The following is a 140,101-nucleotide window of genomic DNA, read 5'->3' as shown; positions in this document are numbered from 1 at the left end:
AGGATGTAAGTTTTAAATGAAAGGATAGAATCTAATGTTAGCACTGATCCATGGAAAGATGCGATGTGGGATGTGGGATGTGGGATCTGTCCTATTCAAGCAAAACCTTAAAGGATATTTGGTACCACTTAATATAATTTAATAGTTCTTTTGTTCCCATGTTCCTTGCAATATCAGGTCTTATCATATGGCTAGCTCCGTGAGTGGGCAAGATGAATCAAATCCTGCTCTGTGATTGGCTACCCACCATGTCCGCAAGAAAAATTTCTGTGAAAGCCATAGACTAAATCCTTTATTGACCAGGCTTGTGTGGTCAAGATGGCTGGATATTGGCCTTGTTCTTTTTTTTTGCATGTTTATGGACCTTGACTCCGTCTCAGTCCATAAACACACAGAAAAAGAACTTGGCCACTATCCAGCCATCTTGAACTCACACTTGGTCAATAACCCATACAAATTGGCATGTCCACTTACTTGAAAAGTAACCACACTCTCTGTATTTGTTTACTTCCTCTTCATAATCCTCATTTGGTGACAATAGGGCATGTTTGTACCTTTCGGGATTGCTTAGCATCTCATTGACAACAAGCTCCCGCAATTCTTTCACAATCTTAAGGTCACTACTCTCTGCCAATGAAATTCCAAGAGAGCACAAATGCTTCTGTAGAGTAGATGAAGATGTTGAGATTTCCTTTAGCTGGTTTAGAATGCTGAGAAAAATGCTATCTGCTGGGAAGCCATAGCTCTCTGTGGCAAACTTCAGGTTGTAACCCAGTACATTCTTATTTAGCCTTTCAGAATGTTCAGCAACTTTCTCAGTGTTGAATGTGGAGTTACTGAACAAAAGTAAGCTGCAGGGCATCAAGTAGAGAAGCTTGAAACTCAACCTGGGATTTGTTCAGAGTGACCTTAGCTGATTGCAAAGAACAGACATATTCATTGCCTGGCAAAAAATGCTGTTTAGCTCGCTGTCAGTGAACCCATCATTGCTTGTGTCATGACAGTCAGCAGTGCTGTTATCGTACATTTCAAGTAAAATACTCTGCATGACTTGAGGGTCATATGCACTGGGTACACTGGCATTTTCATATCCATGGGAAAGGATATTAAGAACGTAGATCGAATGAATAGGTTGATTTAAGTTAGTTTAGCCTTGAAGTTCTTTGTTTTTTTCTTGAAATAAAAAATGCTTCATGCAAAGGTATAAAGTAAGGATCAAGATTTGCCCAGTTGCACTTGCTGCCCAGTTGGCCATGTTTCCTTCTTACCCTTGTTGCTCTTGTTGCCTTGTTGCACTCTTTGCCGCCCTGTTGCCCATGCCATGTTAACCTTGTTGCGCGGTTGGCGTTGTTGCCCTGTTGCCCATGTTAACCTTGAAGACCTGAAGCCCTGAAGCCCTGAAGCCCTGAAGCCCTGAAGCCCGGAAGCCCTGTAGCCCTGTAGACCTGTAGCCCTGTAGCTCTGTAGCCCTGTAGCCCTGTAGTCCTGTAGCCCTGTAGACCTGTAGACCTGTAGCCCTGTAGCCCTGTAGACCTGTAGCCCTGTAGCCCTGTAGACCTGTAGCCCTGTAGCCCTGTAGCCCATGTTGCCCATGTTGCCCATGTTGCCCTTGTTGCCCTTGTTGCCCTGTTGCCCTTGTTGCCCATGTTGCCCTTGTTGCCCTGTTGCCCTTGTTGCCCATGTTGCCCTTGTTGCCCTTGTTGCCCTGTAGCCATGTTGCCCTTGTTGCCCTTGTTGCCCTGTTGCCCTTGTTGCCCATGTTGCCCTGTTGCCCTTGTTGCCCATGTTGCCCATGTTGCCCATGTTGCCCTTGTTGCCCATGTTGCCCTTGTTGCCCATGTTGCCCTGTTGCCCTGTTGCCCTTGTTGCCCTTGTTGCCCTGTTGCCCATGTTGCCCATGTTGCCCATGTTGCCCATGTTGCCCATGTTGCCCTTGTTGCCCATGTTGCCCTTGTTGCCCTGTTGCCCTTGTTGCCCATGTTGCCCTTGTTGCCCTGTTGCCCTTGTTGCCCTGTTGCCCTTGTTGCCCATGTTGCCCTTGTTGCCCATGTTGCCCATGTTGCCCATGTTGCCCATGTTGCCCATGTTGCCCATGTTGCCCATGTTCCCCATGTTGCCCATGTTGCCCTTGTTGCCCATGTTGCCCTTGTTGCCCATGTTGCCCTTGTTGCCCTGTTGCCCTTGTTGCCCATGTTGCCCATGTTGCCCATGTTGCCCTTGTTGCCCATGTTGCCCTTGTTGCCCTGTTGCCCTTGTTGCCCCTGTTGCTCTGTTGCCCTTGTTGCCCTTGTTGCCCTGTTGCCCTGTTGCCCATGTTGCCCTTGTTGCCCTTGTTGCCCATGTTGCCCATGTTGCCGTTGTTGCCCTGTTGCCCTTGTTGCCCATGTTGCCCTGTAGCCCTGTAGCCCTGTAGCCCTGTAGTGATGTTGCCCTGTTGCCCTGTAGCCATGTTGCCCTTGTTGCCCATGTTGCCCATGTTGCCCTTGTTGCCCATGTTGCCCTTGTTGCCCATGTTGCCCTTGTTGCCCATGTTGCCCTTGTTGCCCATGTTGCCCATGTTGCCCTTGTTCCCTTGTTACCCTTGTTGCCCATGTTGCCCTTGTTACCCTTGTTACCCTTGTTGCCCATGTTGCCCTTGTTGCCCTTGTTGCCCTTGTTGCCCATGTTGCCCATGTTGCCCTTGTTGCCCTTGTTGCCCTTGTTGCCCATGTTGCCCATGTTGCCCATGTTGCCCATGTTGCCCATGTTGCCCTTGTTGCCTTTGTTACCCTTGTTGCCCATGTTGCCCTTGTTGCCCATGTTGCCCATGTTGCCCTTGTTGCCCTTGTTGCCCTTGTTGCCCATGTTGCCCTTGTTGCCCTTGTTACCCTTGTTGCCCATGTTGCCCTTGTTGCCCTTGTTGCCCTTGTTACCCTTGTTGCCCTTGTTGCCCTTGTTGCCCTTGTTACCCTTGTTGCCCATGTTGCCCTTGTTGCCCATGTTGCCCATGTTGCCCATGTTGCCCTTGTTGCCCTTGTTGCCCTTGTTACCCTTGTTACCCTTGTTGCCCTTGTTGCCCATGTTGCCCTTGTTGCCCTTGTTGCCCTTGTTGCCCATGTTGCCCATGTTACCCTTGTTGCCCATGTTGCCCATGTTGCCCATGTTGCCCTTGTTGCCCTTGTTACCCTTGTTGCCTTTGTTACCCTTGTTAACCGCGCGGCCATGGGCCGAGCGCGGTTCTAGGTTTACCCGTGGTTTATTATTATTTTTTTTTTTGTCGGTGACCAGACGCAGACCTCCGCTCGGCCAAATTCCGAGTCACGCAACGTGTGATGTTTTTTCCGCCAGAAGCTGTTAAAACATTAATACACGGATAATTTTACGGATATTGTTTCCTTTGTTGTGGGTAAAATATATTTCCTTTTGGTTTTATCGAAGCGTTGGATTGAAAGGGAATAATAAATACGCTAAAAAAAGGTATTACGTCAGCAATGGAATGCGTTGACGTTGCAGCTTTCACTTTCGCTACGTGACTAATAAGATCGTGTTTACTTTGGAAGTTTATTTCGCCAGAAGCGACGGTCATTAATTTATTTGCAAGTTTGCGAGTATTTCTTGTGGTTTTAGGCAAATGAAGTAAATTCTTTGGCTCTTTCATCGCAGCGAGTTCATAGATCGGAAGGAAAATGAAATATTTGCAAGCCAAGCAAAGAACATGTCAGGACATGCAATGAGTACGTCATTGGTAGGGAAATAACCACCGTACTAAAGATAGCCGTCGATAACGCAATTCTTGAATTATGTGACTCGTGTGACTTCTTTGCTAGCCCTTTACTCAAGGAAAATATTAAATTTAAACTTGACTTTTAAGAAAGAAAGCTGTTGTTAATAGTGTTCGTATCTTCATGCCCATACATATCCCAAAGAAAGTTCCAGATTAACACTATTACGTCATCGGAGATTTCGCAACGGCTACGACTGATGGTGCAATAGTACAGTCTGTGTTGATCAAGTGATGTGATGTCTACAGTAATCAATGAATCATCAAGGATTACTTTCGAATGTGCACTGCGTTGCGACTGTAGTGCTAAGAAAATAGTTAAATTTTAAAAGCGCGGTTTTAAGATCTAACAGATCTTCTTGTTATTTTTTTTTTGTCGGTGACCAGACGCAGACCTCCGCTCGGCCAAACTTTGAGTCACGCAACGTGTGATTTTTTTCCGCCAGAAGCTGTTAAAACATAAATACACGGACAATTTCACCGATATTGTTTTCTTTTTTGTGGGTAAAATATATTTTCTTTTCGTTTTATCAAAGCGTTGGATTTAAAGGGAAAAATAAATACGCTGAAAAAAGGTATTACGTCAGCCATGGAATGCGCTGACGTTGCAGCTTTCACTTTCGCTACGTGACAAATACGATCGTGTTTACTTTGCAAGTTTATTTCGGCAGAAGCGACGGTCATTAATTTATTTGTAATTTTGTGAGTATTTCTTTTGGTTTTACGCAAATGAAGTAAATCCTTTGACTGTTTCATCACAGCCAGTTCATAGATCGGAAGGAAAATTAAATATTTGCAAGCCAAGCAAAGAACGTGTCAGAACGTGCAAAGATTACGTCATTGGTAGGGAAATAACCACCGTACTAAAGATAGCCGTAGATAACGCAATTCTTGAATTATGTGACTCGTGTGACTTCTTTGCTAACCCTTAACTCAAGGGAAAAAACAATTAAATTTAATCGTGACTTTAAAGAAAGAAAGCGGTTTGTAATAGTGTTCGTATCTTCATGCCCATACATATCCCGAAGAAAGTTCCAGATTAAGACTATTACGTCATCGGAGATGTCACAACGGCTACGACTGATGGTGCGATAATAGAGTTTGTGTTGATCAAGTGCTGTGATGTCTACAGTAATCAATGAATCATCAAAGATTACTTTGGAATATGCACTGCGTTGCGACTGTAGTACTAAGAAAACAGTTAAATTTTAAACGCGCGGTTATAAGATCTAACAGATCTTCTTGTTGCCCTTGTTACCCTTGTTGCCCATGTTGCCCTTGTTGCCCTTGTTGCCCATGTTGCCCTTGTTGCCCATGTTGCCCTTGTTGCCCTTGTTGCCCTTGTTGCCCTTGTTACCCTTGTTGCCCTTGTTACCCTTGTTTCCCATGTTTCCCATGTTGCCCTTGTTGCCCTTGTTGCCCATGTTGCCCTTGTTGCCCTTGTTACCCTTGTTGCCCTTGTTACCCTTGTTGCCCATGTTGCCCTTGTTGCCCATGTTGCCCTTGTTGTCCTTGTTGCCCTTTTTTCCCTTGTTGCCCTTGTTGTCCTTGTTGCCTTGTTGGCCATGTTGCCCTTGTTGCCTTGTTGCTCTAATTAGTTTTTAGATATTGTTCGACCAAAATATGTAAGAATAGGTTTTGTCGCTAAATTCTAAATTACGATTTAAAATGGACGTTGAGAGGCCTACAGGATGGAAACGTGCGCTTGATTCTGGGTTCCAAGGTACCAACTGGATCTGTTTGAACTGAAATAAGGACACCTATTGAAATTGGATTGCAGATGTTTACTATTCTTTTTTCTCCATCTTCAACATAAATCTTCGATGTAAATCGTCTTGCATGGATAAGAGCACTCTATTTATATTAACAAAATACGTGGTTGCATCATTCGAGATACAATTTTGAAGAAGGTTGAATAAAGTCAGCTCGAAACCTGAAAGAGCCTGATTAAACTCAACTGCATGTTGACTGAAGTCAATTTGAAACCTCGATAAATACAGCTGATTCAGTGGTCTCTAGAGAGGTGTTTTGCAATGTCCATCTAGAGAATGTACGCCCAACTTAGAAAGCTGTGTAAAGCCAACTTTAATTTACAACATAAATTGAAAATTGAGTTTTCTTTCGCTTAATCATTTCAGTTTGTTTAGCGTAAAATACATTCATTCTATTAACCCTTTGAATGCCAAACTTTCGCCCCAAAATACCGTTTTTAACCGTTTAGTCAGGTTTTTCAGCTGCCATGACGCTAAATAAGCCTAAGTTTTGCTAGGAAAGCTTTTTTTTTTTTTTACTAAAAGGAGAGATTTTTTGAAGATTAGGTACAAAATTGAGCAAAATTTCCATTCCGGGCGTGCGCGTAAGCCAAAATTTGGACTTTTTTTTTGCCATTAACCGTTCTCAATTTTGTTTGTTGCCCCTTTCCTTTCTGTTTTTCTCGGCCCTTTTACACTGGCTACCTTTTGCATTGTATGTTCTTTCTGGCTGCCGTGAAAAGTTGGATGTTAATTGCGGGCGAAGCCTAGAAATGGACCTTGATCAATTATAGGCGTAGTGGACCATTTTACCACCGTTTTTGCACCAAAACTGATAATGTTGTTTTTCGATTTGCGACGTTGGAATGTCGTCGATATCTAAACCTGACCATTGTGCGGAAAGGCCTAGCCTAGTACTACTATTTGCTTATCAAGAATATCTGATGACATTTAAATTCATGACGTCGCAAGTGGTACAAAGAGCACAACCATTAATTACGCATATATACGTAGTTGGTATTCAAAGGGTTAACGGCAAATGGAAATGGTTATTTGTTGTTATATACTGTCAAAAATTGCTATAAGTTTGCTGAAGGTAAATTATTTAGTGTACTATTTCTACAGGTTTCCACTCAAAGATAACTCCTAAAACGTTAAAAATCCAACTTTTATGCTATTTCAGTCCACATTTCCCCTAACACTTCGCAGACATCTGTTCTCGGAGACTTGTAGCTAGTGGGTGAGAGAATTACTTCGACTACTTCGTGTTTATTTGTGAATTTTAAGGAAGCTTAAGGGCATTCCACTGAAACTTTGTGAAACTTTGCCTATTGATTGTTTATATTATAGGAACTTACATTTTGAAATAAAAATGAGAGGTCCCCATGTTCGTTTAGGAGCAACAGCACCTTGTTTATACCCAATAAATCTTTATAATAGCACTATGATTGTAGTCACGATTGCTTATTAAATTCACGTTTCCGACAGTTGTTTTTTGTTCTACACTGAGAATTGGTCCATATTTGTTTTACACAGAGAAATTTATTACTCAATCCAAAACAACAGAAAAAAATGATAGGTCACCATACTCGTTTGCGAGAAAATGACGATTTACCTCTATGCCGAAGTCCAGCCGTAAAGAGAAAGCGCCATTTTTTAATGCGCGCGCGATAATCATGCGTGAAATTATGCGCAGTAGGGATGCGCAATGCAATACTGGGGAATGACCTTAATAGGGGTTCGTATACTGTTAATTGTTTAATGGACATGGAATCAGGTCAAGACAGTCAAGATAAATGTGTGCTTAGATGATGTTATTAGTCATCACTTTCTATCCCAGACGACCATCTTTCTTGCCCTTTTCGTCAAACTGCATACATGTTTTAAATTTTGAATGGCCGCTCTCTGGCTCTCGGCATCAGGATGACCAAAAGGTGGCCGTGGCTGCTTAATAGGGCTTTTTTGCAGTCGTTTACTAGCCTGCGAGCAGGCTCACCTTTGAGTCGCGCGTGAGCGGAGAAGATCAAAGCGATCCGGCGGGAAGGACAAACGCGCGCGGCCTAGCCGCGAGCGCGAAATCGAGCGGCGAAGCCGCACTTGGCTCCTCTTCACCAGACTCCTTCTCGCCGGATCACTTTGCTCTTGGCCGCTCGCGCGCGACTCAAAGGTGAGCATTCTCGCAGGCTAGTCGTCTACTAACAATAACTTCGGGACTTCGATAAATTACACTGGCCGCTTGATAAGGGGTGGCCGCTTAATAGTTGACTGTGTTTACTGTATTTTTCAAACAATGTTAAACATTCTAATAACTAAGGTTTTCGATAAACAATTAAGAATAAAAAGCAGCGATATTAAAGAATGACGTTTCGACGGCTCCATGCCATCATTCTCAAATTCAAATAAGATACGTTATGTGAGTTCGTTATATAGTGAATGTACGTGTGAAGATCCCATTGCATATGATTAAGAGATAAAAATAATCGATGAATAAAAGTAAAAATACCAAGCGTGGTGCGCTTGAACTGTCAAATAAAAGGTTTTGCTTTAACGGAGTCAGATTGAGTGTTAAGTGTTGGTTTTTTGTTTTTGATGAAGAGCATTTCATAAATTAAACAATCCAGTTTCCAACGGCATTTCTTGAGGATTGTAAATTGGTCACGGAGATTTTTTTTTTTGTTCCTCAGATTGTGTACGTCCCGCAGGTGTTTACCAATGACAGAATGCTTCTGCTCATTAACGCGCTGAAATAGGTGTCGGCATGTATAGCCCACATAATCTGCGTCGCACAGATCACATTTGTATTCATAAACAACACATTGTTCGTTCACGAAATATGACAGTTATTTGACAGTTCAAGCGCACCACACTTGGTATCTTTATTTTTATTCATCGATTATTTTTATCTCTTAATCATCTGCACTGAGACCTTCACACGTACATTCACTATATAATGAACTCACATAACGTATCTTATTTGAATTTGAGAATGGTGGCATGGAGCCGTGAAAACGTCATTCTTTGATATCGCTGCTTTTTATTCTTAAGTCTTAAAGATACTGTGTTTTTTGTCTTTCATGTTTGTCTTGATTTATGCCAGTTTTATATTATAGTCATTTTGACTCGACTTCCATCAAGCACTTTGGTGGGCTTTTTGACGCACCTGGACAACCCTAGGCATTTAAATGTTTCTAAGCTTTGTGTTGTCTGGCTGCTAAAATTAGCTTTAAATTGCCTGCCATCATAGCGAAGCAAACGAAACTCTCTCTCTAACCGAGGCACTCAGAATCTCTTGTAAATGGTTTCACGAAATGGAGTGATTTGCATGTTCATTTGCGTGTAAAAAAAAAAAAAAAATTGAATTAATTATCGTCGGTAATTGCGAAATCGCCTCGACCACGCGTGGCGGGAAAAACAAATCATGTGACTTATGTTTTAAAAGGAAAATCTTATCATGTAACGGACATTCGAAGTCAAGTCAATCAACAGTCGCGAGCAAAACATCAAGATAGCGATCAAAGGGATCCGACACCCAGGAACACAAATTGTAAGTTTCGAAATCGTTTGTCGCTTCGATTTAGAATGTTGTAATAATAATTCATCTTGTAATTATTTCTATTTCAGTTGACTACGATGTAACCACGGACGCAACGAGCCGTGTCTCTAGTTCAAATAAATCTGACAACGTTTGATCCCTGGTGGGCTAATCTTCAAAGTAAGTAGCGCCTTTAACCGCAGGAGCGAATCATGGAGTATAGCTCTCTTTTCAAAGATTATCTAATGCCCTTGGTTTACTTTTAAAAAGGGAGCATGCATGCTTTTAGTAAACTTTCATCTGGTATTGTCGGATCATTTGGATAAGCCAAAACGAAACACAGGACAGTTTAAGAAAACAAGTGGGTGGAAACACTGGAAAAGGTTAAAGGTAATTGGAATCAATCCAATTCTCAGAAAGGATGAAATTCTCAGGAAACTAAATGATACAATCCAAGATAGAATTGCTGGAAAAGGTTGGACTGCAATTTAATGAATTTAATTTGTAGCGCTATTACTGGAATACGTTAACCGACATCGACATGGAAAAGTAGCTAACACTGTTTGTCAGTCAGTGAGGTGTTCAGGGCGCATCAACAGCATGATTACAGTTGAACCTCCTCTAACGGCCCCCTCTCTAACAATATTCACTTTCTGTTGTCCCAGCGGACAGTCCATACACTCACAACAGCCACCTGTCCACAACGGGGACGGCCACTTAAACGCATTACAACTGCCAATTGAAAATAACTTCTCAACAACCACCAGTTAATCAACGACTGATGAACAGTGTATACACCCCCTCCCCTCAAATAATTTTAAAAACATCCACTAAAATTGAGAAAGGAAAACGACGTAAATTACAAGGTGTGACGTAGACTGAAGAATTCGTTAGGACAAGTACTAAGGAGACAGAGCGTAAATGACTGACTAATTCACAGCATTGGGATAGGTACCAGAAGGAAGAAGGGCAAGAGGGAGAACCGAGACCACTTGGAGAAAGACTGCATAGAAATGAAGTAACAAGGCTGGGTGCGCAAAAAGGACAGTGTTGGATTGAGACCATGGTAGCCTTATGTGCCTACTAACGTGATGAGAGCAGATGATGACGATAAAGTGAGAAAAAAAATTAAGATAGTCCTGAGGATGGAGTTGTGGTGATAGTAAGGAAAGAAGATCCTCCAAGATCCTCAACTGGGAGCTCATCTGCAAAGTCCTCATGTCCAATCCCTCAAGCCCCAGAGCACCAAAGTCAACTGGGAGACATGAAACTAGTTTGTCCATGTCAGAAACCTTATAAACTAAATTTGAAACAGAACTTGGTGGAAAAAATTCTGCCAAATGAAAATGCAAGGGAATTTGCTATACAAAATATTGGAAATAATGGACATCAAAATACTTGTGGAACATCCCTCACTGAATAATATCATGTTACTGCTCACCTTAGGTTTTGTTCTGCTGAGACGTTATGTCTATGAATTGCTAAAATTGCATCAGGTTTCTATTTAGAATAAACAGTTTGAAAGCTAAGCTTAAGTGGCTTTGTTTATATAACCTTGGTTTCTTTTCACATTAAATTTTTTTTTTAAATTAATTCATTGCATCAAACTTAACAGTACAAAGTTACTCCAAATTTACTTGACCTAATTTCAGTATTCATGAGAAAATGCCTTGGTTAACACCCAGCTTAGTACATAGGGACAAGGGCATTTGATCACAAAAAGGAGACCGAACCAGAAAACAAATTAAATATTAAGTATAATAGAGTGGTTTTCAATTGAGTGGCAAAAGTAATCAGGCAATAACTTTGGTTTTGGTTTTGCAATGGTTTTAGATTGGCGGATTAGTCTTACTGGTAAGTAACTGTTTGGTTTTGGTTTTACAACACTCAAATCAAAAACTGCTTGAAACAAATTAAATAACAAATAAAATAGACAGTCAAATCTGAACACAATTTATTAATAAGGTCACTCTGATCAAACAGACCCATCAGTGGAAGAAAGTATTCAACATCCTTACAATTAGAGCTAATTAGAGCAATATTTGGGGTAGGTTTCCCCCTATGGCTGAACAAATTCCCTCAACCACCCTCTCCCTCCCCCCCCCCCCTGAACATCTCTGGACCTGGCTTTATAAATTATCTATGAAAAGGAGGTGTCTTTATCATAGAGGTGTCCACATCAATGAGTTTGCCTATATTTACCAAGGGTAGGTCCCCCCCTTATGGCTGAAAAAATTCTCTCACCCATCCTCCCTGAACATCTCTGGACCTGCCTCTGTAAATTATCCATAAAAGGAAGGCGTCTTTATTATGCAGGTGTCCAAAAGAATGATTTCATGAACAGAAAGCTGTATCTGGTGTTACAACCCTGTGAAAAGTTAAGCTGATTTTCAATGATTTTGATATAGTTACTCTTCAACAAGACAGCACCATAAATGACAAAAAATTACTGATCTTGTAAATTAAAAGCCTTACAAAAACTTGGCTAGCTACTTTATAAAAGATCCCCACCTTGATTTAATATTATTTGTTTGCATTTATTTTGTTATGATGTTCTTTGAAGTGATCAGTAATTCCTGAGGATTGAGCAAGGCTTTACACTTTGATGAAAAATTAATCATCAACTTTAATGAAGTTGGTGTTCCACCCTCTGCAGAGAAAATGCCATAAATTTTTAAACAAGCGGGGTTTAAACTAGAATTGTGTTGGAAATTCTGTTTACATTTTGTAGCGTTTAATTCTTGATGAAGTGTATTATTTTATAAAAACCCCCAAACACCACATGCGATCGAATATTATTCATTTAGTTACATGGGGTAAATAATAGCTTAAAATTCTACTATGTTTGCACTCACAATGTAAGCTTACTTAAAATAAAATAATACTTCTGGTAAAATTTGCAAGAATCATCTGCAAATAAGTTTAATATTTAGTGTTGTTTGATAATTCGTGGAAAATAATCTGCTTCAATAATTCTTAACGCGTAATGCTTAGAGAAAATCTGTGCTTAAAACGCAAAAGCGCCAAAATGAAAACGCGATGCAAACCTGTTATAATTCTTTGTTTGTAGATTAACCGTTGCCAGGCTTTTAAAAACTGAACAGGAAAACATACCGTTCAAAAACAACTCATTCTGTTCACTTTCGCGCTTCGCGATTATCGTCCGCCATTTTGAATTTTAAGTACCTTATTGTTTCCGATTGTTTGATCGAGCCAATCAGGAGAGACCTTGTAAGGGCTGCGTACTATCTGATGGAATCACTCCGCCATCTTGGAATTTATTTTACTTTTAAACGAGGCTTAACCGCGCTCAAAGCGAGGCTTGAGGCGAGGAGTGTCCAGGGCTTTCTCGGATGCAACCAACAAGTCTCGAATGGCCCAGATAATTACCCAGCTACCTGGCGCAAATGACCCAACTGGCCCAAATGACCCAGCTGGCCCAAATGATGCAGTTGTCCCAAATGATCCAGTTGTCCCAAATGACCCAACCGGCCCAAATGACCCAGCTGACCAAAGGAGGAGATTTCACCGGCATGCATTGTGCGCTGAGCTACAATCTTGGACAAAATAAATGGAACACCTGGACCACCCCTCCCCCCCATTTCAATGATGCCAAAATGGCGCATTTTTGCTCCTTCGCGCCTTCATCATTGCTTTGGGGGGGAAGGGGGTTAATTGTTCCTTTTTATTCCGTCCAAGATTGTCCGAGATTCATACTGGCGTGACTAGGTGTGTTATTTATGGTAATGGCGGGACTATTTGTAGCAGTTGCACGCTTAAAAGATTCACTGTACATCAGAACGCAAACCTTACGGTGAAGGCATACCCAGTCGAGATTGAAAAAGTGATTTCTATGACACTTAATCAAGTGCTATTTTAAGCGTTTTACATACTTTAAACAAAAGATGCATAAATGCGTGCGATGTTCAGAGTGAAATTGTCAAGTTCATGCCTTAACTTAGTCGGCTTTCTATTCTGTTTGAAGAATGCTTTTGGAATTATTGCGCGGGAAATTAAAAGTAGCGTAACGGTTCCATATTTCTGCTTATACTTGTCAAAGAAGTTCGTCGGAACATAACGATGGAGCTACTCTCTCAGTATGTATCTAGTAGTTCACAGTCCGATAGTTCCGATAACGAACTGCAGCCAGCCAAAGTGAGAAGCGTGTACTTAATAACCTACAGCCAAGCTGATCTCAGCATTTTCCCGGACAGACAGTCGTTCGCAGATGGCGTTTGTGAGGCGGTTTTGAATTGCGAGGGACCGAAATCGAAAGTAATTCAATGGACTTGTAGCCAGGAAAACCATAAAAAGCAAGGGAAGCATTATCACATGGTCATTAAACTAAACAAGATTAAGAGGTGGCTGCCGATATGGCAATATTTAAAGAACAAGTGGAATGTTTATCTTCACTTTTCTAACCGACACACCAACTACTATTCGGCATGGCTGTACACCACCAAAGAAGATCAAGATTTCATCCAGTCTGCTGGCCATCCAGATTTAAGCAACTCAGGTCCACCTAGGACAATGGCCGCAAGTCAAGCGCGGGCAAAGCGACGACGACCGGCCGCGGATTTTCGTGATTCAACGTCAGATACCATAAGTGGCAGAGAAAGCGAAGGAAGTAAAGAAAGAGATCAAGAAGATGGCCGCTCTCGGATGACGGGGAGAAACGTCAGTAACACGTCAGTAAAGCGAAAGCGATCGAGGCGCTTAAGTTGTTATGAAGTGTCAAACATAATACTTGAAAAGAAAATTCAAAACCGAACTGAACTACTCGCGCTCGCGAGCGCCCAAAAGGCTGAGGGGAAGACCGATCTAGCAGAGTTCGTGATGAACAGAGGAAACAGAGTTGTAGAGGAATGCATTTCAACGGCCTGGGAGATGGAGAAGGCGAGTGAAGTGCTGGAAAGAAGTAAGCTAACAAGACTTCAGATCTTGGAAAAATGTCTGCAAGACCCTTGCACCGCTGAGTGTTACGGCCGGTGGGCGGAATGCGCTCAACAGCTACTTATGTGGAACCACGTGCCAATTGAAGTTTTTACCGCGGCTGTGAAAGATCTCCTAGAACAGGGGAGGGGAAAATTTCGCAACATTTTAATCAAGGGCCCTGCCAATACAGGCAAGACATTTTTACTTAATCCGTTAAACATTGTTTACAAGTCTTTCACTAATCCCGCCACATCCACTTTCGCCTGGGTAGGGGCAGAAAAGGCAGAGGTCATTTTCTTAAACGACTTCGGATGGAATACACAGATTATCCAGTGGCACGATTTGCTATTAATGCTCGAGGGCCAGTCGGTGCATCTCCCGGCTCCAAAATCACATTTTTCTAAAGATCTGGAATTTCGTAACGACACCCCGATCTTTTGCACCACAAAGCACGATTTCGTATACGTCAAGGGAGGGGTCATCGACCAGATGGAGACAGAAATGATGGCAGTACGATGGAAGGCTTTTCAGTTTCAGAGGCAGATTCCGCAGAACGAACAATTGTCCATTCAACCCTGTGCTAGATGTTTTGCTGAATTTATTTTACGGCAATAAATGAATCAATGAATTTTTTCGATAAACTAGTCAGAAAGTAATCGCTTGCGATTTGTGTATTCATTTGTCAATTTCCCAACTGAATGTAAGTTATCAGTAGAAAAGTAATTTTACTATTGGATTGTAAAAGATATTCATATACAATAGAATATTGAATGAAATAAAGTAATTGTTAAGTTATCAAGTCCAAGGTAAACTACATTACACCACTTCTTAACGAAAAGTCGCAGTAATAAAAGAGAATAGGAACAATAAAAAATAAGTTTGGCTTGAACAAACTGTTTAAGAGAACAAATTTACCTAAATAAGATAACACGAACAAAAAAAGAAAAAGAAGAAAAAAAAAAACAAAAAAAAAGAAAAAGAAAAGATCAACAGGGGAACTAGGCGGATGCGATAGATGAACCCTCGTCGCTCGTGACATTTCAACTATCATAGGTTTCGCGCGCTACGCTCGAGCGCCAGCAACGCAGAAGTATAATAAACCGCGCTATTTTAAGGAAAATAAACGTTTCATTGGCGATATTTGTCGGCTAATATTTTATTCTGTTCTAAAGATATTTTCGTGTTTGAAAGTTGAAAACGATTTTTGTTTACAAATTTGTACATTGACACGATTTCCAAACAATTAACAGCGATTTTAAACGATTTTCGACGATTTCGACTTTTAAAAAATAAATAACAAACATTAATTCATATTTTATTTAAATTAGCCTGTAACCGTAATAAATCGTTAAAAAACCGTCACAAACAGGCTTAAATCGTGTGGAATATATCGTAAACCGTCGCAAAAACGTCCAAATGTCATTTAAACATAATTCAAGTACCCTACACACCTTAAGATTCAATATTTCAGTCTTTCGCCACTATTCCGTATTATGCCGGCCACACGAACACTCATAGACTGTATAGTTCTATCTATCAGTTGTTGTGAAATACCACGGATCGTTCTTTGTACCCTTTCACAAAATTGTTCATATGACTCTCGTGTTATGCCTCTTTCAAGCGCATCTTTTGCCAACTTCTTAGTGACAATGTGAAATATGTTCTCTATCGGATTCAAGTCTGGACTTCGCGGCGGGATTTTTAAAAGTTCACAATGGCAACGAATCATAGCCTCACGGGCTGCTTTGCTGTTTTGTGAAGGATCACCGTCTTGCAGCCAAAGTCGACTCAATCCTTTGCATGATCGTTCAAACATAGTGTTGAAATGCTGGTCAATAAAAGATGCGAAATAGTTTCCATCCATTTTCTCGTATCTTTCACAAACTAGCACTCCTTTGCCGTGACTTATTGCTACCATGAACTTGGCCACTTTTCCTCCCGTTCCGGATTTACTGCCTTTTGCCAAACACCCTCGTGTCAGGCCTTCAGATCTTTTCCTCCACACTCTTCCTTTCGGGGCGCGAGCTTGGTCCAGCGGATTAGTCTTGAACACGAATGAGACACCATCCAAATAGAAAGCGACAGAGTCTGTCCAAACGCTCGGGGGGTATTCTGCTTGCATTTTTCGGGCAAACTCCACTCTATGGTCCTTGTCCGTCTGATTCATTAGCCCCTTTTTGCGTGCCTGGAGGAAGAAGTAACCATTTCTATTTAGTAAACGCCTAACAGTTCGGTCGGTGACATGACGAATTCCTGTACGCTCCATCAGACGTCGTGAGGAAAATGAGCCCTCTTCGTCCCTCAGTTCTAGTATACTTCTAAGAATTAATGCCTCTTGTTCTGGAGTGAGTTTTTTCTTCCTTCCACAAAACTGCCAACGGTTCTCTGGCACTTTGTCTTTTGCGCTTGCTATGCGTTGAACACTTGTTTTGGAAATTCTACATCGTAGAGCAATTTCGTCTAGCGTGAGATATGTGCTACTTTTAAGCGCTCTAACTGTAGCTTTTGTTTCCTCGGGTATTCTTTTTCTCCCTGGCATGTTCTAAGATATTTCTCGGTGATGACAATGTTCTTTCTCACCTCCTCTGCTATTTCCGAAAGTCGCATAACAATTTACCATTATATATTCTCCTTGTTGCCGAAAATATCCCTCGTGTAATGCCTTAACTTAGAGTACACACCATAAACAGATGACGCGCGTGACTGCGTCAGAGAGCTGTGTTCACTCGTGATAAACGAGTTGACTGATGGCTTTCTAATTACCCGCTGTCACTGTTTCGTGACGTTCACAGCCTGAATACAATCTTGGACAAAATAAATGGAACACCTGGACCACCCCTCCCCCCCATTTCAATGATGCCAAAATGGCGCATTTTTGCTCCTTCGCGCCTTCATCATTGCTTTGGGGGGGGGGGGGAAGGGGGTTAATTGTTCCTTTTTATTCTGTCCAAGATTGTAGTTGTCGTTGTTTGTCAGCAATATGGCGTTCGCTTGTTGACTCTCCCGCCATTTTTGTCCTTTTTTGGGTAAGAATATCTGCTCAAAGAACTAATTTTTAGGACACATTTTTTAATTTCGGGAAACTAGCATCTTTGTTCGGTGTTTTTGCTAAATCAAGTGGAACATTGTTCGCGAGACAAAGCCACAATCATTGCATGTGCATATATTACACGAGTGGTTAGGTCTATTGTTGAGAAACCAAGTTGAGTGGGCGTCTTAGAATTTCGCACACTGCTCGCAATTCCCTGTAGACCTTCGGATGAAAGTAACCAGTATGCAAAGTTAAGTCATCGACCGATGTTGAAACCCTTAGTTCTCCTTAGGTCTCCAGTATTTAAAAAGATAGAGCCGTTCTGATTTCACGTTAAAATAGGCGCCAAAATTGTTCATTCTAAGGTCTTGTAAGCATCGTCTTTTGAGCTGGTGGCGTATTTTTTCGACTATACTGCGAGGACAAGTGTTTCCAAACCATTTATGTCGCTACGTTAAGACTCCGTGTTGTCATGGGCTTCCAGTTATGGACAGTAACGAAAAAAGAAAGCTATTACCCACTGGAGCTACTCCCAAGAACGCACAGAAATTCCGCAAGAAAGTCATCTTTGAGATCGCCCCTTTCGTCAACAAGCCGCGAAGGAAATCGCTTGTTCGCATCGTCCTCGCCAAAGGGAGTGAAGGTAAGCTGATGTTCAAGCTTGAAGAATTTTAACTAGTATGTTTTCCAGTTTTAAGCTTAATTAATTATCTCCTGTCTTGCCTTTATTTGCTGAGAAATTCGAAGGTAGGAGCGAATATTCCTGACGCACGTTATCTGTTCTTACATTCAGGGTGGATGTAGATTTGTGACACGCGAAAAAGGTGTCAGGTCGCCCAACCTGTTCACCTCGATTCCCCCAAAAGTTCAGCGAAAGCCTTGGACCAGAGGCGAAGAGAGAGCTCTAGTTCAGTTTATATGCTTGCACGATGACCGAAAATCGCCTTCCTCGACTGCTGTATGGCCGAGTATGAATCCCGCAGACCCCTACTGGCAAGAAGCGGCCCAGTATATTCATACCACTACTGGGAAAAGTTGTCTGAGAACTGGTAAAGAGCTAAGTTCATGTGCTATAATTCTTTTCTCGAATTTTTGCTTCTGAAAAATAAGGACTAACTGATGTGTGCTTTCAACTCATTTTTACCAAATGATGTGCTGCCTTTTTGAGATACTGTTAGCTAAGCTTATGTTTTACTGTATTTTGTTACTCGCCCCCTTCAAAGATGTTGATTACAGTGTATGTGAGTGTTTTGGTGTTTTTTGTCATAGAAGTATGTTAAATAAGTGTTTGTTCTTTGCAAAGCTTACTGTGACAGCACTGCTGATGTAGTGTGCTGCAATGCTTTGAATTTTTATTTTTTCATATATTCATAGAAAAGATTCTTGTTTACATGTAGCTTTGCTTGTGAAAAACACTCCATAATGAACACATCACTGGTTTCAAGTTCATATGCCAAAAAAGTAATCATGAAATGATGTTCAAATCTCATGTAACTAATTAACAATTATTTGACGCGGTTGAGCAAAATATCATGATTTGTCAATGGCAAGCAGATCAGTTATTTGCCTCAGGCTTCAGCTTCGGCAAATAATTTATCTGTGAGTTCAATAATATTATCTTATCATTAGATCACCCAATTTGTCTTCTTATTTAATTACCCATGAGCAGATTATTTTTTGCAGCAAAACACATTTACACAGTATTATGCATGAGCATTATTATTTTCACCTCTAGGTGATTCAAGGACTCCCCTTAAAATATTTATTTATTATTATTGTTATTTGTGGAGAGTTCTTTTCGGGTTCTGTGGTTGGCTTTCGGCCTATGAAAAGCAAGATAAAAATGCATCAAATGATAATTCAAGTTACTCCCTTTTGTAGTGTACAAGTTTGTTACCTTTTTGTCATACAGTTCAAACCTTTTCCGGGACAAGAATTTGAAGGTCTTCAAAGGATGCAAAATTGCAAACACATGATTATTTATTTAATCCACGACTGCAATGAAAAGTGGAATATTAAAAGGAACGATGGGATCTGAATGATTAGGCAGCATTAAATACTATGGCTTACTTACTAGAATGACATCTATTTTGTAGGTTCTACAGTTAGACAAAGAGTTGTGAACCACCTGAGAAAGAAGTACAGTACGCTAGAGGATGCGGAGGATGATTATGGTCTGTCAGTGGACAGTTATCTTGGTGTTACAGCACTCCCATCCAGTGATGATGAATTAGAAAATGTACATCCTGACATTCTTCAAAAGTTGGACAGCCTATCAGCAAAACAGTAGATTGCAGTGGTCAGCAAGGCACTTGCCAACATCCCAGAAGACAAAATATTTGAACTATTAACTGACAGGTTGAAATCTTGCAATTATGAACTGTTGTCCAGATTTATCAACCAGTTTGTAGAAAAGCTGAATCCCTCCAACACAGAGAAGCTTCTCGATGACATGTTTCTTACTGCTGCTGTGCATAGGGGCATTATAAGCAATCCATTGTCCTTTGCAAGCACATCATTAAATGCAATGAAACTCTTGCAGGACAGCGGTAAACCAAACTTGATTTCCAAATGGAGCAGGTGCATCTGGGAACCTGACGGAAAGCCCAAATTGGATTTTGAAAGGATGCCATTTGGTCTGATTGAATATCAGATTGAGTTCTTCAGCTGTTCAAATGTCATGCAGGTAATTTTTCTCTTCTGGAATTGAACAGGTTTATGTGTACATTAACTTAGATCTATTTAATTACTACAAGCTGAAACAGTTAACAAGATGTCTGGATCCAAACATACTTGATCTGAAGTTAGATCAGCAAAAATATGGATGTAGCAATTTTGTGTTTCAGAAAATACTTATACCCCTGACACAGATCATTTTGACTTAAGTGCTGCCCTTTCTTGTATACTATCACTAAGAATTTCCAGTGACCTTTATTGGGTCGGTATTGATTTATTTTCATGAATCACTCATATGTAACAATTATTATCTTATAATGTATGTGGCAATGTTTCTTTTTAAACCTGATTGCTGAGATTTCTTTTCATTGTTTTCAGATAACATTGCCTGAGGACTACAAGTTGTGGTTGCAGACTATGGGTACAGAGTTCCCAGAGCGTTTCAAGAGACTGTTTGCTGGACCAATGTGGAGTGGAATGAAGTCTGAAAGAAGATGTAGGAAGGCCAGATAAGGTATAGCATCTCTTTCCATGTTTGTTTATAACTTTTGGCTTTGTTTCCTATCATATCGCACATATAAACACTTAGACTGTTAAGCTCAAGATTGATATTACCATATTGAAACTGTGACAGAGCCCCATGCCAACCAAAAATTACTAAACATTCTTACGGTTTTAGAATGATTCAAAATGATTTATTGTGTTTAACTGCAGTATGACATTGTTTAACCATGTCGTACTTCTTCAAAGGAATGGTGCATGTGTGATCTGGGTTATGATTAATACAATTCGTTCTAATTAACAATAGAGATTAAAAGAGGAGTTTATTAACTTGAAGAGTGGATTTCTTTCTAAAATACTCTAAAAATCCTCACATTCTCTCTTTTGTGATCTAAGGCCAGGGTAAATGTTGCCTGTGTGAGTAAGACGACACAGTGGAGACATGACAGTCATTCACCTTTTACAATGGAACCTCGTTTGCAGGTAAAATGACTGATGTAATAGGAAAGTTATCACAAGTATTGTACTTTAGCAGCTTACTAGCAACATCAGTTAAGAAATAGAAAACATGTACAGTGCTTCTATCAAGTTATAGAAACGAGTGGAAGTTTTGGAGAACAAGAAATGCTGTGTGAACATGAGCCGCAGGCGGGTGTTTCCGCACCTTTTTCGAGTTCTCCCAAACTTTCACGAGTGCTTATATAACTCAATTGAAACATGGAGAACATGTTTTTTATTTCTTTTATGAAACACCACAACGAAAACAGGAAAACAACTTGTTAACTTTGATTATCAAAATGTAAATTCTCTTTGCTCACGCAATCATTACGTCAACAGCTCATGCAAATTCTATGTTTCTAGTGAGTTATAGAAACACGATTTTTAACCAATCAGCATGAGTATTTTCTTAGGACAGTTTTTTAACATGATTATGTACATTATGTACATCATTATGTAACAACATCAATATTGATAAAACCTGGAATTTTTAGTTGTGTCAACATTATCAGGGTTTGCACTTCAGATTGTGACATGTGCAAATGGGGAACATTCATTTATTTTCAAATAAATACCATTGCATGTTTGACAAATGTTTAGAGAAATAATGGTTTGTTGTCTTAAATGCAGCTTGCTGCTCTTGATCTACTCAAGTCATCCAATCCAAATGGTCGCTTTTGGATCAAGATTGATGCAACAGACATCAAGAGTTGCATCATGGAATCCCAGAAAAAGGTTTGGAATGGGGATGAGGATCTCGGAGATGGTAAGCTGGAGGCATTAAGAGACGAATACGAGGAGAGGATGGCTGACATGCACAGGCTTAAATCAAGAAATGCAGCTGAGGTGAAGGAGGTCCTTCCAAGAGTTCTTGATGCCTTCACAGATGACATAATCTTCTTGTATAAAAGCTTTAAAGAGGCAGCAGACCACTTTGAGAAAAAAAAGTAGACAGGCAAACTGCCCAGAGGAAACCCTGAAGGAAGCTAACTGGGAAGTGGTAGAGTACCAGATCCTATTGCAACAATCTCAAGAGCTACATCAGAACTTCAAAAATGCACTTGCTAGCCTTGCTGATATTACCCAAGCTGATGCCATTCTCCCCACGATCCACATCCTGGCAACAAGTACTTTGTCTATTTGAGAAGCATCTTTAAAAAGAAAAGAACAGCAGCAACGCATGTACTTGTGCTGATGCTGTCAGACGAGAGGAGAGCAAAAAAACCATATGCCCTACCAGTTCGCTATGTGCCATGCAGAACTCTGAGGGATCAGTTCATTAGACCAAGGATCTTAAACAGGAGATGAAGAAACGGGATTTATACCTTACAGGTAAGCTGATGAAGTTGTATGAACCTTTTTCTCTCTGGGAAAAGCAGCATTATACGGCAAGCTATGACAGATTACTGGCATTATTTTTGAGCCTTATCTTTGAGTATATACCTGAAAAAGGTAAGTTCTTTTTTCCTAGAAAATAGGCTATATGAATGGTGAAAAGTAATTTCTCTGTATGGTTTTTTTTTTGCCCAAGGTACTGTCACTGATGGAGAGTTCTGCTCTTTGAGGTCTCAAGGTGAGACACGGCCTTTGCATCTCTGGCAGATAATTCATGATGCTAAAGAAAGTGTCAGCAAATGCAGCAAGAAAACGCTCCTTGATAAACTTGAACTGATTGGTGGTGAGTGTTTTTTTTTTAACAAATCAAAGCCAGTGTCTTGGTCAAAGACTGTTCTGAAATGTTATACTGTATTTACCTAAATATTACACTATTCTTTGATTTCTAAAACACACTACTTGTGTCCAGATGAATTCTTATTTCACTCTGATTCCGTGTAAGCGTTAAGTTGTAAGATCCCATTTCGTCACTTAAACCAATATTTCAAGTAAGCAACTTTTGTTAAGGTGCTGTACGTCATCAACAATGGAAATTGCATAGATGAATAATTAATGGTAATTTGTCTTGTCTTTTTCTTCTAACATATATGTATGCAATGAATTTTTTGTTTTTCCCAATTCATTTAGTTGATCCAGATGGGAAACCCTTGACAAGGTTGCCATACACAGATATACCACATGATGTTATATCCCAGATTCATGACCTCAGATATGGTGATGAGAGAATGTCACTGGAAGATGTGGTGACCTTTGTGCGAGGCAAGCTTGTTCCAACTGGGTACAGCCCATATCCATTCAGGCGTGACACACCAGAATCACTATTGGACAAACTTCATTCAATTGTTGCCACATTCAAATTTAGGGCAACCATTGACTACTGGAAAGAAAGAGAAGTGGACTTTTCCACTTATCTCTATATACCAGAAATTGATCCTGTGACTGGCCAGGAGAGACATGATCGTGGTGACCACAACCATCTGTTTCGTCGTGCAGCAAGCAGCATCAGACAGGGCAGAGATCCTTCTCTGAATTTTGAGGCATTTGATGATGTCCTTATGGATTCTCTCAGGTACCTTTAATATTTATTGGAAGTGATTTTTTGTCAAAGGTATATTTTCATTTGACACAGTGTTTTCTTGTTCTTTCAACAGCTTCTTTTTCCTAAACTGAAAGTACACTTATTCTGTTTGAGTTTTTGCTATTTAATTTGCAGTTTTCTCAAGCGTGGTTCTCCTTTTTGTAAACTTGAACATACAACATGAGTTATGAGCTATGGTTGAGTTGCCATTCTAGTGCCCTAGAGATCTTTGGCTAGCCAGGGTTCACCCAAAAGTAAAATTACTGTTAATATACATGGCATCCATTAAATGGTCTAAATATTAATCGACTGTTGATTTTCAGTGGACTTACTCACGCAGCACTCATTGGAAAGAGGAAACAATCCCTTGTTGATGCGGAAAGGCTGATATCAACTCATGTTGTTTCCTCACTTCGTCGCAGTGCACATCACCAAGAGGCTCGTCACATTGAAGTCCTAACACAGTGGCACGAAGCCACTGATGGTAGAGGTCTCAGTCAGCTACAGCATTGCAAGTACACCTACCAGATACTAAACTACATCTTGGATGAATGGATGCCATGGCATGTTGAGAACTGTGACTTCAGATCCATTGACATCAACAAGTTAGTACAAAATGATTGATTAATATTACTTATGTAAAATCACTTGTATAAACATCTCGAAATTTTTGAATAACTTTGGATGTAGATTTAGATAAACCAGTACCTTTTTTTTGGAATGAATTGTAATAAATGTACACGAAATTTTAGATTGAATTGGAATTACATAAATCTGCACAAGCAATTCAAAGTCTTGGAGAAGTGAGGCTGGAATGCATGATGTATGAATTGTTGCTAGTCAAAGAAAAAATATCAAATTTGAACACACAAGTGGACTCTATTAGGACACAAGAGTTTAACTAGGTCACATTGTTCTTGACATATTTTGTGACTCCTTAACACCTAAGCTAGTAGATATCTGAACTGAACGACTAAAATCTGAATTTGATAATGTCAACAAGATAACATTGAAATGTCATGTTATAGCGTGTAGTTTTATTTCAAAATGTTTTCCATATCTTCTTTAATCAAAATTGGAGTTCTACTAATAAATAATGTATAGGTATGATTTCAAGACTAGACTGATTGGTTTGAGTATGGCTATAATGCTATTTTCATATATTCCATCAGCAAAAACCTAGATGCAATGTAAAAGACCTTTCATTATTTTTACATTTAGACCAGTTGACTGCATCAGAGGTTTCTCCAGAGAAACCCTTATAGAGATGACTTCGAACATAGAAAGTCAGGAACTCCACCAGCGACAAAATTGGGAGATTGGCTATGCAGAGCATCCCAGGGCAGGGGGAACAGATGACCTGGAAACCTTTTTCAGCATTGCTCACCGCTACCTTGGAATGCTTTTCTCCCTCAAGCAGTTCAAAGAGATGTGGTAAAAACTAGTCAGGTATGTGTATCAACACTTAAGTAACACTGCAGAAAAATGGTGTAATACTGTTAGTGTACTTCTTTGCTTTATAGTTCTGTATGTTTCCAAAAAGTAAATTTGGTCGATTGGCATTCATATGTAGCCAATGCAATATTGAATTTTGTCACAATGTCTCTAAATTGTGCAAATTCCAATGTTTGATAATGCATTTTTTTCAAATTGAATTTTGCACATGACTAAAATTGCCAAATTGATCCTAGAGTCCAATTAAGAAATGCATGCTGCAAACTAAAGGTCCAGTGTCTCTCTGTCATTGCACAGAATATTTTTCAAAAGTCTGAAACTATTTGTCTTACTTGTAACTGGGTATTTTGTTTCAGGGAATTCTGCAAGAGAATGGACCACAGTCTCCCATTCTACTTCTTCACCCTAAATGAAAGATTTAGAGGCGAAGACAACTATCCATCTTTTGATGAATGCCCACAAACAGATGATGATGTTGAACCGGCTCATCACCCTCTGCGACTTCACCATTTGTGGATCAATCAAAGAGAAGATGGCTCCATTTTTGTTCCAGGGAGAGCCTTCCTACCTGCACGACATTGAGGCTCCATTCAGCAACGTTTGCATAAGCCTGTTTTGGGACAACCGCCAGTGCCCCATCACATGGAGCTAAACCAATAGAGTTAAATGGCTTGTTTTGTGTTTTACTTATTGAGTAGTAATTTCTAGAAATCAGTGAAAAACTCATACAATAAGACCAGAAGAAAATTCTTTGTACAAAAACTGTATAAAGAGAATTTCCAAAAATTTAGTAAGTGTTCACTGAAACCTCTTTAGTTAATGGTTGGTATGTGTCATGTACAGTATTGTACATGATGAAACAACGATCATTGTTTTGCTATTTATTAATTGATCTCCTGCAAGGTAAGTTAGTAAACAACTTATTAATATTATTGTACAAAATGTGTGTTTACATGTTTTACTAGAAATACATACATCTGTAGCACAAGGTACCGGTACATGTATGTAAAAACTGGTTGCAGGTTTTAAGAAGTCAATTTGGTGAATTGGTTGAATTGAGAGCAAAAATTTTGAGTCCATTTACGTTCATGTTGTGAAGAAACAGAAAGTGGGTCTTAGATACCACAAGATGATGTTAATAAGTTACCTTCTACACTGGATTACATTAGCTGTGCATTCTTTACAATCTCAGTAGTAAGCCACATTGTTCAATTCCATACTAAGTGACTGGAGGAGATGGCAGAAGTTTGCTTATGTCAAGTACAGTATTTACAAAATGTAATTTACATAATGGTGGTACACCGTACATGTATGTACCATTAAAGAATTACGAATATGAATACTTTCTACATGTAGTTTGAGTGTTTCTGTCAGTGTAAAAGCTTGATTGGTTTGCTGTATCTCTCTGGCTATTCAAGAGAATGTGAACCAAAGGAGAGTAATAACAAATTTTTTTTTTGCCCAGGGGGTACTCCCTTATGAAAAGGTTGGGGATGCTCATCAACTTGCTTAGGGGTATAAACAAAGGATTCTTGTCAAACTTAGGGTGTTCATGACAAAACACCACTACTTGTACCTGTCAGAGTATCTTTTAGGGTTCACTCAGAGAAAAAATGATTAAAGAACACTCTCATTTCCATTTTTTGGCTTGATTTCCAACAGTCCACTAGAGCAGGCTCCTTTCCTGAACAGCAAACTGCATTTGAGCCTTTTCTGTTCGGAGTGGTATCCTTAAGAGGTTGAATAAAGTTAGAGTCACACCCAGCTTGGTCTCCTTTAGGGGTTTAATTCAAATTTTTGAACAAGCATCCCCACACTTTTCATATTTGAGCTGCCCCAATGATTTTTGTCAGGCCAAGAAGCAATTTTCATGATTATAAAATTATGGTAATGACAAGTGGCTGAACTTCCTTTACATGTGGATAAACATTCTTGCATGCCTGAAATAAAAATCTTGACGAGTAAACAATCAGCACTACCCTCTAGTGATGGAATCTGTTTACAATAACATCAGTCGTTGTAGCTATAGTTTTCATTGTCCCTTGGCCAACGCCCCTCTTTAGTGACTATCAATGTCGGAATATATTTAAATGCACTAATGGACCAAATGTAAGAATGTTCTATTTTCTTAAACTTGATAACTTTGATGGATGTCGATTGGAGTGCATCAAGAACTTTTTGTACTTTTTTCCCCTGGTATGTAACCAATTTGCACCCAGTCTTGATCTTGTAACACTTGAGCCACAACAGCATTCTCATCTGCAACATTTGCTGGTTCATAGAAGAGCCTTAAGTGTATCTCATTACTGGCCTGCAGCCTTAACTCGCAAGACTTGAGCACTGCTTGAAAGTGATCATGTTAAGTACAGCCCTTCAATTTTATATACTCTGTGTAAAGTGTGATTGCTGGATCTAAATTGTCATCATTGCCATTATCAACTGGAGCTGGCAGGGCATCATCAGATACATTACCAGTGTCCTCATCTTCATCCACTTCAGTCCTAACATTTCGAGAAAAAATGTCCACACTGTGTATGATCACATTGCCCAACAAAGGAAATTTACTGCAATTACACCTCACAGAATCGCAATCGAGTCATGGCATTTCAGGGATGTCATTGCTGCCATAATCATTTCGTGGACATAAAGGTGCTGCTACCAAGCTTTGATTATCCAAAAGTTGTATTTTGCTTATCAAAACCACTGTCTTTCCTTCATCCATCTGCAAATATAGACAACAATTTTACTGAAGAGTAAAGGAATGGCAAACGTATATACGTAAATGCAACATAACAAACATGAATTCGAACTCTCTAAATAATTCGAGCCACAATATGGAAAATCTTGAATTAGATACTGTAAAAGAAATTTGAAAATCAAAGGACTACAGCAATTATATTGTTCGTGGACGTTAGTAAGGTTCGCGATTGGTAAGGGTTTTAAGTCCGCAAACATAAGGAGAGTTCCCTCGCGCGCAAGAGAAGACATTCATCCCACTTCTACATAAGGAAGGGTATTAAGAGCACCAATAGTCAGCTTACCTCGAAAAAACAACTTGCTTTCACTCGACATACCAATGGAGACTTTTTATCCTTCAAAGTATCCATCCTCACGAACGCGAATGGAGAATTACACACCGCAGCCGAGGCTGTGTATGCCGGAAGATGTTTGGCTCATCTTTACCTCAGAATGAAGTGTAGGTCTTGTTACCGGCGATTAAATAATTTTAGAGAATTAAGGGCCTTTTAAATGATCACTGAAAGCCAAAGTCACTTCGAAAGGAGAGAAAGGGTGAAAAGATTTATTGAAGTTTCACCGCGCCGTCGGCGCCCCGAACTTTGCCGAACGCGAAGGATTTAAATACAGTGAACTTGTCGCGGTATACATTTCACCGTCGTTGCTGATAAAATGGATTTATCTTCGAACGAAACGAGGCTAGAAAAAGAAAAATTTAATTTTTATTGTGTCGTTAATAAATTAGTGTACGTGACACCAACGGTTCGAGAGAATTGTGCACATTTTCATTTAATTCTCGATCTCTCGACCTTTCTTTGTTTCAAGCGTGTTTCTGAGGGACATTTTTTGTGCCGTGTTATTAGAAGAAATGGAAATTATAAGTAGAGCGGAGTCGTTTGATTATGTTACAGCATATTTTTAGAGGTCGTAGGTCTGCATGGTTCCGCTGTTAACTGCACGTCGCTTCTCAGAGTTTGACACCTCTGTAATTTGCCATGCCGGCGCCGTGCTTATACGTTGGTTAGGTTCGTTTCCATTGCAAGATATGTTTTAAGGCTCTAAGTATTGGCTCTCCAGGGACAAAGATTAAAATATTCCGTGAACATATTGCTTACTTGCATTCTATGTTGTGACGCCGCAGGTGACGCCGGGCCCGGCTATTTGATTAGAACTGTCTGCAAGCACAGTGCGTTGCACGAATATCATATTTATCTTCGTCCAGCTTTTCTTCAGAGACTGCCGTAGCTTTACTTTGAGAAAGCTAAACGTTTTCCTAGAGACGTTCTTATGTTTTTTTGCATCAATTTGATCGAGTGCATTCAAAGGAGAAACAACAATTACTACGGGAGGAAATTGCGCTGCTCGACGTCCACAGTTGAAATATGAATGACTTTCCATAAATCCAGTGGGTAAGACGGCAACACTGAAAATCACGACCACTAAATTGCCTCGAGACAGACTTGCTTAACCTTTAGGTAAACGTTGGAACAGATATTATTCGAAATTTCAGCCTGAAAACTAAGTATTGATAAACCCCGCGGGTAAAGTGGCGGTCGCAGCGCGCGACAAAGCTCAACGCGACAAACTGCTGATTACAGAGGACCCCTCTCTGATGTTCTCAGTTGTCAAAGTGGCACGTGACCAGACCCAACCAGGGTCTCTCTTCGCTCGCTCCAGGGGGCGGTAAGATGAGAGACCCTGGGAACGAGGTTGAGTGTAACTCACTATTTTTTTGTGGTGGCTTTCTTTTGAGTTTTCCGGATCCTCTGTACAATAAAAACTGATTTTCATTTTATGAATGACGCGTTTGACCTTTGTTTGCCATCAAATATTGATTTTGATTCTTTTTTTTAACCTTTTTAATGTTCTTTGATGGATAATTTAGTCGTTGTTGTTTGAGCCGTTTTAGGCTTTCTTTACTTGGCAAAATTACCATGCCCCATTAAATTTCTTGTTAGAAAGTATATCTCTCAGATGCAATTTATTGACTATTGTGAAGAAATGTTTTAGACATCGAGAACATAGGATAGGACTGATATGGTCAAGAAATAACGATTTTAATTAAGCTTACCAGCAATCTCGTTTATTTTTAGAGACATCGTTTCAAAGAATCTAATTGATTCTTGATTACTGAGTTTGGCACAGTTTGCCAATTTCGAAAATAGATCCGAAAGAGATATCCGTTACCGAGCAACTCAGTCAACGAAACTTATCAATTAATGATCTCAGTCGGTAGAGCAAAGAGAAAAAAAAACACGAAACGAAAACGAAAACGAAATCTGATAGCGTATGAATCACTGCGAGTTTATAGACGAAAAATAACGAGGTTTGTGGCTGTAATATAGCAGAAAAGAAAATCTGAAAATAAGAAAGGTTTAAGTTCCCAAAGTTAATGACGCTGATGATGCACCAGGCCTGAGAGCCGGGAATCGAGGAATTAACGGATCTACGAAGGTGAAATAAAATTGAGTAAAAATCAAACGAAACGAAAGAAAACTTGTAATGAAAGTAAAAGCCGCAATTGTTATATTGCCTCACTCATATAAATAAATTGAAAGCATACAAATATCAGAACGACAGCTCGTGCACATAAGTTTACATAAAACGAGAACAAGCGTAATTCATTACATGATGAAAAATGCTAACTTCTGATATCTGACTGCTGTCCAGTCGTAACTGAGCAATGAGTTACTAGGGGTAACAATCGTTCCTATTCCTCGATTTCTATGCTAAGCTTTTCGAGGGAGTTCAATGTCACAGTTTAGCATCGTTATCACCATCGTGTGACCCACATCATATAACGTAAGTCGTAAGTTAATTATCATCAGATTTAAGGTTCCCCTATACCTTTAGAGGTGTCTCGCGCCCAAGCGATGTAGCGCGTCTGGTTTAAACCGTAGATATCTATATTCTGCGGTGATTCGATTCTCAACCAGAAGAGATCTTTTAAGTACTTTGGTGTGATAGTTGATGCATCGTTATCTTGGAACAGTCACATATCTTACGTCGCTTCCACAGTCTGCCTTAACGGAGCTACGTCACGGTTTGCGCATATTGAAAAGTTTAGCGTCAATTTTTCAAATTCGTCGTTTTTAATCCGTGTTAATCTTCTCCATCTTTAGCCATCCCTGTTCCTTTGTGGTTTATCATTATCTCTTCGGTGTTTTTCTATCTTATTAAACTGTTATTTTCAGGTTTCCTACCATTTAAAGGTAATTTTGAATGTGGTCAAAATAACTCAAAATACCGTGCTGAACTCCTTTAAATTGTTAAATAGATTTTCGTCTTTTTAGGGCTCAGCTATCCCTTTGAAGATATATTATATTAAGTCACTATTTTACCTGTTTTAGATTACGTTTCCACCATATGAGGATCCTGCACTACATCGCGCAGAATTAAAAAAATCGGAATTCTTCCTGAGGAAGAATTCCGATTTTTTGGAACGGTTACAGAATAAAGCTTTGAGAATAATCTTAATGCGTCTTCAGCTAGTGTTTGAAATTGTTAATAACCACCGTTGTCCTAAGCAACTTCAGAGTTATATGAATTTCAGATCAGAACTTTGTGGCAGGTCCTTAAGAGATACCCGAGAAATTCGCCTGCCTAATTTAAAATCTGCTATGGGCCAATCTACATTTAAATTTGCAGCAGGAAAAGAATGGAACAATTTACCTAAAGAGTTACGGGCTAAAGAAGGAATTGTGGAATTTTTTACGACCTCTAAAGGTTAAAATCCGAATCACCTTTTGAAAGCTACAAATCAAATTAAAGCAAATTTTGTTTTTCGCTTATTTAATTTGTCCCTCACTTTCCGGACATGAGGTGACCAACAGAAGGAAGAGAGGAATTTAAAAAAGCAAGTAGGTGCCAGCTTTTGATGGATGCAACAAGAACATAGTTTGGGAAATCTTAAATAAGGTTACCAATAAGGGGCATGTCCAGGAGTCGGCGGAGCCAGGGACATCTGTCACCGAAAGAAGGAGGACCAACAGGCCAGGCAGGACTGCTCATTTCGACGTAGGTGTCTAATCTACTAATCATCAGAGAACCTGTTGTCATCACTCCTTGGCTCCGCTGTTTCCCAAAAGTGGTGGTGGTCTCTTGCTGGCTCAATAACTTTTTTGGCGACTGGTGGGACTAAAAAGCCATGGAACTTGGTATAAAGAGTGCTACAACATATATAGGGCACACGCTGGTCCTACCTAATTCCTATTGAGATTTCATGGTAAAAATCTCTATTTACATGACTTATGCAGTTTCATTTTAGCTGAGCCTCGAACAACTATTTCGCTTCTGCGTGCTCTCGCAACTTTCCTCGCGCATCCATTACTCGATATACGCACACTAAACATGAACCAATTCTTTACTTCAACAGATTAATCTTAAGATTTTAAACTAAAAATTGTTTTCGCACTCTTCCTGTAGCAGGTACCGGGCGTTATATTTAGCCTTACTAACCAAAAATGGCCTGTTGGTCTAGTGGCATGATTCTCGCTTTGGGTGCGAGAGGTCCCGGGTTCGACTCCCGGACAGGCCCAGTCTTTTTTTCTTTTTGGAACTAAAGCGGCGGAACGATGAACAATGTTTCTAAAATGGCCAAATGTCAGTCAGGTTTTCTAAGTTTCTGTCTAATTTCATTCCCATATCTCTCAAAGTGAACGAGGCCGATAAGCCCTCTGGCCAAGTCCGAATGATTTTTCTCTTTAGTTGGCTCTTTGATTACAATGCCTACGAGATACATTAATATATATGGATGAAGAAAAAAAAAGGAGCCTGATTGCACGTCATCTTGATCGATATCTTACTATCCGTTGCCATGGAAACAGTGTGACATTATTTACCCTCGAGGACTCACGCCTTCTTTATTTGTTCCTCCGCAAAATCAAAGCACCTCTTGATACGAACGAAGCAACACAATTTACCAGCACAGCTTGGACTGTGTTCCCGGCACATTTTAAGCAGCGCAACGCAACCAATCTACAAGAAAAACAAACACAGATACAATTGAATTCATTGAAATCGGCCTATGAAGAGTTTTCGATAGGAATAAAGACCTGGCATACTTGTTTCATTGCAAGTCCATCTCATTTGTATTTCTTTTGCTATGCGTTGGTTTGGTTTTGCTTTCTGTTTCGCTGTTTGATTTTGCTTGGTCGCTTGAGTGACCCTGAATATTGGCTGATACTGACAGGCCTCAAGTGGACTAATTTCAGTGAGTTACAAACACAAGACCATTCATTTACGGTAGATTGTGGCTGTTTAGGCGATTTTGGTAACGATATGTGTTTGGGGACGGACCGTTATTTTTTGAAGAGGGGGGAGGGGGGGGGGGGCTATATGGGCAATCTTCTGGGGCATGAAACTCACCCTTAGGTTGGACGGGATTTTTTTTAGTGAACAGTAGCTTGTCCAAGAATTTGTATAACACCGCAAATAGGACCTGGGTAGTAGAAATTATTTGCTTGGTTGATTGTTTGTTTTTTTCTTGGTTATGGCTCCCCTTGCAAGAAATTTTTTTTTTCGTAGTTTTTACTGCGCAGGAATTTTTTGGGGAAATTGCCCAGCTCCTACCCTGGGTACCAGAGGTTTTTTCTCGCGCAAGGCGGACGGAAATACTTTGCTTCGCTGGAACGAGCGGCGAAGCCGCCAGAAAATCTTCTGGTACCCTGGGTAGAGGTTTTTCGTGCGGGTCACAATAGAGACATGACCGACACCGGAAACCGCGCAAGAAAAATCTCTGGCACCGAGGGTACCCAGCTCCCCCACGCCTTAAAAAAACATAATGGTCCGATCCTTACCTGTAACGGAGAAGGTGAAGGAATTGGCGTGGGGTGGTGTTCCTTGACGCATTTAATGAAGCTGTCAATGCATTCCAGCCGTTTACAAGCATCTTCTCCAGCCTTGTGCCAACAGGCCTCTCCTTGTATTCTGCAAGGTTTCTGTCGGGGAAATTTTGTGCAATCAGCATGACAGAACTATTACATGTTCAATTCACAGAGTGAATCAATGAATCTTTGTTTATAATATTTGCCTCATTAGTATAAGCGCTTCAGATTCCGATTAAGCTGCAAAAATACAGTAAAAGCCCGTGTATAACAACCTAAAATTTAAGAAACTGTTGGTCTAAAATTTCCCTGTTAAGCGTCCTTCACACAAGAACCATTCTAGGCCCAAATATCTTATTTTCAAAATATAGGACTTTTTTTCAAATGTAATTAAGTACAAAGAATGCGATACAAAAAAGGTAATAAAAACTAACCAAACCACTGGCAGTGTTATAAGACCACAATACGGTACTGTGAACGATTCGGTATAAAGGCCACACTCGTGTATACATCTTTTTTAAACAAAAATTAAGAACCTGATTAAGAACCTACCTAGGTACCCTAATTTGACAGTAAACCTTTTTTTCTTATACACGGATTTTTACTCTATGACTTGGGTGACCCTAAATATTTAAAGGGCGTAGCACGGTTACGTTAACTGCAACCTTAGAACGTACATGGGTCTGAGCCACTCACAAAATTTCTCAGTTTTCGAAAAAAAAAAGTGAGTCCTTCGAAAACCCTGTAGATCCTAGATAACCGACTACGAGTGCGGCCGGGGTGTCTCCAAATGCTCGAGAGATTAGCAAATACAGGGTAATTTGAAGTCTGCGCGTGCCCGCAACGAAAATCACTTTAAAACCACCAATCCCCGTGTCACTGAAAAGAACTTTCAAAGCCAAAATGACCTACGGTAGTAATTTTGAAAGAAGCGTAACATTCAAGAAATAGGTCTGAACAGAGCTGGGACAATGTAACTTGTCCGTCCTTGCAGCCCAGATGCAAAAATAATTTTGAATTTAACGTAGAGTGATTCGAGACCAACGACAAACATAACCTCTGAATCGAACTCAGCGACATAAATAACTTCAAACAGACATAAAAAAGGCAAATCTTAAACCTAACGATGAAAAATAATTGTGCACGGGTGACAAAAAACTTCTAACACCCACAAACGCCTCTTTTTATTAAACAAAATTTTAAATCATGTCGCGAATTATTTACGAACAGTCAAATTCGTCATTGCTGCCAAAGTTAACTTGTTAAAACTGCTATTACGCAAGAAGGGAGATATCAAGTGAAGACTTTGTTATCGACTTACCATCCAGTCTGGTATTTCTTTGTCATGATCGCGGGCAACCAGAGTATTTTCCGGCAAACCCTGGTCTCTCAGAACCTGAGCCATTCTCTCGTCATGTCGCTCGTCCAAGAAATCAAACACAGCTCTGTGGAATTCCATTTTACTGGAGGACACGTAAGCTGCTAAGGCGCTGAGGAGGAGAAGAGATGTGAAAGTCTTCATTTTGGCTTCGAGATGCGTGCAAATGACACTGTAATTTTGAGACAGCGAATGCCTCTTATACGGAATCGACAGACCCCGGCCTGATTTTGAGGCTGTCAAGAACAAATGGTGTTGCTAAACAATTGTTTGGACAGCTTTGCTTCGTTAGTGTTCAACGCAAAATTAAGTGTGCTGTCGAGAACAAAAGAGAGCGTACTAGATGGGCACAGATGTGGAAGAAAAAGCAACCCGAAAACACGGAAAGATATGAAATCTTTTCAAAACCAACACAAATAAGGTAGCAAAGAAACCTCTCTAAATTCTGTCCAAATAGATAACTAACTACTTGATTATGTTCTTTTATGTAGAGGTTTTATTTTTTCTACTGTTAAGAAAATTGGTAAAGTTCAAACTTGTAGCTTAGTCTTCTTGCAAAGTCGCAATTTTAAATAATTTATTTGGTTTTGCGCAGAAAAAAGAGAACATATATGTTACTTGTTGTCACTAAGAAGTCAGACTTACACACATTAAATCATACTCAAGATTTGAAGTACCTTTATCTGCATCAGGATTATAATAAACTATCTGAGATATGAAGGATAAGTTAAGGGGACACCAACGGAAGAAAAGTCACGTTTTTAAATTGGTCGGATATCTTCAAGTCTGCTCAGTTTACATACTTACTCATTATATTTATCGGTATGGCTTAATAGACATCAACCTTGCAGCCACTACGAGCGGTTAAACTATCGGAGTTTTTGTTTTCTTCTTTTTTTCCCACTGATTTCCATCTCAAAACATTTCAGTGAGAACAAAACAAGATTATTCCTGCAGATTGGGAACTCTCTGGCAAAATTACGGAAGCTTATGACCGTTCGTCGACGCAGAAGACGACTCTGGGATTGAAAATCATTTGTTAATATCAAGTTTCGATCTGTTCGGTGCGTAACTCGCTCAAGCGCAAAATATATATGTAATGACATTTGTGAACTCTAATTTTAGAAAATTAAGTTGATTTTGTTCACGTCCTCTTAATACGTAGAATTCTGCAATTTTACGTTGTTATTTTGCTAGGGAAGGCCAATAATAAAATCCCCCATGATTTATAATGCTCTTGTAGGCCTCTTCTTTTGTTTATTGAACCTTCCGATAAAACACTAGTTAGAAACCAAAGATCTCCTTAGGTTTCACATGCACCGTGAGCCAAAACGGAAATTTCTTGAAATTCCCTATAAAAGGCTTTGAATATTTGACAGGACTCAGAACGTCTTACACGTAACGAATCGCTTATAACACAAAAGACTTTTTTTTTTTTTATTTCGAAAGAGGAAAATTTTAAAACGCTAGGAAATGAGACAATTTTATTCGAACGGTATGCGTCTGTATTGACAAAACTTCAACCCAAACTCGCGGGCTTATTAATTAAGCGTTGCTGAATACGTAAGTCTCTGTAATTCAATATTTGTTCACCTAAGTAAGTAAAACGTACTAAAACACAAAAGCGTAATCAATGAGCGCTTGCTTCGCGCGCTTCTGTTATTGTGTTATTACTTCACCGGACGATAGGCTTTGTTCAAAGCTAGCCTGGAGTGTTCCTGCTTGTTTATTATAACAAAAGAAAATTGTAAACAAATACTTTTATAAATTACGCCAGTAACCCTTAAGTGTTTTTGGCAAACAATCGTTGTTTTTGCAAATATATTACTCTCGCTTTCGAGATTCGTCCTAGCTGTTGCTGTTGGCTTCCATGCTGCTCGGAAGACAGAGTAGAGTAGAGTATTTAGTGGTGTAAGTTTGTCTTCGCTATTGAAAAGGGTAACAATACCGCTAACGCAAGAAAATCTAAAACTCCTAATCAGAAGCAATATTTACTTGACCTCAGTCTTCCACGAAAAGTGGCTAAAATCACAAATTTGAACAAGCGTAATTTAACTAAAAATTAGCAAATTGACGTCAGTTTTTTTATGCGTCTGTCCTCTTATTGATAATAAATCACGTCATAACATTGTCAAAGTGACTGTGAAGCCGGTACATGTTTTCCATGTTGAAAGGCAGATTACTTAAGTATTTTCTTGGTAAATACCTTTCACTGGCGTGGATTTCAACACTTATCTGCTTTTAAAAGCTTATCTACCATGACTTAATAGACGCATTTAAGTCTTACCATTTTTAGCCTCCGTTATTTTGACTCTTCGGCTGTAATGTTGGTGTTTGTAGTTTTCAGGTTTTTGTAATTTATTGTGATGCGGATTTGAGCATATTTTCGTAGAATTTAAATTATTTTTCAGCACCCACGTAGCGAAGACTAATTGTCATGGAAAATAAAAAGATTCTTACAGTTTATCTGGTTTGTAAAGGTTTCAAAATTACTCATATGGCAAACTAAAATATCACAAAAGCTTTGTAATGAACTCAGATGCTTAACATTTTCAATGAACACAAAACAAGCAGGAAATTGACAAGCAGTGAAACCTCTTCTTTTAACAACTGTTAGCTAGTAAAAGGCAAGTCGAGGTACTTGGCTCAGTCATTGTTTTTCGTTTTTGTTGTTTTTCGTTATCATAAACACCCCAAATACCTAGTTAGAAAATTCAACCATGGGCATAGTCTCAGTCATAATTTTGCTCTTGCTACAGCCCTGATTTTCGTGGAGAAGATATTGTAACTTGAATTTGTCTCGGATTCTATATGTTATATGCACTGAAGGCGTGATGAACGCGATGTTTATCACCTTTCATTTTCGACAAAGACTAATCATAAAAAAATACTATGAACATGGAACATAATTCTTTAATGCAAATCATGCCAGGGCCAAAACTAGGGCGTACAAGGCGTGTCCTGTTTTAATGGACAAAAAGATCAAAATATGTACTATGAAGAAATAAGAGCAGTGGTTGTGTTGAAGATGACGAACGGCAAAAAAGATGACGAGTTTTTCGAGGTGTGTGTTCATGATCTTATTTCCTTTAACTTGACTCAAAGCATTCAATCACAGGAAGATATTTTTTTAATATTACAAGTGTTTGAAGATCCCGAGAATACTTGCATATTTTTTTGAAGCAGCCTCCGACTGCGCAAAGTCAGTTTCTGTAAGAGGACGAGAAAAACTGAGCAAAATACACCTTAACTCGCAACAGTACACATAATTTCCTCTTTTTTTGAAGTTTGCAATCGCTTACGTAAAGCGGCTCTCTTCCTACCGAATAATTTAAAGTGGTTCTTAAAGTCAAATTTATGGTTAACACGTGCATCCATTCAACAACTGTAAGTCTTTATCACGGCTACTATCGAGCAAGATTCTAAGGTCTTTTTTTTTCTAGATGGGGTTAGGAGAAAGCTGGAAATAAAAGAAAATGTACAATAGATTTCCGTATACATTTCACGCTATGCATAGCCTCACGGAAAAAATCAGTGTTTTTTTTTTTAATTTGTTCAGGAAAAATTAATTACACTGCCGCACGTACAATTAAAACAACCTTCACAAAGCCTTGTCGAGAAAATGTGTGAGGGAAACGAAAGAATAAGTTCCGAGGTAACAACATGTTGACTTACAATCTTTAATTTCAAAAGAGTTCGTAAATTAACGTTGATCTTCAGTTTCTTCATAAACAAGCGTAACGTTTGGCCCACGTAGTTTTAAAGCTGTTTAAATACGCCTTGAGCGTGTTTGTCCCTATAAAGTCACGACGCATGCGTACGACGCCCTCCAGCACGTACCATTTTCTATATAAACTAACACGCCCATCGTTTTGCACATCGTGTTTTCCAGAGCACAGATTAGGCGCGTCAACATGAAGTCAATGATAGCTTTGCTGTTTCTCGCGGCGGTGGCCGCATGCGCTTGGGCGGAGATGGAATATCATCCTCAAGCTGTATTGCATTATCTGGAGATGGAAGATCGTGAAATGGCGAGGAAAGTTCGCAGTATAGTCAAAGCGAGGGGGTTGCCGAGCGGTAAGCCAAGCTTTTCACCAAGCTTCAAGCCAACTGGAATTTCCCTACCAGTCGTAAGTACTCAGTATTAAGCAAAAAGACATGCTCTCTATCTATGCCCTCACATATTTTCAGTAAATTTAGCTTTTGAATAGTTGATATTTTCAAGCTGGCGTTTTCATTGGAAGAGCCGCCAAGGAACGGTTTCTCGGAAAGCTAGGGAATTAAAAACTAAGGATTAATATGAAACTTTGAGTTTAGTTATTTTGACCGAAACCTTAAAGTAAGAAAAAAAAATGTTTATAATTTCATTATTTTTGTTTCTAGCAGCTACCGTGGCCACCAAAGGAAGAGTAACAGTTTTGATTCTAGAATGATTAGTGTGGGCTTAAAAATGCATATGCTTAATTAAAAAAAAAACAGATTTTAGCATGGACTCAGAGGAAAGGTTAATAAAAACATTTAAGAAGGAATCCACCAGAAGTTCGAGTAACAAGAGGGCAAAAACTTTGTACTGAGATTATTTACGACGCATTGCAAACTTCTGCTGTTTAAAATATCTTTAAAAAAAATCATTTCTAGCAAAACCAAATGTCGAAAACAAAGTTTAAACTTCGTATGAAACACTTGAAACTGCTGGTGAAATGAAACTGATGATCATATTTTACCTGCAGTGTTTGCACAATTTCTCTGAACTTTGAAATTTATTTTCTCGAGTTCTCATGGTAAAATTTTCGGTGTTCAGTTTCAGACCTCATTTCAGGCAACTATTTATATCTTAATATAAATAGGACTGCAAAATACCTAATTAATAATATTCTAGTACTAGGTTTTTGTCCACTAATAGCTGAAATTGCTCGATTTCCTTTCGGATTTTGTCTTAAAGTACCAATGTTGCTAAGAAACCCAAGAATTGAAAATTGCTTTCTTTTTATGTAAATTTCTTCACAGAAATCATGCATTGTTGGGGCAATTATGTGCCACAAGAAAGCTGGGGATGATGCCTGTAAACATTTGGAGTGCATCAAGAAAACTGGAAAGTGCCTGCACGAAGCAGGCGTACGTTTACATCACCTGCCCGATAATGTGGTAAGTACTGAGCTATATCAGTTGTTATCAAAACCTGGCGGATCATTGGATAATGCAATTCAAGAGTTTTCATTGGCTTAGCCATCGTGGTATATGAGCCATTATACCAAGCTCTACAAACGTGATAAGAGTGCGTGTAATTTTTTGAGACGTTTCTACTTTTAATTTATTTTAGTTTCCTATTGTTTGGGAGCGTTTTTTTTAATAAAACAATTATCTCACTCACGTTTGTTGGAAATGAGATGACTATCTATCATCTCATATCCAACAAGCGCGAGTGGAATAATTGTTAATTACACGCAGCTGCTGTGCGATTGTATTTGTTGTTGTTTGAAAGTGAACGGCCATGTTGGCCTAACAACACTTACACCAAATTGACAGATATTATTGTTACCACAATACCGAAATGATAGGCAACAGTCTTAATAACATCGATGATAAGTTACATAAACTTTCTAATCCATAACCTTTCTGCTTTTCTTGTTATCTCACTTTAGCAAAAATGTCTTCCGTGAACAAATGTAACATTAAAGAGCCTGATTGTTATAGAGCTGTGTTTCGTGTTTTTTTCTAACATCTGATCGATACGTATATACTCTTATGATCATTTTGGGAGAGTATCTTAACTTCTCCATTATATGAGAGGGGACTTGAACTATTGTAAAGTATGACCATATCACAATACTCAAGTTTGAAAGCTGAAAGAGTTTATACATAGTAGAAGTAGATTTTATACATAGTGGAAGGAGAAGAGATCTTCTTCATCTTTTTCTTCTTCTTCTTCTTCTTCTTCTTCTTCTTCTTTTTCTTCTTCTTGTTCCAAGTCATCCCACCACCTCATTGTTGAGGATTGCTGAAGATTCTCAGATTTTATCGACAAAAATACTGCTACTTTCAAGGTGTCTGGTAGCAAGATATCGAAGGCAAAAAAGATACGTACTGGAAAAATAGTCAGGCGATTTTGACAATTGTTACCTTCATATCATTAAATAAGAAGTTCACCGTTGTAATACTTCTCCAAACAAATATTGAGAGCCTGACTGCAGTTCAAACGACAAATATTATTTGTTTCTTTGTTTCTTTAGAGCGATTTTTGATTGGGTGTCGTAAAACCAATAAAAGTTATCACTCTAGCCAATCACAAAGGACACACACAATACAGTGAACCAATCAAAGCTTGAAGTATTTACATGTAGCTGACGCAAAGCGCGGGAAAACGTGTGCGACCGAGTCACTGATTGGTCTTGGTGTTATGTCTGATTGGATGAAAAAGTGGCACGAGCTTTTTTAAGCTAATTATGTAGCGTAGCTTATGCAAAACAATTATTTTCGTCACTTGGTTGAAAATCGCTCTAATATTTTAACTCTTGCAATAGTTTGATCAGGTAAAACTGAAAAATGGGAATCTTTAATACAGGTTATAAGAGGTCAATTTTCACTAACATAGTTATTATTATCTTGTTTTCAGTTTACCGCTGTTTCTGATGGTTATAAAAGTGTGCCTTTAGAATCAGGCAACAAGGAACACGTGGGCGCCGTAGCTCAGTTGGTTAGAGCGCCTGTCTAGTAAACAGGAGGTCATGGGTTAAAATCCCATCGGTGCCTTAGCCTTCGTATTTTTATTTTCTTTCTCTTTATTTCTTTACCGTTTGTTGTCTATTTTATACCTAATGTCAGTTAACCAGTACGTGAACATTAATGTACGCAAACATTATTTACTAAAAAACTTTTGAATAATATATTTTGACGAAATAGAGAATAGTTTATCGTGCTTTTAAAATGTATTCAACAGTGGTCTTTGGTATTCACAACCTATCGATCTTAGTAAAAGATTGGGAAGACTTGTTTTTCTTTTTTAAGAGACAAAAAGAAATATTTGGACGTTGAATACTCAACATACGACCCAAAATGTTTCCGGCCGGGCTCGAACCGGCGACCTTCCGCGTGTGAGGCGGACGTGATAACCACTACACTACGGAAACATGGCTGCTTTTATGGACAAACATAACGCATATGTACCCTCGACGGACAATATCGGGCTTTTTCTATCTTCAGTGACCTTCCCCATCATTTATAACTTTAAGAATATCAAAGCAATGATAATGAAACTTATACGTTTTATACAACGTCTAAAAATGCATCCTTTGACGCAACAGCATGGGATGATTCATAGACTTGGCAACTATGTCATGTCATCCAACAGCAGCTGTCATTGATCCGCCATATTGATTTTTCAAAAAGCCAGAAACCTCTTTACTTTATTTACTCAAAAATTACTCAGAACTAATCAAAACCAATAGAAAAACACCAAAAAGTTGTTGCTAAAAGTTGAAAAAAAATTAACATGTTTGCCATGGCAAAATCAAGTTTCTGGAACAATGACATGCCATAATGAATTGTCCCCAGACAATTTTACTTTAATATCGAAGAAGTTTTAACCCGTTTAAGCGAGGCGGCATTTGTTCTCATGAATGGCTGGCCTCTGAGATCGCGCTACATCTTCACGGTTTCAGTCTTACTCAAAGACACTCAACATAGACAAGCCAGCTAAATTAAATATGCCATGTTTATTTAACGTTGTACTGGCAATCAATAATAAGAAGCAATAATGTAAAATCATGCAAACACAGCTGTTTTGTAACCAAATAGGAATGAGCAGTCACCGAGATTCCCTGCTACCTGAACTATTCTCTATGTTATCTCAGTTTTAAAATGTCATTACAGTGTCGTTAGTTAACTAAATTAATTCTGACGAAACTGCTTTCAGTAAATTCTTAGACGTCGTTACTGAATAAGTTAAGTAAGACAAAATGTTAATAACGATGATGACAAAAACGGTAAGTCTAATGCTAAGTAAAGTAAGAACTAGATAAAATTCTTAAAACTTGCTTATTGCTGCAAGGTTTAAAGGAAGTACCAGATCTACGTCTATTTAATTTTCCGACGAGCGCCGTTAAACATTTAACTCTTAGTGCACACAAAGTTTACAAAGGGCAAGTTCAAAGTAAAAATTTTCCTTATGTAAGTTAATACCAACTTTCGATATGCAAATATCACGGTTTATGTGCCATTACTGTGTTTATTATTGAACAAATATCATTTCAAAGTGTCTTAGTGAGTGAATAAATTACAAGTAGCGAGCGCGAAGAACAAAGCAGTCTTGTAGATGAATGATTTAGTGGGCTCACTTTTCGCTCATCAGGCACTGAAGACCATTTACGTTTGGCGAGATGTTTGTGACGCATTACTGTAAATGGTGTAGTTTTATCGGTCTAGCGCTGTTATTCTTTGTGCCTAAGACGTCAAGTAATGAAAGTAAATGGAGAAATGACGAGAAAGACACCAAGCGAGGCAGTACGACAGGTAACCAGTAAAAAGTCAAGAGCTTTGTCGCTTCATGCGCCACTTAAATAGACGTTCTAATTTCAATTTTTCTAAAACAGTGCACAAAAAGTATGCAGTTTTCAAGATGTATAAACTTAGTAGAGAAAAACTCGTGCGGGGATAGCAGCCGTTTGCGGTGAAAATCTACATATTAAAAAGAAAGATAGATGAATCAATTCAAGAGCAATGGACTGGTTGCAGGCTTTTTTGAAAACTTCGTACATGGACGAATTTAATAATGATTCTGAAACAAGAAACAGAGGTTTTACTTGTAATAGTTTAATCATGCATTCTTTTCGTCAAACAGTTGAATTTGAGAGCCTTTTCTTCGTTAGAAATTTCACTGCAATACCAAATAGCCGCGAGGCATAGATATCTTGCCACGTCTTCGTTATATTTTGGTATGTATTATTCATCTACGCTCGATCAACAGCTGTTCAAACGATATTTCATCTAGCACACTTCTTTTATTTCTGTGCACCTTTGGTCTAATAACTAAACTAACACATAGCAACCAGAATTGTGTTCCGTCATGCAGACCAATTTACACTTGGGCAACGCTTTTAAAATATAAGAAGACGCTATATAGTATTGCTGCTTAAGAGATTCTTTACACAGCAGATTACTGCATGGTTTTTTTCTAAATTTTCAAAATTTTCCATAATTATTTGTTCAAAATTCCAAGAAGGTGAAATTCTGAAAGCAAACTGGCGTTTAAATTCTGAGATAATATATATATATATATATATATATATATATTTACTGAGACAGTGGCGGATCCAGACCTTGAGCTAAGGGTTAGGGCTGGGGGGCGGTTTTATTTATTTATTTATTTATTTATTTATTTTTTGCTTGCCCTGGCGGCTTTTCTTCCTTCTGCGATTTTTTTACCCAAAAAAGGGGGTGGGGGTGGGGGTGGGATGCGGGCCCCCCGGGCCCCTAGATCCGCCACTGAAAGAGAAGATTAGAATCTATAAGAATATATCCTGGTTGGTGTGTTATGTGATTGCAATTGTTACAACTTTTCCTCCTGCGACTTTCTTTGTGTTTTAGCTTTATATTATGTGTCAGTGACAACCGCTGACGAGCAGTGGGCTGGGACCGATGCTGATGTCTTCATACAAATCTTCGGAAAGAACGAAAATACATCAGCCGTGGAGTTAACTAAGTCTGGCAACCTATTTGAAAGGGGAGAGTAAGAATTATTCCATTTTCTTTCACGTCCATAACAGTACTTGGTAACATAACGCTATTTCCAGGATATAAGAGCTTGGTAGCGATTTCTTCAGCTGGGCCACGAACTGGCACTCATGCGGGAAAAGCTTCCCGGTTTTCCCGTCCGCTAGACCATCTCAGCATGCCCGACCGAGGAAGCCCGGTCGGAGGCAATGAATTATACAGTACTCGTTTTATTTGCTCTCGGCCTCTTTACACAACCGTAGCAAACATTCAAACACCGCCAGTATATTCATGTACAAATATTTAACATGTGTAAAATAACAATCCTGTTGATAAATTTACTTGAAAAATGATTTGCTCAAATTTATATAATTACCTCGCGTATATGATGTTAACGTTATAAAACGAAGGGTAAATGCGAAGCAAAGGCCGTAAAAAATGCCGCTTTTGCCACATCATTTACACCCCGGCCGGCCGCTTTTAATGATTTGCGCAGCTTCCGGTGGCGAATAGTTTTCGTTGGAAATTGTGGTTTGTGCAGTAATAAATGCATAAAAATAGCATAATGATCAGAAATCAAAGGGTCATGAACCATAACATTGTCTATAAGTTTACACTGATTTCTAGTAATGATTAAATCCAAGATATGACCACTTGTGTGAGTCGGCGTAGTCACCCATTGTTTCCCATTAGTGGAAAATGGCGCTATATAAATGTATATTTATTTATTTATTTATTTATTTGGAAAAAAGGGGCATTTACGTACCTGATTTTTTTTACGATGTGTGAAAGAGATTTTTTCACTTCAGGTAGCAGGTTTCAGTTATAACGTTTTTTTTTTTTTAAATTAATCCATATTTTTCAGCGTTGATGATTTTATTTTGGTGGAAAATGCTGTTGGCTCTTTGGAAAAAGTGGGAATTAAGCGCAACGAGAAAGGTGTATGGGACGATTGGAAGTTAGAACTGGTAAGATATGCTACATGTACACAATATTTGAGAATCAATTTATACTTTGTTTCAGAATGCGCTCTCAGAAAACACCTTGGGTCCTATAAAGGCACACATTACTCTGTTTTTGCATTTTGTCGTGTTCTGCAAGGGCACCCAGCGTGACTGTTCCACACTGCAGCTAAAAAAAGGGTGTTTCCTACGAAGTTCATAGCTGAGTGTTAAAGATGTGTTCGTTCTGTGTCGCTGAGAGAGACTTTCTGTCTGTAGGGAAGATGGACCCTGCTTAGGAGAGCAAAAAGTATACCAATTTAGAGCTAGAAAAAGTCGAGCTGTTAGCTAGTGATGAATTCTTCCAAAATTGTTAGTTGTGTGCTTCTGACTATGACGGGACGCACGGGGCTTCTACTGTAAGTACCGCAGAGAAATGGTAGGAAATTTTCCTAGCATTCCTTATATACTCTCACTAGGGTTCTTCGTCTTGCGGCCAAGGAAGGCGTCATAATCTGTTTCAGTGACATGTCGATGATATCAAATTAAAACGTAAACCAGAAAGGGCCGATGAAACATGAGACAAGCTTTAAACTGAAGTCACGGTATTAATAGCGCTTAAAAAGTAAATAGTGCGTTTGAGTCATTTTCGATGCTTTCAAATGATGGCCGACTCCACCGACGCCAATAATCTGAACAAAACAAGGTCATTATATATCGGATCACGTCTAAACACACGTGAAGAAAGACTTGGGCAGGAAAAAAACGTGGGCGGACAAAACCGGGGAATCAGCCGATAAATCAAGTAATCCCGCAATGATGAACGAATTACAGTTATTGTGTAGAAAATATCGCACAATTACACAGCCGAGGGCAAAAAAAAAAAAACAAAGCGTGAGGAGAAACTTAGTACATGGAGCTAAGATAGATTGCCAGTGCTTTAGGTGACCATGCACGGATTACCAATGGCTTGGCCAATGGTTCGTACACGCAACGAATCGTTAAAGTCCGTAAGTAACGACCTCCGAAAGAAGTGAGCCCACCCCCCATCCCCTGAAAATAGAGGAACTAAGGTTCAAAAGTATAATTATTTTTCCAATCAGTGACCTGAATAACGTATGATAAACTGATGACGATTCAACTAGGGAAGGTATAGCTTATTCCAGGAGGCGTCATGAAGCGCCCTGGTAAAACAAACCCCGCAAAATTTTCATCAAGTAACAAGAAGGTACTAACAGGACCTTTTCTTCAAATTGAAATTTCTAAAATTGACAACGCATAAAATGAACTTTTAATCGTATTGAAATTAAAAAACTCGACCAGAGCAGTTAAGTATTTATAAAGCAGAGTAACGTAGCAGTGCATCATGAACAGTAAATAGTTCATGAATAATTTAAGGTATCTTACATCACGGTGTACATATAAAGTGCCCACCCATGTGCCAGCAACATAAATTTGAACTGGAACGAGGAATTTCTAAACGATTTATAAGAACTCAGTGTTTTTACGAACTACACCCACAGCCTTAGAGGAATACAGCCCTGTTCTCACAGAACTTTTAAAAAACAAACAAACAAAAAAAACAAACAAACAAACAAACAAACAAAGCAAAAAACACCGGGAAGAGATACTTAAAATAGAAGTCATTTGCGTTCCCTCATGGCGTGAGAGATAATCGCCCATATCAACTTTCTTTTCTCTCGCAAGTTCTCTCGCGTTTAGAGATGCGCTACACTCGCGTTTTAGGTCCAGGTATCCAAACCAATGGTTACCTAACTTTTTAAATTTCTACTTTAGACCCTCCCGTAAATCTACACACATGTGTTTCATTTGTGGAAAACTGTCGATTTGCACAGTGTTTAGGTTGGAGATTCTCGCCCATGAAAACTCTTTTTTCTCTCGTAAGTTCACGCGCGTTTAGAGATGCGCCACACTCGCGTTTTAGGTGCGGAGATCCCAACCAATGCTTACCTAACTTTTTAAAGATGGTACTTTTAGCCCTCCCCCAAATCTACACACGTGTATTTCACTTGTAGAAGTCTGTCGTTTTGGACAATGGTTGGGTTAAAGATTCTCGCCCATTTATATCTTTTTTTCCCTCGCGTGTTTTCGCGCGTTTAGCGATGCGGCCCACTCGCATTTTTGCAGTAGGGATACCTGAACTCTGCTTACGGGCTCTCTAAAAATGCTACTTTTGGCCCTTCACCAAATCTAGACAAATGTATTTCACTTGTGGAAGTCTATCAATTTGGACAGTGCTTAGGATGGAGATTCTCGCCCATATCAATTTTCTTTTCTCTCGTAAGTTCTCGCGCGTTTAGAAATGCGCCACACTCGCGTTTAAGGTGCGGGGATCCCAACCAATGCTCACCTAACCTTCTCAAGATGCTATTTTTAGCCCTCCCCCAAACCTATAAACGTGTATTTAACTTGTGGAAGTCTATCGATTTGGACAGTGCTTGGGTAAGAGATTCTTGCATATATCAACTTTCTTTTCTCTCGTAAGTTCTCGCGCGTTTAGATATGCGCCACACTCGCGTTTTTTAAAACGCACTCAAAAGTGCAGATATCCCAAGCAATGCTTACCTAACTTTTTAAAGATAGTACTTTTAGCCTTCCCCCAAATCTACGCACGTGTATTTTACTTGTAAAAATGTTTTGATTTGGAACGTTCTTGGGAAAGAGATTCTCGCCCATTTCAATTTTCTTTTCTCTTGTAAGTTCTCGCGCGTTTAGAGATGCGCCACACTCGCGTTTTAGGTGCAAGGATCCCAACCAATGCTTAGCTAACTTTTTAAAGATGCTACTTTTAGCCCTCTCCCAAATCTACACACGTGTATTTCACTTGTGGATGTCTATTGATTTGGACAGTGCTTGGGTAAGAGATTTTCACCCATATCAGCTTTTTTTCGCTAGTAAGTTCTCGCGAGTTTAGAGATGCGTCACACTCGCCCTTTTGATGTCGGGATCTTTAACTATGTTTACTGGACTTTTTAAAGATGCTAGATTTGGCCCTTTCTCAATTCTACACACATGTATTTCATTTGTGGAAGTCTGTCGCTTTGGGCAATGCCTGGGGCAAAGATTTTCGCCCGTTTATATCTTTTTTTCACTCGCGTCAATTCTTGAATTAGTTTAGAGTCCCTGGGACTCGGAAATATCGCCCAAGTTCCTGGAAATCTATCGACCCAAAGTTGGTGAAAATCACGCTGCGCGTTGCCCGGTCTCGACGACTTTCTAGTCACTAAGTGGCTATATTTCGGCCAGACTGCTCATAACGAAGCGTTCAAAAATTTTTCCTGTCTCCATTTCACTGAAAACTAAAGTCTTCTTAAGTTAGTTTAGAGTCCCTAGGACTCGGAAATATCGCCCAAGTTCCTGGAAATCGACCCAAAGTTGGTCAAAATCACGCTGCGCGTAGCCCGGTCTCGACGACTTTCTAGTCAATAAGGGAATTAAGACGGGCTATATTTCGGCTAGACTGCTCATAACCAAGCGTTCAAAAATTTTATTGTCTGTCCCTTTCACTGAAAACCAAAGTCTTTTCGAATTAGGTTCGAGTCCCTTGGTCTCGGAAATATCGTCCAAGTTCCTGGAAATTGACCCAAAGTTTGTCAAAATCACGCTGCGCGTAGCCCGGTCTGGGCGACTTTCTAGTCACTGAGTGAGTTAAAGAGGGGCTATATTTCCACCAGACTGCTCATAACCAAGCGTTCAAATATTTTTCCTCTGTCCATTTCACTAAAAACCGTGATCGTCTTCTCGAATTAGTTTAGAGTCCCTGGAACTCGGAAATATCGCTTAAAATCCTGGAAATTGACCCAAAGTTGGTTAAAATAAACCTACGCTAGCCCGGTCTCGGCGACTTTGAGCACTGTCCAGATCGATAGACTTCCACAAGTTAAATACACGTGTGTAGATTGGGGGGAGGGCTGAAAGTAGCATCTTTAAAAAGTTAGGTAGGCATTGTTTGGGACTCCTCCACCTAAAACACGCATGTGGCACACTTCTAAACGCGCGAGAACTTACGAGAGAAAAGAAAGTTAATATGGGCGAGACTCTCTCACCCAAGCACGATCCAAATCGATGAACTTTCACAAGTGAAATAAACGTGTGTAGATTTGGGGGAGAGCTAAAAGTTGCATCTTTAAAAAGTTACGTAAACACTGGTTGGGATCCCTGCACCTAAAACGCGAGTGTGGCACATCTCCAAGCGCGAGAACTTACGGGAGAAAAGAAAGTTGATATGGGCGAGACTCTCCAACCCAAACACTGTCCAATTCGATAGACTTCTACAAGGGAAATACGTTTGTGTAGATTTGGTCGAGGGCATAAACTAACATTTTTAAAGAGCCACGTTAGCATAGTTGGGGATCCGCACTCCAAAAACGCGAGCTTGCCGCATTGCTAAACGCGCGAAAGCACGTGAGTGAAAAAAAAGAGATAAATGGGCGAAAATCTAAAACCCAGGCATTGTGCAAACCGACAGTTTTCTACTAGTAAAATACACGTGTGCAGATTTGAGAAAGGGTAAAAATCTAGCATGTTTAAAAAGTCAATTAAAGATGGTTTAAGATGCCGAGACCAAAACCGCCAGTGTGGCGCATCTCTAAACGCGCGAGAACTTACTAGCAAAAAGGAGGTTGATATGGGCGAGAATCTCTTACCTAAGCACTGTCCAAATCGATAGATTTGCACAAGTGAAATACACAAGTGTAGATTTCAAGGATGGCTAAAAGTAGCATCTTTAAAAAGTGAGGTAAGCACTGGTTGGGACTCCCGCACCTAAAACACGAGTGTGGCCCATCTCTAAACGCGCGAGAACTTAAAAGATTAAAGAAAGTTTTTAGGGGCGAGAATCTCCAACCCAAACACTGTCCAAATCGGTAGACTTCCACAAGTGAAATACCTTTGTGTAGATGTGGTGGAGGGCATAGCATAGTTTGGGATCCCCACACCAGAAACGCGAGGTTGCCGCATTGCTAAACGTGTGAAAACACGCGAGTGCAAAATAAGATATAAATGGGCGAAAATCTTAAACCCAGGCATTGTCCAAAGCGACAGACTTCCACAAGTAACATACACGTGTGTAGATTTGAGAAAGGGCCTAATCTAGCATTTCTAAAGGTCCAGTTAGCATAGTTTGAGATGCCGACACCGAATTCGCGAGTGTGACACATCTCTAAACGCGCGAAAACCCGTGAGAGAAAAAAATATAAATGGGCAAGAATCTCTAACCCAAGCATTGTCCAAAGCGACAGACTACGACAAGTAAAATACACGTGTGTAGATTTGATAAAGGGCCAAATCTAGCATCTTAAAAAAGTCCAGTAACCATAGTTTGTGATGTCGGCATCAAAACTGCGAGTGTGGCGCATCTCTGTACGCGCAAGAACTTACTAGAGAAAAGAGAGTTGATATGGGCGAGAATCTCTCACCCAAGCACTGACCAAATCGATCGACTTTCACAAGTGAAATACACGTTTGTAAATTTGGGGGAGGGCTAAAAGTAGCATGTTTAAAAGGTTAGCTTAGCACTGGTTGGGATTCCAGCACCTAAAACGCAAGTGTGACTCATCTTTAAACGCACAAGAACTTATAAGAGAAAAAAAGGTTGATGGAGGCGAGAATCTCTTACCCAAGCACTGTCAAAATCGATGGACTTCCACAAGTGAAATACACGTGTGTAGGTTTGGTGAAGGGATAAACGTAGCATCTTTAAAAAGTTAGGTAAGCATTGGTGGGGATTTCCGCACCTAAAACGCAAGTGAGGCGCATTTCTAAACGCGCGAGAACTTACGAGAGAAAGAAAGCTGATATGGGCAAGAATCTCCAACGCAAACACTGTGCAAATCGATAGACTTCCACAAATGAAATGCATTTGTATAGATTTGAGAAAGGGTCAAATCTAACATCTTTGAAAAGTCCAGAAAGCATGGTTTGAGATGCCAACACCGAAATCGCGAGTGTGGCGCATCTTAAGCTTTAAACGCGCGAAAACACGCAAAAGAAAAAAATTATAAATGGGCGAGAATCTCCAACCCAAGCATTGTCCAAAGCGAAAGACTACCACAAGTGAAATACACATGTGTAGACTTGAGAAAGGGCCAAATCTAGCATCTTTAAAAAGCCCAGCAAGCATAATTTTAGATCCCGACACCAAAAGCGCGAGTGGGGTGCATCTCTAAACGCGCGAGAACTTACTAGAGAAAAGAAAGTTTATAGGGGCGAGAATCTCTCGTCCAAGCAATGTCCAAATCGATAGACTTCGACAAGTGAAATACACGTGTGTAGATTTGGGGGAGGGCTAAAAGTAACATCTTTAAAGTGTTAGGTAAGCATTGGTTGGGATCTCCGCAGCTAAATCGCGAGTGTGGCGCAGTTCTAAACGTGCGAGAACTTACGAGAGAAAAGAAAGTTGATAGGGGCGAGAATCTCTCACTCAAGCACTGTCCAAATCGATAGACTTCCACACGTGAAATACACGTGTGTAGATTTGGGGGAGGGCTAAAAGTAGCATCTTGAGAAGGTTAGGTGAGCATTGATTGGGATCCCCGCACCTAAAACGCGAGTGTGGCGCATCTCTAAACGCGCAAGAACTTACCAGAGAAAAGACAGTTGATATGGGCGAGAATCTCCAACCCAAACACTGTGCAAATCGATAGTGTTCCACAAGTGAAATACACGTGTGTAGATTTGGGGGAGGGCTAAAAGTAGCATCTTTTAAAAGTTAGGTAAGCACTGGTTGGGATCCCTGGACCTAAAACGCGAGTGTGGCGCATCTCTAAACGCGCGAGAGCTTACGAGGGAAAAGAAAGTTGATATGGATGATTATCTCTCACGCCATGAGGGAACGCAAATGACTTCTATTTTAAGTATCTCTTCCTGGTGTTTTGTTGTTGTTGTTGTTGTTGTTGTTTTTTTTGTGTGTGTTTTTGTTTTTTCAAAATACTATGAGAACAGGGCTGTATTCCTCTAAGGCTGTGGGTGTAGTTCGTAAAAACACTGAGTTCTTATAAATCGTTTAGAAATTCTTCGTTCCAGTTCAAATTTATGTTGCTGGCACATGGGTGGGCACTTTATATGTACACCGTGATGCTAGATACTTTAAACTATTCATGAACTATTTACTGTTCATGATGCACTGCTACGTTACTCTGCTTTATAAATATTTAACTGCTCTGGTCGAGTTTTTAATTTCAATATGATTAAACGTTCTTTTTATGCGTTCCTGTTAAAAATGATGTAAAGTGGTCAATTTTAGTAATTTCAATTTGAAGAAAAGGTCCTGTTAGTATCTTCTTGTTACTTGATAAAAATTTTGCGGGGTTTGTTTTACCAGGGCGCTTCATGACGCCTCCTGGAATAAGCTATACCTTCCCTAGTTGAATCGTCATCAGTTTATCATACGTTATTCAGGTTATTGATTGGAAAAATAATTATACTTTTGAACCTTAGTTCCTCTATTTTCAGGGGATGGGGGGTGGGCTCACTTCTTTCGGAGGTCGTTACTTACGGACTTTTACGTTTCGTTGCGTGTACGAGCCATTGGTCAAGCCATTGGTAATCCGTGCATGGTCACCTAAAGCACTGACAATCTATCTTAGCTCCATGTACTAAGTTTCTCCCCGCGCTTTTTTTTTTTTTTTTTTTTTGCCCTCGGCTGTGTAATTGTGCGATATTTTCTACACAATAACTTCAATTGCCGAGCATGATAATACTGCGCGTGGCTCCCACTGCCAACGACATACTCAGACAAGTATTCCAGATCATCTGGGTTTTTATTCCTTAAGATCTGTTTTAAATTAATTAATCAAACGCTCCTTTACGCCCGGACAAGCATCTCGATGCAAGCTCAGCGTTTATTGTGATGGCTTTCATTGGGTAAACAAGACATTAACGTCTGCTCGCAGCGCTCAACATCCATTCGTAGGCACTTTGTATATTTAAGTTCAGTTCGTAGATCTGAACTTGGTTGAGGGGGAGAAGCAGAGGAAGGTTTATGTTGTGTAATTCGTTCATCATTGCGGGATTACTTGCTTTATCGGCATTCCTCGGTTTTGCCCACTCGCATTTTTTTCCTGCCCAAGTCTTTCTTCACGTGTGTTTAGACGTGATCCGATATATGATGATCTTGTTTTGTTCCAGATTATTGGCGTCGGTGGGGTCCGCCATCATTTGAAAGCATCGGGATTGACTCGAACGCACTATTTACTTTTAAAGCAGTATTAATATCGTGACTTCATTTTAAAGCTTGTCTCATATTCAATCGGCCCTTTCTGGTTTATTTTTTATTTAATATCATCGACTTGTCACTGAAACAGATTATGACGCTTTCCCTAGCCGCGAGACGAAGAACCCTTGTGAGAGTATGTAAGGAATGCTGGGAAAATTTTCTACCATTTCTCTGCGGTACTTATGGTAGAAGCCCCGTGCTTCATAAAAAAAATATACATTTCATTTTAAAAAATAGTGCCGTTTTGATTTTGCCAGTTTTTTCTATAGTCCTTCTCGAAATATCTCTGCGCGCTACTCACACTTCTAAATTAAAGCCCAGCACAAAAATCGCCTATGCATAGAACCAAACGATAATAAACTATAAATAGCTTCATATGATTTTTAGACACTTATCGATGTTTTTTTTGCTAGGTCACTGTAAAGCCCGCAGGTTCTCTCGTCTATAAGTTTGCCTTCAATGAGTGGATTCCAGCCAATGAATGGGTGTACAGTTATGGTGGCTAAGTGCAGAGTCATCACCTCAACATTTGTACCAGGATAGTCTACTATTGTAATCATGAATGTTGATTCTTTACTATGTTTAGATTACTAATTTAGCTACTCAACTGTCAAGGTGTTTGGTAGGAATAAATGAAAGAGTTTCTCTTGACAAAAGGACCTAGATATCAATGCTTGCATCCCATTCATTAGTAAAAATTCCAGCTCATCTCTAGGCTATCAGTACATTAATAGGTCTGAGATCTCAGCAATCAGTTAAAATCCGGACGGATAATTAAAACTTTGCCCATTCAGTTCTGAGCTATACCGTAAACCGATCGAGACTAGAGCAGTTGTAATAATCCAAAAGTGAGATTTCAAGGGTGTGTATAGCACCCCTGATAATATGAACGAGCAGTTTTGATTGTCAGAGAGGTTATAGAACAGTGCGAAATAAATACAAGAAATCGTTAAAACCATGGCTGTAGTTGTTTTGTTATTCTAGTTTATTTAAAATGCAGCTTCTGTTTACAGTTAAGTACCATTCCATTTTTTTGCGAACATCCCTGAGAAGTAATCCCCTACTACATTATACGACTTAGTTATTCATTATTGCAAAAACACCTTCTCACAATTCCGACGGGGAATACCTAACGAATGAAAATGTTGCCACGGGGATTCATTACATCTTTGACATGTGACAGGCCGTTTTGGCCACAAGGGTCATGCGTGGGCCAGTTGGGGGACTTGGTCGAGCTCTCCCAGTAGTAGTAGGTCTTCAAATAGGTAGAACTCTTTGAATAGTAGAGATGAGGTCCGAAATCTTCCGACGATTCTTTAGTTAGGATGCGTATCTCGTCAGGGGCAACATTGTGGCAGGTAGGGGCGATATTCTTGACTACTTGGCAATCCAAGGTCCCAGCTCTGCAGTCCACTAAGCTTCCAGTTCCTTCCTTACATGTGATCCAATGATTGATGTTAGACTTGACCATGAATTCCTGTCCAATTTGTTTCCACAAGTCGAAGTTCATGGCACCCAACTGCGTCTCACGTAAGGGAGTTTTCTTTGACACGGGAACGTCCCCGTTAGCCGGCCACGAGGGGCGTGGTGTGACAGCGTTACTTCCATCCAAAAATTTCCTATGAAGCGAAATATATAAAATAACTATGTAAACGTTACTGCTGCATCGCCCCTCGATAATATCAATTGCAGACCATCATCTCTTGCTTATAGTGAATTATCTTTGGGGTGGGGGTGGGGGAAAATCCCATATAAAAAGGCGGGGTTGCTCGTCCTCTAGATTAGAGGAGTAATTCAAGGTTTTTGTTCTTCAGTGGGGTGTTGTGTAGACGAAACGTCACTATTTTTAGTTTTAGGGTGCACTCGAAGAAATAACAATAAAAAACTCTCCCATTTCCTATTTTTAACCTCCATTTCTGCCGCTCTTTAGAGTCTGGTCTACTTCCACGGGCTCTTCCCGTCTGGAGAAGAATCTAAATTGAAAAGCGTTCACCTCCTCAACAAAATCCTTTCCTACAACGCTTGAGCCTAAGCGAAAGACTCAACGAAACGCACCCATACTGCGGCAGCATACATTTCATTTAAGAAATGATAAAAAAATGCCAGCGTAACTTGTGAAGCTCGAAAGAGAATACTGGTAAAGAGCAGATCTAAAGAATTACTGATATCTTTTTTACCATCCCTCTCTCACTTACGGATAGTTTGTGAAGGTATAACTGTAAACCAGTGTCCACCCTCCGCCGTCAGTCTCTTGATCACAGTAAGCCCTGAAAGTCTTTCCTGCTGGGTTTATCCAGTACACTCCTGAACCACCCTGAGGATTTTCGACTTTTACAACTTTGCACGAGTTGCCAGGGTGCTGCTTGTCTTCACCGGTTTTCACAGAGGGAGTGGTGGGTGGAGCTGAAGAAAATGATGGAGTGAGAAGATCATAAGTTATGAAGATCTCCTCAACGGGTGAAGCACAGGGTAAGTAATGCCAATTATCTACATACACTAATCACAGAGCATGCTAATATACTTGCACAGAATACTGGACCCTGGAAAGTAGGCTCAGGATATTAGGCATAGCACAATGGACACAGTACACCGGGCATAACACAGAGCACGGGACACATCGCAGAGAACTCTGGTCAGTGTAAACTTAACACTGGACACAGAAAACAGAACACTTGACACTGAAAAGTAGACACAGGATACCAGACATAGTACAATGGATGCAGTACACCGGTCATATCACACAGAGCATTGGAGACAGAGCAGAGCAGTCTAGACAGTGGACACGGGACACTGGACACTGGACTCTGGAAAGTAGGCACAGGACACTACATACAGCACACTGAACACAGTACACCAGGTCTAGGACACAGAGCACGGGACACATGGCAGAGAACTCTGGACAGTGGACAAGGAACATTGGACACAGAACACGGAACACTGGACAAAGGAGATTTTTCCGAGCTAACACATCATCTTTTCTGACATACCTTGGGTAGGCTTTCCTCTTTCTGCGGAAAAAAAGAAGTCAATTGGATTCAGTAATGGTTGCTAAGAAGAAAAGATTGCAAATAACTACCAACTATTAGTAACTGCCGGTGGATGTTTTCATTGGCTTGGCCATCATGGTATATGAGCCTTTATAACGTGCTCTACAAATATGGTAAGCGTGCATGTAATTGTTGGGAGCATTGTTATTATTATTCTATTTTAATTTTCTATATTTTGGGGACGCTTTTAATAAAACAATTATTCCACTAGTGCTTGTTGTATATGAGATGGTTGTAGCCATCTCATATCCAGCTTGCCCTTGTGGAATAAGTGTTTAGTAGTGATGGCAACTAGTTAGGTCTAAGAATTTGATTGTGCCAGTTTAGCTTGCATTCACCCAGGTACTCGCAATAAACATCAGTGATTGAAAGAAAAGTTAACTGACGCTGATTCTTAATTACACGTTGAATTCTAATCTATAGTCCACCAGAATTCGACGTTGGTTTGTATAATACTCATAGACTTACTAATGCTCCAAAGAATTGCTCCCAAGGAATATGGGAAATAGTGTTTTGAAGAGATTATTACTTTACTAAGTCATTACTAAGTCATACCTTATCTGAAACGTTCCTGTGCTTAGAGTAATGTATAAACGGCCTACTTACGTTTTTGGCCACAGTAGCGGTAACTCCCAGAAGGCGGCGCGGGCAACTGATACACTAAGAAGTTACCCGCACACCTTTTAACCTTGACGTAGACATATTTTGCGCAGCAGTTATCGCCTTCAGTGAAACACACTTTCTTTCTTCTGGCATTCTTTCCTATTCTCTTCGGATTACCACCAATCATAAAACCAGGATAACTGGCCCCACACGCTGGTCCAGGTTTACAGGCAGTTCTTTTTAACCTGTGGAACCAAAGACAGCTCAGATCTACTCAAGAAAACCGTGTCGTGTGTGAGTTATAACAACAAAGTTTATTTAAAGACAGATCATTTGTTAGTACTACAAGGAAATTTTCAAGGTAGAAATTTTTTCAAGGTAGAAACATCAACTCGGAAAAAAAATCCGAGTTCCAGATGGGATTTGAACCCACGAGCCTCCGTGATCTAGTCGGATGCTCTTACCACTGAGCTCCTGGAGACTCTATGGTGAGCAAGGGTGAAATGTGGGTCTTTGACTGGAACCGCATCGCGCGGTCACACAGCCAAATGATGTCTAGTCGCATATGAACTCACTAACTGCATCGCGCAGTCACATTAAGGCATATCAAAGACGCAACCAACCACCCTCCAAAGTGAGTATTATAAGGAAATTTTCAAGGTAGAAACATCAACTCGGAAAAAAAATCCGAGTTCCAGTCAAAGACCCACATTTTACCCTTGCTCACCATAGAGTCTCCAGTAATTCAGTGGTTAGAGCATCCGACTAGATCACGGAGGGTCGTGGGTTCAAATCCCATCAAGATCATTTGTTATAACCTGAACATAGGGATGCTTGAGAGATAAATACACACATTCATTCGTTTATTTCACGTCCCCTTGAGGCTTTCCAGTGAAATATATAACCATTAAGATAAAAGGTTATGGAGAAAAACAAAAACAAGATATCTTATACTAACAACATCCCTCTGAAACTTTGACGAATCAGTATTTTTCCTAAGCTTACGAAAAGATTTGACTTCCCTGAATTCAGTGTGTAAAAGAGATAGAATTCCACGGTTTTGTTTACATGAAAAATATGTCTACGGAAAAACCAGGATACCTGCAAAAATGAACGTCTACACGTATTCATAAGGGCTATCCTCTCAAAGAAAAATTAAAAATAAATAAAAAAAAAGTTATCCTTCAAAGCCTAGTTATTTTTCTTCATCATATCAAAACTTCTTTTCTGTTCTAATTTTGAGTAGCTGGGCGAGGGAAGCTCGATGACTGATAACTCATAAACTGACTGAACAATAAGGGGAATATATTTATTGAACGAGCGAAAATGTACAAAATGTGTAAATTTATTTGGCGCTATGTTAATTAGACCGTTATGGTGCCAAAGTGATGACAAACTATCAGCTTCTTCCAGTTACCTGTTTGACAATTTAAATCCTGCCCTTCCGGTAAAACGGTACCACTTCCCCGCGCGTAGATCATCCGCGTCGCTTTTCCCAAGATCTTGGGTGAATCGCCTTTCTCTGTCAGCCTCATTCAGCTCTTTGTATGACGAACATGGGTTTCTTGCTATTAAAATTGACATTATAACTTGTTCAGACGACAGAAGTTGTACTATAATAATTTCTTTGCAGCAGTAAGCGGTGAATGTGTCGCGGTACCCTCATGTTGCTAGGTAACGCGACAAATGTAACATGCTGACATATCTTCCTCTTATGTATACGTCAATACAATCCTCTGACCGCTAGCACACATTTAGCCTTTTTTGTTAACTTTAACTTAAGGTTTTACTAACTAATTTTAACAATTCGATGTAGTCATTGGACTGGGTTGTGATAAATTTAGGCTGTATTTAGCAATTAAATTGATGTGTTTACCTCCTTTGGCGGCATGGACATATGACAGCAAAACCACAAACAAAAGAAGCTTCATCTTGAGTTGGAACTAGTTCTGCGCAAATTAAAAAACAATGAATGAAATGAAATAACTTATTACAAACATGGATCATTGGATAACGCAATTCGAGAGTTTTCATTGGCTTAGCCATCATGGTATATAAGCCATTATACCATGCTCTACAAATATGGTAAGCGTACGGGTTATTTTTTGGGGCGTTTTTATTTTTATTCTAGACTAGTTATCAATATATATATTTTGGGGGGGGGGGGAGGGGGGGAGCGCGTTTTTATTAAAACAATTATTCCACTTGCGCTTGTTGAATATGGGATGATTATAGACAACTCGGCGTTACAATCCTCGTTGGTTATCTACCATCTCGTGCAATAATTGCTTAATCTATTAGGCAGAAAGATGAAAGTAACTATTGTGAAGACTGTGGGGTCTGAGAGCTACGTCCCATATTTCGTTGAACGTGTAACATATTGCAATTAGGTATTAGTGGATTACGCGTTTGCTTAGAATAGAATAACTCGAAAGCTCGCTCATACTAATGCAATGCATGCCAATACCTCTCAAAAACGTTTAGGGAAATTAAAAAATCCTTTATTTTTTATACGAATCTGATGTATTTGAACATGGTTGCTCAATGTTATAATTACGGAAACGGAGGATTAATTGTTAAGCAATAAAATTTACAATCATATTAGCTACTGAGTGAAATGTCACTTTGCTCAAAATTACCATTAGTTGTCTTGAGTAGAGACACAGTTCTGCATTTGAATACCACACACTAACAAATAAATGTTGTTTTAAACTCCCGCAAAGTACATGTGAATGTGGCATGTTCCGCATGCACAACATATTGTACAGTTTTCTATGTTCAAATTTGTAAAAAAAAAAACTAAATGTCAGTTGTAAACGTTTTTCAATAAAATCAAGCTTCTTTCAAAGCTTCTGTCCTAGTGTTGCCATAAGCAAAACTTCTTAGTCAAACTTCTTTAAAAGAAACGGTACTGAACGAAAACGCCACTCTTGAAATAATAATTGTTGAAACAGATTTTCTGTATTTCCCCTCTTTACATTGCTACATTCATTTACTTTTTATCCCTCCACAAGTTACAAAGAGTGAAGTGAACGCAACTGATAATAACCACTTATGATCACTAATGATCACTTGAGATCAGTTTTCTTCCTTGATTTCCCATTCTGTTCTTCGCTGGGGAACATCAAATTGCTGTTATATACTTTCTTAGGTGTAAATCAGGTGATAGAGCGATTGAGACAAAGCTATGTTTTAACCATTGGCGATGCACCCAGTTTCACGTTTTCCAAATATCCTCGGCTAAGAACGAAACTGTTCGAATAGGCTATTGCTTATTTGCCTTGCCCTCGATTTTAAACAATTATAGTTTTTTTCGGCGTGAATTTTACATTATCATCCTTTCGTATTCAGCTTTCGTAATCGAAATAGCTTACTCGGCCAGATGAACTGTTTAAAGGAATAAAATTATGTTATCGGGGAACTTTATATTTGGTGTCGACTAGCAATTGTTTAAGGACGATGCTTTTACAAAATGGCTCTACATGTGGAAATTAGCGCTTATAGGAACAATAATTATGGAGAAAAAATGACGAGTTGGAGATCTTACCTTGGAAAAGTTTTGCTTTTTGTCTATCCTCTTGAACGAGTACCGTGAATAATTATAAAAAAACCGAAACATTTAGGTAAAAAACCTAAAGGTTGCTCTATTGCTATATTACACTTCTATTGAAGCCTTCTATTAGACACAGAGCAATTAAAACAAACCATTTTCATTAAGCATGTTTGTAAAACTAAACATTTATTGAAGTCTCCGGTATCTTGCTGTGTGGACGTTTGAGTGTCATTTCATTTTTCTCACCTCCCAGTAAGAAGATAATTAGAAAAGTATCACCATCCTTTATCAATTTATCTCAATTCTGGATAAGGGAGCACATTTTTCTACATTTTTCGCAAGGGTGTAGAGCGATATTTCCTCCTTGCAGTATAAGCTATATTAAGCCCTTACCAAAATTTAGCTCTATTTAACCCTATAAAAATTAACGAGGCCTGTCAAACCGCACATTACTTAGAAAATACGAAGGTTAAGCTCGCCGATTGTTATTCATAGCTGTTTTTGTTTTCTTTTTTTTTCCAGTCCAGTGCTTGTAAAGCGTAAAGTATCACATCGCTTGCACAACACACCTTTCATCGACGGATTCTTTTAATATTTTTTATTATTTCCTCTTAATTCTAGCGTGGTTTTTGTGAAGCATAACGTGCCACTCACCTGACCATTTACTTTTAAGTCTTAGCAACCGCGGTCAAGTCAATAAGTTTTCACAAAGGCGAATATAGATGTATAAATAAAACTCATGACAAAAGCCCCCACTAGTCCTTACAAAACCCACTCTTTCTGCGCATGGTCAGTTGCCCAGCATAGGCACATCTTCAATCCTCAGTCTCTTCCCAGGTCATGTGGGGAGTGATTGGGTTTTGTTTTTTTCTGACCACGGTCGTGAAATATTTTCCTGCTATTCTCGCTCTAGGAGTGTTGAGAAGGCAACAGTTTTGCCCATATGCATGCGTTCTTGTTTTAAGAATCATATATTGCTCTCTGGCAGTTATTGAGTTAATGAAGGCAAACAAACCCGATTTAATTAAGGACTTGTAACTCCGTTCAGTTTCATTCAAAAAATGTAAAATGAAACGGTGAATTGTGTGAAAGTGAAGGTAAAGAGAGAACTTCCGTGGCAAGTCGACTCTACCACTCACAGGCAACTCAAAATTTAACGTAGGAGGGCAAGAGGTGGGAATATCTACCACAGCTCAAAATATTAAGCATATTTTTCTTATTACAATGGCGCTTCATTTGTCCATTTTGTTTGAGAGTAACGTTCCCTGTACTGTTTTTACAATGAATTGTGCCCTTACAAGGGCTATAATGAGACTAATTTTATTTACTGGCCTAAAAACCGAGGGAAAAAAAAACATAAAATAGAGCTTTCTTACCTTTACGGCAGTGCCTTCCTGAGTGCCTTGGTCGATGTAACTGCGATTTTGTTGATTTTTCACGTCGCGTTATATTATTACAAATGTCTCTTCACTTATTAACTGTCAATACGCCATGTCACATTGCCTCCTTAAATTATTTACATGACACTCTGGCGTTACTGAGCGTTACAGTTAGCATGGCATCTGGCACGTGAGAAACTACAATAGTTGAGGACTTAAGTTCGTGTTGTCAGAGGCTAGTGTCAAATCGGTATGAAAAACGTTGTGGGTTCGACTTTCGTTAGCCGGCTTAGAAATTTGCTTTTTCGCGAAAATTCGACTTGCGTCCCCTTTTTTTATTTACGCTTTCAGGCAAGTCACAATTTCACTCATCCTTATTTACATTTGTCACTTTCAAATTATCGAGCCTTGCAAAAATAAGAATCCTCGCTTCTCGCCACAAGCCCAGCCGGCTGAACTTCCAAGCGGTATCCGGGTTCGGCTGCCGTTAGGTGCCGAGTTGTTTTCCTTTTCTGAATAAACTTCATTGTAAACGAACGGGTAAACCATTCAGTTCAGTTTTGAAACAGATTTTTCGCGCTCGGGTAAAGTAGGGAACCAGATTTAAGACTCAGGTTGGCATTACTCCGATAATGGAGAAAGATAATACCTCATGTAACATATTTGTCTCAGTGTCATCTGTTAACTAGTCAAATTTATTATGAGAAGTGAGTACAGTATTGTAAAAATAACCGCCAAAATGATTAAGATTAAAAAGACTGAAGGCGACAACGACACTAAAACAAATGGCATCAGTTTTGACATACCACTGTATGTATAGGTCTGCTGTAAATATGTGACCCTCCATGTAATTTCTCTTCAGCATAGTACATAACCTAAAAATCCAGTGATCATTTTTCCTTCCTTTACGCAACAAAAAATAACACAATTTTCCATGCACAATAAAACTGGCATGCAGTCTAAAATTGTTATTGTGTACGCAACACACGCACAGTCGTCCCTTCAGCACCATGGCGTCACGTACTAGTTTGAAAGGGTCGTACAATGAGTTAAATAAAATTTATTCCACTAAAATGTCATTTAATACAACTTGCGATTAACACTTGCAATACTCAGTCAGTGGTTGGGACCTCTTCTTTTCATTCTTACTTCCTTGGCTTTGCACATCTCCCACAACTAATTAATATTTAAAATATAAAACGTTTCCATGTTTCCATCTACGTTTTAGCAACGCGAGTGGAAGTTTGTGAGAACGAGAAACACTGTGGGGCCACCAGCCACAGGCAAGTGTTCCCACAACTTTTTCTAGTTCTCCCAAACTTTCATGAGTGTCCCTATTTTAATTCATACATGTCATAGTCACAAAAAAATTGAATTGAGCCCTATTTCATATGGCTTCACGTAACTTAACACGGTTCACAACATGACTGTTACAATTTTTACATCTCTATTTCGTTTTTAGACGCTTCTGAAAAAATAAAACAATAAATAAAACGGAAAGAAGGCCAGCTTCCTTAGACCAAATTCCGTTTACATTCACCATCATAATGAATTGCGAATATCGAGGGAATTGTCACGATCTTCCAGTAAACCTATCGATTACATCGACAGAAAATTCACACAGTATTTCGAACATTTTGTCAGATATTCTGTCCACGGTTGTAGCAACAATTAGCTCTCACAGACAAGCTTTTGAACTAGAAAAGGACAGCTTTGTTATCTTCGGGATCAGTAACTTCGCCTGGTTAGAGACTTTCCCCAGCCTTGGCACATTTTACATGCGGGTGTTTTGAGTCCATGACGTCATCAACCCCTTTGTCATAAAGGCCGTGCGCTGTGTAATCCAAACAGTTCTGGTGTCAGCTGTGGCGTGTGATGAGCTCCGTATGCTCCAAAACCATTACCAGGCAAGATCCGAAAGCTGAGTTTATGAGACACGGCGAAACCGTCTGTTCCTTCCAGCTGCGTCAAAAGAACAAGTATCTGCCTAGAATGGGAACAATATTCCAATAATAGACTTATAAAACTGCACTCTAAAACCAAATATTGTGATTTGGGAAGCCCCCTCCTTCTCCTTCCCCGAGGAAAGAATAATGCAAACTTAACTAAAGTACAGCGCTTTTAGCCGAAAGGTAATTTTAATCCTAGTTGCAGTTTCCACGAGACAAACGTGGGTCATATTTCTTGCTTTCCTTTTGAATTTGAGGGGAACTTCATGGCAATTTTGGTAATTAGGGACGGAAATAGAGTTTATACTTATGTTCAACAAGTCTGAAGTTAGGCCAGTTCCTAGCGCCAGGATTACTTCAGCAGAATACAACATATTCAATAACTTGCCATAATTTTTAACTTACGTATGGAGGGGTGGAACACAGTCAGTGGTCATGAGCACTCCTCTGGATGACACCACGTTAAAGCTCTCTGAACAGTCACAGTCCACGAGCAAGTGGTGTTCAGGTCGGCGGTTTTCCGCTACAACTATCAATCCCGCAATTCCTTGCGCCATGTAGTAACACGTGACTCCGGGAATACCCTACGAACATGTGAACAATGTCATTACACATTGATAGAGTTTTCGGACATTGTGGAAAAGGGAAGACGGGGTCTCATTGAAAACTACTAACAGGGAGCAATTTCTCTGTGGCTTGAAGTCAGTCGAATCCGTTTACTAAAAGTCCTCGTGACGTGAACCCAGCAAATTACCTCATGTCGTTTTCCTTTTGACGTGGCCAATAACAAAAGCGTATCAGCCAAACAGAAGTCTACCATTGGGACTTGCTCCACCATGACCGCGCGAGAGCTGTGCACTGCCAGCACATAGTTTGGGAAAAGTTCTTCATCTACAAGTCCTTTGACGAATGAGGCTCCTGCTACTTCATTGCTTCTTGCTTCCAACGACTGCCAGTGATTGAACGCTGAACAAACTAAAGGACAACATCAACAGCTTAAATAACCAGTAAACAATGCTAATAAATCATTTGTCATGTGGTACTGGCCCAGTAGCCTGTGCAGTGTTGTTGTTTATGCTTATAGGACCAAATCAAATAAAGGAAAAAAAAAAAAAAACAATCAAAATATATCAAGTTTAGGTCGCACTGAAAGAAAATAAATTATCTGGAGATGTTTCTATCCAAAGATACCCGCCGCAGCATTTTACCTTCGGAATCAAACTTGTCCTAAAAATAGCACAATTCACCTTTATATGAAAGTTTTTAGCTTTGCCATGGCACAAGGGTACCTCTATGCACGAATTGCTTACCTATCATGTAAGTTCCTTCTTCCAGAATACCGTTACATGAAACATCAGACTTCACCTGTCTCCTGCTGTGACAGACGAGCGAGAGGGGTCTGGGACTCAGAGTCCCGGATGACGTGCGACAAACAATGATTGACAGGTCAAGCAGAGATTTCACACCTTCCGCCTTTCCCCTGAAAATAAATAAATAAATAAATAAATAAATAAATAAATAAATAAATAAATAAATAAATAAATAAATAAATAAATAAATAAAGAGATGAATATAGGGAGGGTCTCAAAGTCATGCATTTCAGAGATCAGCTTGTTTTTTTATAATAGGAGATAATTCGTTAGGTCTTTGAAATAAGTTTAACGAAAGGGTCGATTCCAGTGGGTATATTTATTGGTTACAGTGCAGCTACAAATGCTGCAGGGCAAAATAGACTTCGTTTAACTGAAGATCTTGCAATGCTTGCAGAAATATTGCTGTAGCGAGGCAGATTCCTTGTACACCAAAAGACAAGGGGCGTGAGACTTTTAAAACTATAGTGTAAAACCACGCCATCAGCCCACGCAAGCTACACGCCTTGCACGCGCATAGAAAAACCAACCTGACTCCTTCTTGGAACAGGCAAAAGTCAACATCAGTGGTAGAAAACACATTCACCAAAGCAACCTTAGCTGGGGGACCTGCAAACGCCGGAAAACATCCATTGACACGGGCCTCGGCCCAGCCCTCCCTGAGCTTGCACACGTCCACACTGTCAAAGTACCTGTACATAAATGAAAAGAATTCCATTCTCTAGTAAGCGCTTTACAGCGTGCTTAGCAACTAAAATGAAGTGCGACAATACGCAAGGTTCTTCAGAGGCCGATCTATGTATCGATAAAATTACTTGAAGATTCATTTAATAGATTTCCCCGCTTTTCTAGGCAAACGAGTGTTGTGAAACTTTGTACAGTCCTTAGCCGTAATCTGCAAAAAGACAACGTGAAATAGCAAAGTTCTGTGTATTTTGAAGAAGCTGAAGGTGAAGTTCGAGGGCTAATTTTCCATTTATTTTGGAATTTCAACTCTGTCGTTACATGTTAGGTTTGCATGAACATCTTTTTAGACCGATAGACGACAAAAGTACTAAACAGGCCTACAAAATTGCGACATTCAAAGGCGAGATATAAATCCATATTTTTACAGGCCTTGTACTCGGCGTCGCAGTTGTCATTGCTTAAGCTCCATATTTTCGAACCTCATGGAAACATGATAAACATCTATGCGGAGAATGGCACTTACTTCATGAAGTCCTCAAGGGACATCCAAAAGACTCCTTCCTCAGACCCATGGGCCATGAGCTCATATCTCAACTCAGGGGTCCACAGAGGGGATGCATCAGACCAGTCACCAGTCCACGAGAAGCGACCCCAAGGGTTACGAAGGCGAACGAGTCTGTGGCATAATATATTACAGGTTCAGTAATCATGTCAAACCTTATTGAAGTTTTAGTCACGCTTTGTTTTCAACCTTGGACTACATGTGGAATTTCCCTAATAGATCACGTTTGTGGAAATAAAAACTGGATAAGTTGAAATCAGAATTGGATTGCGCCTTAACGAAATAGAAAAGAAAGAAAAACTGAGCAAAAAAAAAAAAAAAAGAAAAGAAAAAAAAAATATCCAGCCGCGTAGAAATTGGAGACAAGGCGCGCGTGGAAAAAGTAAGGACTCTGCACGTGACCTTTTTTACTGGGGCATCTTAGCTGTACGCATGAACTTAAAAAAAAAGACCTTACCTTGATTCTCTTCAGTCAGATATAAACTTAACACGTAACATTGCATTGCAACGCATTTTAATTTTGCGTGATTTTGATCATTTCGTTGAATCTTGATAAGTTTTAATAGTTTTTAAAACTTAAACCATTATTTTTTAATGCATGTCAAAGAAGCGACGCGACGCTAATGCGCGACTCTTTTAAACTTGCAATACATCTCCATTTTAGCCAAATGTGCTTTTTTTAGATTTCATTTAGTCTCGTTCTTCGGCAGAAATCTTGCAAGTGCAAGAGACAAAGTGCTCTGTACAGCAAATGTACTACATGTAGACGATGGAACATGACTAGCTAACCTTATGCCATGAACATCCTTTACATCAAGCACGGAGTAAGCGTGATGCGTTTGCAGACCAACTGCTGCAAAAACGGGTTCTTCTTCCGGTTTTGTATCTCCACCACAGGATGCCCCCATAAGAAACCTACCAGGTAAATTGCAATGATGAGGGTGCACTTCAAAGATGAAAATTGACATGAGAATATAAGCCCCGTCCAAACTACACCGAAGGAATTTGAAAACGGAGCTTTCACTCTTAAAACGCACCAAATATTTTCCGTCCACAACACGCCGGAGGAATTTAAAAACGTAACAATCACCAGTCATTTTGGGTTCGTGTTTGAGGAAATCACATGATTATCGGGACGCTACCGTTTTCGCCGGAAAAGCTCCGTTTTCAAAATGTTCTCCGTCCACACGAAAATGAAAAGCCGACGTTTTCAAATTCCTCCAGTTTCAAGAGCGTTTTCGAAAAGCTCCGTTTTCGTGACGGATTAGTGTGGACGGTAGGCCTAACCTTAGAAATAAGGCGGCGGTAGTGTGGACGCTGCTATAGAGTCCAACCCTTTGCTCTCCCCCAATCTCGTTCTGCAGACGCGCAACAACAACAACAACAACAGTTTATTTCTACTACTGTAAACAACTAAAAGAATTTACAAGATTTTAATTATAAATAAATAAATAAACAGTACAGTACATACAGTAGTGGGACACCCAAAACAACTAAAAAGCTGAACTAGTTGGGTGACCGTAATTATAATAATTAAAAATGTGAGAGTCAGGAAAGAGGCACAACAAATACATTGGTGCACATAAATATCATAAACTTGGTACAAGAGTAATACAAAACAAAACAAAATAAATAGATATAAACCATCAAAATATCAGAAAAGACTAATGAAAAAACTGGCACTGATGGGCAGTGGTCCAAATTCCTACATGCAATGATGAACCACGAATGGTTTTGCTACCTACCCAGCACTTCTACAGCTCAGAAGCTGTGCCCAGATCATGTCTTTATCTATAGGTTCTGTGTCGCTTGTGGGGTTTTGAGGCGCTGCATAAAAACAAAACAACCACATTAGGTCCACTGAACATGAACCAAAGATAACCTTGATATGTATATCGTACATTAAATGAAAAATATACTTCGATCTATCAATAGTTTTAATAACAATATAAAAAGCTGTTGAACAACTTTGCTCTGTCAGCGCCACAACCTTATAAGGCTTGTACCTCTTAAATTCTTATGAAGAACACCCTGACTTGCAAATCTGGGGCAGAAATTCTCTGATCAGCCCATTTTTCTACAAGGAGGCAACTTAACTTATTTATAGAAAACAACAACTTCTAAATTTTGTTGAGATTTTGTGCAAGCAAAACAAAGCAAGATATCACTAATTATGTATTTTTTTCCTTTTATGAAAATTTTCCCTTTTGAGGAAAACTAGTTAGAATCTGAAAGTCCCTTACCATGCAACATAAAACTCTGACATGGAGCTCCTGTCAAAGTAGCAAGGCCTTCTATGCAGCGACCAGCAGTAAGAGCCTGGTAACAACCATGAAGTTTGGCCATGGCCTTCTCAATTAATGGAACCCATAGCTGCCGACGACGAGCCTAAGGCAGAATAAGAAATTCAAGATATTTCTTTTCAAATATTACCTATTGTACGGCACTAATTCTGAAAGATTTACCTGTGAACAGGAAATCAAGAGTTTCAATGGAGAGACCTAATAAGCAAGCGCAGCCTCGGAAAATAAAGCTTAAAATACTGGGATGCATGTACATTGAACTTAAATTAGAGATCACAGGGAACAGCTGCATGCAAGCAACTAAGAGTATAAATTACTAATAAAATACTGGTCTATCGCAAGTCACCCACTATCCTGCCCTAACATCAGTTTTGACAGGTCACCGAAGCAAACTGCAACCGTACTCACCAAAATTGTGCCTGACCCTGATAAGCATTACTATTAATAGACATAATTTTATTAAGTAACAATGACTCAAAAATATTTACTACTAATCATGGAGTACTGTAATTTTCCACTTGGAGGGATGGTTTCTCATCCTCAAGTCATGTTCTAAAGTCTTATCGAGTTAACACATAGTTTATTATCTACCTGTGAATAAACAGGTTGTCCATGGCGATCACAAGGTAAGAGGTCATCAACCAAAATTACTGTCCATTTTCCATCTTTACAAAGTCGAACTTGGTATGCTCCCTCTGGATTGATCTACAGCAGTGAAACAGAGTACACTTACAAATTTAAAAGGCCATAAAAGATAAACAAATCTTGGGGTTGATGCAAGATCTTTGAGAAGGGGGTTCGAGATACAGACTGGCCAAGGCAAACCCCTGTGATCTGTAAACTGTTTAAAATTGAGGTCCTTGGAAATGGAATTTCTGCCATTCTGAGGCCTGTTGTTAATAATGTCTCATTTTCTTAATTTAGGGGCTTCAGCCGAACTCCCCAACCCCCTCCTAGATTTGCCCCTGAAGATCTGTCCCTTCCAGACTACCCCAAATTTCTTTAAATTTGCCATTAATTCTCAGAGTTTCACATCATTGTCATTACTTGTCATCCTTAAAAATTAGAGACAGTGAAGAGAAATTGAAAGCCGAACATCCATGGAAGTCCTAAGGTTGTATAACCCAGTGTTTGCACACTTTCCGTCTGTTAAATTTAGCTAAATATTCAAAGGAGAGAACAAAAACTGAAGTTTATAAATCTAGAACAGTTACCTCTCTTGTTATCACAATTTTTTCCAGGAGCTCAGGTCTTTCGCCCAAGACAGCCATAGCACTCAGAAACCTGAAACAATTATTAAAGAATGTTGAGTGGTAAATTTAGCAAAGACTTAAATTTAGGATGAGACCTGATTTTAAAATTACTGAAAAGAGTCAATTAACTTATCAATTAAAATTATTACTTAATTTGACTCCTTTATTTATTAGTTTCTGTTGTCATTACTGCTTACTCACCCAAGCAATAAAATAAATAAGTAAAATAAAACTAAATGTTTTAATTGACCACTCCCCCAATGAGGTTTTTTCAGGGCCAATTCAAGGCCATATTTGTATGAATTCTTGGAATAAGACTGGAACGAGCTTGCAACAGAGGCTCATGCGGGGGAATATCACTTAAAAGAGATTAATTCCATTTACATTTGAAAAGACTTCCTGCCTTAGCAGACAGTTGCAAGCTAGTTGCAGTCCAATACCGAGAAAACGAATATGGTCTATTATAAACAATTCTGTCTGCAAGGAGAAAGAAAGTTTAAACTTACAGCCAAGTGCCAATGGACTGTACTTTGAGCTGGTGTTTGTCAGGAAAACCACAGGGAGCAATGAAAAATTTGTCAGTCTACAAATTTTACCATGTGACAGAAGTAGACAGACAGTGCATTTCAACTGGTTTGTTTTTCTCAGTAACTTACCAGCAGTCACCCAGAACCCCTTGCATAATGTCATCGGGCCTTGGACTGCGGAAAACTGCCAGTGGAATTGAAGCTGTGCCACGCCCACCTCCAAATGAGGCGATGTGCTGAGGACGCCTCCATTCTGCTACGCGAGGGTGTTCAGAGAACCGTGGCTCCAGATAGAGAGACTTTTCAGCAGGTGGGAAGGAGTCATCTATAAACTGGATACTTTGCTGAATGTAAAAACAAATAGAACAGCATCACTTTAAATTGTTAAATAGACATTAGAGCAGTGTTCCTAAATATATATTATTTAATTCTCTGGCTAAAGTTGACAATAAATCAATTTAAAAGCTAATTAAAATTATTATAGCCAGTCACAAAATAGCATTATTTTTCCATGCTGCACTGGGTACATGTAGCTGATTTAATTCTGTTTGCGATCAAAATGTGTCACTTAATTTCCTGTTATGTTATGTTGGTTCTTAATTATTTGTAAATATCCCTTCATGAAAGTTGGTAAATTTTCACACAGCTGAGTTTCAAACATGAAAAGCTGTGCTATGATACCAATGAACCAGTATTTGTACGTACACTGTTACAGTATTGCACAATGTTGATCCACTGTTCTTTAGCCTGCTTCTCGTCACGCATTCTCCTGGACTCCACAGGTATACTTTTCTGGCGCTTCATTGTTTTACTGGGGCTGGTTGAGGGTGACGGTTGAGAGGCTTCTCCATGACTTGCACCGCTGTCTCTTTTTGAACCACATGCACTACACATAGCAACATTTGATGAATTGACAAGAGTACAAGTTGGACAAGACCAGCCAGGATCCACAACACCAGAACCTTTGAAGTTGGTTATTGAACTTATTACAATAATATTAAAACAAATGTAAAACTAATATTCCTTTCACTGAGTTCTTCACGTAGGAAGTTGTTGGTGTCCGTCTGTCTCGGGAGACAAGGAAGTAGAGAATTAGTAATTCTCTGGTTATAAGATCGTCAGGTTGTACTCAATTAAATTTTATCTTTTAAGTTGTCAAAATAGCAGTACAGTTAATAATAAATTTTATGATAAAGACAGGAGTGTTTTACTCGAAAATACACCAGTTGAAAAATTCACATGAAACTACAGCCAGGACAAAAGTGGCGTATTTTCCATATCCTCACCAGTGGGGATGTTGATGATGTCATTTCCTGCTTTTTCAGGTTGTTTGTGCAAACTTTCAGTTTTTCTATTTAATAAATATAAAATTACACGGCGGCTTGAAAATATGAATTTTATTTTCACATGTTGAGAATAATATTCTACGACCTGGATATAAAATTGGTATCTCCATAGCACTGTGTAATATCCTCTAGTATGTTTACCACCAAGAAAAGTAAAATAACTGGAAAAGCGTATATTCCCTTAATTGTAAAACTGATCACTGGAGCTAGCACTCAGCAACACCACAGATGTAACCAGTGTTCCAGGTAAGCAAGGGGTCTCAGGTCAAAAACCCGACAAGGTCAGCAATATAACACAACAAATTAATAGAGAATTTTTGATGATTTGGTGGGAGCATTGGAAATTGACCAGTTGGAATTCCTCATTGGCACCATACCTTGAAAACTTATCTGGAACCCTGATGTAACATATTCAACACAACGTAACATGGCTGCACACAGCTGTCAAACCACACTAATTCAAAAGCTGCTCCTCTGTTATACCTAACTTGTCAGTCAGGTTTGGAACATGACTAGCTCAGCTCCATTTCGACCAGACCATTGGCCATTCCATTTAATATCTCTCCTATTGAGGAGCTTTCAATTTTAACCCCTCAGAAAAGTAAGCTATTTACCCCCCAATTGCAAGAGAGGAAGTTCAAAGTGCGGACACCCTTCTGTCTTCAGAATTTATTAAAAGATCAGAGGTGCCGATACAGTTACCCATTCAGAGACGACCTTTAAAGACTCCCCCCTCCCTTTCAGATTTCCCAGGTCCTCAATAGAGTGGGGGAGGGGGTGTGCAGATAAAAGATGGAATGGCCCCATATTGGCAGGCTTCAGAATTTATTAAAAGATCAGAGGTGCCAACACAGTTGCCCCTCAGAGAAGACCGTTTAAGACTCCCCTCTCCCTTTCAGATTTCCTATGTCCTCAATGGAGGAGGGGAGGGGAGGGGAGTGTGGATAAAAGATGGAATGGCTCCATATTTGCAGGCTGCATTAAGACAACTGCTACACCAAGTTCAGCCAGCTGGGTTATAATCATAATTGACTAACAAAATATTGAAAAGCGATATTACATAACTTCTTATCTACAAAGGAGTAAGCGAAATACCTGTTGAATCAGAAGTTTCTCCTAAATTGCTGCGGTTAGGTCCAACATCACGAGCCCTTCCGCAAACCTCGCAGACTGAATTAGAAGCTTTGTTATCTAAAGTACAGCCAGAGCAACTCCAGTGGCTGTCATCAATATCTTTAGACACATGAGGTACAGAGGATTTGGGAAATGGTCTCGGTTTAAAACCTTCTTCAGGACACGGAGAATGACAAACTGTGCAATACACTCCGACATTGTCGTATAATAAACTTTGGCATTTGGGACATTTGAGAACCTCCGGGCTTTGTTGAGCAATAACTGGATGTAATTCAAGTGACAAATCAGGGTAGAGCCTTTCCTTGGGAGAAGATCCGCGACTTGCGGAAGAATCTGCCATAACTAGCGAGGGATCGAGCTGACAAGCAGAGCAGATGCTAGCTGTCCATGGATTTGTCAACGTGCACCGAGGACATGTCCATTGTTTTCCATTGTGATCACAGTTACGAGGAGATTTTATCCTGTCCGATCCACAATGATTGCAAAGAACTACCGTCTGTGGATTGCGAGAACCACAAACTTTACGCGTCCATGCACTAACAGTTGGCTGTTTACGATAACCACAAGCAGAACAGGTGGGATTTCGTCCTGTGTTTATCAATGTACATTGCTTGCAGGTCCAACTTTGTTCCGTGGAAAAATTCACTCCCATTGCTTCCATCTGTGAGTTAAACGTCTACTATAGTACATGACTATCGACTGATATCGACAATATAATAGCACCAAAGCTTGCAATTAATACTACAAATTACAAGGTAGATTTCCCTTCGATTACTACCGGCTGTATGCAGTAAGTCCCATAAATAGTTCGCGGTCAGCAGTGATTTTCAGCCACTCTGAGAACTGAAAATTACTTTACCAAGTGGGGTAGTGACACGCGATTACACTAAGCGACTATAAACAACAATAGGGATAAGAAATCATAGAAACGAAATTAAAAGCACTTTCCATTTCCTATTTTTATTACGTTGTCTCATTAACTTTGATTTTTGACCCATTTTTTGCAAAAATTTGGGTCGACGACATATCTCATTTTCTCTTCCACCCGGAAGGACACTATCCGACTTACTGAAAACGAGGCTACAAGGACACCGGAAGTAAGATGATGGCCGCTAACACTTCCGTACCGGTCTTGTTTGCCTTTCTAATCTTTCCTTCCGCGGGGATTTTGCAATGCATTTGTGAACCAATTATTGATCACGAGGTGACCTTATGGAAGCAAGGTAAATATGACTCAACATAATTTTTAGCTTTCATGGCTGACTGGAACGATAATTCTGAAATTTGTTTGCGGGTCGCGTGATCGGGGCGAGGACTGGCCGTTCAATTTTGGTTCATGTTGTAAGCAACTTTGTTAAGTAATTTTTGGCCAGTCATGGGATATTTTCAACAGATCAAGTATAATTCGTACGTAATTTTCTTTTTTCCCTGACTTGCATGTAGCTATTTATATAGTGTCATGTTTAACACGGCCCAAAAATTGCGTGACATGATCGAGATCAGTGTCGACATACGGCTTCATGCGGGGATTCAGAAAAAAGTGGCAAAAGCTGCCAATTTTCACTATAAATTGAGTGAAAATTTGCTAAAACGTTGCCTCGCCGCGCACTTGCTTCTCTGTACATGAACTGTTTCAGTTTCGAACATTTGCAAGCATGATTTTTAGCTCGTGACAATTAGCTGGTTTGCACGAGAACAGATTGGGGCGAGAGGCTGAGATGTCCCGCGTCCCGCAAGTTCTTCTCGCCCCAAGCCTTTGCCTTCTGAATGGACACTGAAAACAAGTTTCTTGCCAGTGAGGGGTGGGTCACCAAGTTAAGCAGATGAGATGTTAAAGAATAATCAAGGGAAACAAGAGATTATTATCTCTTGGGTTTCGCAAGGGGTTTCATTACTTTCAAGCGTATAAAGGTTTATCATGATTTAAATCTCATCACAGCTAACTATGCAGTTAATGCTTTTTCAATCATTTTTCTAGGTGACATTGGCGTCAACACCTATCGTATCCCCATCATAACGTCCCTTCCCGATGGATCTCTCATTGCAATGTCAGAAGGAAGGAAGCACAGTTCTGCCGACTCAGGACCAAAATTTCTTGCAATGCGCCGTTCTAAAGATCAAGGGATAACATGGAGCAATACAACCTTCATTGAAGACGACGGCGAGGACCCTGATGGCCTTAATCTGGGCACAGTGTTTGTGGATGAAGACGCAAATCGCGTTTTCGTGGTGTATTCGTATTGTGCCCACAAATGTGTGTATCACACTACATATCTGATTAGTAGCGATGACTTTGGAGACACCTGGAGCAAGCCGTCAAACCTCTCAGACCAGATTGGCACGTCCCTGTTCGCCCCTGGACCGGGCTTTGGTATACAGGTTATGGGATTATCAGCTAGAGCTTTCTATTGCATCATAGTTGACGAGGTCGCAGCGTGGGTCGATTATCACACAGAAATCATGTCGAGAGCGAATAATTTTATTGTTCTACTAGTCGTTCTAAACTTTTTATCTAACTTTCACAGACATTTCGAAAAAGCAAAGAACTTAACCACCGCACACTACTGGGCTAGTCACCGACTACAACGGAATAGATAGTGAGTAGCGTAGCCGATCAGAGAACGGCATTCGTGATGAAACGTTGGTAGGTTTATACTAATTACTCTTAGTATAAATCCGACTAGCGTTCTATCACGAATGACGTTCTCTGATTGGCTACGCTACTTACTATCCATTCTATTCTGTGGTAGATAATGAGTAGCGTAGCTGTGTGCGCTTGTTAACAAAATGACGGCCGCTTCTTTGCGTTTTGGAGATGTTTGTGAAGAGAATTTAACTAAAGTTTTGAACGACTGGCAGATTTATACTAAGTGACAATTAGATTATTCGCCCTCGATTTCTATTCGTGATAGTTGACGAGGGCGCAGCAAAAATCTCGAGCTCATAATCTAATCAATATTGTTTACTAGAAGTCTTCTGGGGAGCTGCGCACAGAGCTTGGTGGGGAGGAAATTCGAAGGTGGCGAGCGAAGTTTTTGATTACACACTGACCGTTCCAAAGTGATAACAGAAGGCAGCCAAAACAAACCTAAATGACACAACAGACCAGTGAGAGCTCGAAGAAAATACACGTAGCCCACAGGGTGAGATCGAGAACGCGCGCGAACGACGAAGTCGCGACCGGTCTTAACTTCGAATCTGAAAAGTGGAGTACATGGCGCGAGTTTTTAACCAAACAGAGTCCCCCAAACAACCGGCTGTTTTTCGTTAGAACCAGTTTAGTTATTACAAACAAAAAAAAAAAAATAAGAAAACATACACAAATTATTAATAGTCCATGTAACTGCATAATTTAATTTCTTCACTTGCCTAGAAAAAACAAGATCCCCACAGGGGACGGCTTATTACATGTGGTCATGCCTCCCCCGGACACGATGGTGTTTTCTGCATCGTCAGCGACGGTGAGTTTCAAGTCGATACCAACATTGTCAATATATCACAATTTCTTCTCCCTCTCCTTTTCGTTCTTCCAGCCTTACACCCTGCTTCATGCCTGGCAACAGTGTCCATGTGTCCTCAAAAATTGCACTATATATTTGTCTCAGGATATATTTTCGCGCGAAATAGAGGTAGCGGCTTATACAAACTCAATTATAGATATATAGTTCATGTGGCGCGTTCAGATCATGGATCGGGCCCAAAAGTATAATTTACATGCCTAATTACTGAAATCTGCGGTCGCTAAAATTAATCTGCCGACATATACGTTCCCACTGCAGATCATGGAGTCAACTGGAGGGTTGCAGGTTCCATTCTCCAGAATGGTGAATTTGAACCGGACGAATCTCAGGTACGCCCTTTTTTTGCTTTTATATTTAAATAATTCGTTCCTGCGGAGGAAAGGAATATGTAAAGCGGTCCAAAGAACTCCATCGGAAGATGGACATGTCCTAACCTCATACTGGCATCCTGACAATACACCATTTTGCTAACGCTAGCTCCAGTCCCTTGTGGGGGCAAAATTTGATCTATTTAATGAATTAATGAGGCCTTTTTGGCCAAGTGATCACTTCCTGTTCCCACAAGGGAATGGAACTAGGAAATGTTTACAGTAGCAAAATGGCCTACTTCTTTGCCTTGTTCCTGCACGGCTTTCTCTCAGGCCTTCACGGTCAATTGACTTCACGTCACGTAAACGAGACGGACGGCCTAGGAACTAGACTAAAAATTTCCTCAAGTTATTGTGTGTTCAACATGTCAGCCTAGGCGCAATATCTCTGATATCTAAGCGAGACTTGTTTTCTCCTTAACAGCTTATCGAGTTGTATGACGGTACTTTGTTAATGACCTCCCGAAACCAGCAGAGTTTTCACTGCCATTGTCGCATCATGTCCAAGAGTTATGACGGAGCAGAATCATTTGCTCATTCCGATATCTACTTCGACGAAACTCTGATAGACCCAGTGGTGGCCGCCAGCTTGCTGCAATACAGAAACACGGTATACTTCTCCAACCCAGCTAGTAAACTACTCCGTATAAACATGACTGTCCGCTGGAGTGGTGACAAAGGCACATCATGGGTGGGATCTCTAGGAGTGTGGAAAGGCCCTAGTGGATATTCTTGTCTCACCAACGTTCCTGGCAAGCTGGCAAACGACACTTTCATTGGCTTGGTGTTTGAGAAAGGAAACATTCGCTACTACGAGAGTATTGTATTCGTTAGGCTGCGAGTGTAAGCATTTTTTCACAGATCACGTCTGAGTTGGGGATTTTGGTCTCACTTAGGGAGCTCAATTGGCCATTTCCGTGTTACCTGGTGCCTCGTTTCAAATCGAGTCCTTGTACAGAACCTTTCATATGAAAATGAATTTGGTTTGCATGAAAATGAAACTGTAGGCGGGACACATTTTCATATGAATGGTTTTGCTCGAGGACTCGGTTTTACACAGAGGCAAAAGACAACTCGGAAATGGCCTACAGAATTTTACTGTTTTCATCCAGCAGGGGATATTTTAGGGTTGCATGCCGCTATGTTGTGCTGATCGTTTAGATTTATCTGGCTTAAAATCTTTCAACTTTTATCACATTCAATGACAATATCGTTATCATCAAATCTCTATCCATCATACCTTAGCTTTGTGTCTGGTTTAGAAGTATCTGAATATCTGAATATATTAGGTTAGTTAAATTTTATGGCAGGTCCACACCAGCCCTAAGGTTGCCATATTCAGACCCGCTTTATTAAAAAGTATATGTAATGTACGCATGTATCTCAGTTTTAGGGGCTTTTTTTCATATTGGTAGAGTCTTAGTTAATCACTCGGATATCTTTTTTCAATATCGGTATTTTAATGTATAACAAGTATGCAGATAATATAAATATTACATCACTAGAAATTATAAATAAATTCTAAAATGGCATTGTTTTGAATGGAATTGAGTATTATTGCGCAAACTTTCTAAAACTTTCATGTTATTCTGGCAACATGAGTAACCTCACACTTTGGGATCTGGTAAACGTATTTAACTCTGACATTACAAGACAATCCTTGTCTAAGAAAGATGACATCGAAGAAAAAAATGGCAGTAGTTACTGTTATGCTGATTGTTATGCATTACAAAGATGCTAGAAAACCCGGCCGTGCGTTACAAGCAAGCACACCCGAGCGTTACAAGCCTTATGTTCCACAATTCACATCAGTGACGTCAGGGCAGCCATATTGGTGTCCCAAAACAAAACAGCGGCCGTGTTGATCTCCCAAACAAATCTTGTGGGAGTTGAAACCTTTTCTTGTGTAAAGACTTTCCTTTGTTCCAATGAAATTGCATAGCTTCTGGCAATATGAGTGGAATTGAAACGGTCTATATGCCACTCGATTGGCATAAAGAGGGCTTCGCGAGCCCTTCCTTCTAGCGTCGAAACCATGGAGTTCCACTCGCCGCTTTAACAGCAAATTGCGCGTGCTGTGCAACAGCGTCATACCCAGAGACCGCTGGTCAAGAGAAACATGGGTTGGTCGTGCATTATATTACGTACTTGTGCGCATGTGTCGTGGTCTGAACTAATCCATATGTTGTGAATCTGCTCATAACGAAATTAATGAATTCATAAACGTTTCACAGGACGACCAAAGAGCTGACTGACAAGAACATACATCACAGACAAGATTACTCTCAGCTCATCTTTGGCTCGTAGTCATCAGGGTATAAGATCGCCATTGTAGCTCCTTTGTAAATACGCGTACAAAGCCAGTGAAAAACTACGTTCGATACAATGGTGCAGTACTCGGCCAGAGCGAACAGAGTGTACACTGCAGTGATAAAACAAATGTTAAGAAAAAAGTAATGAAATATGATTGCATTCTCAGTAGTTTCACTTATTATAATTGCGGTTACCAACTTCATGCCTAGTTGTATAAGCCTTACGCCGTGAAACACTCGACTCTCAAGTAAGCGGTGATCCTTTGCTATGTCGCTCCTGTTTTTTTTCTCCAGCGTTACGCTTGCATTTTACACTTGGTTTTGGTTTTAGCAGTGGATTTCTCAACGCTCTAAAACAAGTAACACGAGGCAGCTAAAAGGGCCTTTTGATTTTCAATGGATTGGAAAAAATGTGCCGCGCGTTTCTTGTCTATTTTGCAATGTGTTCTTGAACTATTCACTAATATGGGGGCTCGTAAGGCGAGTTTGGATTACCTGTGGGGTTCGGCTCAAAGACGATCATGCATATAACTGGAGTGAATCAAATATGAACTACGGATAAAATGTAAAGCGAAGAAATAAACCTTGCACTTGTTATAGACTTCTACTTGTTACAGACTTCTAGACTTCTAAGCAGGAAATGTTATCGAAATCATTCGAACGTTGCCTTTTTTTTTAGCTGCATGCTTTGTTCTAAAAAGGATACTTCCTGCTTCACAGTACCAGTTGTGTCTAAAGAAAAAATACACTGCTAGACCAAAAGAACAACAGTTGAAGGACATGACGCTGACTTTTCTTGTGAATAGTTTGTATTCCTGTAAACAGAAATGAAATGTCCATTTTATAACCATGTAAACATGAATGCCAAAAAAGAAAAATAATAATAATAAATACAGTGTTTAAGCAAGTTATGTGGCAAAATTCGTCTTCGGCTGATTCGTCTATCAGCACATCTCGAAGACATGCTGTTAGACGAATCAGTTGAAGACGAATTTGCCATGAAATTAGTCTAAACAATGGATTTGAACCTAGATTATTTATAAATTGTCTCAGATGGATAAATCGTCTCCGGCCTCGCATAACTGAATTCGGCGTCAGATAATTCGCCTCTGGCATAACTTGGACTAATCACATTTACCTCATCAGCCATTGGCTGAGTCGCAGTCAATCGGTATAAGATGCAATGCAGGAGCATAAACGATATGGCACAAGCCATGAACACAATAAACGACCCTTCATGGATATCTGTGACGAAAAAGCAAAATAGGTATATTTTTGCATTAAATTCGAGTGCGGATACAAAACTGTGTCCACAAGAAATTTAAGTTTTCTGTAGGAGCAGGGAGACGGGGTGGAGCAAATTTCCTCCCCACACCCTCCCCTTTCTCCTCCTCTTTTGCTCACCCCCTCCGCCCTTCTCTCCATTTTTTCGCTCACCCGAGGCGCGCTCGTTTGCTCGATTTCACCGCCTGGTAAATGGAAAGGAAACGCCTGCTACGCAGCTTAAGTTCTCTGTCAATACAAAATTATAAACTAGTCTACTTTGACTAAATAGTTTGTATAACAACCTTACCTAAGTTCTCCTTTGAAGAAATGTAGGTTAAAGTTAAGAGAGCGCCATTTTCAACTAAATGCAACAGACTGTTCAGAAGATTGAGCGGCGCAAACCACCAAGTAGTTAAGTTGTATCTCCTGCCTGCCTGGGTATTCTTGAAATGTTTGTGAAGTGCGTAAGGCATTACCAGGATCCGTGGAAGACAGTGTAAGGCTATTCCAACTCTCCAGATAAACCTCTCAGGCATGCGACCCCCTATTGCTGCACTTATCGATGGAAGGTAATTTGGAACCTATAACAGAGATTTTAAAGTCCTTGCAATTAGCCGCGTATTTTACGCTGAAAGGCAGATGCTCTTGGGGTGAATACAAAACACACCCTCTGATGGATCTCACCGTTAATCTGGATTTTGCCATGACGTTAGGAGAGATAATTACGAGAACGAATTTTTCCCTCGCTCGCTTTCTTTTTCTTCTGTGCCACCGAAGGAACAGGATAAAAATAAACAAAGTATTGGACCAGCTCGCGCCTAGAAAAAGAAAGCCTATAGGCCATTTCCAAGTTGCCTTGTGCCTCTGTTTCAAAACGAGTCCGCGTAAAAAAATTTTCATATGAAAATGAGTTTGATTTTCATGAAAATGAACTTGTAGAGCAAGTACATTTCCACATGAATGGTTTCGCACGACTCGTTTTGACACAGACGCGAAACGCAACTCGGAAATGGCCTATTGTGGCAATTAGTTGAGACACTCTTTTTTGCTCGCTAAGCTCAACTGTTCATATCATGTTTAGACACATTTTGACGTTGCCCTGATTTGAACAGTATTTCTTTCAATTTCAATCATGTCCGTGTGAAAATGAATGAATAATTTTAGAACAAATATTATAAAAGAAAAATTCCCTAGAGAGCACAGCACGGTCTCAATTGGTAATTGACATGTCTTAACATACAAAGCTCGTGACTTCAAGCAAATATTTCTAAAATGGAACACGTTAGCCAATATCAAACCATTTGACCTCACGCTTAGTTAAGACCCTGTCGTGATTAAATTAAGGTCATCATCGTCGTCGTCGTCGTTATCAAAGAACGAAGTATGATCAGGTGTCTGTAGTTTAGCCTACAGGGAGCATATAGTATCATTTTTGTTCATCAGTTGACTATGGCGGTGTAACTCATTTCTGTGTACCGCACACCCTCTATGGAACGTGCACGGTACATCTGTTTATAATATTTTCTTTGTATTATTTCGAAACTCGCTCACCTCACATTGAGTGCTGTTAGCTCTACGAAAATGCCAGACAAGAGAGATTGACACACAAGACGAGAACGAAAGCAGCGGTAAAGAGCAAAGAAACAAACAAAACCGTTCAGAAAGTATGGAGATGTAAATTGCTCGGCCGAGGTCAGCAGAAACCATTTTGCCCTCTCGAATAACGTCAACAAAGCAACACAATACGAGAAGTGAAGGCCTGCTACTGGAAGTAGTTCATTGTCCAAATCAGATTGTCTGTTCCCTCTCTCCCCCACAGAGGTAGGAAGATTCGTTATAGAAATTCGCTGTGCAACAAGAGTGCGGGCGCAAAGTTCTCACCCTTCACGTAGCTCCACGCCTTCACTCACATCGCTCAGCGGATTTTCCCCACACGGAAAAAAGTACCATGCACCCGTGGTTTCCGTGATTTTTCCTTTTTATTTGTTATTTAAGTTTAATTTATTTTGTTCAATTAGAGTCAATAGACTCAGCCCGAACTGTCCACGTTATCTTTCAGTAATGTACCGAAAACCAATTAAATCATCAGTAAACATTCGGAACTACTTTCACTCATGCGTGGTTCGGTGGATTGTCACGCTTTGGAGTTGTCACGCTTTTACGGATATTGGTAAAAGTTTTCACTTTTATAACGTTTCTGGGTGGGTTTAGACTAGTGGTCGTTATCTGATTCTAAATATATTAAAACAATAGCTCTGCTCAGTTTCGGTGCATAGCTGATGTTAAAATATCTTCTTCTTCTAATCTTAAAATATTTTCTATCTTCCCAATTTACGCCACAGTAAAACCTGGTTCACACTCACGACATTACCACATGATACTTACAGTACAACATAGAGAATTTTCTTTCGTTATGCCATTATGCTTATGCCTATTCTGTTCCTTTCTGTCGTTACGTTGTGTTGGTCACATTGGTGTCAAAGGGTGCCTTACGTGATTTCGTGACATTACCGTTATGTGGTTTATACATCACAAGAAGTGTGAACGAGGCCTTTCCATACCAACTTTGCTTTAAATATATTACATCACGCGAAAAATAACAAAGTTCGAGATCATTCTATCATTAGTGTCAAGTTAAAATAACGGTTAAACATACTTAGTTCGAACTAACATAATTCAAAATGTTGCGTGTAATCTCGCTTAATTTATTCCATTCGATATGTTTGAGTAAGAAGTCAATTCTATTTTATGTATTCATGCGTGTTCATATATCAAGGAAACAATTTCGCTGGGCTGGCACGTAAATGAACTTCATTCGTGATTTAACCGAAAAACGAGTGCAGAAATTCTCAAAATATATCGAGGAAAAACGGAACAAAGAAACATGATGATTTCTCTAAGTAAATTATTTAAAAACACGCTCACCTTGCAATGAGACCATGTAGTTTCTTCGAAGTGCAAAGCAATCGCGATTGCCACACAAGAGGCGAAAGAAAGAAGCGGTAACGAACAAATAAACACCGCAAAACGATCTAAAGATAAGGACATGACAGGTGCTTGGAGGCTTGAGGAAACCATCTTGCCCTGCTTTGACTCAGCAATACCACAAGGAGCACCGCAACATCACGAGTGAAAAGTCATGTTTGCTAATGAGATCACGTGTTCTTGATATCTTTTACCGAGTACGTTTAAAGTCAATCGATGACCTCAAAAAGTCATAATAAAAACCGATATCGATTGATATTATTAACATGAATAATAATAATAATAACAACGGTGAAATAATCAATATTGAAATCGGGGAAACGTAAGTTTTCATTTCCATCAATTTTCCTTATGTCTTTATGTCGACGTTAGCATTACCAACAAAGTAAGGTCGTTTCGATACAAAGTCGTTTCGATACAAACGGAAGTCGATTCGATACACTTCTAAAGTTGATTCGATACAAAATAAAGTCAATTCGATACCGGCAAACTAAAGTCGTTTCGTAGCAAAAGGAGAAAAATCAAAAGGAGAAAAGTCATGTTTGTTTGCATGGAGGTCTCGGAACTTTTTCCGCCAGCTGAATACGCTGAACTTCTTCCCTGAAACGAGCCCGATTCGAAGGGAAGTCAAACCAGCCTCACGTTGGAGCAAATCGTATGGCTTGGCAATTCTAAACGTGGAAATTCTATAATAATTTCATACTGCCGGGTATCCTAAAGTTTTGGAATTGACCTCAGTTTGTATCGAATCGACTTAAGATGAGTATCGGATCGACTTCGACTTGTACCGAAACGACTACGCGATCATAGTAAATAGTATTAAAATGGTTTGAACCCAGTGATTATGTCGTTATGTCGCTTGTGTGAACTAAGCCCTTGTCCATGGAACGTGAAAACCCTGAGACTACAAAACATGTGTCCATAATTTATATTATTCAAAACAAAAAAGGGGCATTTGTTTTGCTTGTTTGTTTGTTTGTTTATACAGCTTTGCTCCATGCGGAACGTAGATATGTCCCCTGGTGCTCTTGTTGCGGCAAGGAGGTTTACAAAGCAACAAAAAAAAAGCAGATTTTCACGGTTGTCTGTGTCGCTAGCTTCTTTCGCCACCGTTGTTGTAATGGCTCGTCACATACTCCTACACTTAATAGCTTGATGTCTTTGAACAAGCAAACCCTCGAGAGTCGTCCTCATAACAGGCAGGTAATGCACAGAGGTTCAACACTCTGATTTTACAGAATGACAATACCCTTGCACCATGAAACCTGGTCTTTGACGGAGTGTCTTAGCTGGTCTTTGACGGAGTGTCTTCACTGAAGGCCAACGACAAGGTAGAGCCATTAAAATGCCAGGAGCAAAGCCAGTGAAAGGCAATGTTGGACACAATTGTGCAGTATTCAGCCAGAGCAAACAAGGTATACACTGTACATACAGATACAGAAATTGTTAAGAAAAACTAACTGCAGAGATTGACCTTCAAATACAGTAAAACTGATGTCATTCCAAATTATCTTTTTAAAATCAATTGTAAGTGGCCGTAAATAAATGTATTTTAGATCAAGCAGTCTCGGTTTAAGCCCAAGAAGGGTAATTTGCTCTGTGTTGCACTCTGGGCAGGACACTTTATTTCCTGGACAAACAGAGGTATCTGACTAGTGGCTGCAAATTTAAGCTCCTGTGCAGCCTCGAGTAGGACTGCAGAGAGATTCACCATTTACATTCCAAGTGTATGTTCAAGTTGCCAAAAAAATGAAAATGAAAAAATTGCAGCACTGCAGGCAGCAACTCTTTTTGACCAGGCCTTTAAACGCTCATGGTACCTCTTGCCAAAAGGGGAGCTAGTGAAAAAACACTTGATACATTTGCATGACAGAATGCTTAGAAGTAACCCACAAAATTAATGAACTAGCATCTAATCTGGGGGGGTGGGGGGAAGGGGGACGGGCAGAGGGAGAGAAGCAATACTCTCCACCAATTCATGCTACAGAAACTGGCCCATGTTTGGCAGTGATTCCAGTTTGCAATAAATTGAAATAAAGTACTTAACCCAACTTGGAACATAATTGTACTAATTTAAGACTATAGCATATATATTACGTTTAAGTGACAGTGAGTTAAAAAAGGATACCTCCTGGTTCACAGTGCGAGTTGTGCCTGAAGAAAAAATATACTGCTAGACCAAAAGAGCAATAATTGAAGACCATAATAAAGAGCTTTCTCCTGAATAATATGTAGTCCTGAAAAAAGAGAATATGCAAATAATAATAATATTAATAATAATATTAATAATAATAATAATATTTTTATTTTTTTTTAAAATAATAATAATAATAGTAATAATAATAATAATAATAATAATAATAATAATAATAATAAACAGACCAGACATAGTGGTGAAAGACAAGAAGGAAAGAACCAGTCTGCTTATCGATATGTCCATCCCCACAGAAAGGAACACCTCCTCGAAAACTCGAAACTCACAAAGTACATGTACAAAGATCTTGAAATTGAAATCGAGAAAACATGGGGAATGAAAACAACAACTGTCCCAGTGATCATTGGAGCTTTCGGGCTTGTCAAGTAGGGAACAGAAAACTACATCAGCAAGATCCCAGGCAATATTAGAATAACAGAGCTACAGAAGACCATCCTCCTTGGAACTGCTCACATACTTAGGAGGACTCTATCCATCAAGTAATCCAGCAGACTTATGACTGCCCTAGGCTCACAGATTGAACTTGGCACCATAAATTAAAAGCGGCAAGACTTTAAGAACTTATAATAATTATAATAATAATAATAATAATAATAATAATAATAATAATAACAATAATAAATAAATAAATAAATTAATTAATTAGTTATATGATTTAAAACGAGCAAGCATTTCCAATCTTGGCATTTCCCCCACTATTCTTGTAATACAAATATCTTGCACCATAGCCCCGTGGTGGGCAGAGCAGAGTAACATTATTATGCACCCACGTCATTGGTAAAAGTAGCATGCAGAGAGCTGGATTATCTTTTCACAACTCTAGACCAGAGTGTGTGCTGTTATAGCTGTGCAATCACCTCACATTATTGGCCTGAAATGTGTGCAGAGAATGGTAGTATTATAGGCCTGCAATACATACAGATAGCTGCATGAAAATAATTTATATACCATATACAGTCGCACCCCTATTAAATGGTCACCCTCGGGGAAATGGACTGTGGCCGATAAAAGGGGTTGGCTGCTTAATAGAGGTAGAAACAATAGAAAAGCCATCATTGAGTCTTTGATTGCTGGCCGCCTAATAGGAGTGGCCATCTAATAGGTGGCTCCTTTATAGGGGTTAGACTGTATTAACATCATGCAGTAGGCCTCAGAGGCAGGCCTGTGGGCCTAAAATTCTCAGGCCTTCCAGTTCATAACTTAACACAAACTAAAATCATTAACTTTGGTCGGCTAGTTTGTTACGTACCTCAGTATTCATTGGCTTGTTTGAAGTCAGCCAAAATAAAGCACAAGAGAGAAACATGTAGAGCATAGCACAGACCATAAAGACAATGAACGAACCTTCATGGACAGCTGAAACAAATAAAAAGCCAAAAGATCTGACATATCTCACTTGCCATTCAGTTCATTATGATTTTGGAAGAAACAACCCTTTAACACAGCAAAATAGCTTACCAAAGTTATCTGTTGAAGAAATGTAAGTTAAAGTCATGAGTGCTCCATTTTCCACTACTTGTGAAATACAGCTTAGAAAGTTGAGTGGCCAAAACCACCACGTTGTCAAGTTCAATTGCCTGCCTAATTGTGTATTCTTGTAATGTTTATGAATCACTGGCGGGAAAAGTAGAATTCGTGGTAAACAGTGTAGAGCTATTCCAACTCTCCAGATAAACTTCTCTGGCATTTCTCCCCCGATTGCTGCACTTATTGATGGTAAATAGTTTGGAACCTAACACAGGGAAAATAACAAATTATATTTTAATTAATGTTTTGAGATGCAATCCAATTTCATCAACAGACGCTTGAGAGATAACCCATGGCAAATGAAAAAAAAAAAAAAAAAAAATCACAACTTGAGATGGAATGGTCAGAAAAGTGCTTGGACAAACTGTCATGTTCAGACTCTCAAAACAGTTTTGCAAATGTTCTCAAGACAAGTCACTTATTCTACTGAACACGGAGCCAATGCACCCATCTCAGATTAACAAGTAGACTACATGTTGACGTGCATCTGTTCAGTACTTGATTACAGATGATGTCAAAATGTGGTAACAACAAAAAAGTGGCACACAAGGTGATCATAGCCGAGTGCATCAATGATGTTCTTACTACATTTTCACATCTTCTGTGATGAATTACTGAACAGATGCACAGCAACATGGAATCTATCTGTTTTGTATAATAAAGAAACAAAAAAATAATAATAAATCAAAATGTGACAATAATATGGTATATTAAATAATCTTGTGTTTTTAACTCTCTGGAGAATTGTTTAAACATTATTCGTTTCCATGTGGTATGCTTGAATCTGAAAGAATTTCCATTGGTACATCACATGGTTTGAAATGGATCAACAAGCAAAGGAAGCTTAAGTTTTTTTCGCCAATCAATCAGATTGGGGCATGATTATTATTATTACTGGTTTTATTGTTATTACTATTATATTTATATTTAATTTTTTTTTCTTTTTTTTTTTGTGGTTTGGGTGGCCATTTGTAAGGGAACTTGTTCCTGTTTTTGGCTTTCCCCCTCAGCTTTATATATAGAGGATATTACATGGTGGCGAGAAGATATGAATTTTATGTTCGAGTGGCAAGAACAATATCTCACGAGTGAGCGAAGCGAACGAGTGAGATATTGTTCTTACCACGAGAACATAAAATTCATACCTTTGCGCCAACGTGTAATGTTCTTTCTATTATATGGAGAAACCAATTCAACAAAAGCAAAAGGCGGGAATCGTGACTTCATTGAACGATACGACACTCACAAAGGTGACATACGGAAAATACGCCACTCAGGTCCCGGATGAAGTGGCATATGGAATCTATGAGTGGTTTAGTTCCCAGTAAAACACTCTTCTCCATATAATAAATATGAATATGTATGTATTTCTGTTGAGAAAATGATTAAAGTAAAGTATAATTACAAGCTGCATAAATTATTAAGCTTGTGCTTTCGAACAAACAACAAGAATTGCGAAGAAAGGACTGGTTCAAACATCAACCTTTTCTATTCTTACAGTGCCGAACCTAATACCCATTTGAGTGGACTCTAATAATTGAGTTCCACCGTTGACTAAATTGTAATTTGACACAAAATCTTTGAAGTAAAATTAAATATAAGCTTGATTCAAGCTAAGCTTACATTCAATATTTAGTCTTATGTATCCGTAAAATGTAAGCATTAGATTCAGCACATGTAAAGCTAAGTTAAACGCTTGAAACACAGTTGAACTTTTGCTGTTGTATTCGACTACCGTAGTCGATCGACACATGTTTCAAGTTCAAACCGGGCCTTTCCCTTAAAACCAGGTTCAAACCGGGCCCTAAAGCTAATATCGTGTGCAGTCAGTTGCCTGTAACTAAAATGATATGCCTAAGCAAATTAAGCCCTAATAAAAGTGCTCAAACGAAAAGGTAAACAGTTCGCGATGCACCAATGACAAGAAAATCCATTTATACTTACGTTACAATGAGTATTCGTAGTTTCGTCAAAGTGCCAAACAAGAGCGATCGCCACACAAGACATAAATGAAAGGAGTGGTAAAGAACAGAGAAATAAAGCAAAGCGCTCCAAGCGTACGGACAATAATGGTGTCTGAAAGCGATCAGTGACCATTTTAGCGTGAAAAAATAACAGTAAAGACGCGTTAATGCCTAAATCTATTGCCTCAGGCGGGAACAAGGTTGAGGAACCTGGCCAGAAAGCTGAAGGAGTGGGAGCCCACGCGCGAACCCACGCGAACCTTTGTCCCCAAGTCCCCTTCAAATGTCTTCACACATCGGCGAAACGTAATTGGTCGTAAATTAATGCGGTGCCGTAAATAGCTTCACGAGGATTACCTCTCTTCTTTACTTGTCAATTAATTTTAAAAACAAAAAGAAAATAAAACACAGCAAAGGACAGATATCGCCTTTCTTCTTGATTAATTTTGCAGTTTTCTTTTTGGCGAAGTGCGTTCCGTTGGCGCATGGCGGAAAATCAAGCAAACGAAATAATCCGTAGTTTTTTTCCTTTACTTTAAGGGTTGTTTGTTTCTCCCGTTCCACCAGAATTTGCGACCTGAGGGAAACCCAAGAAACCAACAACCCCCCCCCCTTTTCCTGGGGAGACTCGGATATAAAAACACGGGGATGTTCATCCGCCTTAAGGTAATTCCTCTGAAATAAAACTGTCAATAGATTTTTGTTCAAACTTTGTCCACTGAATATTTGTCATATGATAACTTCAATTTTGAAATAAAAAAAGGGGGTGCCCATGCTCATTAAGGAGCAGTGAGGCATTGAAAATGCCCCATTTTGGCATTATTTAATGCTTATTACAAAAACGCATTCCCAGTAATTGTAAAATTTTTGTGAGCCCAGACTCATAAGAAAACGCATTGAACTACAGTCAATACTTTGTGTCGGACACAAAGAAACATTTTAAGTTTGATTCAGACAGAAAGCTAAATCCTTGAGTAAAAATTTCTTGACGTGGTTACCGACTGAAAAATAGAAAAGACCACAGTGTATCTGCTATTTTTCTTATTTATTCAATTTTCAGCAATAGAAATTAGATCAGTCTTTCCTCACGCGAAGCTTATGATTAGTTGATTACAATGACTGGAAAAAAAATTGGGGTGCCTGTGCTCGTTGGTGAGCTAGAGCCATTTTTCAACTGAAAGAGCTTAATATCAAGGCAAATCCGTCATGTTTTCAATATGCGCGTGCACGAGCGCGCGCTAATGACGCCATAAAGTATGCGCAATAAGGATGCGCAATGCAAATGTGAGGAATGACCTTAAAGGGGTTAGAAAAGCGCATTTGGTCCCCCTTAGGGTGTTCAGCCCCAAACGATCCTCCTAAAATCAGTGTCAATGTGTTGTTTTAGAATTGATATCTCTTAGGGGTAAAAAAACTTCAAGCCACGTCCACATAACAGTGTCTTGGTCGGGGGATCTTTTCAAATTTCCGACGAGCACCCCGTCCTCTTTATATGGGAGTTCCCCCAACCCCCCTCAACCCCCCCCCCCCCCGCCCGGCAAACGGGCGTAAAGCAGGCAGGATGAAAGTTGGCGCGCGGTTTTTCCCATCATTTTGAAAATACTTACTTTATCGTCGTATGCATGACGCGTTTGATGATGGTCCTTCTGTACAGTGTTACGTAAGTTGTGGAATAGTTTGATCACTGAAGTTCTCGATTACTCTTCATTCAATAATTAATTGTCAAAGAAGTTAAAGTTGTAGCACTCCCGCATTCAACTCCACGAGATTTAATAATAACACTGAACACGGAAATGACTCCCAATAAGTTGTATTTTATTATTTCTAGTAGTATCTCCACGGTCGTGGGCAACACACAAGAAAACTCCTGCGTCTGGACAATAACTCTCTCAAACTCCAAGGCAAATTGTATCAAACATTCCAAGCTGACGGTTATTGCAGATTAAGAGACTTCTTGAGAAGTTTAAATTACAAAAAATGCGGAAGAGCTAGACGGCCATTGGCCTTGTTTCACGTGGTACTGACAAACACCATTTGGTTCTCGTTAAATCAGGGTTTTAAAACTCTTTGCATAAATGGCACTTGTTATGGAGACGAATCTTATAGAAAAACAAGTGTAAAATGTCCAGTTTGTTCACCTTCACGTAGGGGCCAAACCACCCCCCCAAATGTTTCGTCAGTTCTTGGGTATTTCACATTATTTCGCATTACTTAAAAAGTACTGACTCTTTCTACACTTAACTTGGCAGATGGGCAGGAGACCTATTGCCAATTATATGTACGTGAAAAATGTCAGTAAATGTCAGAGTTGTGACGTCACAGTGATGACGTCCAGTTTTTTGCCACTTTTGAAATTTTTAATATGCATATTTTTTTACAGTGTGTTCGAAAGAGCACATCAAGGGGAGTTGAAACCTGAAAAAATTTTGTCCATATCACAAAAATTAAATGAAATGTGGCATTTTTAAATATGAAAACTAACTCTGCAAAATTTGGGGTCCCCCCCTTGAGAAAAATCCCCAAATTGAAGCCGTAATTTTGTTCCAGCAAATGCAGCTATGTTGCACATGTGATGTGCCAGATGACTAAACCAAAAATAAAGAAGAAAATCGGAATAAAAAATTATTCCTCTAGTGTTATTGCGTTAAAATTAGTTTTGTTACGTCATAACCTGTGACGTCACCCATTTTTTTACTGTTAATACCATCTTAACAAAGCCGAAAATCAAATTTCTAAAACCATACGATTTTTGACAACGTCAAGCTTTCCAGTTTTCTAGATTATTAGCCTTCCTAGAATAAAACTGAAAAAAATAAACTAGAGAGACTGACTTAAGAAGGACAGTATGGTTAAGCAAATTCCGGGGGGGGAAAGCAAAAAAATATTTAATTTACCATATCTCAAAAAATAATCATCATAGCAAAAAACGGTTTTCGGCATTTTACTCCTCAAGTCAAGGCCTTTCCAATGACATAATCTTTACATCAGATTTTACAAAAAATATAGCACGTTTTGGTGACGTAATCAGTTATGACGTCATAATCTGACATTTTGTCACAACTTCCAAATTAAAATAAACTGGAGAACAAAGAAAGCTCATCTGCCAAACTTGGTTCAGAAATATATAAACCAAGCAAATATAGCCTTCATGAAACATTAGGGGGGTGGTTTGGCCCCTACGTGCTTGTTTAGTTCTCCTTAGACTGATTGTTTTCAGTGACGACCAGCAACAAGGTAGATCCATTAAAAAGGCAAAACAAATGCCACATAAAAGCTATGTTGGACAAAATTGTGCAGTATTCAGCCAGTGCAAACAGGGTGTACACTGTAGAGATACAGCTATTGTTAAGAAAAACTAACTGCAGGAAGAGTAACCTTCAAATACAATAAAACTGAAGTCAATTTTACTGTTCTAGTCATTTTTGTGGCGCAGTGACCCAGAACAATTGTATTTTAGATCAAGTAGTCTTGCTGAGTTTCAGCCCTAGATTAAGAAGGGTCTATGTGTCCACTCTCGGCAAATGACACTTACATTCTTGTACAAATTAAACGGATTGAGGCACTTGACAAGTAGTTACTAAAAATTGAAATCATACGAAGCCTTTAGTTGGGCCAGACAGACTCGCCACTTAATTAACTTTCAAGTGCACGTGTAACTCTTAGAAATAATGAAAAGCTTGCACTGACTTGCAATTCCGTTTGGCTACCTAGACATTTTCCCCCCGTGCCTCATGCCGCAAGGGAAGAATACATAAATTAATACATCGGTACGTGAAATTACTCCTCAATGACCTAGCATCTCATTCAGAGGGGGTAGGAATTCCCTAGCCGCTTCATGCTACAGAAACTGAACGGTGTTTGGTAGAAAATTTTCAAATATCACTCGAACGATTAGCTATACTAATTCCAACCGACATGTTAAGAACATGTTGTTATAGTACAGCTGAGTGTTTGTAAGAAAGTTCAAAAGGATACTTCCTGGTTCACAGTACCATTCATGTCTAAAGAAAAAGTACATCGACAGACCAAACGAGCAATAGTTGAAGAACATAATAAATATTTTTCTTCTGAATAATGTGTAGTCCTGTGAACAGAGAATAGAAAAGGAAACGTCATTTAAAGCAAGCACTGAAGCCAGGCTGAGTACAGTTGAATCCCGCTATTTCGACCTCTCAGGGGAATTACGAAAAATAGTTCGAAATAGCGACAGTTGGAAATAGCCGATAATAAATGACTGGAGGACAAATCCAAGAGAAATTATTTTGAGTTCAAAACAATTAATTTCAGGGGAATTCGAAATAGTAGAGTTTGAACTGGTGGGGTCCATCCGTACTTTTTTTGGCATTCAGTCCCCCACTATTCCTCAAAGAAAATTCTCTCGCAACATTGGCCCACAACATCATCTACGCTGACGGGCTGGAATGTGTCCATAAAATTAGATAGTTTTCCAGCAACATAAGTTTGAAATGTAAATGTCTACTGATAACCGTAAGATCACCACTTTACGTCATTGGCCTGGAATGTGTGTGCAGGAGACCTGGACACTGGGGTTATCGCAAATCATTGTTTTCGCAGAGAGCTGAATAATAATATTGGCATCATGCCACTGTGAGCCTGAAATGTGAGCTTGTAGGGCTAAAAATTTAGACGTTTCAGTACCCAGTTTAACTCATTAACTAAGTTTGTTAACTAGTTTGTTTTGTACCTCAGTATTCATTGGCTTGTTTGCAGTCAACCAGAATAAAATACAAGACAGCAACATGTAGAGCATAGCAAACACCGTGAAGACAACGAAAGAACATTCATGGACAACTGAAATAAATTAAAAAAATAATAATAAAATAAAGAGGGCACATATTACTTGTCATTCAGCTCAAAGAGCCCGATGACTTTGGAAAAATCACCATTTGTACCTGTAACATTGCGGCCTTTTAAAACATCTTACCAAGGTTATCTGTTGAAGAGATGTAACCAACTGCCATAAGGGCTACATTCTCCACTACTTGTGAGATACAGTTTAGAAGATTGAGTGGCCCAAACCACCACGTTGTTGAGCTGTATTGCGTGCCTAATGGTGTATTCTTATAATATTTGTCAACCACTGACGAGAAAAGTACGATTCGCGGCAGACAATGTACAGCTACTGTAGTTCTCCAGATGAACCTCTCAGGCATTTCTCCTCCTATCACCGCACTTATCGATGGTAAATAGTTTGGAACCTAAAAGAAGGAAAAACAAAGCAACGTTAATATGAAAAGATTAAAAGGTATATTAATGTTGTTTCAATGGAGAAACTGTCATTTTAAATAATATATCTTTTAATCTTTTCATATGGGTCAGAAAAGTGTTTGGAGAAACTGCCATTTTCAAAATCTCATCAGTCAAACTTCTTTTTCAAAACAATTTTGGACAAGCTTTCATTGATTAGTAATCCATACCCGACTAAGGTCGATGGTGAACCAATGAGAAAACACTGACGTCATATGAAAACCGGTCAAAGGAGTCTCTGATATCGGCTGGTTCGTAACTGACAATGTAAACATGCTCTAGCTGGACAAACAAAAATAGTGAACATGTGTTCAGATATAAACTGATGGATAAATTCTGTAAAAAATCTATCTCAAGTTTACGTAAGTGATTCAGCTAGAACTGAAAGAACTTTGGAAAAAGCAAAGGTATTGCTTTCCGAGTTAAACTCTGTTGTAAACATGGTGGCAAAACTTAGTCAGCCAGAGCGAAAATATCCTAGAGTATTCTGCGTGCAAGCCTCGACTACGAAATCGTAACGTCATGCATAGAATCCAAGAGTATTTAGTTAAGGTGCACGCCATACGCGATGAACAACGGAGGCAGTCAAGAGTATTCAAAGGCGTGCGCACGCAGAATTTGACGTAACCTGGAAGATTCAAGAGTCGTTCAAGCAACTGCGCACGGAAAAGGTGACGTGCACCTGGAATATTCAAGAGTGTTCAAGGATGCAGGCCTCACGTATTCAAGTTCAATTTGGAAACTCTTGCAGTCGGAATCAAAATAGGCTATTTCAGGTGTATTTCGAGTCAGAATATTTCGGTATACTTGGTATGCGCCGATCCGTATTCAAGTGATTTTGGGCCAGAATATTTGGTCTTAATTTGCGCAATGAGTTTTGCTAAAATATTCATGCGTCGCAAAAAAAAAAAAAATAAAATAAAATAAAGGAGAGAGAAAAGAGGCACTCCACTGTTGCTTCGAACGGAAACTTTGCTGGTTTTAAATTATTACTATGCAAAACAAAACGTGGCTTTAATGCGCTCGACTCCAGGTTCGAGACTTGGCTGGGGACGTTGTGTCATGTTCTTGAGCAAGACACCTCTCTCACAGTGCTTGTCTCCCGACCAGATGTATAACGGGGAACCAGCACATTTCATGCTATTTCATTTTGAAATAGCTCAAATTTTCGTTAAAATTAAGTAATTTCAGCAGCGCCTCAAAAACCGCTCGGAAAATAACCCAGGCTAACTTTGATACTTGAAGGCAAAATTTGAAGAATTTTGGAGTTACGACACATATCGAAAAATATCTCTGGATTATAATCCGAGATTGGAAGTGTCACCTGGGTAAACAAAGAGATTTTTTCAACGTTTCAAGTAGTTTTGTTCTTCGAATGACTCTCAGTTATAACCTGCTTTGTCTTTCAGGAAAAAGTACAAAGAAGCTTTGGTTACGTTCTCATTTACACGCTAGCACAGAGTAAGTGTAGATTTTTGATTTTCAACCCTCTGCGTCCAGCCAATTTGGCGATTGTCGGGGCAAAGTTCGTTTTTTCCTCACGATTTTCTCGAATTAAAAGCGTTTCACGATTGAGCAGGGATAAAAAACCATATCAAATTTCGTACTTACCTTTAGTCCATTTTTGGAAGAAGAAGAAACAGAAAAATCAGTTTTTCTTCCTCCGTTTGTTTTACATTTTGTGAAATTCGTTCTCAAAAAATTCTTGCAAAAACAGTCAAACATTTCCATGGAAAAAAGGAAAATAATTTACAATGCATGAAAAGAGAATTAGAGTTACTTACGTTGCATTGAGTCTTTGTAGTTTCGTCGAAATGCCAGACAACGGCGATCGACACACAAGACACAACCGAAATTAGGGGAACAAAACAAAGAAAGAAAGCCACGCGCTCCCAACGTATGGACACCAGAGGTGACTGAAAGCGATCAGTGCCCATTGTTTAAAATGTCACAAGCGTTGATGCAAACCCGAATGCTAGCCTACTGCTATCATTGCAAAGTAGCTGTATGGTTCTCTCCCAGGCCTTCACGGTCTATTTATGAATGGACCTCTTTAGCTTGGGCGGTTTGTTTTCCCATTCCAGACCACGTGATATTCTCTAGAGGTTTGTTCTTTATCCATCTAAAAATTATTCATTCACATATTTACACGCGATTTGGCGTTCCCAAGGCAACGTGGCGGCCGTAAAACAACAGAAACATCTGTCGTTTGCTTTTAAAACGATATTTTAAATGCCGCACAACGCAAAAGCACGGAAATTCAATTGCGTTCCATTAAAAAAAAAAGAACCTTGTCGAGCTACAACTTTTAAAACGTCTAGCTCTTTTTAGAGGGCTTTGCCCAGATTGAAAATGAAAACGCGTCAGTCTTGAAAACGCGCGAGTCTGCGCGCGAGGTTCACGCGAATCTTTGTCCCCAAGTCCCTCCCCGTCAGATATTGGACATAAAAGAATAGAACAAGATGGCGGATCAATCGAAGGTAACTGAACAAAATGCGGTACCGTGCGGTACCGTAGGTTTTGATTGGCAAGAAAGAAATATCATATATGATAATATACCAGGACGGAGGGTGACACACCCTTAAAGCCCCCGAGGCACCAATCTAGCTGGGTTTTCCCGGAAGAATTTCTGGCTAAGCCTTTCTCTGGAGCCACACAAAAGGCTTTGTAGCGTAGGTTACACCAGTGTTAGTACAAACACTCTCTTCACCTTGATGTTGTTTTTATAAAGGGGACAGGCGATGGCGTGCCAGGAGATATCAGTTTTAACAACCAGGTGTTTGACTTGAGCTTTCATCCAAACAGAGATGTTATTGCTGCTGGAGAAATCGACGGAAGAGTGACTGTGTAAGTACCATGAGCCATATTAATAATATTATTTCGGCTTCATGTGTCCATTTTTACACATATTCTGCTGTCATCAGAAGTACATAATTTTAAAAGATCTAAAAAGGGAAAGACTGGAATTAAAAACTCAGGTTGTGTAGTCAACGCTGTGGTCTAAGAAAAATTACGAGAAGCGCAAAGGTTCTTAACCATGAAATCCTGGGTGCACATGCAGTGCTGAAGTTATGTGAAAAAAGTAAGTTTTTCCAGTCCCCCAAAGGTAAAAGTTAGTCACCTGTGGTGCTTTCAGAGCACAGCCCTGTCTAGTGCATTTCTGTGACTTTAATACATGGAACTTTCAACTCATTCAATAACTTATGATATCAAGATTTCAGGTAGTGTCTGGGTGTGCATAGTTTAAGTTTAAGCTATATGTTAATCTATTTATTGTATCCATTTTGAAATCACTGGTGATCCTTGCAATCTTATTGGCTCTGGGCAGTCTGATTTATTCAAAAATCACACAGTCTATTTTTTGTTCTAATTCGCATTTTTTCCCAGCCAATGAGAAAGGAGCACTAAAACAAAACAACCAATAAGATTTCAAGGCTTGTTTAAAGTAACCAATCAAATTGCAACACAATTCTTTGTTAAAAATAAGTTTGTAACGCCTACTGCTGAAAAAAGGATGGTAAAAGCAAATCTGAATGAGAAAACAATGCAACTCATTTATAGCCTTCCTTTCAAAGTCACCAAGGACACCAGACTTGCCATGTTTCAGTTTAAAATTATTCATCACATTCTGCCAACAAACGCAACACTTTTTAGAGATGCGCTTAAAGAATCTGATAAATGTCACCTATGCTCTGAAAGACAAACACTAATCCACCTTTTCGCAACCTGTCTGAAAGTTAAGAGCTTTTGGTCTCAGTTTACTTACTGGTGGATTTCCAAAAACTCTGAGCCAATGACTCTTGATGAAAACAGGATAATATATGGTGTTACCAATGACTTCTCTCGTCGACTTGGTTTAAACCTCTGCTTGATTATTGCAAAACACTATATTTACACTGCCTTTAGAGAAGAAGAAGAAGAGTACTACTGGGAAGCTTTCATGGCCATCCTTGCAAGTAAACTTCAAATAGAGAAGCACAAATCTAAGAAACAGATAAAGTTGTAACAATAAATAGAATATCAAAAATGGATATAACAACAAACCAAAAAAAAAGGAGCCACATTACTGGCCATTGTATATATTAACTCTATTAGTTTAGAAAAAGGAACCTGTTCTCCGTCTTATTTTCTTTCTCGTACTTATTTCTTCTTGTACTTTTATCTCTTTTTTTTTTTGTAAGTTCTCACTTTTGTTTTTTTGTACTCCTATAATCACTTGTAAGTAAGTTATGTATTGTAATGTATTGTTATGTCATAGGTTATAAATAAAACATATTAAAAAAAAAAAAATTGCAAGAATGTCAGTGTGATTTATTCACAAATTGCACTGCATTGTATGTTTGCTCTAAATGGTAACTCTTTCTGTTTTGCATCAAAAAAGAGGAGTATTTAAGCATCTACGTTTGAACTTTTTTAACAATCAAGCCACTGGATCAGTAACATACTGTATATCTACTGACCAAAATCCTGTATTCAGGCGATTAAATCAAATGCGTGATTTCAAAATGGATGTAATAAAGTGGCAAATGAACTTTGTGTCATGCAATTTTTGTCTGGAATCAGTGCCCTCCTTCGATTTTGAAATCACGCCTATGATATCAGACTAAATTGTATTCCATCTTGTTAAGGAATTTAGGATAGTCACTTATTTTTTTCATAGGGCTGGCACCTATTTTTTTGTTATTAACATCATAGGCACTCATACTCTGTTGCTGAAGGGAATCACCTGCTTCTAGACCTTCACCATCACAAGAAAGCTTGCAGAGCATTGTCCTTCTCATCAGATGGCTTGTGTAAGTAGTCACCTTTACTTTGACACTAATATGCACAGGGCTTGGAAAAAGTGTGATCTGGAAGTCCAGGACAAGTAGTTTTTCCTGCTGGGCAAGTAACTTTATATTCTCACTTGTCTGATAGGCAATGGCCCTGGTAAGTCATCTGCCAACTTAATAAAAAGAAAGGACTGACTTTCCCGCGGCAAGCAACCTTTGAGAGATGCTGGTCTAAAGGGCAAGCTGGAGTTTTCAGTATTTTTTAGCCCTGTATGCATTGTATATATTTTATAGCGACTGTCTCCTTATTCAGGCCTCTGTAAAATAAATGTAGCAACTAGTTATAAAACTTAGTTCTAATGTAAATTTCCCTTTGCCCACTATTATGTTATTGAACAGTAAATATTCCAAGTTGTAGTTTATTGTTCATAATCGTTAGACAGGGGTTTCAATTTAAGGTCTGGGCACCGTGAAAATTGACTGATTGTGAGGATGATATTGCCCACCTGGTCTGACCATCTGGAGGCACGTTTTTGTTACAAAGAAGCTCAGTTCAAAAAGTTTTGCCCACCTGGTAAAACCAGTTGCCCTCCTGTTGAAAATACAGCTGTAGGGAGCTTAAGAAACCCCGACAGCAAAGTTGAGGACAACATCGATTAAAAAAATGAGTTTATATTTTACCTACGAACCTCCAGAGCCATTTAATTTGTTTATCACTGTCAAAGCTATCACGAAACTGAAATTAGGACACATCGATTAATTAGCACTAAAAATTTAACAAATTACCTATCGTGGTTCATGTTCTCCAGACAATGCAGAATTTGGTAATTTCACATTGTTGTTTTGCAGAGGACGGCAAAGAAATGTACCAAGTATTATAATGCATGTGCGCAGCCATTGTTCTTCTCATTAAACCTTTTGGTTAGCGATGTTGCCATTGCCGTTGCTGTTGTGGTTTTGTTAAACTCCCTAATGTCAATGAAAGCCCTGATTCACTTCACTTCACTTAGCTTCTTTGTGCCTCGTGGCACATAAGGCCTCCACAGAATGCCTCCAATTTTCTCTGTTGCCTGCAGCAGGAAAGCCCTGATTAGGTGAATGTTTTTTTTTTTGTGTTGTGTAGACCTTTTTACAGCATCTAAAGACAAGTCAGTGCAGGCTGTTGATATGAATTCAGGAGCAGTTGCCCATGTAATTAATAGAGCACACAGGTACATTTTGTGTTATGTTAAAGGCAAATGCAATTTGTCCTCTTGTGATTGAAAAAATAGTCTGTAGCAAATGGAGTTCAGAACAACGTAAACATATAAAACAGCAAATTTTAAGCAAAATTTTATCACAGCAGTTTTCACTTGAGTGTCTAACTTGAGTGTCTTGCATTTGCTTTCTTTTTGCACTGCTAACTCATAGGAGCTCAGTCGCTGTATTTTTGAATTATTTTAGCCAGGTACAAATTTACCTTCAAATTTAAGGAAACCTGAAGATAGTAGTTTACTACTAAGATAGAAAAACACCAAAGAGATATTAAATAAATGAACCATACACCATAAATGAAAGGCTCACTTTGGTTTATCAGAACAAAGGCCCCACTCATTTTATATAAATTTATTACAAGCCACAGATATGACTTTTCAATGTAGAAGTAAACTTCTGTTTCCTGAGAGGTCCACTAAAGTGATTGATGGCGACAAAGCACAAAACCATTGATAGAGCAGAGTGTGTTATTGAATGGCATACTTTAGTGCACTCATGACTTACCTGTATTATAATGTGTGTTTTTATTTCTGTGATTTTCAGTTCCCCTGTTTACTGCATCAAGGTTATAACTGACAGCCTGATAGTGACAGGTGATGACAATGGCTGTGTTAAGGTAAATAATTTTGATACATGTAAAATTTTTGAAAAAACATATTCTTATAATAGGTTCAGCTTCTCTTACTTAACTTTTTTCAGATTGTTTCATGCTTCAACTCTCACTGCAGTTTATTTTTGGGGAGCAGGGATGGTGCAGTGGTGAGAGCACTCGCCTCCCACCAACGTGGCCCAGGTTCGATTCCAGCCTGGTGCCACAAGTGGGTAGCATTTGTCGTTGGTTCTCGCCTTGCTCCGAGAGTTTTTCTCCAGGTTCTCCGGCTTTCCTCCCTCCACAGAAGCCAACATCTCCAAATTCCAATTTGACCAGGATAGAGGACCTGCATGAAACCCGGCTAAGGCTGATGTGGCCTCCTCTCAAAATATTGTAATTTATTTTTATTTTTATCTTATTATTTACTTGTTTAGCTAGTTCTAAATGTAACTATCTTTGGTTGAACATTACTATACATGACTTCCTTTTAAAATAGCCTACTTGTACAGTATATTGCAGAATGGTGTTCTTCCAGAAAACTGGCATGACACTCCCCCTTCGGACAGTAGTTTAACTTGGGACTTTCCTTTAAACTTTTGTGGTTGGAGACCTGCTACCGCTCAAAATGTTTGACTGTATTTCGAACTGGGCATGGATATTTTCTGGAAGCACACTGTAGGTAAAGTTGTGTTTTCTGCTGTTTTTTTGCAGTTCTGGGACACAAGGCAAGCAGCGTGTGTATTGACAGTAGCAGATAATGAAGACTTTATCTCTGACATGGCCTGTGATGCAGAAAAACGGACGCTTCTAGCGACTAGGTACAATGGAAACATCCCTGGCTGGGGACATTGTGTTGTGTTCTTGAGCAAGATGCTTTACTCTCACAATGCCTCTCTCCACCCAGGTGTATAAATGGGTACCGGCTAACTTAATGCTGGGGGTAACCCTGTGATGGACTAGCATCCCGACCAGGGGGGAGTAAAAATACTCCTTGCTGCTTCATGCTATGGAAACCGGGATAAGCTCAGGCCTGATTGGCCGCTTGGCTTGTGTGCAGACTTTACCAATACACTGTCTACAATGCAATCTCAACTCAGATCAGTTATCAATAACTAACAATTAGGACATCAATGAGCTTAAGATTCTATGTTTGATTTTTGCTGAGGGCATAGCCTTACTCAGCAATAATGCATAGAAATCCAGAGTGAATAATCTAGTAATTGTTTTAGTATAAATCTACCGGGCATTTAAAATGTCATCTAATTGCCTAAATCCTCTTTTCAGACACGTCCAAAAATGCATAGAGCAGCAGCCATTTTGATAACAACCACACACTGCTTGGTTGCTCACCAGCTACTAAACAATTAGATTATGAGCTTGAGATTTCTATCGTGTGATAGTTGACTCGGGCTGCGCCCTCATCAATATCACATATAGAAATCGAGAGCAAATAATCTAATTGTTTTAGTATAAATCTACTAGTCATTCAAAACTATATCTAAATCCTCTTTGCAGACACTTTGAAAATGCCAAGAAGTGGCCGTCATTTTGTTAACAAGTGCACACTGCTATGCTACTCATTATCTGTCACAGAATAGATAGTGAGTAGCACAGCCAATCAGAGAATCGCTAGTAGATTTATACTAAAACAGAACAGATACAGAATAGATTTTTTTTATTATTTATTTATTTTTTATTTTATTTTAATTTATTGCAATAACGTTACATTAGATACAAAACAAAACAAAAAAAAATGGGATAGTGAGTAGTAGCCAATAAGAGAACAGCATGATTTGCCTTACAATAAAGTCTGGACCGGTCCATAAAACCTTAGGATGTGAGCATGCATTCAAATGAAAGCCGGGTTGAGGAGTAAATGTCCATGGAGCATTGTTAGGGGTTGGGAATGGTAAATGCAAGACTTTGCGAGAAGGCCAGACTGCGAGACCTCTGAAATTGGACGAAAATTTTGCGAGACTCGTGGATTTTGAAGGACCATTCACCACCCCCATAGTTTGTGATGCCACACGAGGAGGTTTTAATTTTCAGTCTGTAGATAAAATTGTTTTTTTTTGTAAAACTATTCAAAATGAAGCATAATATTTAACATCACTTTCATGTGGTCCTGTTTTTTAAGTTGAGTGGGCCATTAAGGGTCTGTGGATCAAACTTTAATTTTTCTACCAACAAGATTTTTGTAAAATTAATGTGCACCACTTGCACGTGATGTTTTTCTGTACTGTGGTACCTTACTGATAAGACAGGGCTGTAGCTAGAAACAGCACTGAAACCGAGGCACTTGTCCAGTCATATATTTCGTCTTTGTTGTTTATAGTCCTCATAAACACGCTAAATACCTATCAAGAGACTTAAAGCATGGACATTGCCTCAGTCTTAATTCTCGACTGGGTTCTGATATATTGTTTTTTTTCCCGCAGTGGTGATGGTACTTTGTCAATATTTAACATTCGGCGTCAAAAGATTGAACAACGGTCAGACAACATGGAAAGTGAGCTTCTCTCAGTTGCAGTGGTAAAGGTAATATATGTTGTTGGGTACAAGTGGGGAAAGTGTTGTGGTACATCAAGACAGGTCCTGAGTTCAAGTTGATGATTTTGTTCTTCTCATCTGCTTGACAAAAACGAAATGCTTTATTTTATACGTTGAAAGGTAAAAGGTCAAGCCTGAAGTCAAGCATAGTGGCCCAGCAGGCTGACATTAATTTTACAGTAGCTTCAGTTTCCATGGCACAAAGCAACTACAGTGCGGCGTCGACAAAAGCTGGATCGGATCACGGATCGGATCACGGATCGGATCACGGACCGGATCACGGACCGGATCACGGATCGGATCACGGATCGGATCACAGAAAAAAAAAAGTTTTAAAGAAAAAAAATCAAAAACTAAAATCAAACCGTTTATAAGATAATGATAAATAAAAAAGAAAAGTGAAAAACTAAAATATGTTAAATGAGAATAAGAATCCCGAATTTGACGCAATGACATGTTAATTACAGAGAATGACAAGAGGTCATTTAAAAAGCCACTAAGCGCCTATTTTACGACGAATTTAAATTGTAATGAACAGGCAGATGTAGTTATATTTGAACGTTAGTTGGCTCGAAGCTTACGTGAACCTCCCATTCTCGTTTTTGAAATTGTTATTAGTGGCTAATTCTCGGCTACATTTTCGTGTCAGATGTGAGCGTTACAGTTGGCGTTACAGTTAATGAGAAAACTTACGTACGAAAGCTTAAGGACATTTGCACATCTTGAAAAAACTAGCCTAGTTTTTCAAGTTCATCATTTGCAATCCCCGTTAATCTTTGCCATCCTTGACGATCCTCATTCCGTTTTGATTTGTTCTTGCCTCTTAAGTGTTTTCTATCCTAGAACACGATCATTTTAAGGTTTTATTCTATTTAAAGGCAACTCTTTACGACCCTAAAAATGACTCTAAAACTCGTGACGTAACTCCTAAAATGTTGTTTATTCTCGGGTTGCGTTATCGTTCACACTATCGATGTCATTCCTAGAATTTTTTGTAAAACAGCTATATTTCCTTGAAATACAAATGGTTTGTTTCGTTTTATTCCAGTGCGAAATATCGTATTCCAAACTCACATCTTGTAAAAGTATAGACTTGTCTCAAAAACGGAAATTGTTTGAAATCATCAGGTGTTTAATTTGTTAGTGTTTTTAGTTTTTGTGTTTCTATTCATACGTTCGTCCTATTATTACCATACTGACTCGTTTTATGACAGTTTACCTTTGATGCAAGTGAAGATACGAAATATCATTTATCTGAACTGCGGAGAAAGATATGAAGACATGATTGATCATCGCAATCAAAACCCAACAGCCTGAAAAAAATTCATCTGTGACCAGCTCCCAGTTGGCTTGATATTATAAAATGATAAAGGAATATCACACCTGAATTAAATAAAACTTTCTGCTGACAGTAGTCACTCTAGTGCAATTTGCTCAACGAAATTTTGAATTTTTTTTCCTTGATCCGATCCGTGATCCGGTCCGTGATCCGATCCGTGATCCGATCCGTGATCCGATCCGTGATCCGATCCGTGATCCGGTCCATGATCCGATCCGTGATCCGGTCCGGTCCGGTCCGATCCAGATTTTGTCGACGCCGACTACAGTGTAGAAAGTACTCAAAGCGCTGATGGAATGCAACATGTAGGCCATTACAGCGTGAATCCCAATATTCAATTCAATACCCATTTATGCACGTGCTTGGGGAGAGGCATTCTCGTCTCCAGAGGCCGCGCTCCTTCTGGTCAGCACCCAGAATCGCGACCTCTGGGCTGGTCCAGCACTGGAAGTCCGCGATTCACGGATTTCTCGTCAAGTCGGACAAATCTGATTGCCTGAGAATACGGAGCGATTAATCTGCGCGTGCTCAGAAAAATCGGGTTGGGCCAGAGGCCGTGATTCTTAGTGCTGACCAAAGGGAGCGTGGCCTCTGGGGACGAGAATGGGGGAGAGGGACTGTGACTCAAAATATCCAAGGAGACAACACGATGACCCTGGCCAGGGCGCAAACCTGATGTACTTGATCCAGCAAAGTTGAGCACAATAACCATGAGGCCACCATGCCTTACTGTTGTCGAGACAACCGTGGGAAGGAGGGAGAAGGAGGACAGGGGGGTTACTGCTTATTGACTAGCATCCCATCCACGGTGCCTCTAAACCCTATAACTGGAATGGGCCTGCCTGGCCTTAACTTTCCTTTCCTGACTGCTCATTACTGTTGTTTATAGGGTGGACGTAAAGTGGTGTGTGGAACTGGTGACGGCATTTTAAACCTGTTCTCTTGGGGGGAGTGGGGAGACATCAGTGATCGTTTTCCAGGCCATCCACTGTCCATTGACTCTTGTGTGGCTGTCAGTGAGAACGTTGTCTGTACAGGCTCAATGGACGGAATTATCAGGTACATGTATGCCCTGCTTTCACAAACTTCTCGTACTTGCATGTTTATGTACATGACTGTGTATTTCCATAACTTTGTTCGGAAGAGTGATGGGCTGGGTCGAGAGTATCCACACAAGTATTTATGTTGTGTGACATCACACTGCGGCACGAGTAAAGGTGAATCTGCGAGAGACGAATCGGTGAACGAAGCAAGGCGGCGAACGAAGCAAGCCGGCGAAAAGGGCCCTTACCGGCTCGCCTCACTGGCCCGGACTCTTTTCTCGCGTCTTTGCTTTTGCTCGTGCCGCAGCACACGCGAGCCCGTTCGCAGGCTAGGTGATAAACGGTATGGATCGCTATGAGTGAATCAGAATGCCATCTGATGATTTCATGTTGAGTTTTAAGTCGAAAGGAGATAGCAGAACAACATAACGTTAAAAATGAGGGATGGAGACAATGCTGTACATTTGTTCTCGATTTGTACTTGGTTCCAGCCCGCAAGCAGGCTCTAGTGTTTGAGTTTCGCAGTTAAGCGCTGCTATAGCTTTTCGCTTTGGCGCGCGAGAAAGTTTATGAACGACGCGCGTTGCGTAACAAAGGACGTTGGGGTGGGGTCGGATGCTTCTCTCTCGCGAGAGCCTGACCTCGCAGGCTAACTTGACCCTGGCCATGCGTGCTTGCGCAGACACTCTCGGCCTAGACCGGCCGCTAGTTGTTGTTGTTGTGGTTTTTTTTTTTTCAAAATGTCTAGTTTCCAGAGTGAGTTGTTAATTTGAAGTTCACCTCTTTAATATCATCAGAGCTGTTCATATTCTACCAAACCGTTTTGTTGGTACCGTTGGAGAACACGACGATTTTCCAGTAGAGAGAATGCGCCTCTCACGTGATGGAGACATCCTGGCGAGTTGTTCACATGATCAGAGCATCAAGTTTTGGGACGTGAGTCATCTTAAGACACTCCATGTGGATCCTGGAAGTAAAAAGAGGGACAATGCCGTGGACAACACGGCAAATGACTTCTTTGCTGATCTTTAGTTTCTTCAACTTTCCGCAGTCATCTCTTGATTGGAAGCGGCATGAAGAGGAGGAGGAGGAGCCAGGAGGAAACAGGAAGGGAGAAGACATGAACCTCATTGGAGGCGATTTCAAACGCCTCCTATTTGACTGAAAACCCTAATTATCGAATGAAGCAACTGTGGAATTTTACATCGTATGGCAAACGTGGAACATTTAAGAAACCTTTAATTGAACAGTGCTTCGCAAGAAAATGTGGAATTTGCTAAAAAGTGGCGGCGTGGCTCGATTGAAAACCTTAATTATCGAGTGAAGCAGATGTGGAATGTTACATCGTATGGCAAACGTGGAACATTTAGGAAACCTTTATTAATAATTGAACAGTGCTTCGCCTGAAAATGTGGAATTTGCTAAAAAGTGGCAGCGTGGCTTGCAAGGGCATGGAAAGGGGGCGAAGTACCAGCATATGGTTTGGAAAGAACTAGAATGTGCCATGGATTCTGGGACCGTTGCTATAGTATCAGCTGATTTATGTGCACCTTATCACACCATCTCAATGACAAAGAATCATCTCATTTTCAAACCCAATGCAAAAGGGAAATGCCTTAACATTGGGTACATTGACTTATTTTTTCGGTGGACGCCCAGTGAAGACGAAGATGGGAAAGGGAAGGCTACAAATAAGTTCTGCAAGCGAAAAGTCAATGCAGAAACGTGGTAACATACAATTGACCTTACAGGGACGGGTGCAATGATTTTAAATACGATCTAACCTTTGGAAGTGAGGTGAGCTGAGGACTCGATCCGCGGATGTATACACGAGAACCAAGCAAAGCGATTTGGAAGGCGCGATGTCGCACAATCCGATCTGTGCCTTTTTTCTCATATCAAATATTCTTGACATGTATATATGATGTTATACCATGTCATAGAAATTAGAGCCAATCAGAATACAGGAAATCCATTGTGTGTTCGACGGTGTTTCATCCAACATTCCCATCATGCACCGCGCGTATGTCGCATAGATTGTGTTCCCCTCTGTATTTTCTATGGCGTGGTATAAGACAGTTATGCAATGCTCTCTCGTGCAATACCATGGAATATTTCCCACCTGTCACTTGTATTTTCTTGGTATACACAGGAGCCTTTTACACACGTAGAAACTACAAGTGACTCGTGGGATATTCCGTGAAATACCACTCGAAAGCGTTCCATAACTACAGGTATAGTATGTATAGACAAGACGCTGGAACTTGGAGCCCTAATTAAAGCTCCAATAAGCCATTTGTTGTTTCACGTCGTTGCTAGGTGATTTGTTTATTATTTCTACTTAACCAGTTACCTAAATACAGCTTATTAAATACTATTACTTTTTCACACCAGAATACACTTCCTGACCCAATTATTATTACTATATATACACATATTATTTTCATTGTTACTGGCGGCATGGTTTGTCTGTAGACGGATTCAATCTGCAACCTTGTTGACAGGCACGTAGGTCTTCAAGGCAGTTGGGCATGTCGTCTGGTCGAACTTCTTCTTGAAAGGAACAATGGAGAAGGCAAGTTCGGCATTTTATCAAGCAGTTATTGAATTCTGTCATTGGAGGCTGTGGGAGCGCGTTAATGAACGGTACAAGTGTGCAAAATATCATTGCTATGATCGTTATACTCCGTAGTTTCTGTGGCATCTAAGAAAAGAAAAGAACATTCAATACAGTTATCTCTGGGAGTGTCTTAATGTGCGCGCGCGCGACAGAGAGCGTAGTTCGAGGAAAACTGTGAGATTTGAGGAACAGGTAATGCCCAAGGACAAATATCCGAGCATATTTTAGCACCAAATGGGGGCTATTGTGTTTATAAACCTTGAAATATTTTCGCAACACACGCAGTTTTGAAAATTGTAGAATATTACTCGGATATTCCCCAGTTTTAGCTGGGGCATATTCAGTCATGTGATGCGTTTAGACCAATCGCGCGCCAACAAAAATATTTGACGGATTATAAGTATAGTCATCCCGCACCACTCTCCCGTCTCGCTTTCTGTCATTCCACCATAATAATCTCTTTTTTTTTCTTTTTATCTGTATATCACACCAAGATATCATATTTCCTTTTATTCGGGTTCCGTAGAAACACCGTGTGAACAAATTGTGATGAAAATGTATGGTTCCAGCTTTTTTTTTTGGCTGGGGGTGCGAGTGAAGAGGTCTGGTAAATAAGCACTCAATGCTTAGCGGTTCTTATTTTGAGGTCCTGCTATAAAATATTTAGTATTTAACAATGGCCACCTTCCTACATCGGCCTCTTTTACAGCGGCCATCTCTCCACAGCGGCCACCTCTCCACAGCGGCCACCTTTCCACAGCGGCCACCTCTTTACAGTGGCCACCGCTCTACAGCGGCCACCACTCTACAGCTGCCACCGCTCTACAGCGGCCACCGCTCTACAGCTGCCACCGCCCAACAGTGGCCATCGCTCGACAGGGCCACTGCTCTACAGCGGTCACCGCACTACAGCGGTCACCGCTCTACAAAGGCCACTTTTTTGTCCAAAGGGACCGGGTCTGAACATTCACTATTATTTTTAACCTCTCTACAACGGCAACCTCTCGATGGCGGATTTTAATCAACGACTGACGAATGGTGTATATACAAAACCCAATTTTTTATTGTAAAAGGTTACGAACTTGATCCGAACCGCGCGTCGTTAGTCTCTGTTTCTGTTCGGTTTCGATTTTATTGATACGTTTTGATTGTGTTACGTATTTACATGCTACATTAAGCATTTTTTATTTTTTTAAAGATAAAATGTTGCACCCTGGCCACCCGATAAAAACAGGTCCAGGGGTACTCCCAGAAAAATTGGGTTGGGGCATGCGGCCCGCGTCCCAAAACTCTTATCCTATTTAAGACCAAAGTATGCTATTTTCACTACCCTATTTATGGCTTGCCCAAAAATTCGATACCCTATTTAAGACCCTTATATCAATACCCAGTTTCAGGCCTGTCCTACAATTAGTTCTCTAGTTCAGACCCATGTTAAAGGCATTGTGAAGGGCTTTTGTTGATGGTCTTATCGATAATGATGAAAAAAGTGGCTTCTACTAAAAAGCATATCCAATTCAAGACTTGACTGCAAAAACCATACCCTAAATGTATTTGAGACCAAAATGGCCAAAATCGATACCCTATTTCTGACCAAAATGGCTGAAAAACCATGCCCTTTGGGACCGCACATACCATATAAGAGAGTAGCTCCATCCCGGGAAACACCCCTATCTCTCCATAACGCGGCCGCCCCTCGGCAACGGCCTCTGTATACGATTTGAGCTGAATGCTTTTAGTCATGCGCACGAGAAGAATATAATTTGTAGGGCAGGTATTTGCAGGGGAGAGAGTAAAGGTCTATGAATTACTGTAGTGATGGTTTCGGTGAGATTTGTTCTGGAAAGAACTGCGGTATTGGCTTCCCTGGACTTCCTTGCCTTATAGACTGATATTTTCATTGTAAATATATTTATCAATGGCAAAAATAAGACAAACAACGTTCAAACAAGACTGACGTCTCGACAATCGGCTGAGCGAAAGTCATCTTCAGAGTCGGGTTTTTGTGAAAGAAGATAAGTTCCCATGAGGTTGTCGAAACCTCAGTCATTAAAAACCGTTTGATCTTTTCAGAAATACAACTCTGACGAACTACGGGAGCTGCTGGCCGCTTGGTACCTCTCGGACCTACTTAAGGACACTGCATTCCTTTTCTAAACCCTTGGGAAGAAGTCAATGAACAATACTACAGGAGAACAACAAGCAAAACCAGTAGAGATGTTAAACAAAGAGCAAGTGTAATTTTTTCAGTTCCTGTTTACATTATACCTAAATGACAGATTTTCCTACCCTACCATATTCCTGAACTTGTGAAATCCCTATCCTTTTAATTATATACCTGAAGCCTGAAAAAGGCAACCCCTTTCGGACAGTGCCTCCCCGTATAGGCTGTTATAAGGAGTACCCCCTCCCCCCCGAGGGGTGCGGGGGGGGGGGGGGGCGAATTGCGAATACTGCTTGCTTCAAACCATTTTCTTTGTGACGAAGACGTGCCCCGGCTAATCAAAAGAGAGGTAAAAGGTGGGTCGATGCTTATTTTCAGCTTTTGTGCTGTTATAGAACTGCCCTCTCCCTCTCTCCTGCATTTCCTACCTTTCCTTTGGGTGAAAGTCAGATATAATAAGCCATACATGATTTGCTGTTGAACCAAGTTTACTTGGTGCCTGTGGGGTCTCCCATATGAAAAGGTCGGGGATGCTTGCTTAGGCCGTTATAACTCAAGGATTCTGATATTTAATTCTAATAATTAATATTCAATAATTTCGCTTTAGTGTCTCTGTAGTCTCTCGTCGTAACTGTTGTTAATTATTATTTGTAATACCGTTAGTTTATTAGTTGTCTCTAGTCATTGTTGTCAATTTTAGTCTCTTTATTTCTCTTGCTACCTTCAGTTGTATTTAGTTGTACCTAGTTGTATATTAATAATTCGCGTAAACAGGACCCGCCTAGATTAGCTCAGCTATCCGCGGGCATGTTATAATTGTAATTTTAATTTGAAAACAAAAATAAAATGTATGTATGTACAATAAAAGAAATGCTCCTATTTTCGGTTTTTGGCTCGATTTCTGCGGGTCTCTCGAGTCCGATCTACTGGCGCAGGCTCCTTTCCTAAGCAGCGGCTGGTAATCCAGCTATTTCGTTTTAAGTGGTATCTTTCAGGGGTCAGATAAAGCTCTAGCCACACCCAGGTTGATCTCCTTTAGGGGTTTAATTCATATTTTCCGCCGAGCATCCCCGACCTTTTCATATGGGAGTTACCCCTGGGCTTAGTACATCAAGCAAGGATAGTAGATTTGGTTCAACCACAGGTCATGTATGACATGACATTCACTCATGCTGTCAGATCCCTTGTTTTTTTCTAAGATGTGATAAAGTCCTTTATTTATTTACCCTCAGGAGTCCACTTAAATAAACACAATCATGTATAATTTGTCAGAAGTTCTAAACACTCGTCAATTGTTCGATCGCGAGGTGAAAACTTTATCGTTCTTCGTCCAGCTTTTTACGAGCGTTAAATTTCTCGGGAAGTTTGCCAATCTTGGGCCTGTGAAATTTCGCGTGCCTTAACCTTTTAGCAACTCGCCACACGATCGTGTCAATTACATGCTATTGCAAACGTCTGAGGGACTCTAAAAGACTCAAAGCCAATTAATCCGTAAAAGCAAAACCCTTGCGAACGTAAATGACGCCATTAGGCAAGAAATAGAGTGCATGACGAAATGGCGAATGAAGATTAATGCTTGGCAAGATTTTGCTAATTAGATAGCGCGGCACTCACGTAATCTCATTAATCTATTATATTTCCTGTTACAGAGCTTTTAAACCATATTTTGGCGACTTTTAACTTCTGCTTGTCACGTATACTTAAATTCGCTTGAACACAGCTTAAAGGCTTTAAAATCGCGAGGAAGGAAATAACAGACGATCAACTGTTTGAGATTTTAATTCACTGTCTTCACGCGCTTGTTTCTCGCGTACGCATGCGCTATTTTCTCTTGTTTTCAGGCCTGCACGTTTTCTATACTTTCGATTAACAAAGAATCTATTTCAATTAAACCAACTGTATCGTTCTAAGGGGCTAAATTTGTGATAAATTCGTTTTTGTATTATCATAAACCGGCCTATTTCTGGTCTTTTGGTTTCGTGATGTGATCGTTGTTCATAGATTTTCGGTAGTTAGGTTGTTTTGTCTAGTTTTCATTATATCAGCAAGATTTTACTTGGTTTTACTCCTAAGCATAAAAAACATTATGTATTATATATACACACATACTTTATTTGTCCCAATCGGGCTTTCCATTATCAAGGAAAAAATTATATATGTAAATAAATAAAAAGAATTGAAATACATCCGTGTGTTCGAGAAGAAAAAAGTGTTGAAGCCCTGTTGTAAGTCGTAGAGGCAGCTGATTTTGAACACGTTGAGGGGCTAATAAATGATGTATGTGAAGTTGCGAAGTTTACGGCAATTGGTCCTTAATTAAGAAAAGGCTTGATGTGTTGAAACGTAAAAACGCAAAGGCGAGTATGGCGTCAAAAGGTTTGCAGCGGTACTAGCTGAAAATGCGTGGGAGAAGACGATAGGATTGTGTGAAGGCTTTCCGCGCCAAACAACGAAAATGTAAATTAACTGGCGGCGAAGCCTGATGAGTTCACCAAAGTGGGCTAAATTTATATGCCTCGCTTCCGATTCCGCTTCCAAGAAACTGAAATTTTATTTCAGCACTGTCAGATCTAAAGGCGAGCGCGTGCGATCCTTTGTTGCTAATAAACGATGTGCTGCTCTTGAAACTAATGTTAAACTGCACGTCTTTTGATGGATTTTCTTTCTTTTAATTTGAAAACAGCCAAGCGGCGCTAATATTCTTTGAATAATACATGCACCGAGTAAAGACAATATTAAAGGATGTAATTCTTGCCTCAGACATAGCCTTAATTCTTTAAGTATATAAAAGGTTCTATCTGGTATAGAATTGTTTCACATAATAGACGTGTTTATTTTGTTTTACTCCCTTTTTTCGTTGTTTTCCTTCTTGTTCCAACACAGTACCGAAGACGATTGTTTCGGTAGCCTTTGACGAACGCAAATCTAATTGTGTATGCCGTTTCATAAGCTATGCTCCCGTCAGACAGCGATCGGCACATTGCTTATACTCAATTTTTCAGTCGCTTTTTGAGGACAAAACAGAGTCGGATATTGAAAAATGGAACAAACATAGTCCTTATTTGCGAGCGAGCATTGAAGCATCGAGGATCTTTTCGTTCACTTATCATTTTATTGATTCCTTAAAAAAAAAGCGCGTATTACATACCTTTTCTAGCGGTGATAGTTCTTTGGATCTTGTAATAGTCTTTTGTTTTCCAGCTACACGTTCTGCAGAAAAACAACAACAACAAGAATAATAGTTTTGATTCCCGATAAAATTCAAAAGGGATTGTAATAGTTTTATTCTGTCGCTACTCACACATTCAAGGCGAGGCTGATCGACAGATCTAGTCAGAAGTATGAGTGGTTTATTTTGACGGAACTCCTGTGGTATCTCCGTTATTTATGTAATTGGCTGAAAAACAAATTTCTTGGACATTAAATAAGTGTCCAACGTTAGCACCGGTTGTGTAGCTTCAGGAAGCTTTAGGAAAACATCATGGACGAATCATTTTGACCCTAAATGGGCAGCAATTCATTGCATTTGACAGCTCACGCTGTCCGGCAGAATATTGGCTAATATCACGCTAAATCGCACAAGCCAAGCGTAGCGGATGAGATAACTACCTTTTATTCACCGTAATATCGGTCCGTCTCTGTTGTGAACACGCTGAAATGGACAAAAAGCGTCAGCGAAGTTTGAATAGCTTGTCAGTGAACGTTAAGCTCTTTTTATATTGTAAAAGGAGTTCGAAAATTGTCAACAGCGGAACTTGTTGCGGTTCCGCTCGTTTTTAGTGCGCGTCGCTGAGCGAATACGTCGAATGTGCTGACTTTAATGACGTTTATGTCACAAACCTAATCAGCATACATAATGAAGTCCACCTGTTCGCTCGGCCGTGATCTTCGCAATTTTGATCATAACCTGAATTCTGATAAAAGCGATAGCCAAAAAATCGCCAAACAATGTCAGTTAATTGCCAACCCCCCTTTGGCACGAAATTGCAGGAAAGACAACTTATCTTTTAGAAAGAATCGTTTAAAAAAGAAAGCGAATAAATCAAAAAGCAAGGCCTTTCCTTAATCATTCGTTTCAGTTAAAACTTAGCGCCGTCATCGGTTGCGATTTCGCTTTTTCAGAAACACTTTTAACTGAGCCACTCATTTTTTTCAGAAATTTATTAGGCGGGAAGCAATTTTCTCCATTGAGTAATTCAAATTGTGTTCAAATTGTCAATAGCCTTGCGCCAGTCGACTGCTCCAGAGGGAAACTTAGAATTGCCCATAGCTTAAGTGATGTGACAGGGCCCGGGGCTATTTGACATGAAAAATGACTCAATCAGAAGGACCCCAAATGTATTTATTTCTTACGATGTTGAACATTAAGGAAAACGAAAACTATAAATAAACACATCTACAAGCAATAAAATGTCTCAGCTCTATATGAGGTTTGAAAAACAATAGCCTCATACATATCGCACTAAATTGCATAAACCTTTAAAACAAAATATGACCGGAATTAGAATTCTTAAATCGCAATTTCGCGGAATCAGCCCAAACAATTTGAACTATAGCCACGGCGTCTTTTGCCGACCATGACGACATTGTGGCGTAGATTCATAACCATAACTAACTGAAGAGACGTTCATTTTAGGCTTTTCTTTTTCATGAAAGATAAAGCGCTGTCACTGCATTATCCCCCATAATGACAATGAACTAGAGAGCTAAATCATCGGGGATTTTCAGCTGATAATATCATTTGCAAAGCGAAATTAAACGAAAGAAAACCACTGTTTGCTTTGCGTCGACTGTGTTATGAAAAGGAATGATATTTGATGACTCAGTTTATCCGTCGAATTGTCGCGATGTCAAGTGCAAAAGAATAGCACAAAGACTTCAGTTTTTTTTTGAATAACTTTCTTTGTCGATCTCCTCGTGTAAGTTGAATGCAAATGTTCAATTGTTGTCTTACCGGAGTTTACCAAAGAAAGGAAAATATTAAATACAGAATCCTAACCAAAAGAAAGTTTAGCCCGTTCAACATGGGTTTTAAACAATAAATGCTTTCGACTAACAGTTAACGCAATTAAGGCTGAGCGGAGAAGAGAAATATTATTGAAGCAACTTCAATTAAACGTTTCCGCGATGTGGCATTCTCGGCTGTCGTGAAGTAGATAGGTACCTATGAATACTTAACTTTTCGCTGAACTGATTTGAGTTTATGACAGCGCGCTTTTTCATTAATATCCCTCGTTTAATTAACCCTTCCGAGACGGTACAAATACTTTGCTCTGCCGGATTGTCACTTGATTGTGCTTGATCAAGAAAGAGCTGGATATTAAAGGAGGAACACTGAAAATGGCGTACACAGGTGAATTAGGCGTCCATTGTAAACGAGAAGAAAACGGATTGATGGGTTTATGTCAACGTGCGATGCAGTTAACGAAGTTGAGAAGCTAGGGATTTTTAAGACTGTAAGCCAGTTGAGGTCATGTGTTTTTCAATAGACAACGGAAAGTTGAATCAGAAAACAGAAGATCAAAAAGTTTGATTGAAAGAAGGGTAAATTAAACGTGCATCGCCAGGTACGTTGGGAGCAAATGTCCCAGATAAGACATTTATCCACAGCAAATCTAACAATGAACGTTTTAAAAGATTAAAACTAAAATCAGCAAAAAATTGGCTAAGAAACGATAAAGTCAGGCGGAAATCAATTGAAAAAGTAAACAATAATTTCCCGTTTCACGAAAAAACTCGACCAACAAGCTGTAGTTCCTGAAAAAAATGGAATCTTAATCTGGAGTCTAGAGCACTTTGGGATTTAAATTTTAAAACCTTTTTGTGGAAAACCAGTGGAGGTATAAGCGGTAGTGTTCCTGTTTGTTTGAGATAACTTTTTAAGATCTGTAGAAATTGAAGATAATTGTAACCGAACAACAAATCAATAATTTCTTTAAAATATTTACGTTCTAGGGTAAAAATAAAAATATCTATTTCTTACCTACGGGCTTCCCGTATACCAACACTAAACAACGTTATTTCTGAGATGCACACTTATTGTCACTGTCAAAAGTGGTTGACGGAAATGTAAATGTCCAATTCTCAACTCTCTCTTTTGATTGGAGTTGCCACAATTTTAGGCCCACACAGTCTTGGGTTATTGAATAATTGAAGCAGCTGTTTCCAAAGTCAGAGAGGTGTTTTGGAATAAAAAAGGAAAAAACAACAACATTATTTCTTCCTCTACTTTCTCAAATTGACTTTAACCACGTAAAAAAAGAAATTTGAATAAACGGCACGAAAGAAATGTAAACTGGGCGTGGAAATAATTTAATAACGCGGATTTCTTTTCGCTTGTAAATGTTTTTATTCCATTCATTTACCATTGAAGGCGCCATGTTTCAAAAGAGAGCTTCGCTCTTTGCTCAGCAATATTACGCGTCTTTAAAATCATTCGTTTAAGTGTTTTTACTGTAAGTCGAGTTAGCAACGAGAAAAAATTTCGTTTTACGACTTACACTGAAAAAATGCAAATATATTCAGATCTATTGAAAACCTTTTCTTCTTGTCACTTCAATTGGCGTTCGTGGATAACAGGGTTTTGCATTGACGTAGGAAGTCCTTGTTTTACAGTAGGATCTGATCCCGATTGTAATGAAAATTGATATGTTGAATTCTTTTCAGGCAAATAAAGGGAACTCGCTGTGTGGTGTAACAGATTTTTAAGGGTATGCTTCGACGACAAAGACAAAATGAAGTATGGAGTTTTCTTGGGCTAATTTATACGGAAAATGTTCTAACTTGAAACTTGCCGGCGGCCTTTCCGCCGTTGAATTCAACGCTAATGGTCTTCATTGCTCGAAAGGCTAGGACCAACCAGCTATAGGAAAGAAAAAAAATCCAAAACTTTAGTCAAAAGTATATTTACGTCAAATGTTGAATGACAAATGTGGTTGAGTTAAATGACCAAATTACCCAGTCCTCGAGAGGAAGGTTTGACGAACAAGTTTTCCAAGCCATCTTGAAATTACGATTAAGTACATTTGTGTTGCTTGTTGAGAACTTTGCTTTGTCGATTATGAATTCAACCGAAAGGTAACCTAGTTCTGTTGCCTCTGATAGTACTTGAATTGTGCATAGCGTCAACCTCTCGAGCGAAATACTGGCATATATACAAAGTCACGTGAAAAACAAAGGTAATGGATTGTAGAAATTTAAACCTACTTCAAGAACAAAATCTATCGCAGTCTCCACCTTGCATCAACATTAATTTTAACTTTGCGACAAAGTTCTTTTTCGTTTGTTACCATCTTCAGTTCCAAGCATGATCATTATAAATTCTCCGTATTGATTGTCATGCATTCTGGTCACTCAAGTAATGAGACTTTGATCGCGCATCGAGGTAACATGTCCAAGCGAGTGATTTTCTATTTACGTCGTCACCATTCCCCTTCACAGCGTAATGACAGTTGTTTCCTGCAATCTGCTGTTACATTAGCCAGTTCAGAGCGGGGGCTGGGGACGAAAAGTGTCCGCACTGACTTAAACCGTTTATAATTGTGTTCCAGATTTAAGTAAATGCTAAAATTTACGTAAAACCTGGTAATATCATCCCAAAGTTATTGGCTACAATTTGGTATGGCATGTCATTGCACCGAAAACTTGATAATTTCATGATAACCGTTTTACAAATTTTCTTGTTTTTATTAACATAATGTAACGTTAAAGCAGTTGCTTTTACGTTACTTTAGCATGTTTTTTTCTTTTACTGCGATTAATGTTCAATCATTTCGGTGGTGTTTTTGGTAAAATCAGGAAAATCAAGGGAGCGCTTGTTTGGATATCATGATGTAATTATTATGGGATAAGACCTTATTAGGGAGCTTAAGCAACGACGACGACGACGTCGAGGACGACGCCTGTAAAAAATGAAGTTACGTTTTACAGCCGAAATTCTCCATTGTCTAGATCTGTTCGGTACGCCAATGGCTCTTAAAGCGCACTTATAAATATGCAAAGACAGCGTTCAATTCCAAATAATAATTACACGAAAAATTAGCCGTCGTCTCCACGTTCCGTGGACGACGCAGAACTTGGTCATTTCACGTTGTTGTTTTGCAGAGGACGGCAAAGAAATGTACAAAGATTTATAACGCACGTGCACAGCTATTGCTTTGCACATTAAACCTTTTGTTTGGTGACGTTCTCGTTGCCGTCGTCGTCGTGGTTTGCTCAAGTTCCCTATTATCTCATCTTTTACCTCGAAGAAGAAACTTATGGACGTATGAAATCACGTAGGGGCCAAACCACCCCCCAAATGTTTCGTCAGTTCTTGGGTATTTCACATTATTTCACATTACTTAAAAAGTATTGACTGTTTCTACACCAAACTTGGCAGATGAACAGGAGACCTATTGCCAATTATATTTAGGTGAAAAATGTCAGTAAATGTCAAATTTGTGACGTCACAGTTATGACGTCATGTTTTTTGCCACTTTTGAAGTTTTTAATATGCATATTATTTACATATTATTTAAATATGAAAAATAATTCTGCAAAATATGTGGTCCCCCCCTTGAGAAAAATCCCCAAATTGGAGCTGTAATTTTGTTCTAGCAAATGCAACATCAAGCTTTCTATTTGTCTAGATTATTAGCCCTCCTAGAATAAAACAGAAAAAAATAAACCAGAGAGACTGAAATAAGAAAGACAGTATGGTTAAGCAAATTCCGGGGGGGGGGTAACAAAAAAATATTTAACTTACCATATCTCAAAAAATAATCATCGTAGCTAAAAACGGTTTCCGGCATTTTACTCCTCAAGTCAAGGCCTTTCCAATGACGTAATCTTTTTATCAGATTTTACAAAAAATTATAGCACGTTTTGGTGACGTCATCAATTATGACGTCATAATCTGACATTTTGTCACAACTTCCAAATTGAAATAAACTGGAGAACAAAGAAAGCTCATCTGCCAAACTTGGTTCAGAAATATATAAACCAAGCAAATATAGCCTTCATGAAACATTAGGGGGGTGGTTTGGCCCCAACGTGATCTCTGAATTTCATTACCGTTACTTAAAGTTTCGCAGGGTGGCGTGGTTTTCTTCCCCCGGGCAGTCGAAGATCAAAACTAAAGCAAGTCCAATTAGATTGGTCAACAACAAATTTTCAAGTGGCATCCAGTAAACCATTTAATTTCAGAGTTGACTTTTGCCTCTGTGTCAAAACCTCGTTTAAGGGAAAATATTCTTTTGAATTTCGAGCTTAAGAACGAGGCAACAAGGACTAATTTGCAAGTAAACAAAAGGATACTAAAATTGCGGCCATTTTGGAATAAGGTGTATATATATAATGCAAGAGACCATATTTAGGAGGTGATCTAGAATTCCCTGGTGAGCAGGATCAAAACATAAAAATATTTTGAATTGTCGACTATATTTCTTAGCATATCAGATATATGACAGAAAATGAGAAAATGAAACAGAAAAAAGGACTTATCAACTAGCGAATATTGGCTTGATTCTCCACCAAATTTTCACAGCCAGCTGTAGGTATCCTAAAGACAGCTGTTTAATTTTTTCAGTCGTATGGTTGTTATAAGTAGCTAATACCTTATTTATAAGCGTCAACAGGAGCCATAATCGGGGACGGAGACCGTAAGCGCGCGCCATTTCTAGTATTGGGGCTGACCCTATGATATGGGACAATTTCTCCATTTTTAGAACAAATTGCGCCACCATCTGCGGCACACGCGCGTACATTCTGCGAGGATTTGCGGATGTAGCGCGGGGAAATGGCTTCCGAAATTCCCGAAATGTTTGACGCTTTTGGCCCACAACTCAATATGTTCACGTCTGTTGGAATTTTACTTCAGTATTTTCGTCGTACGCTGCTCCAGTTTGCGTGAAGTAAGACAGTGTCGAATTTAGTTATGTCCCGCTTTATATCACTGACCAAGTTGTGTTCCGCTGCTTCTTTGACTTCTTTTACAAGAGCTCCACATTACTCCCCTCTAAGTTTCACATATGTTGAAGATTAACAGCTTTTCCATAACAAAGCAAAAACCTAGTTGGATATATTTGGATATAGCAGCGTTTCAGGACTTCAAAGTTTCCGTCCTCTTGCCACACGCTTGCGAGGATTTCGCCAGAGTCTATCGCGACCGAAAAGTGAAAAAAAACTAATTGCGAGTTTGAGTTTCGCCTGAATTGTAAGCAACGTTTGATGTTTTATCAAGGCCCGATAAGTGTCAATAAAGTTTATGTCTGTAGATGCTGCTCAGTTTTGTTTGTGTAAAAATCTAACAAATTGTCTGTTGTCGATGAATAAGAGCGCCCGCCGATGTGTGTTTTGTACAGTCAGTAAAACGTGACAAATTGGACTCCCGCACTTTCGTGTGAAAACGTACATCGAACGTAGATAATATCTTTAGCTTTTAAATATGTTTACGGTTGATAAATGTTTGAGAACATATTAAAAGCTTAGCTGAAAATATGTGAATACAACAGAAATAATCAGCAAAGTTACGATGACACTTTCTTTAATCAAGTCGAACAACGATTTCGATTTTGTTGGTTGACAGAGCTATCAAAACTCCTTGTCTATTTTATTTTCGCAGTGTAAAATTTCACTATGTTAATGAAACACACATGATGTTAGTAGCCTTTTGGCGTTGGTGAAAATTGTTGCAGCATCTCGGCACAAAAAACAACGAAAGAAATCTTTGTCAAGATTGACAAATGAAAACACCAACTCGGAATTGAAAGTGCACGCGCTGCACTATGCAGATGAGCTACAAACAAACAGAAACGATAAGAAATTTATCAAAAACAGGTTTTGGTTATGATTAAGCATTGTTTGGGAAACTCTCCATTGACTCGATACCAGAGTAAAGAGTTTTCTTTCATAACTTTTCTTCACAGATCAAACGCAAAAGCTTACGCGTTCAACTAGCGCGAGCAGATATTCATTCACAGCGCGAAATCGAAGTCTTGTTTTCGATCCTGAAAAACTCACCTTTCCCATCAGCTCAGAGCATAAAACGACATATAAGAGCCCTTGATCTTATTCCTTGTCTTATTCCCTGCCATCGCTGAGAAAAATCTGCAAGAGAATTTCGCAACTCTCACCATTTGATCACACAACGTGACAAGCACCCACGCAAGAGCCCCCGACATGTGCGTGGATCCGCGCGGATATATGACGTCAGGATGGCGCAATTTGTTCTAGAAATAGAAAAATTGTCCCATATCATAGGTGCGCGCGGATCCCAAGACTTACGGTCCCCGATTATGGCTCCTGGCGTCAAGTTATTGTCTTCCTGTTTCCTTTTTTCTTAGTATAATAAATAGATATTGTTATTGCTGTTTTGTTGTTAATTTACAGAATACCTGTTCATTGAGTAAGAAGACTATAATACAGAGGATATTACATGGCCGCGAGTGGATACGAATTTTATCTTCGAATGTTCAACTCGATATCTCATAATTTAGCCTAGCGAATGATCATGAGTGAGATATTGAGTTGAACACGAGAAGATAAAATTCGTATCCAGAAGCGGGGATGTAATATTCTGTTTATGATGTAAATATACTAACGACGACATTCTTGACGATTTTCCGAAGATTTCCGACCACTTTTTGAAGATTTCCGAAGATTTTCCAAAATTGTGCCGAAGGCCAGACAAACGCTTCCGAACATTTTCCAAACATTTTCTAACATATCCCGAAGATTACCGTTGATTGCCGAAGATTGTCAAAGAAGACTGAAGAAGATCCGAAGATGTTTCGATCATACATAGTTCAGTGTAGTTAAAGGGACAAAAGAAAAAGAAAAATGTTATCAAAAAGGAATGATATCTTTACAGTGTGAAAGATAAAAATGGTATCTTTACTGCGCGCGATGGAGATATGACTTTGTGGTAAAAGGAAAAATCCTGGTATTTCACTGGCGTTTTAATATATAATAAAACAAAAAACCCAATGTATTAACAAGATTCTTGTGAGTTTATGTTTTATTTGCTTTTTCAGTGGTATTTTTTTTATGTTTCTTATATTTTAATTTAAAGTCAAAAGTAACTAAATCAAGAAATTAATTTAGATCAAAAGAAAAGAGAAGGCTCTTCGTGAAAAGAAAACTTTGTAGAGGAAACTGAGAAAAAAGCCAAATTCTGTGAAATGTGAGAAAATTCGAAAACTTAGAAAGCAGATCAAAATTCGGCGCCGCTTAGGGTGAAGAAAAAATATTATAAGTATTATGGAGGCGGCGTGGCCGAGTGGTTCAGGGCCTTGGATTTGATATCTGGAGGTCCCTCATTCAAATCCTCCAGCCACCACCTTACCGCTATCTGGATTTGTTCTCGGTAGTCCCGAGTTCAACTGGACCGTTTCCCTCCAGCTGGAATTCTTAATTATTTATGTTCTATTTGGAATATTTGTGTGTTTATTTACAGTGTCTCCAATTAGCACGATAGTGCCAAATACATTTCACACTAAAATAAAGTTATTTATTTTATTGCATTTATTGCTAATAAGGCCCATTATTCCGGCAAACGGTATTTTTTCTCTCTTGAAACAAAAGGAAACCTATTCCTGAGAAAATGAAGGACTACTGCAATGATGAGGCTCACGGTCATGCTTTACGCTGTTTCTGTCGGTCATTGTGCAGTGATCATAATGACTGTGTTATAGCTGATGGCCTCACTTCTTTGTTACCCATGGTGACAAACAACATAAAGATCTATAAACATTAACAAAGCAATAGACCTTTTCCGCATTCCAACAGACAATGGCGCCCGGAAATGAAATTCTTTTAAAACGAAGTTAAAGACTGTATTTTCCCCACCATTTCCCATTATTAGCCGTGTCCAAGTCACCCAAGTCACCCATGTTGCTTTTGAGAGACTTGTCGAAAGAGCAAAGGTCGAGCATCTTCAAGGCCCCATTTCCCTGTTCATTAATCATAACTTTTCTTTTTATTTTGTCCTCTTACCATTCCATAGGAAAAGGTAAAACATGTCGTTTATCTCTTTTACAGCATGATGATTAGAATGCAATGGTGCAAGTAAGTAAACCAGCTGTGATGCGGTGATACACGTACAGTAATTGTCCCTATCAGCGTGAGCCTACGGTATTTCCAATTACTTAATAGCTTTCTAATTTTATTAGTTTCATCGTTGTAGTTGAAGTTTATTGCCATATCCGGATCTGTTGACAGCCGCAAACCAAGTGCTTCAACTTTGTGTTGTGGCCATTATATATCCTTTCTAGGCAAAAAAAATTCTCTTCCCAAGACTTAGAGCCGATCCCGAGAGCTTCCGTTTTGCTATCATTGAGCCTGAGGCCAGAGATCTTACTGAAATTCTCTGAACCTTGACCTGTCTAAAATAAGAGCGGTATTGATCGACATATTGACTTAACTTGACTTCATTGTTAGCAAAAGGAAAACCCTTAACGCCCCTATTGCTTCGGAGTTTCTTGGCTAGTACCTCCGCTGTCAGAATGAATAAATGTGGCGAAAGAGGGCAGCCTTGCCTAACACCTCTTTGGGGCTGGAAAGATTACTTGGCCACCCGTTGTCGAGAACGCAGCTTTCAATTCTGCGCTAAAAAAGTTCATACCCAATTGATAACTGATGGACCAAAACCAAGTAAGGTATCCAAAAAACCAAAAACAAACAAACAAACAAAAAAAACAAAGGGTTAAGTATCCAAAATGGATGGCCATTCAAGTGAACCAAACGCTCTTTCGAAATCTATGAAAAGACGTAGAACTGGTGCATTATGCCGTGCAGCGTATTGGATGATGCGGTCAATAAGTCGTATATTTACCCCGATAACCTTCCTTTCATAAATCCTGTCTGATCATTGTTTATAAGCTTTGGAAGCACGGTTCCCAATGACTTTGGCTGCAATTTTGTAGCCCGTGTTAAGGAAGGTGATAGGGCGCCAGTTTTTAACTTAAAGAGCCTCTGCGTAGGTTACGTTAGGGGCGGAGAGTAAATATCCAAGTCGGCCGCAAGGCCACCTGTGCCAGGCGTCGCAAGCTTAAGACTGTTGGTTCCCAGGGCTCGAAAAAGTCTCGTTTGCTGGCTAAAAAAGGTTAAAGTCGGAGGAGTTATGTATTTTCGAGGTATACAAATATTCGAGGTGTCTAAATACAGTCGAACCTCCGGTTGCGACCACCTCTCCCCAGCGACCAGTTTTTCAAACATTTTCAAGTAAAATCACTACATTTGAAAACCTCTTGTTAGCGACCACCTCTCGCAAGCGACAGCGACCACTTCCAGAGCTAAAATTTTGAAATTTTCTTTTGTTTTTAACCTCCCGTGAACAGATAATAGAGCGGAAATTGGATAATAAGGTGTTGTAACATTATCACATTTCATTTTACAAGAGATATTTTTCAATGGGTAGTATCGTATTTTTTCTCGAAATTGACATTTTCATATGAATAAAATATTTAAAACGTAGGGTAAGTGTCTGCCATTACCATATGCTAATGAGTCAAAATTTTGACCCAATGTGGCCTAAGCTCCCGTTAACGACCACATAGGCTTGACATTTTGGGTGGTCGCTTACGTGTTGTTCGACTGTATTATTTTACATTCGATTAAACTGTCTTCGTCTGATGTGACGTTAGTATTGTCGTTGAGTTTTAGTTGGCTTATTAAGACTAGAGGCTACCGCACACTAGCCGATTTTTTGTCGTAGAACTGCAGATTTTTTGTCGGGGTTAAATCGGGTTAAAATTTGTCGGGCCATCAGCTTGTCGCACACTAGCCGATTTTTTTGTCGCGACTAACCGCGTTGAGGCTTGGGGCTGAGTCATCCAAAATCAAGATGGCGCCTGTTCACTGATGTAACTCTCCTGACATTTCTTAATTAGTTGAGGCGCGCGCGACCCCGACAAATTGTCTTGGTCCACTGCACACTAGCCGACAAGGCCCGACAAGACGTTTTGAGATCTAGCACTGTCAGATATCGCCCGACAAGCCCCGATCTTGTCACAGACTTTTATGAATTTACCGCACACTAGCCGACAAGTGAAGATCTTTTGTCGGCCGACAAAAAATCGGCCAGTGTGTGGCAGCCTTAAGAAAGTGTTCAATATTCTTTTCAACTTCATTATCCCACTTATCAGACTTTGGGTTCCGTATTTAGTAATCTTTTCAAATTCTTCTTTTAGGAACTTAATCCTCCGTAGGAAAAAAGATGGCGACTGGTACATTTACCCATAGTTCGCGCAAAAAAAAAAACCCATAACAACCTTCTATAAAATTTTAAAACCTAGGCTACACAATGTCCTTAGTGCAGGAACAAATATTGTAAAAATTTGGCCGTCATTGCGCCACATAGGCTGTGTTAGGTTCGCAAGGTATTGTGGTAAAATGTACAGTCGCCATCTTTTTCCCTACGGTAGATTCGCTCAGATGTATTTTGATTTTAATAAGGGGTCATCAACAATTGTGCTTTCCCGCTGTTTCTCTAAGAATATGATGCAATTTCTTTTTACAACGGGAGAGGAATGAAACCACCAATTGCTGGCAACTCATTCGTTACACTTATTTCACTTATATCTAAAGTATAGATAACGAGTTCGAGAAATAGACAAGCTCATCATTTATTGAATGTCAGGCGACATTTGTCCGAGATAATCGTCCGCGGACTTTTAACTGGAGATTTTAGTTATATTTCGAACGTTAATAATACTTGATACAATTATCTAAAGTATTAATAGAGAATTCGAGAAATCGGTATTGAGGTAATAACAAACTCAACATTTATTCGCATAAAACAGTAAAATTCTAAGGTTGCATGCTTTTATCAATTGCAGCAACATAATGCGGGTACATTACACAAACAAACTAAGAGGGAAGATTTACACCAGTAATTTATTTCTTTAAAAACAGAAACGAAACAAACGCATAATTGTGGTTCATGTGGAACAGTTCTACTTTTCTTCATTGTAATCTCGGAAGAACTTTGATAGCACTTCTCTCTTTCTGCGGCAACCCTCTGCACACTGTAATGAGGGCATCAGGCAGTTTGTGTTGCACTCCTCTGGAGTGTTACACTTATTCATGGTAACTTGGCATTCCATCTGTTGGGTTCGACACCCTGTAAGGCATTGCCGATTAAACCCTTGAACATCTACGGATACCATCATAAGAACAAGGAGGGCCAACAATAATCGTTTCATCTGCAATAAAAAAAAAAATTACAATTCAAATCATAACAACAGCACATACAGTGACCATAGTAACAGAAAGACTAAGTGCTAAAGTGATTTTTCAAAAACGAAGGCGCATTTCTATAATTCTCTACGAGGTGTGGTACTTCTCAAGTATTCGAGAAAAAGAAAATCCAGTTCCTTGAACGAACTCCTTTGTTCTCTTAATACTGGTAACTTCATACTGATGACATTTAGTGCGATAAATTTCATGCTCTTGCTTGACCATATTTGCAATGTACATATAGTATTATAGGGAAGAGGAGATCGTTTCTAAAATTCCGTAATAACCCAATATCGCCTTAACCATGCAGATTGTTTAAAGTATTGAGCGCTGACTAATGAGCAAACCACAGGATCATTAATTATTTAAAAAGCATCAATAATAAATTTTAATGCAGGGGAAAAGTTTGACTTCCCGCTGATAATCTTCCTCGATGAGATATCTGCCTAGAATGCACGCATCAGATCTGAATAATTCACCAATCTTACAAGTTTCTCAGTTGATCAAAATAAATTCATTACCTACCCAAACAAAAATCCCAAGCAAAGTCATTTTCCTTTATTTTTCGAGAGTTTATAATTTTCTCCCGGATTTTAATTATATTATTATTCTTACTGGAGGCATCAGTTCCTCCAAGCAAATTAAAAGTATTAGAATTATCCCTTAAATACAGGAAAATAGGTGTTACTTAAATTGCACTGACCAATCCCGAATATAAGACAGGACTGAATAAATTTTCTGTTACTTTATCAATTAACAGCTCGCGATGAGAGATGTCGACAACCTATGAATTTAAACAATACGAAATTTTAATTCAAGACCAAAATTCACTCTTGGGAGAAACATTTCCGCGAGTTTTTTTTTTTTCTTGTTTTTATGGACATATGGAGTATTCAAGACAAAAAATCGGTAAAATGCATGCTGATGATCTATACAGACTGGAAGAGGCTTGTTTATAGAAAGTTGAATATGATATTTCACTTAACGTAAAATAATAATAATATAATAATAATAATAAAATACATAAAACACACAAATATGGCCAGTCTTGTGATTTGGATAGTGTAGCTCGATAACTCTGAGGAGGTCATTACAACAATGTTTTTTTTTCTTTGATGCAATCTTAGCGGTGAGAAAAGTGAGTGCTATTCATATGTACAGAAGAAGAAAAAACAACCTAAGTTTAAGAAAAGACTTGTAAATGCAGGCAGCACAGTAAAATAAGACCTACCTTGGCTTGTCTGTTTTTGTCGTCTTATCAGAACAGAAGATTCAGACTTTTTCTGAAAGCAAGAGGATAAATGTGATAAGTTATATATTTCGGAAAGACTATGACTCGGATTACCTACAAACACAATTTCTCGGGATCAAACCAGAGCCCAAAAGAAAGTGATGCAGATTTTGATTACGAGGATAATAAAAATATGATTTTAAGCGGAGTGAAAAAGGCAAGTTAGTCTGAGAATGTGCACTCTTATACGAAACTGCCAACATACATAGGCTAGATGGAGTCGTCGGCAGATCTTGGGAAATCCTCGAGAGCAGATGTAACACGACTCCTTATAAGTACGCCGACTCCCACACTGACTAATTTGCATGTATTGTCTTTTCATCATCAATGTGTCTCCCCAATTTGGCTTTCTTCACGATAGTTGCAAGATTTTAGTACTGATATACGATGGCCAGGGAGAATATTACTGTTAATGACTTCTTACAAGCATAGGTGGATTTCTTTGTTAATGTTATCTAACGATAGTGGTCATAAATGCGTGCGGTAAATGACTGTTGCGTTCACTCTATTCAGATAACACATTTTTGTGCCCAATTTGAATTTCACAGCTTTGGAACAATTGCAGCACATATATTGAAAAATTGCTTTCACAGCTTTTATTCTATTAAATGTAATTTCTAGAGCTGCCTTTTTCCTGTTAATTGAATGAGTATTTATTAACAGAAACAAGACCAGAAGGAATACGTGTGGCGACGCTCGGTGACTTTAATAGCCGTGGCGATATGATCGCTTTGTAAATTCAGGCCTCACGTAGAAAAAGCCCGTGCGGTATTTTTTCAGTTGTAATTGATGCGATTGCATTTAAGCTTTGAAACATAATGATGTGACATTTATATCGTTGCTGAAAAGTAGAGGGCTCTATATTTTTTATAGCTATTTTCTTTGTAAAATTTAAAACTGTAAAATCGATAACGAGTCAAATTATAGCGTGACTTTGAATCGGCCGCAGGTAATCGAATAAAAATGAATAAAAACCGCACGGGGAGAAACGACTTGTGAAGTTTGCCAGGCAGTGCTTGCAGAAGGAAATTATGAATGATGGAGTACTAATGACTTGATGAAACGTGTAACGCCGAACATGTTTACGAAAGCTTTCGACAATTTAATTGTGCCCGACTTTTTGTCTAACCATAAATTTAAAATTAAACAAGAGAAGAATGGTCCAATTTTATGGCCAACATGAACCACAATTGTAGTAGCACTTTGCATTAAAAAGAAAAGTGATTGAGTTTGTTCTGATGGCAAAATATTGATCAGATAGTTTATGTACAAAAAGAAAAAAAACATATGTATCTGACACGCCTTGTCACTTCATAAGATATTTTCAGACTTCCGAGCAATATTACCTATGGGATTGCGTGCGCAGATAACGATATAAAGTTGAAGGTTACACGCAAGTACCAAGCCATCGTTTGCACGAATATCACATCATGTGAAACATTTCAAGCTCAAGTTTAAAAACAAGATTTCAATGCCGCTCCCATTGTCTATATATATATATGTATATATAATAGATTTCCGAAGCAGCTGAACTTTCTAATTTCAGTGAGGTTAAGCTTTCACAAAGTTCACAGATGTTGCATGGCCAGTGAGAGGGGAGGAGCAATTTGGTTCACGATCATTCAGTGATCGTTACCACATACTTATCTTAGAAACAAAAAAGCAAATGTCGGCTCTTTTCAGCTTTGTAATTTTCATTTTTAACAGTGGGAAGGAATCAACAAATATTCAGACTGAATTGGTCACACTTCCAAGCAGGAAAGCCGAAAGGGAAAAAGCGCGGAACATGTTTCATTAAGTGTCCAGGCCAATTTTCAGGGAATTGTATTTTTACAAGTTTATAAACGAAAGAAATTGGCACTTGCAAAATTGTACATTAATGAGAGCATAAAATATTTAAGGTCCGCTGAAATACATATTTTTCTTAAAATAATAATAATAGTGGTAATAATAACATACTGTTTTGATCACATCAAATAAGGTGCATAAACTTTGAATTCTTCTCTCATGTTTGCAGATGAATTCATTAATTCCGGTACGAAAGCATTTATTGAAATATGCAAATATCTAATGAATAATGATCTTCCCTTGATTACAAATAATGTCGCGTGGCCTAAGGCAAGGTGGTTACTGGACATGTTAACAAGTCGAATACATATATCTATTTGATTTTTCTCTCATTGATGTTTCTTTGGACCAGGTAGAACTTCGCGACTCCAGGACTTTCCAAACGAAAACACACAAAAAGAGACAATAACTTAAAAACGATCTATACTCAAAACAATTTAGTGGAGTTAAATGTACGTGTACCATCAGCGGAGATATTTACAGAACAATTAATACTAGGTAAGTAATTTGATTTAATTAAAAATTACAAATGTTACCAAGGAAACAAAACGTGGTGCGCTGTGAAAATATAATAAAATAAAGGAAATAACTATTTTTCTGCCTTTTGACTTGAAATTTTCTTCGGATCATTCGTGCTCAGAAGCGAAAACACAGCACTACGATAGAATAATACAATACGTAATAAAAAATAGTATAATATAAGTTTAAGTGATGGAACAGAGCAAAAACAAATTATAATTGTAATATTGCCATATCCTGAAGACATGCTTTACTCGTATTATCTATACTTTTTTCTTAACTTTTTGTTAAATTCAATTGAGCGACCAAAGATCGGGCGTTTGTCGTGGGACATGATCCATTAGCTGTGGTGTAGTGTTCAATTTTGACATTGTTGTTTGTATCATATCCACATGCATTCGAATGTTTACTCGCTTTCTTAGTAGAGTCAGTGCAAACAAGAATTAAACGTAATTTGTTTGGTTAGTCGATGTCCGTTTGTATGTCACACAGCAAATATACCAGTAAATGAAATAGATTAGGAAACGCCCAAATTCTCCCAGTTCAAATATTTCAATAAACCAATGTCATCTGGTTCCATTTAACTTGCTGGAATGAACAAAAAAATTATTTTCTGGTCTTAAAAAAATATGTATTTGATGTTGAACGGGATTTTACATATGCCTATATTAAGTCTATATTTGCCTTATTTCCCTCAGTTTGCAACACGTTGAAAGGACGTATGCATTTGATGGAGGGCTATAACCAGTCCATACGCAGTAACATTGTCAAAATAAGTGTACACTTACGTATTTTTTCTTTCAATTACGCAGTATATCTTATTTGCATTCTGGCCATAATTAAAAAAGACTCTACAAAGATTATATTTTCTTTTTCTTTTTTTTTTTCAATACTAGATGCATTTTTTTAGTTAATCTAAGGCTGCGGTTCTCAAATGCAAAATGTAAAAAAAAAACAAAAAAAACCACCAAATGTAAAAGGAAAACAAGTTTAAAAAATAAAAATAAAAAAAACAAAACATTGTACTATATTTATTTGTACAAAATATGCAATAATACTGCGATGGATTTTTCGTCGTTCGTAGAATTTTAAATTGGAAAATTTGCTTTTATCTGTAGCTGGTGCGTCATCCCTTTTAATCCATGACTCTGGATTTAAAATACGACTCATGACAGAAACGACGACTCTATTTTATTTCGGAATATGACAGGATATCATTTGACAGCTGGATCGAATTGCCATCATTGAATCGTCGAGAACATTCTTTCTTATTTTCTTCATTAACGCAAAAGAAAGACAGACCTATCTTTTCTTTACGTTATAACGGCGCCGTTTTTTCTGAACTAACGAGACATAATGCGATGTTATGCGAAAAGTTATGACACATGCTTTGTGCAAACTGTTAGGAGAAGAATAAACGAAAAAGCGATTCTACTAGAAGTTTTCAGTTTAGTTGCTGCAACCGATTGCTTTCAGAAAATCAAAACTACAGAAGTACAAATATACACTCAATCATTTGGCAAATAGTTCAGTTTTAATTCCAAGCGTTATGTCAGTAAATCTGCCTTAATCTATGTATTTTATTGGAATGAGGATCCCCAGTGTGAAGACACCGCTCTAGGTTGCATTGATAATCGTATACAAAATCCGCCAAATAAGATTAATAACGCTAAATTTACTTGTTGAGGCAACCTTCTCCTCCCACAAATCGTGTCACCATGAGCAGACAATAATAATCAAAATTGTTCAAATGAAAAATACGCTTATTTTCTTCTAATTATTCTTTATTATTATTTTTTCGGACGTGCCATGTCGAAAACAAAATGTTCTGATTAACCTACAAGTTAAATTTCTGCTAGGCTTTTAGGAACAGAAACAAAAAAAGTCCCGTTTTTACAAGTTAAATAAGTTTTTCCACCGTTTTAGCAAAGCAAGTGCGCTTTTTGTAATGTTTCCGAAGATGATTACGAAACTTATGCACAGTTACATAGTCGAACACTCCCCGCGAACTCAAGCATTTAACCTTCTCTCGGTTAAATCAAATAGAATAGTGATGTTATCTTAATCACCACTTCTTTCTTTGCCTTTTTACACGAATAAAGCGCAAATTACTCACCGGAGGTCTTCTGGAGTAAATGTTGCAAGCGAAGCCACTCGATGTATTGATACAAACGCGTTTCAATTCTGCTTTATGTTCTGAATATATATACTGTTTAGTTCTAATTTGCATTGAATACCTCATGGGATTTTCGCGGCAGGTGAGAATATTGAGCGCTGATAATTACAAAAAGTTCCGGATGACACCAACCCATTTCATCGCTTTCCTTTTACATGTTAAACATTTTATTTATTTCTTGCGTGGCAAACAGGAGTGCATATTTACATGTTGGCAAAATTAATTAAACGACCAGAGATCAAAAGTGACATGATTTTCCGAGCAAGCTTCAGCATTCGGAAGTGCTAGCAAAACGTGTAGGATTTCTCGTGTAACAACGGTCAACATTAAAAGAAATAATTTCCTACCGTAAGCCTCATTTCTCAAGGGTGGGACAAATTCAATTTTGAAGTTTTCTTTGGTTGAAATACCTTATAAGTAGGGACTTTCGTGCCCGCACATATATACGTAAGTGCTCCCACGTGTTTACATTGCTTAAATGTATTTATTCTTACACATAGCGTTCGGTAAACCATGAAAAACTTCCGCGAGCCACACACGATGTGATTGAGTAAACGTTGTTAGCGATACCAACCGCACTGTAGTCACCTGTCACACAAAAATTACCCAGAACCTTCTTTCATAGACCAAAAAACAATCATCAATAACAGAGACTGGTTACGGATGGTTTCTCACTCTTAAACTCCTCGTAATCACGCTCACACAATGATGCTCGTTAGAAAGCTTTCAGCCAGTGTGACAACTCATTGATGGGTTAGCAGTTTGCGGCGAGCTTATAATTAGGAGCTGCGACGAAAAGCTATTACAAAAAGTATTGAGTTAAATGAAGCGACGCAAATGCATTGTTCTACTCTTTAATCACATCGCTTGCAATGTCTACTTGTTTAGATATGCGAAGTATAAATTTTCTTTGATGACTTTCGGCTTTCGTTGAGTCTTTTTCTCGATGATGGTTTTAGGTTAGTGGTGAGGCAGATGTTCCAGCACAAACGTTTTGGTGACCCTCAGATAGAAAGGAAGTGCCAAATGGCGGATATTGTTACCCATAAGTCTCGATAGAAGCCTTCTTTTTTATGAATGTGGCAGTTAATATCTATAACATAAAATGATCTTAACGCGAGTGTCCTTTTGTCACGTCCTTTATTCTCCTCTACAAGATTAACTGACTCCAGAAAGAGAAAGATGGATAGAGAATGCTAATCAGTCAATTTGCTAAGCACAAGTTTTCTACTATTGTAATGAAAAACCGCCCACATACAGCCAACGTTACAAAGCTTCGGGAATGTTAGTCGAATTCAGTTCTTTTTAAACGAAATTGAATGATAACACTTGGGTAATCTCACTGTGAATTTTCGGCAAAGATAAAATAATGCCCCATGAAATGTCTCGAAACATATATTTTTAAAACGTGCTTGTGAATATTTGTCTGTTTGGTTGCTTTTAAAAACTCTCTAAAAACAAAGGCGATGTATTCCTCTTTAATGGTTTTGTTTTTCGAATATCAGCATTCGCGTATGCGTTGGTAAAAATAATCTGTTCTAACCAGTGAAATATTGAATTCACCTTTCAAATTTCCCATAAGGTTGCTACGTAGAAGATAAGACAATTATTTTAATTTTTAATTATATTAAAATGTTCTTATCATCTTTTTCTCTACATTTCAAATAGATTTTGAACTGCGCTTTTCCTCTTTAATTTTAAGAAATTTATCCAAAAAGCAAATTTAATTTGTGTTACGTAAATCATTCCAAATGCCTCAGAGAAATACAGGAAAGAAAAGCCGAAAGTGATGCAAAATTAATGCCACAGATAGTAAATCTCGATACGTCTTTCATACCAATATTCTGAAATCCCCATCTGCGGAGTAAAACGCTTTTTAAAGTGCAAATCTTTATCTGTCTCACCAATACAATTTGTTTATGACCACAAATTCTTGACTTTTGTAATTTCCTGTGTGAAATTTATTACTGCAGGTTTTCTTTTGTTCGTTACGGAGGGATTTCCACAAGCCGATATTTTAAATTTGAATATTGTGTTCGACGGTAAGCTTACTTCCCAAAGATTAAAAATTACCATTTTTGCAACTAGTAGTTCCATACATTTAGAAATATATTTACTTTTTGTTTTATTCGTAGATTTCTCAAACAAAATTCCCTCTAATTCGATATGACGAGAACTAATGAAAAAAGAACAATAGAACTTGTGAAAGAAATACATTACACCTTTGTAAATACGCATATAACAATCTGTATTTGTCAAATGAAAAGAGTACTCTTAATTAAGTTTGACATGATTGATTTCTAAGTTGTTATTTTCATCTTGGGCAAAGGCATTTTCTTGGAGTAGGTTGTTCACCTTTTTAGTGTTCCTCAAACCATGTCTGGTGTTGATTACACATTCGAATAGCAATTTTATTCCTTTTAATTAGTATTGCTTCAATCGTTACATGCTCTATAGGTTTCAAAGTGATTACATGTGATTCCCGGGAATAGATTCTCTTCGCATTTAGTTAACAGTTTACTAATTGTAAGTGCTCAAAAGGTATCTATTATTCAGCAATGTCATTTTTCTTCTTTTCAACTCATAATTACAAAAGACTAGAACGATAGCACTTGACGATGTACCTGATATTTGTCTAACTACGTAATCCATATCGTTCTACCACCAATGATAAAAGCATATATTGCTTCGCATTCAAGATTAACAACGCTCTTCAAGATTTTGATCCCAGACACGCCTCTTAGTCCGAGAAAGGTCTCTCGCACGAGAATAATCTTTGGTTTTACTTCTTCATCCGCACGACGACGAAAGCACCTTAAGCGAATTTTTATTTATTTTTTGTACCTGACCTTAAGTGAATGCTAGTCCTCCTTTTTTAATTACAAATGTATTGGCCATGTAAACCCACGAATATCTGAATATTAATGATGAATTTTCTTTCATTTTTTTAGCAGGTCGTTCTCGCCAACGTTTACTTAATATCAAAAGACGGTAGTTTTTTAGTGGTCTCTAAAAGTGCAAAATTAAATAACTGAGACGAAAAAAGTGCTAATACGCGATTTAATGACGTCCAGAATCTTGGGACTCTTTTATCGAGAAAAAATGAAGCAAGTAAAAATGATATTCGCGATTTTGGATTTAGACCAAACAAAAAGAAAATGTAATCTATATCTTTTGTCATTAAGGTAGAGGACAACAAATTCCACGACTTTCCAGATCAATGCTGTAATATCGCTTTAGTTCTTGCATGCAGCCAGCGACAATATTTTAAATGAGACTTTGATAATTACTTTGTGAAACAGGATGTAGTTTCTCTCCTGAATATCTGAAGATAAGGTCTCCGAAAATAGCAGTGAATACCGCAAAGCAGAGCCGTTGTTTTGCCAAGCGGTTATATTGGAGTACCGCCTTTGTTTTTTCCTGTGCAATTTAAGTTTTGTACAAAAACCGCGTATTATTCACATTTGATGTAGAGATAGATTTCTTTCGTAATTTGCCAAGATCAGATGTGGAACTTTATTTGAGCCACACAGCTGTCGATAGCTGAACATTTTATCGCACTCAAGTGCGAAAACACCACTCATGCGTGGGAGTAATCTGGAATGACAGAGAATCAGTGCGCATAATGTTCGCTACACATCCAAAAGATGGGCGTCCAAAGGAAATCACGGAAATAAATCCAAAAATACTTCAACATCCTATTAAGAAGAAATAAACGGGTTTTCCGGATCTTATCACGATTTGTGGAACCAGGAGAAAGCTGTGGTTGTATATAGCTTGTTTTTATAGGTTTCATGCTCAAGATATCTAAAGAAATGCGAGTTCATATTTGTCGCCAGCAGCTCAATAAAAAAAAAAATAAAAAAAAAATAGAAATAGACAGAAAAATGAGATGTTATTTTGCGAATCAAAAGAGGATAATCAAGAAATGCCAAGAAATTGAGCCAAACCGGTCGAAAACTTTTTTCGAGGGAGTGGCAATGTTGCAAAGCACAATACCCAATCGCTTAGTTTAAAATATTTTTCGCTTGAATAAATAAGTATTCAGCGGATCTCGCTCTATCCTAACCTTTGCGTAGCCATTCTTATTTCTATCTTCTGGTTTGTCATAACTACTCCTTTCCGTTATTTTTGAGGCAGGAGACGGGCAGGTATGGAGAGGGAGAGTGGGGGGGGGGGGAAGTGGTTCAGTTTGTAAATCACTCTAGCGCACATGACAGTTTGATGCAGAACTTTTGATCCGTTACGAGATTAGAAGTCGCGTCCAGGATAAACCAACGCCAGGAAGCGTGTGAATTAATTCCGAACCAATGCATCTGCCCCTTATCTCAGAAGTGGCCACAGTAAACTTGTTACTTCAGTTCGCCTTTTTTAGATTGCGCTGCACTCTGAGACTACAATCTTGCCAAATTTTGATGTTATTAGCTTGAGGATTAATCTTCAAAATATCTCGAACTATCGCATACCTTCGATGTGTAAATTGTCCCGACTGGTGACATCTCACTATCACTATTAAAGCAGCTTCCTAGAAATTTAAATAGGCAAACGTTTCTGACTATCCCCCCATGGGGAAGTGGAAGGAGTGGGGCAAGGGGAGGACGACTGGGGGGGGGCGGGGGGCGGGGCACAGTGGTGTTAACTCGTGCCCCGCCAATGTAACCCGACTTCGAATCCGGACCCGAAGTCATAAGTGGGTTAAATTTGTTGTTGGTTCTAATACTTGCTTCGAGGTATTTTACCTAGTTCTCCAGTTTTCGTCTCTCCTCCCCCCCCCCCCCCAAAAAAAACAATGCTAAATTTCAATTCGATTTAAGAACAGTGAACGAAAACCTCCTCGTCAGATTTGCCTGTGCCAGTTCCTATTTATCTAGTTTTTATTAAGTTATCTTATTTTTGCCCCCCTGGAAAGCGAAAATCCGTTCACACAACAGAAACCCTAACCTTAGCCTAGTAAGAGCAATAAAAATGCAACTTAAAAATGAAGGGAGTTTAAGACAGGTTAGCCTGTGTCTGTACTACTAAACACTTTTTGGCAAGAATATTTATTCATCCAGTCCTAGCGGCATCAAAGTGGAGGAAAGTGCTGTCGGGATATGTAAGATTATCTCCATCAAGCTATGTATTTTGTATCTATGTTAATTTTCCCCGCGTAATGTAGGGCCATAACATTATCTACCCTTAAAAAAAAAACCCTGAGGTTAATAAAGACCAAATGGGCGGACCACGTATTACTTTTAAATCAATTTGTATATTTTTAATTCCCGGATTATCCTAGCATGTGAAAGGTGAATTAAATCCTATCTTAATAAATAACCCATCTAGATTTCTTCAAAAGAAAAAAAAAAAGGTAATTCTTTTCGAAATGTACCTGGATAGGGCGCGACTCATTTGGTGGAAAACTCTTTAATTAAAAAAAAAAAATGCAAAATTCTATAAGTTTCATTGCAATTCAGATTGTGAAGGTTTGACTTTTGGTGACAAAAGGCAGACAGAGCCAACATCTTACAAACTGAAAAATTATTAAATCATTGTGTTCATCGAGAATAGCCTGATTTGGACACTTTTCGTTTTATGAAGAAAATAAGGCCGCGTCAGGACAGAAATACATAATACTTCTGAGTAAGGTGTTGATATCATTTGCATTCGCGAAAACGAATCTCGCAAGGGTGGTGTACATGCAGTGGAACTCCGTTGATGATCTGAGATCCTGCAGAATCTAGTCCCTAGCGCTTGGGATGCACAACATTCTTCTTTTCCTTATGGTTTTCCGTGAACACAGAAATCACATGAAAGCTAAGAATGCGAAATAGAGGCATTGGAAAGCTTTAACCGTTTTTTTTTTATGGCTCACCGAAACGCTGAAATGTCCACTACAACGGCTGAAGGGACATATGATCAAGAAAATGACAAACTGAACTTTCCTTGGCAGCGGTTGAAACAGTTATATGAAGACGGGGTGGCTCTGTATGGCAAAGTAATGAAATGTAAAATTTCAGTTTCAACCGACATTGAATCAATTTAACAAGATTCGCATACCACGAATAGATAACAGACCTACTGCCCATTTCTCTAAAGATTCACAGAATTATTTCGGACCTAGAAAATAAGTCAGTGAAGCATACTTACCCACACAGGATCTATATGGTTGTTTTGATCGTAAATGAAGCGAACAACTTCCCTCAACTGACGGCGCAAGACGTCGCCCTGCCAAGATATAACTGCTCAATGTGTAGGCGTGAGGCATGAGTCGGTTAATTATGGAAATACATCAAACAAAATATTTACATCGAAACCACTTATAAAATGAAGATAGCAAATCGAAAAATAGCCCTTTCACAATATTTTGATTAGTCATGTAATTAACTTTGAAACCTCCATTTCCAGGTTTTACATATGAGTTCCTGTGCACTTCCTCTGGCGAGCTAGCCAAAGGGATACAATTTAGCTAAAATGACCGAATGTAATAAAACTGAATGGTTTTGAAATAAGGCACAACAGACGATTTTGATGAAAAACACTAACTGAAGACTCGTACAAAGAGTTCAATGAAAAAAAAAACAATCGTAGTAGAGCTTACAGAAGACTCAAGCTTGTTTATTTAATATATTCCTGAATGATCAAAAAGCCAAAGGCAATTTTCTAGTGAAAACAAAATTACGGCCTCTAGGATTTTTCATTCGCACCAAGTAATGGATAAATGCATCAAAAAGTATATTCAAACCGACCTGAAAAATGTAATAGGTCACTTTTAAGAGCGTGGTTAAAATGTGTTTTCTTAAATTGTCATATTGCACTTAACTGTTCAATTGTTTGGGTTTTTTTAACTGTCTTCTTCCCTTTCAGCGAATCTTTCAGTCGATTGGCAGATTGGCAGTACAATCACCATCAATTTAGTTTATTTGAAGTGGAAAATAAAACTGAAAAAATGCCATCGCTCTTCAAAGAGAAGAACCAACGGCGAGTTAAATTTAATGTGTATCGACGTAAATGACTCTATCACAAACATTCCCAGCATTTACAAAGGAAAAAAGATGAAAGCATGAGAAGGTGGAAAAGTTCTACAAACTGGCTCAAAATGTTAAAATAAGAATAAACCATTGTGCTGACCACAGCGTAATCCAAGTTAAAGAAGATAAAAAG

General features: G+C 39.1%; 13 protein-coding genes, 2 long non-coding RNA genes, 3 other non-coding genes and 2 pseudogenes across 26 annotated transcripts in view; 11 read left to right on the top strand and 9 right to left on the bottom strand.

The window, feature by feature from the left end:
- The window catches only part of LOC145496561 (uncharacterized), a 22,392-nt gene extending 3,143 nt beyond the window's left edge, over positions 1-19,249 (top strand). The window contains exon 2 of the mRNA XM_081476263.1: positions 19,163-19,249. The gene's annotated coding sequence lies outside the window, so the exon portion shown is untranslated. The remainder of the gene's footprint in view (positions 1-19,162) is intronic.
- LOC145496541 (uncharacterized) lies at positions 1,243-2,550 on the bottom strand. 2 transcript variants are annotated; one of them, XM_081476240.1, is made up of 2 exons: positions 1,558-2,468; positions 1,243-1,525 (listed from the first exon to the last, which is right to left on the bottom strand). In XM_081476240.1, exons 1-2 carry the CDS (start codon positions 2,383-2,385, stop codon positions 1,325-1,327), a joined length of 1,029 nt encoding a protein of 342 aa, XP_081332366.1. In that variant the 5' UTR covers positions 2,386-2,468; the 3' UTR covers positions 1,243-1,324. The 2 variants fall into 2 exon arrangements, with proteins under 2 accessions (XP_081332366.1, XP_081332364.1); XM_081476238.1 differs by having other exon boundaries at positions 1,243-2,550.
- LOC145496553 (uncharacterized) lies at positions 12,717-14,369 on the top strand (annotated as a pseudogene).
- LOC145498620 (uncharacterized) lies at positions 17,482-19,307 on the top strand. The gene is made up of 3 exons (XM_081478519.1): positions 17,482-17,652; positions 17,803-18,058; positions 19,106-19,307. The coding sequence occupies exons 1-3, from the start codon at positions 17,482-17,484 to the stop codon at positions 19,297-19,299; spliced, it is 621 nt and encodes a 206-aa protein (XP_081334645.1). The 3' UTR covers positions 19,300-19,307.
- A 148-nt stretch (positions 19,308-19,455) lies between these two features.
- LOC145496559 (uncharacterized) lies at positions 19,456-21,028 on the top strand (annotated as a pseudogene). Its single transcript, XR_014050562.1, has 3 exons — positions 19,456-19,695; positions 20,064-20,199; positions 20,583-21,028. The product of XR_014050562.1 is annotated as an uncharacterized LOC145496559 (transcript).
- LOC145496547 (uncharacterized) lies at positions 20,585-24,762 on the top strand. The gene is made up of 6 exons (XM_081476244.1): positions 20,585-20,669; positions 21,315-22,016; positions 22,216-22,362; positions 22,707-23,148; positions 23,481-23,762; positions 24,379-24,762. The coding sequence occupies exons 2-6, from the start codon at positions 21,989-21,991 to the stop codon at positions 24,593-24,595; spliced, it is 1,116 nt and encodes a 371-aa protein (XP_081332370.1). The 5' UTR covers positions 20,585-20,669; positions 21,315-21,988; the 3' UTR covers positions 24,596-24,762.
- Positions 24,763-30,920: 6,158 nt separating this feature from the next.
- On the bottom strand, positions 30,921-35,614 carry LOC145496558 (uncharacterized). The gene is made up of 3 exons (XM_081476260.1): positions 34,495-35,614; positions 33,147-33,287; positions 30,921-32,325 (listed from the first exon to the last, which is right to left on the bottom strand). The coding sequence occupies exons 1-3, from the start codon at positions 34,693-34,695 to the stop codon at positions 32,200-32,202; spliced, it is 468 nt and encodes a 155-aa protein (XP_081332386.1). The 5' UTR covers positions 34,696-35,614; the 3' UTR covers positions 30,921-32,199.
- Positions 31,814-31,885, top strand: Trnap-ugg (transfer RNA proline (anticodon UGG)). The gene has a single exon. It is a non-coding gene; the product is annotated as a tRNA-Pro (tRNA).
- A 2,851-nt stretch (positions 35,615-38,465) lies between the features above and the next one.
- Positions 38,466-40,211, top strand: LOC145498619 (uncharacterized). Its single transcript, XM_081478518.1, has 3 exons — positions 38,466-38,681; positions 39,559-39,696; positions 40,194-40,211. Exons 1-3 carry the CDS (start codon positions 38,466-38,468, stop codon positions 40,209-40,211), a joined length of 372 nt encoding a protein of 123 aa, XP_081334644.1.
- A 1,016-nt stretch (positions 40,212-41,227) lies between these two features.
- Trnat-agu (transfer RNA threonine (anticodon AGU)) lies at positions 41,228-41,301 on the top strand. The gene has a single exon. It is a non-coding gene; the product is annotated as a tRNA-Thr (tRNA).
- Positions 41,302-41,605: 304 nt separating this feature from the next.
- Positions 41,606-41,678, bottom strand: Trnav-cac (transfer RNA valine (anticodon CAC)). Its single transcript has one exon. It is a non-coding gene; the product is annotated as a tRNA-Val (tRNA).
- Positions 41,679-42,489: 811 nt separating this feature from the next.
- On the top strand, positions 42,490-54,547 carry LOC145496557 (phospholipase C-like). 2 transcript variants are annotated; one of them, XM_081476259.1, is made up of 5 exons: positions 42,490-42,533; positions 42,899-43,059; positions 44,134-44,275; positions 45,125-45,227; positions 53,850-54,547. In XM_081476259.1, exons 2-5 carry the CDS (start codon positions 42,927-42,929, stop codon positions 53,940-53,942), a joined length of 471 nt encoding a protein of 156 aa, XP_081332385.1. In that variant the 5' UTR covers positions 42,490-42,533; positions 42,899-42,926; the 3' UTR covers positions 53,943-54,547. The 2 variants fall into 2 exon arrangements, with proteins under 2 accessions (XP_081332385.1, XP_081332384.1); XM_081476258.1 differs by lacking the exon at positions 42,490-42,533 and having other exon boundaries at positions 42,822-43,059; positions 53,850-54,546.
- Positions 54,548-54,552: 5 nt separating this feature from the next.
- LOC145496564 (uncharacterized) lies at positions 54,553-62,052 on the bottom strand. Its single transcript, XM_081476265.1, has 7 exons — positions 62,016-62,052; positions 58,963-59,035; positions 58,504-58,654; positions 57,090-57,331; positions 56,424-56,444; positions 55,632-55,839; positions 54,553-55,055 (listed from the first exon to the last, which is right to left on the bottom strand). The coding sequence occupies exons 2-7, from the start codon at positions 59,015-59,017 to the stop codon at positions 54,566-54,568; spliced, it is 1,167 nt and encodes a 388-aa protein (XP_081332391.1). The 5' UTR covers positions 59,018-59,035; positions 62,016-62,052; the 3' UTR covers positions 54,553-54,565.
- Positions 62,053-63,061: 1,009 nt separating this feature from the next.
- On the bottom strand, positions 63,062-73,966 carry LOC145496535 (calpain-15-like). The gene is made up of 14 exons (XM_081476228.1): positions 73,111-73,966; positions 71,375-71,631; positions 70,799-71,013; positions 70,104-70,173; positions 69,481-69,594; positions 68,830-68,974; positions 68,332-68,413; positions 67,376-67,501; positions 66,548-66,700; positions 65,868-66,029; positions 65,278-65,447; positions 64,722-64,942; positions 64,373-64,551; positions 63,062-64,005 (listed from the first exon to the last, which is right to left on the bottom strand). Exons 1-14 carry the CDS (start codon positions 73,808-73,810, stop codon positions 63,837-63,839), a joined length of 2,763 nt encoding a protein of 920 aa, XP_081332354.1. The 5' UTR covers positions 73,811-73,966; the 3' UTR covers positions 63,062-63,836.
- Positions 73,967-74,033: 67 nt separating this feature from the next.
- On the top strand, positions 74,034-78,587 carry LOC145496549 (sialidase-1-like). Its single transcript, XM_081476249.1, has 5 exons — positions 74,034-74,372; positions 75,128-75,528; positions 76,523-76,610; positions 76,929-76,999; positions 77,463-78,587. Exons 1-5 carry the CDS (start codon positions 74,252-74,254, stop codon positions 77,883-77,885), a joined length of 1,104 nt encoding a protein of 367 aa, XP_081332375.1. The 5' UTR covers positions 74,034-74,251; the 3' UTR covers positions 77,886-78,587.
- Positions 78,588-78,619: 32 nt separating this feature from the next.
- LOC145498618 (uncharacterized) lies at positions 78,620-89,883 on the bottom strand. The gene is made up of 10 exons (XM_081478516.1): positions 89,288-89,883; positions 87,275-87,548; positions 87,066-87,172; positions 85,730-85,838; positions 84,892-85,023; positions 83,542-83,738; positions 80,924-81,197; positions 80,386-80,595; positions 80,057-80,221; positions 78,620-79,460 (listed from the first exon to the last, which is right to left on the bottom strand). The coding sequence occupies exons 1-10, from the start codon at positions 89,438-89,440 to the stop codon at positions 79,324-79,326; spliced, it is 1,758 nt and encodes a 585-aa protein (XP_081334642.1). The 5' UTR covers positions 89,441-89,883; the 3' UTR covers positions 78,620-79,323.
- Positions 89,884-91,476: 1,593 nt separating this feature from the next.
- Positions 91,477-96,587, bottom strand: LOC145496556 (acyltransferase PGAP2-like). Its single transcript, XM_081476257.1, has 5 exons — positions 96,360-96,587; positions 94,253-94,526; positions 94,013-94,119; positions 93,283-93,391; positions 91,477-92,632 (listed from the first exon to the last, which is right to left on the bottom strand). The coding sequence occupies exons 1-5, from the start codon at positions 96,510-96,512 to the stop codon at positions 92,496-92,498; spliced, it is 780 nt and encodes a 259-aa protein (XP_081332383.1). The 5' UTR covers positions 96,513-96,587; the 3' UTR covers positions 91,477-92,495.
- Positions 96,588-96,822: 235 nt separating this feature from the next.
- On the top strand, positions 96,823-108,513 carry LOC145496548 (WD repeat-containing protein 55-like). 3 transcript variants are annotated; one of them, XM_081476248.1, is made up of 9 exons: positions 96,823-97,055; positions 97,307-97,422; positions 99,271-99,368; positions 100,471-100,558; positions 101,145-101,217; positions 101,905-102,011; positions 103,632-103,731; positions 105,972-106,141; positions 106,923-108,513. In XM_081476248.1, the coding sequence occupies exons 1-9, from the start codon at positions 97,038-97,040 to the stop codon at positions 107,155-107,157; spliced, it is 1,005 nt and encodes a 334-aa protein (XP_081332374.1). In that variant the 5' UTR covers positions 96,823-97,037; the 3' UTR covers positions 107,158-108,513. The 3 variants fall into 3 exon arrangements, with proteins under 3 accessions (XP_081332374.1, XP_081332373.1, XP_081332371.1); XM_081476247.1 differs by lacking the exon at positions 106,923-108,513 and having other exon boundaries at positions 103,632-103,725; positions 105,972-106,913; XM_081476245.1 differs by lacking the exon at positions 106,923-108,513 and having other exon boundaries at positions 105,972-106,913.
- A 95-nt stretch (positions 108,514-108,608) lies between these two features.
- Positions 108,609-116,989, bottom strand: LOC145496565 (uncharacterized). 3 transcript variants are annotated; one of them, XR_014050567.1, is made up of 3 exons: positions 116,893-116,989; positions 114,058-114,119; positions 108,609-108,829 (listed from the first exon to the last, which is right to left on the bottom strand). It is a non-coding gene; the product is annotated as an uncharacterized LOC145496565 (long non-coding RNA). The 3 variants fall into 3 exon arrangements; XR_014050566.1 differs by lacking the exon at positions 116,893-116,989 and adding an exon at positions 114,519-114,731; XR_014050565.1 differs by lacking the exon at positions 116,893-116,989 and adding an exon at positions 114,211-114,512.
- Positions 116,990-125,464: 8,475 nt separating this feature from the next.
- On the bottom strand, positions 125,465-133,480 carry LOC145496563 (uncharacterized). Of its 2 annotated transcripts, none has more exons than XR_014050563.1 (3): positions 132,902-133,480; positions 128,359-128,410; positions 125,465-127,093 (listed from the first exon to the last, which is right to left on the bottom strand). It is a non-coding gene; the product is annotated as an uncharacterized LOC145496563 (long non-coding RNA). The 2 variants fall into 2 exon arrangements; XR_014050564.1 differs by lacking the exon at positions 132,902-133,480 and adding an exon at positions 128,624-131,801.
- Positions 133,481-140,101: the final 6,621 nt, after the last annotated feature.

This window comes from Orbicella franksi, chromosome 9, assembly GCF_964199315.1.
Source record: "Orbicella franksi chromosome 9, jaOrbFran1.1, whole genome shotgun sequence".
In the NCBI taxonomy this organism is placed as follows: Eukaryota; Metazoa; Cnidaria; class Anthozoa; order Scleractinia; family Merulinidae; genus Orbicella; species Orbicella franksi.
This window is presented reverse-complemented; position numbering and strand designations above follow the sequence as displayed.

Bases quoted from the DNA above. Each gene is read 5' to 3' on its own strand.
- LOC145496541 (XM_081476238.1), bottom strand. From the start codon at position 2,548: ATGGGCAACAAGGGCAACATGGGCAACAAGGGCAACATGGGCAACAAG.
- LOC145498620 (XM_081478519.1), top strand. From the start codon at position 17,482: ATGGGCTTCCAGTTATGGACAGTAACGAAAAAAGAAAGCTATTACCCA. The intron at 17,653-17,802 runs GTAAGCTGATGT...TCTTACATTCAG, and splicing joins CCTCGCCAAAGGGAGTGAAG to GGTGGATGTAGATTTGTGAC. The intron at 18,059-19,105 runs GTAAAGAGCTAA...TCTATTTTGTAG, and splicing joins GAAAAGTTGTCTGAGAACTG to GTTCTACAGTTAGACAAAGA.
- LOC145496547 (XM_081476244.1), top strand. From the start codon at position 21,989: ATGAAGAAACGGGATTTATACCTTACAG. The intron at 23,149-23,480 runs GTACCTTTAATA...GTTGATTTTCAG, and splicing joins GTCCTTATGGATTCTCTCAG to TGGACTTACTCACGCAGCAC. The intron at 23,763-24,378 runs GTTAGTACAAAA...TTTTACATTTAG, and splicing joins AGATCCATTGACATCAACAA to ACCAGTTGACTGCATCAGAG.
- LOC145496558 (XM_081476260.1), bottom strand. From the start codon at position 34,695: ATGAAGACTTTCACATCTCTTCTCCTCCTCAGCGCCTTAGCAGCTTAC. The intron at 33,288-34,494 runs GTAAGTCGATAA...TTTCCCCGACAG, and splicing joins AAGAAATACCAGACTGGATG to AAACCTTGCAGAATACAAGG. The intron at 32,326-33,146 runs GTAAGGATCGGA...TTTTTCTTGTAG, and splicing joins CTTCACCTTCTCCGTTACAG to ATTGGTTGCGTTGCGCTGCT.
- LOC145498619 (XM_081478518.1), top strand. From the start codon at position 38,466: ATGAAGTCAATGATAGCTTTGCTGTTTCTCGCGGCGGTGGCCGCATGC. The intron at 38,682-39,558 runs GTAAGTACTCAG...ATTTCTTCACAG, and splicing joins CTGGAATTTCCCTACCAGTC to AAATCATGCATTGTTGGGGC.
- LOC145496557 (XM_081476259.1), top strand. From the start codon at position 42,927: ATGTTTGTGACGCATTACTGTAAATGGTGTAGTTTTATCGGTCTAGCG. The intron at 43,060-44,133 runs GTAACCAGTAAA...TTTGTGTTTTAG, and splicing joins CAAGCGAGGCAGTACGACAG to CTTTATATTATGTGTCAGTG. The intron at 45,228-53,849 runs GTAAGATATGCT...TTTTTTTGCTAG, and splicing joins ACGATTGGAAGTTAGAACTG to GTCACTGTAAAGCCCGCAGG.
- LOC145496564 (XM_081476265.1), bottom strand. From the start codon at position 59,017: ATGAAGCTTCTTTTGTTTGTGGTTTTGCTGTCATATGTCCATGCCGCC. The intron at 57,332-58,503 runs GTAACTGGAAGA...TTGGTTCCACAG, and splicing joins GGATTTAAATTGTCAAACAG to GTTAAAAAGAACTGCCTGTA. The intron at 55,840-56,423 runs GTATGTCAGAAA...CATTTTCTTCAG, and splicing joins AAGAGGAAAGCCTACCCAAG to CTCCACCCACCACTCCCTCT.
- LOC145496535 (XM_081476228.1), bottom strand. From the start codon at position 73,810: ATGGAAGCAATGGGAGTGAATTTTTCCACGGAACAAAGTTGGACCTGC. The intron at 70,174-70,798 runs GTAAGTTACTGA...TAATTGTTTCAG, and splicing joins GGGGTTCTGGGTGACTGCTG to GTTTCTGAGTGCTATGGCTG. The intron at 68,975-69,480 runs GTAGATAATAAA...ATTCTGCCTTAG, and splicing joins GACAACCTGTTTATTCACAG to GCTCGTCGTCGGCAGCTATG.
- LOC145496549 (XM_081476249.1), top strand. From the start codon at position 74,252: ATGATGGCCGCTAACACTTCCGTACCGGTCTTGTTTGCCTTTCTAATC. The intron at 76,611-76,928 runs GTGAGTTTCAAG...TTCCCACTGCAG, and splicing joins TTTCTGCATCGTCAGCGACG to ATCATGGAGTCAACTGGAGG. The intron at 77,000-77,462 runs GTACGCCCTTTT...TCTCCTTAACAG, and splicing joins TTGAACCGGACGAATCTCAG to CTTATCGAGTTGTATGACGG.
- LOC145498618 (XM_081478516.1), bottom strand. From the start codon at position 89,440: ATGGTCACTGATCGCTTTCAGACACCATTATTGTCCGTACGCTTGGAG. The intron at 83,739-84,891 runs GCTAAGACACTC...TTCACTCGTGAT, and splicing joins AGACACTCCGTCAAAGACCA to GTTGCGGTGCTCCTTGTGGT. The intron at 79,461-80,056 runs GTATCCTTTTTA...TTATCACTGCAG, and splicing joins CTGGTACTGTGAAGCAGGAA to TGTACACTCTGTTCGCTCTG.
- LOC145496556 (XM_081476257.1), bottom strand. From the start codon at position 96,512: ATGGGCACTGATCGCTTTCAGTCACCTCTGGTGTCCATACGTTGGGAG. The intron at 94,527-96,359 runs GTAAGTAACTCT...TCCTTCTTTTAG, and splicing joins CTACAAAGACTCAATGCAAC to GTTCCAAACTATTTACCATC. The intron at 94,120-94,252 runs GTAAGATGTTTT...AATTTATTTCAG, and splicing joins CTCTTCAACAGATAACCTTG to TTGTCCATGAATGTTCTTTC.
- LOC145496548 (XM_081476245.1), top strand. The intron at 99,369-100,470 runs GTAAGTAGTCAC...TGTGTTGTGTAG, and splicing joins CTTCTCATCAGATGGCTTGT to ACCTTTTTACAGCATCTAAA. The intron at 103,732-105,971 runs GTAATATATGTT...TGTTGTTTATAG, and splicing joins TCTCAGTTGCAGTGGTAAAG to GGTGGACGTAAAGTGGTGTG.